This window comes from Pongo pygmaeus, chromosome 9 (assembly GCF_028885625.2).
Source record: "Pongo pygmaeus isolate AG05252 chromosome 9, NHGRI_mPonPyg2-v2.0_pri, whole genome shotgun sequence".
Lineage (NCBI taxonomy): Eukaryota > Metazoa > Chordata > Mammalia > Primates > Hominidae > Pongo > Pongo pygmaeus.
In genome coordinates, this window is record NC_072382.2 from 76183032 (window position 1) to 76289426 (window position 106395).

At 50.9% G+C, this 106395-nt stretch overlaps 1 protein-coding gene across 3 annotated transcripts; it reads right to left on the bottom strand.

The window, feature by feature from the left end:
• Positions 1 to 10274: 10274 nt before the first annotated feature.
• On the bottom strand, positions 10275 to 101814 carry ARRB1 (arrestin beta 1). 3 transcript variants are annotated; one of them, XM_054438162.2, is made up of 16 exons: positions 101670 to 101814; positions 40566 to 40596; positions 37866 to 37926; positions 34324 to 34368; positions 33378 to 33574; positions 32063 to 32122; positions 31176 to 31243; positions 28695 to 28830; positions 27449 to 27533; positions 26924 to 26996; positions 24185 to 24322; positions 23015 to 23098; positions 21819 to 21842; positions 19007 to 19077; positions 17783 to 17834; positions 15852 to 16402 (listed from the first exon to the last, which is right to left on the bottom strand). In XM_054438162.2, the coding sequence occupies exons 1-16, from the start codon at positions 101687 to 101689 to the stop codon at positions 16291 to 16293; spliced, it is 1257 nt and encodes a 418-aa protein (XP_054294137.1). In that variant the 5' UTR covers positions 101690 to 101814; the 3' UTR covers positions 15852 to 16290. The 3 variants fall into 3 exon arrangements, with proteins under 3 accessions (XP_054294138.1, XP_054294137.1, XP_054294139.1); XM_054438164.2 differs by lacking the exon at positions 15852 to 16402 and adding an exon at positions 16415 to 17635; XM_054438163.2 differs by lacking the exon at positions 21819 to 21842 and having other exon boundaries at positions 10275 to 16402.
• Positions 101815 to 106395: the final 4581 nt, after the last annotated feature.

Sequence of the window (106395 nt, forward strand, 5' to 3'; positions counted from 1 at the left end):
GCCACTGTACTCCTACACCTCCCCACACTGTCCTTAGACTCATTCCCCACCTGGTCGCAGCTTGGACTTCGCTCATCTGCATCCCTGCCCCAGCTTCCTCCCTGTTCCCCCAGCCTGCAGCCTCCCTCTCTGGTCCCACACTGCAGACCACACTGCAGTGAAAATGCGTGAATCTGATCCCTCTCCTTACTCTGCCTAAAACCTGTCCCACTGTCTTCTGGATAAAAACAAAGCTCTTTAAGGCCAGGTTCAGTGAGTGGCTCACACTTGTAATCCCAACACTTTGGGAGGCTGAAGCAGAAGGATCAGAGGACAGGCATTGGAGACCAGGCTAGGTGACATAGCAAGAACTCATCTCTACAAAAAACAAACAAACAAACAAGCAAAAAAAGCTATTTTTTTTTTTTTTACTGATTATCTGTTACTCCCACCCACTAATCCAATCTCCTGCCAGCTTTTCCAGCTCCCTTCACTCTTGTCACTCCGATGTGGTTATAGTTGCCTGAAGGCCCAGCTTGTCTCACCCTGAGACTCCCTATGTGCTGTTTCTTATACCTGGAAGGTCCATAGCCCCTCCTTGCCTACCTAATTCCCTTTTTACCCTTAAACACTCAGTTCAAGACCAGGTGGGGTGGCTCACACCTGTAATCCCAGCACTTTGGGAGGCCGAGGTGAGCGGATCATCTAAGGTCAGGAGTTCGAGACCAGCCTGGCCCATGGTGAAACCCCGACTCTACTAAAAATACAAAAATTGTCTGGGCGTGGTGAGTGTGTGCCTGTAGTCCCAGCTACTCAGCAGGAGAATCACTTGAACCCAGGAGGTGGAGGTTGCAGTGAGCAGAGATTGTGCCACTGCACTCCATCCTGGGCTACAGAGTGAGACTCTGTCTCAAAAAACAAAAACTCAGTTCAAGCATTTCGTCCTCTTGGAAGCTGCCTATTTCTCATCTTGGCCACTCTAGCTAAACGTGAGACCTCTCCTTAGGTGCTCTCATGGCATGCTGTGACTACACAACAGGCCCTCTCTGCAATACCCCTCATCAGCAATTCCAAACCTTTAGCATCATGCCTTATTCCCCAATTAATCTGTAAGCAATTTGACAGAAGGGATTGTCTTTTTTTTTTTTTTTCTGAGACTGAGTCTCGCTCTATCACCCAGGCTGGAATGCAGTGGCACAATCTTGGCTCACTGGAACCCCCACCTTCCCAATTCAAGAGATTCTCGTGACTCAGCTTCCCGAGTAGCTGGGATTACAGGCGCCCGCCACCATGCCCAGCTAATTTTTGTATTTTTAGTAGAGACAGGGTTTCACCTTGTTGGCAAGGCTGGTCTCGAACTCCTGGCCTCAAGTGATCTACCCACCTCCGCTTCCCAAAGTGCTGGGATTACAGGAATGAGCCACTGCGCCCAGCCAGGATTGTCTCATTTAATCTTAGTGTCTTCAGGGCCAGCACAAGCCCCAACAAATGGTACATGCCCAGTAAATATCGTCTGCAGTTGTGAGCTGTAAATTGCTCCATTTCTTTTTATTGAAATTTATACAAAGTCCACTCTTTTTGGCATACAGTTCTATGAGTTTTGACAATTAAGATATAGAGTGTTCCATTACCTCCCAAAATCCCTCTTTGTAGCAGCCTGTCCCCCAAGTCCAGCCATTGGCAACTACTGCTTTGTTTTCTGTCTCCATCGTTTTGACTTTGACACAATGTCATATAAGTAGAATCATACATGTTTGTCCTTTTAAATCTGACTTCTTTCACTTAGCATAATGCAGTAGAAACTCATCCATGTTGTAGGTATCATTATAGTTTGTTCATTTTTATTGCTGCGTAGTATTCCATCATATGGTTGTACAATCATTTATCCATTCAATAGCTGAAGAGCATTTGGATGGATTCCAGTTTTTGACAACTATGAATATAGCCTCTGTAAACATTCATGTACAGGTTTTTGAAGGAATGTCACTTTTTATTTCTTTCTTTATTTTATTTTATTTTTTGAGAAAAGATTTCTCTCTGTTGCCCAGGCTGGAGTACGGTGGTACAAACACAGCTCACTGCAGCTTCAAACTCCTGGGCTCAAGCGATCCTCTTTCTTCAGTCTCCTGAGTATCTGGGATCACAGGCATATACCACCAGCCCTGGACAATTTTTTCCTTTTTTGTAGAGACAGGGACTCACCATATTGCTTAGGCTGGTCTTGAACTCCTAGGCTCAAGCAATCCTCCCACTTTGGCCTACCAAAGTGCTTGGATTATAGGCATGAGCCACTGCACCCAGCCACTTTTTCTTTCAAGAGTGGAACTGCTGAATATTATAGTGAGTATGTTTAAATTTATTATAAGAACTTTCCACATTGTTTTCCAAAGTGTCTGTATCATTTTACATTTCCACTAGCAGTGTATGAGAGTTCTAGTTCCTCTCCATCTTTGCCAAAACCATTTGTTGAAAACAACAACTGAATTGCCTTTGTGCCTTTGTTGAAAATCAATTGACCATCTATGTGCAGGTCTATTTCTGAATTACCGGTTCTGTTCCATTGATACAGGTGTCTATTCTTTCACCACTGCCACACTGTCTGGATTACTGTAGCTTTCTAGTAAGCCTTCAGACCAGATAGTAGAGTCTTTCAACTTTGTTCTTCTTTATAAAAATTGCTTGGCTATTCTAGATTTTTTTACCTTTCTATATAAATTTGGAATCAGTTCCTCTATGTCTTTAAAAGAAAATCCTACAGAGGTCTTGATTTGTATTGTATTGAATCTACTGTCAGTTTGAGGAAGATTGACATAACAATATTGAATCTTCTTAGCTGTGAACATGGTATAGCTCTCAGTTTATTTGGGCCTATTTGATTTCTTTCATCAGTACTTTTTACTTTTCAGCATAGAGATTGTGCACATATTTTGTTAGGTTTATATCTGAGTATTTCAGTTTTGGGTGCTGTTATAAATGGCATCATCTTTTAAATTTCTATTTCAATTGTTCTGTGTTACTCTATAGAAGTACAGTGGATTTTCGTGTGTTAATCATGTTTCCTGCAATCTATCTAAACTCAGTTATTATTTCTAGTAGCTTTTTTTTTTTGCAGATTTCTTAGGATTTTTAATGTAGATAATCAAGATGTCTGTGAATAGAAACCATTTTCATTTTCTTTTTTTTTTAGAGACGGGGGTCTCTCTTTGTTGCCAGGCTGAAATGCAGTGGTGCAATCATAGCTCACTGCCACCTCTAACTCCTGGGCTTGAGGGATCCTCCCACCTCAGCCTCCCAAGTAGCTAGAATTACAGGCATGCACCACGGTGCCTGACTAATTTTTAAAAGTTTTTGTAGAGATGGGGTCTTGCCATCTTGCCCAGGTTGGTCTCAAACTCCTGGGCTGAACTGATCCTCCTGCCTCGGCCTCCCAAAGTGTTGGGATTACAGTTATTGAGCCTCTGTGCCTGGCCTTATTTTATTTCTTCTTTATAATCAGTAGGCCTTTTCTCCCTTTTTCTTGCCTTATTGCACTGGCTAGACCTCTAGTACAATGTCAAATAGGAGTGGTAAGAGTAGTCATCCTTGCCTTGTTCCCAATTTTAGAGGAAAAGTATTAAGTCTCTCACCATAAACTATGTTAGTAGATGTAGGTTTTTTCGTAGATGCTCTTTATCAGGTTAAGAAAGTTTTCTAAGAGCTGTTTGCTTTTTTAAATCATGAACAGATGTTGAATTTTGTCAAGTGCCTTTCTGCATCTGTTGAGATAAGCACTGCTTTAGCTCAAACCCCAACATTTAGATATTTGTTTTTATTTTCATTTCATTTCATAAATTTCCTTGTGATTTCCTCTTTGGCCCATTTAGAAATTGCTTAAGTTTCAAATATTTGCAAATTTTCCAGATAATTTTCTGTTATTCTAGTTTAATTCTGCTGTGACCAGAGAATGTGCTTATTAAATTCTTTTAAATTTGGTCAGGTGTGGTGGCTCACACCTGTAATCCCAGCACTTTACAAGGCTGAGGCAGGAGGATTGCTTGAGCCCAGGAGTTCAAGACCAGGCTGGGCAACATGGCAAGACCCTGTCTCAATAAAGAAAAATAAAAAAATTTAAAATAAAAAATATATAAATTATTTAAAATTTGTTAAGGTTTTTTTTTTTCCCAGAAAATAGTTACTGGGGAATGTTCCATGTACACTTGAAAAAAAATGCATATTCAATTGTTTCAAGATGAAATATTCTGCAGTGTCTGTTAGGTCAGACTGATATTGTTGTTCAGGTCTTCTATATCCTTACTAATATTCTGTCTTCTTGTTCCATCAGTTACCGAGGGAGGAATGTTGTGGATTTGTATGTTTCTCCCTTTGATTCTATTACATTTTGCTTTGTGTATCTGGAAACACCATGATCAGAGGCACACACATTTAGGGTTGTTATGTTTTCTTGGTAAATTGACACTTTCATTATTATATGTGTCCCCTTTTTTATCCCTGGTAACATTTGTTGTTCTGAAGTCTATCTTGTTTGATATTAATATAACCATTTCAGCTTTATTTTTATTATTGCTTGCATGATATATCTTCATTCTTTTCATAAAGACATGCTTATCTATGTCTTTATATTTAAAGTAGGTTTCTTTATATTTAAAGTATGTTTGTGGACAGCATATAATTGGATCTTGTTTTTTAATCCAATCTAGCAACCTCTATCTTTTAATTGTTATGTAGAGATCATTTATGTTTAGTGTAGTTATTGATATGGTTGTATTTAGGTCTACCACTTTTATTTTTCTGTTTGTCCCCCTATTTTTTATTCCTTTGTTCCAACTTTCCTGTCTTCTTTTGGAATACTTGGATATTTTTAATATATCATTAAAATTTTTTTTACTATTATGATTTATCTATATGTTCAGCTCTATTTTAATTGTTGCTCTAGGGACCACAATATACATATATAACCCTTCACAATCTACTTAGGGTTAACACTGTACCATTTCACCATTTCAAATGTAATATAGAAGCCTTAAAAACAAATAGGTTTACCGGGCGTGGTGGCTCACGCCTGTAATCCCAGCACTTTGGGAGGCCAAGGTAGGAGGATCATTTGAGGTCAGTAGCCCAAGACCAGCCTGGCCAACATGGTAAAACCCCATCTCTACTAAAAATACAAAAATTAGCCGGGCATGGTGGCAGGCGCCTGTAATCCGAACTACTGGGGAGGCTGAGGCAGGAGAATCTCTTCAACGCAGGAGGCGGAGGTTGCAGGGAGCTGAGATCATGCCATTGCACTCCAGCCTGGGGAACAAGAGCTAGACTTTGTCTCAAAAGAAACAAAAACAAAAACAAAAAACAAATGGGTTTATCTCCCTCCACTGACCTTTCCATTATAGTTGTTATATGTATTTCATCTATTTATCAACATTGGTAAACCTATCAGACAATGTTATAAATTTTTTTTTCAACAGTAATAAGCCAGGTGCGGTAGCTCATGCCTGTATTCGCAGCACTTTGGGAGGCTGAGACAAAAGAATTGCTTGAGCTCAGGAGTTCGAGACCAGCTGGGCAACATAGCAAGGCCCTGTCTCTACAACAAAAATAAAGAAAATTGGTTGAGTGTGGTGGTGCATGCCAGTAGTTCCAGCTACACAAGAGGCTGAGGTGGGAGGATCACTTGAACCCAGGAGTTCGAGGTGGCAGTGAGCTATGATCACACCACTACACTCCAGCCTGTCCAGCCTGGGTGACCAAGCAAGACCGTGTCAAAAAACAAACAAAAAAAAGAACAAATAAACAAACAAACAAACAAAAAACACCAATAATAAGTACTTTATAGAACTTCAGAAGATTAGGGGATAAATGATAAATATAGCCTTTTAAATTTATCCAGATAATTACCATTTCTGTTGCTCTTAATTTCTAAACATCTGGGTTTATCTCTGGCATTGTTTTAAACTAAATAACTTCGTTTAGCTTTTTTTTTTTTTTTTTTTTTTTAGAGTAAGTCTGCTGGTGACAGATTCTCTTGGGTTTCCTTCATCTGATAATCTATTTTGCACCCTTCTTGAAGGATGTTTTCATTGGATATAGATTTCTGGGTTGACAACTCTTTTAGTGCTGTAAAAATGTTGTACTCCTTTCTTCTGGCCTCCATGTCTTCTATGAGAAATCCGCGTTCAGATAGTCATCCTTTGTATGGAAGAAAATACAAGAATGTGTCCTTGCCTCTAGCTGCTTTCAAGATTTTTAAATTTGTCTTTGGTTTTCAGCAGTTTGGTTATTTTGTATGTTTATGTGTGATTTTCTTTGAGTTTAACCTGTTTGAGATTTGCACAGCTTCTTGAATCTATAAATTTATGTCTTTTACCAAATTTGGGGTGTTAGTGGCCATTATTTTCTCAACTATTTTTTCTCCACCAGTCTCTTTTGCCTCTCTTCTGAGAGTCCAGTGACATGGAATCCTAGGCCTTATGATATTGTTCCACAGGTCCCTGAGACTGTTAATTTCTTTCAACCTATTTTCTCTGTTTTTTCAGATAGAATAATTTCTATTGACCTATATTCAAGTTCACTGGCTCTTTCTTCTGTCACCCCCCATTCTGCTATGAACTTATCCAATCAATTTTTAATTTCAGATATTGTATTTTTCAGTTCTAAAATTTCCATTTGGTTCTTTTTTAATCATTTCTATATCTCTGCTGAGAACTATTTCAATCCATTTCAAGTTATAACGGCCACTTTAAAATCTTTTATAATTCCAACATCTAAGTCATCTTAGAGTTGGCATCTGTTGATTGTATTTTTCCTTGAGGATTGGTCACATTTTTATGGGTTGTCACCCCACTCCCCCATCTTTAGTTTTACTTTCCCTGGTTTCAGTTATTTGCACTCAATGACAGTTGAAAATATTAAATGGAAAATTCCAGAAATAAAAAATATTAAATGGAAAATTCCAGAAATAAACAATTCATAAGTTTTAAATTGCACACCATTCTGAATAGTGTGATTAAATCTCACAGTGACCCATTCTCTCCTGCCTGGGACGTAAATCATCGCTTTGTCTGGTGTACCTCGGCTGTGTATGCTGTCTACCCATTAGTCGCTTAGTAGCCATCTTGGTTATCAGATCAACTGTTGCAATATCACAGTGTTTGTGTTTAAGTAACTCTTATTTTACTTAACATTGGCCCCAGAGTGCAAAGTAGTGATGCTGGCATTTGTTGTAATTGTTCTATTTTATTATTAGCTATTGTCGTTAATCTCTTACTGTACCTAATGTATAAATTAAGCTTTATAATAGGTATGTATGTATAGAACAAAACATAGTATACAAAAGATTTGGTACTATCTGCAGTTTCAGGTGTCCAGTGGGGATCTTGGAGCTTATCCCCCGTAGATAAGGGGGGACTACCATATTTGTATGTTGAGTAATTTCAGATTGTGTCCTGAACATTGTGAATGTTATATTGTATAGACTCTGGGTCCTGCTATAATCCTCTATAGAATGTTGATCGTGTTGTTATTGTTGTTTCAGGAGGCAATGAACCAACTTAAGTTCAAATTCTAAGCTCTGTCTCACTTTCTGTGGGTGGTGGTTCTAATCTTAGTGAAAAGCCACGAGAAAAGAGAAAAATGGGAAAATCATCCTATGGAGATGACATCTCTAAATTTTAACTCACCTGTATCATTTGCCTTCTTTTGTCTAACTTTCACAGAGTTGTTGTTTAATTGTGTTTTGTATTTTTGTCCAGCGTTTTTCGGTGTAATCAGTAGGAGAGACAGGCTATAATGGATTTACTCCATGTTGGCCAGAATTTGAACCTCCTGCTCAGTTTCTTTTGATGTGCTGGAGAAATGAAGCTCCAAAGCACAGTGAAGACAGTGATAGTGGCATTAGGTTGAAAGATATGAGAAAACAGCAAATATCTCTCCCTTGTTTGGAATCCTGTTCAGATGTCAAGGCATTGCTTCGAAACTGTGGTAACCAGGCCAACATAACTACTTCTACTTTTTGGATGAGAACACTAAGGAAGAGCTTGCCATTTGCCTGTTTGATCTCAGATCAGATCCCTTGACCTTCTCCTGCTCTGTATTGTCAGGCCCTGACCATTGCAAACTACATTTTCATATTTCTTGAAAATCAGCTTTTAATTAGATTCTGCCAATAGGAGGCTCTGGCTTAAATTTGGAGGGCAGGAGGAGAGAAGAAGCCAGAGCATGTCTCCAGTCTCTCTGCTTTGGGCAGCATTCCCAGCAAGGGCGATGTTTCCTCTGTGCTTCTGGCTTTCATAGACACCCTCTTCCTCAATGTTCCTGCTAGGCTGCCCTGGTTCCTCAGCTCCTCTCCTTGTCCCTCCACCCTAGGGGTAGTAATGGTCTCCTATTGTGCCACATCTTTGGGTGGTCTCAAACCCCATTTGCACTTTCATCTCATCCAACATTTTAATAAACATTTCCCCAATTAAATTGCTTTCTTTTTTTTTAATTTTAAAAAATTTGAGATGAAGTCTCGCTATGTTGTCCAGGCTGGTCTTAAACTCCTGGGCTCAAGCAAGCCTCCCAAAGAGTGAGTCACTGCACCTGGCTTTTTTTTTTTTTTTAGGTGACAATTTCTCGCTCTGCCACCCAGGTTGGAGTGCAGTGGTAGGATCATAGTTCACTGCAGCCTTGAACTCCTGGGTTCAAGGGATCCTCCTGCCTCAGCCTCCCAAGTAGTTGGGACTACAGGCATGCACTACTACTCTTGGCTTTTTTTTTCGTTTTTTTTTTTCTTTTTTTTTTTTTTTTTGGAGAGATGGGGGTCTCCTTATGTTGTCCTAGCTGGTTTTGAACTCCTGGCCTCAAGAGAGTCTCCTGCCTTAGCCTCCCAAAGTGCTGGGATTACAGGCATGAGCCACGGCATCTGGCCCAATTAAATTCCTGCTGCAGGGATAAACTGCTTATCTGGACTCAGACTGACACAGTCCATATGGGAGGGCAGCTGAACAAAAGCTGTAGCTCAAGTCTCCTGATTCAAATGTCAGTGTCTTCCCACTGCCCTACTCTGGCTGGAAGGGAACATCAGAGGAAACAGACTCCCTTCTGGCCAACCAGGAGGGCAATGCTCTGATCTACATTGCACAGTATTTTACAGAAATGTTAAAAAATATATTGTTCACCTGGAGTTCAAGACCAGCCTGGCCAACATGGCAAAACCCCATCTCTACAAAAAATACAAAAATTAGATGAACGTGTTGGCACATGCTTGTAATCCCAGCTACTAGGGAGGCTGAGACATGAGAATCGCTTAAACCCAGGAGGCAGAGGTTGCAGTGAGCCGAGATCGCGCCACTGCTCTCCAGCCTGGGTGACAGAGCAAGATTCTATCTCAAAAATATATATATATAGACCGGGCGCGGTGGCTCACGCCTGTAATCCCAGCACTTTGGGAGGCCGAGGCGGGCGGATCACGAGGTCAGGAGATCGAAACCATCCTGGCTAACACAGTGAAACCCCGTCTCTACTAAAAATACAAAAAATTAGCCGGGCGTGGTGGCAGGCGCCTGTAGTCCCAGCTACTCAGGAGGCTGAGGCAGGAGAATGGCGTGAACCCAGGAGGTGGAGCTTGCAGTGAGCTGAGATTGCGCCACTGCACTCCAACCTGGGCAACAGAGCGAGACTCCATCTCAAAAAAATATATATATATATATAGAGAGAGAGAGAGAGAGAGTTCATATATAATTAATTTTCTAGGAAAGTCATCTTATATGCATGGGCGTCTTCCTTTTGTGTTGATACAGTACATTATCTATTAGAACATCAACTCTTCCTCACTGATATCCTTACTCCTCCCATATGTTCTGTTAGACCAGGTGGCAAGTAAGTCTTAGAAAACTGAAATGACTTCAGGAAGACCCAGCAGAGCAGGAGATAAGAAGTGAACAAGAAGCAGGGCTGGGGCTGGGGCAAGGACTCCCGCTGATGTGGTCAGTGGTGCCAAAGATAGAAGATAGGATGGCTTCACTGCAGGAGCAAACCATGGGTCACAAAATCCTGTGGTATCTGAGAGGGATGAGAGGTATGCCAGCTTCCCAAGGCCATAAGGCTGAAAAGTGGCAGAAGAGGGACAGGAGAAAAGTTTTTGGGAGTCTCCAGAAGTTGGTACAAGGACCAGGCTGAAGCTGGGGCCACAGACAAGGGAAGAGAGCACCTCACCCAGTCGTAAGCCCCATCTGCCAGTCCAGGGCAGCAGGGAAGCATTTCTTGGTCTTTGACCTGCCATGGGCTTATGAGACAGAAATGAAAGCACAGCCACCATCCTCTGCCACAAAAGACCTTTAATGGCCTCCTATTTATTATTCTTTTGTTCATTTGTTAGAGTTGAATAAACTATAATAACTTGTCTGACATAATAAGAATGCCACAGGTATAACAGATAAACCTGGCAGGTGGTCCAGGAATGAGAGTGTCACAAAATAATCACTCAACACAAGGGCCACAGACCTGGAGATTCTTCCCAGCCATCCCTCACTCCTGCCCCAGGACACAACCCATGCAGGCCCCCATTCCATAGGAAGAGGCAGGTCCCACAGCGTCTGTGGCTAGACCTTAACACTGAGCAGAGATGCCCAGGAAGATGGCACTTCCTATGCTCGTTCCCAAGTGCTCTGCTCATCTGCCATGCAGGTCAGGACCATACCCCAAGTTTGTGAGGCACCCACTTCTCATACTCACCACCTCATATGACCACCTATCATACCCACCTCTCCTATGATGCTTGCAATTGTCCCAGTGAGGTGGGAAGAGCCTGGACCAGCTCCATTTTACACACAGGGAAACTAAGGATACACTTGGACTGAATGTAATACACCCATGTCATGAGCTTGCTGTGCCCTGAGCTTCACATTTTCACCTAGAATTCCCTGGGGGGTAGGGGTGAGGGACAGGACAGGCAGGGTTTTGTGCCAAGGGCTGGTCCAGGTCTCACTAAAGTGTTCAGGATTCCTGGGGAATCCTGCCCTCAAAGGAGGGACTTTTGTCTTAAAATCCTCCCTGAGTCTGTCTTTTATGTGAGCCAAGATTTCCATCCATCCGGCTCTGTGTAAAGATGAATTTAACCCTAGCCTCTCTCTCCATCACACTGCTTCTCCTGCTGTGTCCCTTGGGCCTAGGCCAGGAAAGTGGGGTGCCAGACAGGGGTGCAGACACAAGTCCTCGGTGGGGATTGAGCCTGTTTCCTTGCTCCAGAGCTCCCCATGCTTCATGGGCCAATATCAGGGTCAAGACCCATCCCCACTGAGCACCAGGCCCCTGTCCAAATCAAATCTTGGCCAGAGCTTCAGGGTGGGTTGGCTAGAAAAACCATCAACTATGTACATGTACGTGTGTGTGTGTGTGTGTGTGTAAATGCTTGTGCCTGAGTCTGTGACCCAAGTTCCAACACAAAGACACTTTGTACTGGAATGCTGGAGCCATTCCAACATGAACAGCAAGAATAGAACCTGTGCTGGCTGGTCTAAGATCAAACCTCGAGATGGTGGTTTGAAGTGTTTCTTCAAAGAAAGCTTGAAAATGAAATCTCAGTAGGCAAGACAAATAAAAGCAGAGTTGTCCTGGTGGAGATGGAAATGGGAGGAGGGCTGGAAACCTATCCTTTGCCTCCACTCCCATCTTCCCACTTTAGCATCCCCTGACAAAGCTCTGTGGAATACCAGGGGTTCCGCAGCACCTGGTTTGAAAACCACTGTGTCAGTGTCTACAAACCATAGGCCCCACGGACCTGTGCTTTGACTTCCCTTTTGGGGTGACGAGTTGGAGTGTGATGGGTGGAGGATGTTTCCCCTTCAACAGGGCCTGTTTTTGAAGCCACTGTGCAGTGACCCTGTGGGGAAGTGGTAGAGGTGGGGTCCTGCCACTTTAGTCCAGGAGGAATGACAGAAGTGATGGAGCTGCCTGGGCCAGGAGGAAACACCAGGCCCAATGCAGGCCATATAGATGAGGGTTCAGGAGTCTGTTTTGGTCCTTTTGAGTTTAAAAAATATATATATCAGAACAGGCATAGGCCTATGTCCATGAGACCCTATAAGAGTGTAAGACTGAGACCTAACCCCTTCCTCCTGGATGGGTGGAGAGCAACCAGTCCCCAGTGACCGGCAGGAGAGAAGCTGCCGCTCTAGGATGCTAACGCCACTGCATCCGCTGTGGCTCAGCTCTCAGGGCAAAAGGCTTGGGTTTTCCCTGGGCCGGAAGCCCTCCCAATGTCACTGAGAAGCTGTGGTGGCTCCAGTCGCTCCTGGAAGAGGCCTTACACTTTGAAGGGAAGGAACAGACAATTTCTATTTCTCCTTGCCCTTAGATTTCTGCGGATGGGTGGTTTCAGCTCCCTGAGCCTGGCGGCTGGTGGCTCTCTTTAACCTGGGTCAGAGCCAAGGCCCCTTGGCCTCTGTGGGGTCTGAGAGATGGGAGATGTGAGTGACACCAGGCCTAGGAGGATCCAAGATGTCCCCCTCCACCAATCACTGACAATATCTATGTCTTCCCTGTGTCCTGGTTGCTGGGGCCACTATTTTGGGGCATGATATTCCTGAATCGTGTCTAAATTTCCCTCTCAGCTGGGTCATCAAAGCCAAATTGGCTGTATCTCATTCTGGTTGACATCTGCCTAAGTGAGAAGCAGGGCAAGCGATGAAGACTGGTGGGAAGGGCTCCTCCTGCAGCAAACTCCCTGTGTGACCTTGGGCCATCTCTGCAGTGGCAGGGCCACACACGTCCAGCCATTTTCAACTTACAGAGCCCTAACAGCTGACTTTCATCTCATCTGGGCCTCATAACAATTCCTGCATCAGGCAGGGAAGGGATTACAATCCCATTTTACAGTTAGGGAAACTGAGCCCCAGAGGTTGAGTAGCTTGCCCAAGCCCCCCAGGTGGTTGGTGACAGCCAGGACTGAGAGGCGGCATTGGGGACTTCCAGGACAGAGTTCCTTTTACTGCACCACATAGGAACCAGCTTGTCAGGAACTCTCCCACAGAACCAACAGCCAGGTGAACCCACTCTAGCAGGTCTGAGCTTTGAGGCTGAGGAGAGATGCAGCCAAATAACTCAGTCCTTATCTTCATGGGGACTGAACTCTTCCCCTGGGTGGAATGCTGAGGAGGTCCAGCTGGCTCTCTGCTTGGTGGGTTTTCACCGGGGCATGCTTTTCCTTCCTGCCCAGACCAGTGTCCACACGCCACCCACAGGGCGTACTGCAAAGTCCCAATGACGGATGGCTTGGCCAGTACAGGCCCCAAACGCTTGGCACAGAAACCGCCAGTACTGTGGGATGGTGCCTGGGGCCTAGTGAGGCTCCCCCACCCCTAGTTTCACTTCAAGGTATCACCTGGACAGGCTGACTCCAGAAAGGAAAGGGGCCCTGCAGAGAAGCACTGGCTCGGCCATGTTTGGGGGCTGGGAGGTGGTGCCTGGAGTTGACCAGAAGCTTGGAAACATGACCTGGGGCTTCCTCTCCAGGAAGAGGCTGAAGGAAACACTTTGGCCTGTGTGTCCCTCGAGGCTGCAGCATATGGCCGTGCAACAGGGCACCTGGCCAAGGGGCAAGGGGTGCCAAAATCCAACCTGTGTGTCACTCCCAAAGCTATGCATTCTAGTGTAGGTCTGAATCCACCTGGAAAGGGCACCATCTTCTAATTCATATCAAGGCACCATAGGGACCAGCAGCCACCAGGAGCCCTGAAGGCAACTGCCCTCTATTACTTCTCCCTACAACGTTTCCCTGACCATGGGCTTCCTGAGGAGAGGGGCTGGGACTGGCCCATCTCTGTGTCTCCCGTACTTGGCATAGAGCTGAGTCATCAGCAAAGGATGGTAGGCTGAATTCAACCAAATTTGGCCATTGCCTTGTGCAGTCCTGGCTCCAGGAGAAAAAAAAAAAAAAAGATAGTGCTCTGATCCTTCCCTGCAGCTGGAGAAATTTGCTAAATAACACTGGGCTAAACCCAAAATGGTGAGCGTGATGTTGAGGTGGAGGAGGCTCGGGAAACCTGCCTGACAAACCTTTTCCATGCATGAGTTAGGGATAGGGGAAGAAGTTTGCAGGAAAGAGGTCATCCTAAACACTAAAAGATCTTGTGTCAGCCCCAAAGGTTTCAGAAGACACTGGAGGGCATATGTTTGCCATGCATTGCTCCAGCATTTCATCAGCTCTGTGCCTGCCCAGATGAGGTGCAGCCTGCCCAGCAAGCTCTAGGAGGGGCTGGATGCCTGGGGGACCTGCAACTAGGCCCTCAAGACTGGACAGGGTAGTACGACTGCCCCCAGCTGACTTGGTTCTGGTCTGGGGAGAGGTCCCTTGGGTTGAGTGGTCATGAGACTCAGAAGTCGCACTGCCAGGCTTGTGAAACAGGTGATTTCACCATGGGAAATAAGTCACACTGCCTGCCCCAGGAGGTGCTGGACTGGAAAGGATTGAGATGCCACTTGTATAAGATTTTTTGTCTCCCTTTTCAGACAAGTATGGGAGAGAGATGGAAGGGAGCAGAAACTGAGGAGAGAGCCCTTGTCCTGCTAATCAATATGTTTGCTTGGGTAAACCTCAGGGTGTCTGTGCCCACAGGGGGCTGTGAGGTACTGCAAGCCCTATCACAAGACCCTCAGCCAAGCCTCAGCAAAGACATACTCTGTCCCTTCTTGGGCAACTCATGCTAGCTATGGCCACAGCCTGACATCAATCCCTTCCCAGTCCTGGGCAGGGGGTGGGGTTGAGGGGAGTTGGTGCTCCATAGGGCCCTGCCACCTCTGAGGTCCAATAAATCCCCTCTGGAGGCAGAGAGACCAGTCAGCAGCTCTGGCTCCACCCACCAGACCAGGAGCTCTAATGTTCACAAATTCTTGGTGGCCAGAGCTAGGAAGGCCCATTGTGATCATCTGATCAAACTCCTTGCTTTCCCAAGTGAGAAACTGAGGCCCAGAATGGGGAAGGAATTTGCCCAAAGTCACACAGTAAGTTATTCTCAAATTCCAGGCAAAGAGGATGACTCCTAACACTTTCTATCCATCTCCTATCTGGCTTCTTGCCCCAGGAATTGGCCCAGGTCTCAATCACCCCAACACCAGCCAATGCGTACTGGGTACCCATGACACTGGGAGCTACTGGAGGTCATCAACTCACCAAGAAAAGAAGGGGCTTATTTACTACCCAGCAGCCTCCTTCCCTTCGGGTGAGGATATCTCAGTGGATGCTGCCACCTTCTGAGATAGGACCCCCTTTGACTGTGGCATGGTGGCCTCAGGCACTCTCTCCCAGTCCGTAGGGTCAGTCCAGCCCTGGAGGATGGCAGGGGGAAGCAGGAGGATACTAGTGGCCTTGGCCCCCGCTGGACCCCCATCCTCACTTCCTGCATGACCATGTGAAGTCCACAAGGAAGGGACATAAGGCAGACTCTCCTCTCCCCGCCCCCTGCCCCCATCTCTGAGCGCCCCCCTTCAGGAACCCTCCTCAGGAGCTTCAGCTCACTCTGCTGGGGGCTGGTGCTTGCTGAAGACCCCCTCCCTCCCTCTGCTTTTCTCTCTGTGCATATCTCTAGACAGGCCCATGCACTTGAAATACAAGGTAGCTAAGATGTCACAGCCTGACAGTACTGAAATATACTTGGGTGAGTCCACATGGCTTGCCTCAGTCTAGGTAACTGCTGGTAAGAAAGTCAGTCCAGTTGCTTTTCTCTACTCCTGGGGTCTACAAACTTTCACCAACATCACTATCAGACACAGAGGGATATCAGGTGGGGAGGATTGTGAAGGCAGAAGGTCTTTGGTGGGTCAGAACTTCAAAAAGGCATTGAGAATCTGTCCACAGGTCTGCCCCTCCCAGCCAGAAGGAGGTGGCCTTCAATGCGGTCATCTTTTAGCTGCCAGAACTTTGTTAACCACCTGGGACCGTGGACATCTTCTCTCATGTCTTGAGCCCTCATCCCCACCCCTCCAAGCCCTCATGCCCACCACACCGTGTCCCACATTCCCCATCCTCCCCTGTCTGCTCCCCATCTCAAGTCCAATTCCAAGGCCAGAGCCCTGGCAGCTTTTCTGGGAGACAGCATGAAAAGGAGGGGAGTGGAGATGGCAGAGATGGGGTGGAGCCAGTGCACTGTGGTCCTGTTGGCATGGTGATGTGGGGCCAATCCTGAGGCCAGAGGTTCATCACCGTGATCTGGAAGCCCACGGGGCCCCCTGGTAGAAACTGGAAGAACAAAGGGGAAAAGAAACCAGAACGGGAAGAAGACGAATAAGCATCCGAGTGCACGAGAGTGGAGCCAGAGCCACGTGGAGGCAGGGCCGGCCCGTCTATCTGTTGTTGAGCTGTGGAGAGCCGGTACCATCCTCCTCTTCCTCCTTGTCATCCTTCATGCCTTTCAGTCTCTGGCGAGCAAAGTCCTCAAATACAATGTCGTCATCACTGGTGGGAGAGACAAGGAAAATGTGGTGTGTTTGCAGGGGCAGGGAGAGTAGCCTTATCCAGAGGCCCAGCCAGATGTGACTCAGAGTATGGCTCTGGGGCCGGGGAGAGAACCACCCTCTCTGAGGTCTCTGGCCTCTGGGGCTGACCATGAGCAGAAAGGCCTGTCTGGCTGGCATATGTGGATGCCACCTGTGGCAGTGGGGACAGTCACATCAGGACTCGGGCCAGTCATGAAAGGGGCAGAGAGGGGCATGAATTTGACTCTTGTGCCTGAGGGCTAGAAAAGTAACCCGGTTCTTTAGGAGGTAGGGGGAGCAGTGTGGCTCTGTAGCCAGAGGAAGGACTTATTCCCACTGTGAGAGGCCAGGCCACCAGTAGTTTCACAGCATGTTCTGAATCCCCCAAGAATAGGCCCAGCAAACCCCACCCCACCACCCAGAAAACTACCCTTAGGAAGCATTCCCGTTTCTGGACAGCAAGGAGTAGTTTGGCTTAACGGAAGAGAAGACCATGAAGAACCTTTCTCCCAGAAGTGGCAGCTCAGATTCTACCATGGGGGATCCCGGACAGAAGAAGGCTGGGGTAGGAGGATGTGAATCTAAATAGGGGGGCAGAGGATCTGTTCATGAGGAAAGGGGAGGCTTGAGTGGGGTTTCAGGACTAGACTGGCTTTAAGAACAGTGAGCTCTCTTCTACCATGAAACATGTCCACTTAGGACCATGCAGGGGTCCACCCGGGTCCCCTGCCCAACAGGGTTCAGCCAGTGCATGGGGCATCCTCATGGGGTGACTTGAGACCCCCACACCCCAGATTTCTCCTGGGGGACAAGGGAAGATTGGCTTTGGAGCTGGAGCAAGAAAGCCACTTGGCCCTGGAGGTGGTCCGCGCAGTCGGCCCAGGTCCTCCCCCTCTGGCCACTGTCCGGTGACTCGATGGCCTTTGACCGCAGGGAAATCCACATCGGTTGGTCCTCAGGAGTCAGAAGCAACAAGATCCCCAGTCCCCTGCCCACCCCACAGCCTGATTCCACTGGTTGGCGTGGGCAGGACAGGAGAGCCGAGCCCAGGGCCATGGACCAGCCCTGTGTGAGCCGAGCAGGCGCTGTGGATGGACGAACGGACTGACGGACGGACGTGCAAGGACGAGGGAGGAAGACAGACCCCACCAAGGCAGGAGGAAGAGGAACAGGCACGGAGGGTCCTTCAAGTCACATGCAGGCAAGCGGGTTGCTGAAGAGGCGAGCAGAGGTGGCTCTCAGCAGACGGGGTTAGACCAGCGGCTCCTCAGGGGTTAATAAGCATATATGCAAATGACCCCCTCCACCCCGCCCACCCGCGACCCACCCCCCAGATGTCTGCAGGCAGGGTTCGGCTTACTTTGTGTCAAGTTCTATGAGATTGGTATCTACTGGCGTCTCGTTCTCTGGAACTAAACACAGGGCAGGTGGGCAGGGTGTCCAGGGGTTAGTGAGTGGATGAGCATGGCACGAGTAAGCACAGGCCCCCACCCTGGGACAACCAGACTAACATGAGGAGGGCAAAGGGTAAAGGGGAATGGAGAGGGGAGAGGACTCATTCCTGGTACTGAAACACCCCAAATCATCTGAAAGGCAGGGAGGATGGCACCAGGAGGGCCCCGGATCCCCACTGCAGCCCCAGAAGAACAGAAAATCCTCTAAACTTCTGTTTCTTTTGACAGGTCTCCAACATGAATTACATTAATTCCTTGCATGCATGCCATTCACCAATTCTAAGACAATCTTTTTTATATTTTCCTTCACATTTTAACATCTCCAAACTTGGAGTGTGTCTTACCGTCAATGGCACTGCACAGTTTAACCATGGAAGTTTTTTCCTAATCGTACCTACTATTACGTCGTCTCTCTCCACTGAAAGTCTCAGATTCAATGAAATATGACCAATCTGCTATCACTTGAAAAACAGGACAGGCCAGGCATGGTAGCTCACGCCTGTAATCCCAGCACCTTGGGAGGCTGAGGTGGGGAGATCACCTGAGGTCAGGAGTTTGAGACCAGCCTGGCCAACATGGTGAAACGCCATCTCTACTAAAAATACAAAAATCAGCCAGGTGTGGTGGCAGCCGCCTGTAATCTCAGCTACTCGGGAGGCTGAGGCAGGAGAATCTCTTGAGCCTGGGAGGCGGAGGTTGTAGTGAGCTAAGATCACGTCACTGCACTCCAGCCTGGGCAACAGAGTGAGACTCTGTCTCAAAACCAAAAAAAAAAAAAAAAGAAGAAAAACATGACAATAGTGTGTCCAGTGGTCATCTTATCCAAGCAGCCCCTTCCCCTACTTCCAAACAGGATCCACCCCATGCCTGGGTGCAAGATAGAGGCTCAAAGCATGGCCAATGAGTTCCCTCCTCCACTCCTGGCCTCCCTCTCCCATGGGGAACAGGAGCCACGCCTCATTGTCTCCTGGTGGGGTCAGAAGCAAATCAAGTTCTGGACCCCACAAAAGATCTGGGGACCTGAGAAAAGGGTGACTGGGCTGAGGGCAAACCCGGGGCGGGGTGGGTTACAGGGTCACATGGCAGCTGCTGGAGAACCCGTACCCCAGAGACCCACAGATTCTGCTCACCTTCCCGATGCGGGGGTTCCTCTTTGGGCTTGGGGTGCATTAGGGTGAAGGGCAGTTCCACGGCCACATCACTGAAACAGAGACCCAGACCCAGTGAGCCTCGAGCGGACTCGCAGGCTGTGAGACTCGATGTCGATGCCCTGTCAGTCCGAGGACTGCAGAGGGTTTTGCCATCAGAGGAGGTAGATCCAAAAGATGCCCTCCAGCCCCAGTTCTGCCACTCGGAGCCTCGGTCTGCCTGGGAGCTGGACGAGGAGACTTCCTCTGGTTCCAAAAAGAAATGGAAGCCTCGCCTTTCCTGAGAAGGCTCCCTGGGTTCCCACAGGACGGGAGGAGGCCCGGGGTGGGAAAGGATTGCCCAGGGCAGCATGCACCATGGTCACTGCGGGGCTCCAGAGGTGCCCTGGGACCCTGCCCACCTCAGATCGCCACAGCCACCCTCGCCTCCCCCGACACTGCCCTTCCCAACTTCCAGGTCGGAACTCCTCCCACCCTCACACCATCCCATCTCCCAACACCTCCAGGGCGCTCTTGTAAAAGTGCTCAGGTGACCCTAGCACCCATGCAATCGGATGAAGCACTGTTGAGGTCAGTTTAGTCAGGTTTAGGATAGCCCCAGGGCCCAAGGCTGACTACACTGTGGGGATGCAGGGGAAAGCGGCCGGGAAGACCCAGCCACCAGCCAGTGCTTCTGATGGGCTTTCTCTGTACTTGGCCCTGATGGACAGAATAAGAGAAGGTATTCACATGGTACTGACCCTGTGCCAAGGATTACTGTAAGCCCCTTCCATAGAGTAACTCATTTAATCCTCGCAACAACCCTATTATTATCCCCAATGTACAGACTGGGACATTGAGGCATGAGGAGATTAAAATATCTTGCCCAAGGCCACACAGCTATTAATGGTTATTATTAGATTCTGGCTCCATAACCACACCCTTGATCACTGTAGCAGACAGTGTGACAGTAGCAGAATTGAGACTAACAAAAGCAACCCTGAAGGCTCCTCTCAGCTTGGGGTGGCATCACCCTAGGAGACCGCCCAACTGCAAGTGCCTACAGGCACAAGCCACATCCCACTGATCTTGTTGTCCAGAGCCCAGTTGGGAAAGAGGAAGGGACAGGGAATGGAGTGGTCAGAGGCACAAGCCCTGCAATTAGAAAGGTCTGTTCCACCAGCCTCGCCACCCGCTGGTGCAGCACTTTCTAGCTTTTGAGTCTCACTGAGCTCAACTTGGAAACGGGAATAACAACGCCTGTCTTCTAGAACCACTGGAACTTCTGGGAGATGAGGCAGCTAAAGGGCTGAGTTAAACTGTGAAGTCTGACTAGGCGCAGTGGCTCACGCCTGTAATCCCAGTACTTTGGGAGGCCAAGGCGGGAGGATCCCTTGAGCTCAGGAGTTCGAGACCAGCCTAGGCAACATGGTGAGACACTGCCCCCACCACCCATCTCTACTAAAAATAAAAAATTAGGCTGGGCGTGGTGGCTCATGAGGTCAGGAGTTCAAGACCAGCCTGGCCAAGATGGTGAAATCCCATCTCTGCTAAAAATACAAAAATTAGCCGGCCGTGGTGGTGGGCGCCTGTAATCCCAGCTACTTGGGAGGCTGAGGCAGAGAACTGCTTGAACCTGCGAGGTGGAGGTTGCAGTGAGCCAAGATCACTCTACTGCACTCCAGCCTGGCCGACAGAGCGAGACTCCGTCTCAAAAAAAAAAAAAAAAAAAAAAAATTAGCTGGGCATAGTAGAGCACACCTGTAGTCCCAGCTACTCAGGAGGCTGAGTTGGGAGGATGGCTTCCGCCCGTGAGGCAGAGGAGGTTACAGTGAACCAAGTTTGTGCCACTGCACTCCAGCCTGGGCAATAGAGTCAGACCTTGTCTCAAAAAGAATAAAAAATAAAAATAAAAATGTGAAGCTTGTGCCTGCCAGAATCATTACTTAAGTCCCCTCAGTGGGAACCCGGGGGTTTTATAAGGCTGTCAGAGCTATTTGGCCTTTTTTTCTTCTCTCGCTCGCTTTTTCTTTTTTTTTCTTTTTCCTTTTGCTTTGGGGATTGCTTCAGAATGGAGCTGGTGGAAGACTGCGTTTGCCAACATTTTAGTGGAAGGATCTGGATCTTAACCTTCTACCGGGCCAGGAATGATAAGGTCAGGGGCCACATCTGATTCCTCTCTGGGACTCTGGCACTCAGCACCAGCCTGGACACAAGCCTGGGTTGAGGAAATCTTTGCTGAATGATATGGAACTGAATTGAATTGAATGAATTTCACCTGTCAAATTAGTCTAAGATTTCTTAGGATGAGCCACACCGCCATCTTGTGACAGGAGGAAGCCAAACTGCTGTGTTTGGGGTACATGCATTTTTGGAATATAAGTGCATCCAGCTGGCTGCAAGGAGACCTTGTTTACAAAATAGGATCTCCTGAGGACCTCTCCTTAGCAACACTTGGCCAGCAGTTCATCCTCACTAGTGTAGAAGTTTGAAAGCCATGAAATCTGCATTTCTCCAAAAGCTCCTATAATTCAGGTGATCAGTAATTCAGACAGCTCTCTTGGGGGCCACTCCCTGTATCAGTGTAATCAGGCTTTGCTCTCTGTAAAGATCCCTGTCACTCAAGTGGGATGGAAGAGCAAGGTGAGGTTCGTTAAGGAGAAATTGTGTCTCCCAGCTCACACCTGAACCTGGCTATCTGAAATGACCACTAAGATTCCTTCCAACCCAGTGCCCTGTGATTCTGGTCAGTCAAGCCAATGGGCTCCAGGCCCTCCAGGAAGGTAGGTGAACCAGGTGGAAGGGAGGAATTTACCTGGATGCAAGATCTCCCAACAGGCTGGGTGGGTCAGAGGAGGCAGGAGAAGTGGTCAGGAGTTCAGAGAGGAAGAAAACAAAAAGCACATTCATTCACCACTTCTGCTGTCCCCCGGATAGAGAAGACCCACGGGACACACTCCCACCCACCCCCCTGCACAGCCCTGACTGCTCCTTCAGGGATACACTGAAATGGCATTAGCCCTGCCCCGAGGGACTGAGATCCAGACCCAGCTCAGCAAACCCCTGAGCCCCAGGATCCTCATCTGTAAAGGGAGTGTAAAAATTAACCCCAGTGCTGCCTGCCCCAAGGGAGGTCGGACTATCTAAAGGCAGAGGGAAGGACTCCAGGGTTGCCAAGAATGAGGGACTGTGGATCCTGAAAGGTCGCCAGACACAGGATTTGGGATTTGTAATTTTGAGATGTCCTATTATATAAGGTCAGGATTACACACTGCCACCTGCCAAGAGGCATTCTTCTAATAATCGAGGAGACCCAATGTCTAATGGGATTTAGCTTTTCAATCTTTTCATAGAAATTTATGAATTAAGTTACAAAAAAGAAACATGGTAGTTTTTTGTTTTTGTTTTTGTTTTTTCTCCCTAAGCTTCCACCAAACTATGCTCCAGGGCAGGGCAGTCTGGTCCACCGCTATGACCTGAGTTGGGGAGGAGATTTCAGGCAATGTTTGGGGCACTGTTTGGGCCTCTGTTTCACCATCTGTAAAATGGGAAAGCTGACTAGCTAGCAAATCCCCAATCCAGCTCTGGGTTCTGAACCCTCTTAGCTGTTTCCTCAGAAAATCAGCTTGCGCATGCATGGGGTGGGTGCTATGCCCAAGGCGTGATGAAGAGATGGCACCCCTGGGGACCCCACAGCAAAGACTCTGAGGACGCGGTCCCCTGGGCATGGCCAATCCTCGGTGCGAGCCCAGACCCAGGATGGAGGAGGAGGAGAGAGAAAGAGATGGGCAGGGGTAAGAGAGGGGCTAGGGCCGAGGAAGGAAGAGAGGGAAAGTGAGCAGGGGAGGAGAAAGAGGAACAGAAGGGAGGAAGACAAGGGACAGGAGGTTCCTCCTCCAAGGTGGATGCAGCTAAAAGGGCTGCAAACAGGCAGAATGGGGGAGGGGCCTGTGGGCATCTGGGACGCTCCCCTCTGCACTCCAGGGTCTTGGGCTTGGCTAGAGCACTCACCCGCCCCGAGACACCACCAGCTTCACTTTCACTTTGTAGGAAACAATGATCCCCAGGATCTCACGGTTGGCACCTTCCCTCAACCTGCAAAGTGACACAGGGGAGCCGGTTCAGGGGGCCTTGCCCGGTGGGTGAGACACCTCAGGGGTGGGTGTGCTGGGGGGCAGTGGCCGTCCATCCCCCATCTAGCTAGCCACTCAGCTACCATGTCCAATAGAGCCCAGTGGAGGTGAGGAAGGCGAGCAGGGCCCTTAGGTAGCAGGGACCCAGAGCCCCGGTTCCAAGTCTCGCTGTGAGACTTGCTTGCTGTGTGGCCCTGTTGAGCCCTTCTCCCTGCCCAGGCCAGCGTCCCCGCCGTGAGGGCCAGGCTCCTCCTCCCCTCAGATGGATTCTGCTTCTCTCAGCAACCCATGGGCAGAAAGGGCCACACGGGGAGTTCACAGAGGGCGAGGCAGCTGGGGTGGGGTGGGCGCCGTCAGAGAAGGACTTCTCCGCAAAGATGGTGCCTCAGCTGGGTCTTGAAGATGGGTAGGGTGTGAGCCAGGGTGGGGACAGGGCAAAAAGCTTCAGGTAAGTGGGAAGCTGTGCGGGGGCTGCTGAAGAGAGCCAAGTCTGTGCTGGGAGTGGTGGTTGCTCTAGATGTAGGCCAAAGCCCCCCTGAAGGACCACACTCACAAGAGGGTGAGATGGCATCCCCATAGCCAGGGCTCTGCTGGAGCAGAGTAGCCTAGAGGCATCCATGATGACCATGCAGCAGGAGTGACCAGATGCCCTGGGACCCCTGACTTGGAGGGCACCCCATGTTGGGTCTAACCCAGCTCACCACCCTGGTCTCTCCTCAGGGACACCCCATCTGACTGAAGGCATTCAGAAGCTGCCACCTCTTGCAGGAAGCCTTCCCAGGTTGCCCTCCCCCAGGCATGGTAGCAGAGCCCAGCACTGCCTGAGCAAGCTGGCCTAGTGGTCCATCTTATTCTTTCAGTCACCCCTGGGTAGGGATGGGAGTAAGGAGGCAGCTTCCCTGACAAGTCAAGCACCTGAGGACAGGCCCTGACAAGGCTGTGGAGAGGGTAGCCTGAACCTTGTCTTTGAACTGGGGGGACCAAGGAGGGTGTGGCCCCATCAGGCAAGGTGCACTAGGAGCCCAGGGCTAGGAGGGCAGGTCCTCACAGGGTGCTAGAGGCCAAGTTCGTGTCTTCGTGCTTGAGCTTCCCGTCCAAGGCGAGGCCCCGCTTCTCTCGGTTATTGGCTAGGAAGGGGGTCAGTGTGTAGACCTTGCAGAACGTCGAGCTGGGTGCCACAGTGTCACTGGGAAGAAGGGAAGCAGCTGTGGAGATGGCCTTCCCCAGAGCCAACCCCAGCCCTGATCTCCAGCCCAGCAGAATATCTAGTCTGGGCCTGCTCCAAGTCTCCCTCTCCCAACCTCTGTCCCCCAGATGCACGGACCACCTGGGCCAGCCCAGCTCAGGCAAGGAGACCACTGCCACTCAAAAGAGGCACATCTACATTCCACGCACAAAGAGGACTGAGTCTGGGATATTCTAAAAGATTATCCTAGTCAAGCAGCACAGTGCTAAAAGGCACATTTATTTAAAAAATTACAGCTGGCCGGGTGCAGTGGCTCATGCCTGTAATCCCAGCACTTCGGGAGGCCAAGGCGGGCAGTTCACGAGGTCAGGAGATCGAGACCATCCTGGCTAACACGGTGAAACCCTATCTCTACTAAAAATACAAAAAAATTAGCCGGGCATGGTGGCAGGCGCCTGTAGTCCCAGCTACTCAGGAGGCCGAGCCAGGAGAATGGCATGAACCCGGGAGGCGGACCTTGCAGTGAGCCGAGATCTCTCCACTGCACTCCAACCCCAGGCGACAGAGCGAGACTCTGTCTCAAAAAAAAAAAAAAAAAAAAAGTACAGCCTCAGCGGGCACAGTTGCTCATGCCTGTAATCCCAGCAACTTGAGAGGCTGACAGGAGGATTGCTTGAGGCCAGGAGTTTGAGACCAGCCTGGGCAACATAGCAAGACCCCATCTCTACAAAAAATTTTAAACATTAGCCTGATATGGTGGCGCATACCTGTAGTCCTAGCTGCTTGGGAGGCTGAAGCAGGAGGATCACTTGAGCCCAGGAGTTCGAGGCTGGCTGTAGTGAGCCATGATCATACCACTGCACTCCAGCCTGGGCAACAGAGTGAAACTCTGTCTCTAAACCAATTTTATTTTATTTTATTTTTTGAGACAGAGTCTCGCTCTGTCACAGGCTAGAGTACAGTAGTGTGATCCTGGCTCACTGGAACCTCCACCTCCCAGGTTCAAGCAATTCTCCTAACTCAGCCTCCCAAGTAGCTGGGATAACAGGCATGCGCCACCATGCCCAACTAATTTTTGTATTTTTAGTAGAGATGAGGTTTTGCCGTGTTGGCCAGGACGGTCTCAAACTCCTGACCTCAAGTGATCTGCCTGCCTCAGCCTCCCCAAGTGCTGGGATTATAGGCGTGAGCACCAGCCCTGTCTCTAAACAAATTTTAAAAAGAAAAAATTATAGCTACACACAAACCGTAAATGAAGCTATTTGGGCACCCATATACCCACCATCTAGGCTCGACAATTAAAAGTTTACTTGCTTGATCACATCCATCATATATAGGGTGTTTTGACTGTCCAATTTTTACTTGCTTTTGCTCTATCCCCCATCCTTTCCAATGAGAGAGCTGTCATGCAGCAGATAGTGAACAAGCCTTGGAGTCGGATGACCTGTGTTCCAGCCCCAGCTTTGCTGCTTGCTAGCTTGCAAGTCACATCTCTCTCAGCCACTTCCTCCTCTACATACTGGGGCAGCAGCAACCCCAGCCCCACAGCGCTTCCTGAGAAGTAAACAAGTCTGTGAGTGCAAATGCCTCCCCAGCCATCCCTGCTGGTATTCGTTGTGCAGACGCTGGCACCATCTGCAGTGGTTGGGATTTTCTACTCTTTAGGGATTATATGTTACTCTGGTTCTAGATCACTTCACTTTACCATCAGGAATCTATGCCTCATAGCTCTGATTTTTTTTTTTTTAAATCAACAGTGGATATGAAAAATATCCAGTAACCAGAGAAAGCTTGATCTAATCATAGCATGTTCACCTATAGGACACTAAAAACTATTTCAAAGGCCATGTAGTAACATTTTAAAAATGTTTTCAGTTGCAAGAAATACTGATTGGAATTGTATATAAACAAATACACATATACATGTAAAATTACATCAGGTATAATTGCCCCAAGAAATTACTGGCAGGGCCAGGAAAAAAAAAATGTGTATGTCTTTGAATGGAAGCATTTACTTTCTTTAGGTAAGTAAAGATGTTTCACCTGAGATCTCTCCTCTTGCCTTAGCTGCCAACAAGCTTGGGACACAGTTCAGTCCATGCTCAACTATAGTAGTTCTCCTCAAACCTAGATGATTTTTTGTGTGTAATTATTCTCTACCCTCCCACACACAACCCCTTTTACCCAATGAGCTGGATTACCCCTTTATGAGACAAGAGCTGTATACCTAGTGCCTTACCCACTTTGCCTTGGCTACCAGGAAGCCGAAGAACAAAGTATTTCCCTTCAACCTAGGTTTCTTGTACAATGTAATTATTTTTTCTCACAACCCCAATCCCCTTACATTCATTAGCTCTTGTTTTGTCGTTCTAGTTTTAGTGGGTGTCTTCCTTGACTGTAGCATGCATTTTCTTATAGCTAAATCAGGTGGATGGTTTCTAAAGGGCTCTTCGGGATCATCTACTCTGAGTGGCAAGGAAGTCTGAGGCCCAGCCCTCTGCCAGGTGGAGAAGAGCCACCTGGAACTGTAACAGGACACCTAGAGCTTCTCTTTTTCCCACCCAATCCCACACGCCCAAGGCCAGACTTGTGCCCACTTACTCAGCCTCTTCCATGGCAACAGGGCACTTGTACTGAGCTGTGTTGAAAAGGCAGATGTCTGCATACTGGCGCACTAAGGAGGGAGAGGAATCAAGGTGGAGTGAGTCGGGAATGCAGCTCCCATGGAGTCTCACAGGCATCCCTGGGTTGGGGATATTCAGCCTCAGGCAATGGCCAGAGGCCACCAGTGGGGACTTCTGCATGAGACCACCCCTGTCTTACATCCAAAGGGTAGCCCCAAACACACCCATTTCCTTCCATAACCAAAGCCTTCCCCTCAAGGACAGCTTTGTCCAGAACCCAAGAAACTGAAGAGGTGGCTTAAAGAGCAAACTCATTACCTAGCCAATAAGCAGCCTGCCTTACCCAACTCAAAAGCTTTGCCCTGTGGCTCAGAGCAGGCCCTGGGCTTCAGTGGCTATTTTTTATACAAGGCTGTTAACAAGGGGAGATCCTTCAGCCACCCCCAGCCCTTGGGAAGATTGCCTCTTGCTGTCCCCTAAGCTGACCCTCTGTCTGGGATACCTGAGATCTTGATCTTCTTCACCGTCTTGTTGGTGTTGTTGGTGACGTGGACGTTGACACTGATGGGTTCTCCATGGTAATAGATCTGGGGGGCATAAGAAGGGATGGGGTTGGCTGGGAGGACAGCAAGGTTCTAGGGAAAGGGGAGGGAGAAAAGCCCCCACGTGATCTTCTGGTGTTCCCCAGACCTTGGGCAGACCTTCAGAAGGGTCTGCTGCTCGCGTCTGAAGTCCATCACATCCCTCAGGTTCATGCCCCCTCTGCCACTCCTTTAGGCCCAAGAGGCTTCTCCGAATCCCCCAAGGCATTGTGACATTTGCCCCAAGTTCATCAGCCACTTCCCACTGCTGCTAAGGTGGCACGAAAGCCACCAGGCACATTAGCCTTCAGTTCCCTGGTGGGACCCTTGAAAGATAACGGAATTGGAAGGTGATAGTCCTGGGCTCCAGCCCTGGCTTGGCCAGCAGTAATTGCGACAACAATAACAACAATAACATTGATGATGATGAAAGCAGTGTGACTGTGGGTAGGTTATCTAAGCCTCAAGGTCTCCCTCTGTGCAATGAAGGGGTTGGACTAGGTGATGTCTGAAGTCCCTGCCAGCTCTAAATTCTGTCCACGGAAGGATCTGGAAGAAGCAGGGAAAGGTGAGGAGGGGCTCACCAGCTCACTGAGGCAGCCAGCTCTGAATCCCTACAAAAAGACCTCAACTTGCATCTTGCCCCAAGGCACTTCCCTTCAGCCATGCCCCAAGAGAGAGGGGGTGCCCACACCTCGAGGAGGGGCCAGCCCAAGCTCACAGCAGCCATCAGTCAGCTGGGTTTGATTCAGAGTTTGAGGGGAGGCCCTTCCTTCTGCAGGGCTTGTCGCCCTGATGCTCAGTGTTTGGCAGGGAGGTCACGGCCCCCCGCCGTGCCCCCTCTGCAATGCTGGTTGACCTTCAGCACTCGGCCTGAGGCAGGCAGCTGGTGGAGGTGTGGGGGAGATGTCCAGGACCTTCGGGAGGGTCCTCGCTTCTGAAGTCCATCACATCTCTCAAGTTCATGCCCCCTCTGCCACTCCTTTAGGCCCAAGAGGCTTCTCCAAATCCCCCATGAGAGGTCTCAGATTCCCTGAGGCCTGTGGTCCTTGGGCTGGGGTAGAAGCTCCTACCTGAGGCATCCTTGCAGGCCAGGAGAGAGCTGGAATCTGAGGCCCAGGCCCTGGTGGAGCAGCCCCCACCCCCTGCCAAGTCCGAGCCTCCTACCTCCTTATCCAGGGAGGCCTCTAGGTGCAAGGGCTTGTCCGACATGAGGAACTGCCTGGTGGTCTCGGCTGTGGGCTGGGGGCCAGGCCTCTCCGGGGCATACTGAACCTTCCGGATGACCAGACGCACAGAATTCCTAATGGAGATGGGCAGAGTGAAAGAGGACCAGGGTCACCTGCCTTCATCCCCTCTCCTTGCGAGCCTCACATCATTCTCCTGCTCAAGAGACTGGCATGGCTCTCCATCACCTTAGAATCCAGCCAAACTGCAAAGATCAGCATAGGGGTCTGTCACCTTCTGGCTCCATTCTATCCTCCCCTGTTCTGCCCAGAAGTGCCCTGTGGCCGCACTTCATCTGGGTCCTGGTACCCAGCAGGATGCTGAAACAGGGACTACATTTTTCACCTCCTGCTTCCCTATGTCACCAAATAGGTAACATTGTCACTTCCTGCCTCCCTATGTCACCATACACAAATAGTGTCCCTCTGTCATCTATTTTGGTAACATAGGACACTATTTGTGTAAGCTCTTTAAGGACAGAAATTTGTGTCTAAGGTGTTCACAGCTGTACTCTCAGCACCTATGACTGTGCCTGCCATATAATAAACACCTGCCAGATATCTATTATGTAAAACTATGCAGAGGGGACAGGGGTCCCAAGAAGAAATGGGGCTCAGGGAGGCGTTGGGGTTCAGGGAGGAGGTGTGGATTCAGTCAGGGGGATGCAAGCCAGTGAAGGGGACAAGCCCAGGGAGGGGAGAAGGCCCATGGATGAGACTGGCTCCACGAAGGTTACAGGGGATCAGGGAGCAAATGAGTATCTGGTGAGGGAGGCGGACTTGGTGAGGCTGTCTCTGTGGCGTGCTGGGAATGCCAGCATCTCCGTTGCTCAGATAAGCTGCCTCCATTGCCTGGAACCAGGAAGCCAGGGTCAAACTCCCAGCTCTCCTCTTACTAAGTATGTGGCCCTGGGTACATTAACCTCTCGCTGCCTCTGTTCCCTCATCTGTAAAGGGTGATGACAGAAGGACCTACCTCTTTTCTTCCTTTTTTAATTTTTATTTATTTATTTATTTTGAGATGGAGTCTCACTCTGTTGCCCAGGCTGGAGTGCAGTGGCACGATCTCAGCTCACTACAACCTCTGCCTCCCAGGTTCAAGCAATTCTCCTGCCTCGGCCTTCTGAGTAACTGGGATTACTCAGAAGGTGGCATATGCCACCATGCCTGCCTAATTTTTGTATTTTGTATTTTCAGTAGAGATGGGGTTTCACCATGTTGGCCAGGCTGGTCTGGAACTCCCGGCCTCAAGCGATACACCCGCCTTTGGCCTTCCAGAGCTCTGGGATTACAGGCGTGAGCCACCGCGCCCAGCCAGGACCTACTTCTTAGAGCTGCTGTGAGGATTAAATTAGTTCATACAGCCCAGCACTGTGAATGGTGTCTGGCACCTAATCAGCCGTTGATAAATGATAGCTTCTATATCATTATTATTAGTAACTCCTTGGTGTGGATTTTAAATGTCCCATTGGTGGTAGGGTGAGAGGGGTGGCTCTCGATGTCACCTCCTCTTTCTTGTGCTTACCAAGCCTCCTCCCACATCCCACAGCACGCTTCCTTTTCCCTGGTCTCAGGTCTTAAGAGGAAAAGGGAGACAGAGAAGCGAGGGAGAAAAGTCCCAGCTCCCCACACACAGCTGCCAGAGCTGCAGATGCAAATGCTTGCAATACACCCTAGAGCCACCAGGTGGCAAACTCAGCCTACGCCCTAAAAAGGCTGCTGTGCCCTCAGCCAACCTCCTCTGGGAACAGTGCCTCTGGATGCAGGAACATCAGCGTCGAGGGCCCACCAGCTATTCCAGGAGGCAGACAGAGAACAGCCCGACCCAGGAGGGGCAGGCATGAGACATCCCAGCCAGCTGTTTCTGGCTGCCAGCCTGGGCTCTCTGTCTGCCCGGGCTGTGCTTCTCCAGAGAACGTTTCCCCTCTCTTAGATGTGGGCCAACCTCCCTGTCACTCTCCCCTGGATGGGTTCACTATCTCCACTTCCTCCTCACTTAGAAGCTGCCATTGGCACACACTCCACCCCTGCTGAATGCCTCCCAGGAGGAAAACTGGAAAATGCGGATGGTCAGGAAACAGCCTGCTCACTGTTTAACACAATCTGAATTTAGGGTTTTTCCAAAACAAATTAAAAAGACATGCAGTCTGGAGGGGATGAAATGAGAGGCAGGGAGATGAGGGAGGAAGCTGCCACAATGGTGCAAAGGAGAAGATGCTGCAGCCTGAACCTGGGCAGTCGAAGCCACCTCCCCAAGGAAGCCCTCCGTGACCTCCCAGCTTCCAGAGTGCCCTTCCAAGGCTGGAATGTGCGCCCCTCCTCGCACACTTCCAGGTATTGTTACTTATCTCCTCTTGGACTTTGCCCATCCTGTCTCCCTCCCTCACCCAGCAGGCGGCCCACACCCTGGCATCCTACTCACCGCTTATGGATCTTCTCCTCCAAATTCTCCGCGCAGAAGGCTTTGACTTCATAGTCCACACCGCAAGCCTGTGGGGAAGGGGTCACTGACCACAGGGCCTTGGAGAAGCAGGGTCCCCAGTACACAGCCAGCCCACCTCTCATTTTACAAACGAGGACACTGGACAGGAACACCAAGCTCCCATAGCCCAGCCTTCCTTGGTCTGGAAGAAGCAGGGGAACGCCCTTGTGCTCAGCCCCAGTGCTGTGCTGCCTCCTCCATCTGACATGGGACATCCCAAACCATCCAAACGGGGCTCTGCTCTTTGGACTCCTGCCTCAGTCTGGGTGGCCATCCTCATCCAGGCAGCTGCCCAGAAATAGCAACAGGCACCTGAGCAGACTGGGGGCACCTACTACTGTGTGCAGACCCGGCCCCGGGTGGCTTCTCCGGTATCCCTCTAACAAGACAAAGAGGCACGTGCTGTTATCTCCATCTTGCAGATGAGAAAGCTGGACTCAAAGGTCTGGAGCAAGTGGTGTCACTTCTCTCCAACCCTCAGTTTCCCCATCTGTGAAATGGGGATGATCGCACCTTGATTCAAGGTTGCCAAGGTTTACGTGAGGCCAGGTGTAGGTCCTCAGACCACTTTGGTCCTGTTGCAGCCAACGCCACTCAGGAGGGCCTCTGGACCCATCACTGAACAGGAGAGTGAGGCTGACCCCATATCTGCTGCCCTGTCTGAAGAGAGACTGGTTGTCCAAGGTGGGACCAGCTTAGCCTAGACACAAAGACTGTTCAACAGGGAGAGTGGTCCTGTGTGTCCAGCAACTCCCAGGGAGAAAGCCAGACACCTGGGGACATGAGAGTCCTGGAGCCAGAGAGATGGTCCCCTTGGGGTGACCTACCTTCCCCGTGTCTTCGGGCCCCGGCTGCAGCGTCACAGAGCATGGAAGGTTTGGAGGGATCTGTCAAGAAGAGGACAGAACGAGCCACCTATCACATCTGCCACTGTCCTGCCTCATGTATCACAGCCCAGACACTCCCATACACCCATCAGACCAAGGGCCCCAGGGGACAAGCCATGTCTACCCCATCAGACCATGCCAAGCCATGCCCCACAAGTGTCTGAGTTTTCTTTATCTAAAGGGTTTGGCCCAGTCCAGTCCTCGCAGCAATGGTTTAAATAGATCTTTCTATGATGCCTACTGTGGTTGGCAGAATAATGGTCCCCCAAAGATGTCCACACCCTAATCCCCCAAACCTGGGACCTTAATGACAAAAGTGACTTTGCAGATCCAATTAAGGCCTTGAGATGGGGACAATATCCTGGATAATTTTGGTGGGCCTGGTATAATCACAAGAGTCCTTAGAAGTGGAAGCAGGGGGCAGAAATGTCCGAGCCACAGTGATGGGATGTACAGAAGACTCAGTGGCCACTGCTCGCTTTGACGATGGAGGAAGGCACCGTGAGCCAAGGAAAGCGACGCTGGAAAAGGTGGATGCTCCCTGAGGGCCTCCAGAGGAGCCAGCCCTGCCACGCCTCCATGTTAGCCCACTGAGACATGTTTTGGGACTTCTGACCTCCAGAGCTGTAAGCTCATACATCTGTGTTGTTTTCATTGCTGCCGAGTTTGTGGCAATCTGTTTCAGCAGCCATAGGGAGCTAACATGTCTACGTGGAAAAGGTGACTCCATGACCCTCTCCACTCTCTCAGCCTCCCTGAAAGGGAGAGACCACACTGAATCTCAGAATCAGAGAGCCTAAGAAACTTGAGATTTTGAAATCCAGCATCTTAAAGTCTCTGATTTGAAAGGTGGTGGGGCAGACAGATCACCTACTTGCCATCCCTCTCTTGCGAGCTGGGTTGTTGCCAGGCAAGTGGGGAGCTGATCTGAGCGGAAAACACCTTGCAGTGATTCAGGGGCCAGAAAGGGCTCTTTCTTTCTCTGAGGCCCCTTAGCACCCCCTTTCTCCCACCAATGACCTGGCCTCAGAAGGGTCTGAGGAGTAGCCCAAAGGTACAGGTGACAAACCCCAGCAGGGGCTGGAGAAGAGACACTTACCAGGTAACACAGGTGACAGTGCCCCAGGTCCCAGCATACACTGGGAAACTGGGTGGCAGGGAGCAGCTGACCCTCACCTCCCTCTTATGCCCACCCCAGAGGGCTTCCTAGAGGCGGCGTTTCTGGAATGGGGCCCCAGGGATGGCAGTTCCTGACCTCAAAGGTGAAAGGGTAAGCGTGCTCGCCCAGCTTCTTGATGAGGCGCTCCTGCAGCCGCGTCAGGGGCTTCTTGTCCTCGGGGGCCGGTGGGAAGGACTGTACGTTGGCCACAAACAGGTCCTTGCGAAAGGTCAGGCCCAGGACATCCAGGTCCTCCCGGCCATAGCGGAAGGCGCAGGTCAGCGTCACGTAGACTGTGGGGAGCGAGGAGCACTGAGGAGGGGTCTGGGAGAGCAGCAAGCGAGCCCCCCAGAGTGCCGGCAGCAGCCCTGGGACGGGCCCCACTGGAGGCCCCAGGCCTGTACCAAGCTCTGTGGGGACGGTTGCACTGTCTCCACCAGGAGGGCTGGTAGTGAGTACCGGAAGGATGCCAATGGCTTGGCCCCTGGGAGGAGGAGGGGGCTGCCTGCTGAGCCAGCTCTGTCCTTCCCCCTCCCACCTCTCCCCAGGGCATATGTGGAGGGGTATGGAAACGGTCTGACAGGCTTGGCGGGGGCTGGAGTAGTCTGGCAGACCTGGGGTGGGGGTAGGGGACCTGCGGAAGGAGCAGGGAGTTGTGGGGGCAGGGCAAGTGCTGGGTGGTATCTGGACGGCAAGGGTCTTGCCACAGCTCAGTCCGCACTCTTGTCTTCCTGCGCATTGATACTGCCCCGGTATCAATGCTCTGTTCTGTTAAAGAAGAACCTACTCCTGCCCTGCTGGCATCCCCAGCCTCGCCACAGTCATGACATATTGATGTGAAAGTGCTCAGGGCATGGGGAAACCTTCTCCCAAAGTAGGCTTGGGGCAGGGCTGTCCCAGGCTGGAGGAGGCAAGGGCATCTGTAGGGGTATTTGTTGGGGCTTTCAGGGGAACCAGTGGGGATGGGCAGGGAGTTCCTATGCTAGAGGTCCGGGAGGAAGAGGAGGCCCTTGACAGGCTGGGGATGGGGGCCACAGCCTACCTCTCCGCTCTTTGAGATACTCAGGATCCACCAGGACCACACCATCTGAGGAAAGGACAGAGAGTAAGCAGCCTCTCCCAACCTGGTATCCCAAACCTCTGTGCCCCAAACACCAGCCCAAGCCCAGATCCAACCATCTGTTCATCTAAAATCATCCTGAGAAAAATGGAAAGGCCGGCACCTAGAGGGTGGCACTGCCCACCTCCGCCATGCTCCACCCTTCCCCCATCCCAGGCCAGTATAACGGACCCAGCTGGTGACTTTAGGCAGGTTAGAGACCATTTCTGTTTCTTCATCTGTTAGTAAGAATAATAACATAGGTCCGAAACTCCTAGAACCAGGTATTCTTTGGAATTTAGAAATTGCGAAGTATAGAGAGGCAAAATGGGCCGGACATGGTGGGTCATGCCCATAATCCCAACACTTTGGGAGGCTGAGGTGGGCGGATCACTTGAGGCCAAGAGTTCAACACCAGCCTGGCCAACATGGTGAAACCTCATCTCTACTATAAATACAAAAATAGTTGGGCACGGTGGCAGGCGCCTGTAGTTCCAGCTACTCGGGAGACTGAAGCAAGAGAATCACTTGAACCTGGGAGGCAGAGGCTGCAGTGAGCTGAGATCATCCCACTGCACTCCAGCCTGGGCAACAGAGAGAGACTCTGTCTCAAAATAAAATAAAATAAAATAGGCAAAATGGTACATGTTCCATATATTCTGTAATGACCTCTGCAAGATCTGTACCCTATTATTAAAGCCATTAATACCTCTGTAGGAAAACACAAATATTCTCACCAAGAGGCTAAATAAGGCATAAATAGCCTCGCATCAGTTTGGGTCAGGTTTGCCAATAAATGAATTCTGCATTAAACTTGGAAGCAATGTTAGGTTTTCAGAGCTTGGGCTTGGCACATGTGGATTGGGGGTTGTGATCTGCGGTGCCTCCCTCATGGGGCTGAACGGGTACATGTGTGAATGTGCACACGTGTACAGCGTTTAGACAGTGCCGAGCACTCAAAAGCACTCTGCAATTGTGGAAGGTGCCTCAGTGTCCTGAGGCCTGCCCTCGGGGGCAGAGTCCAGCTGGACACAAAGGACATCTCTGCTCAGCACCCCAGGAGGCCAGAAACACTGGCTCAGGGTCACCCCCTTGGCTGACATTCCCTGTCTATCTTTGGCCAAACCTTTCTTTCCTCTCTCTCTCCCCCTACCCTCTAACCCATTGTCACTCCATTGCCAGTGGAAGAGGAGGGCCAAGATGGATCATCAGTGTCCTGTCGGGCAGGCCAGTGGGCTTGGACTTGTGTGCAGGTTTGGTGGGGAACTGGTAAGCATAGGGAGGGTGTGATCAGATCAAGCCAAATGGCAGGGTCACTATGGGAGACGAATCTCTCACAGTGAGTCCCTGATCAGCTCTGCGCAGTGCCCCAGAGTTCTCGGGGATACCAGGGCTCACAAGGGGCCTGGCACAAAGGGGGTGCTCTGTGAACACCTGCTGAACAGCTCTCAGGGTGCCTGCGTTTGTTGGGGACTGGTTTCCTGCCCCTGTCCTCTCCCAGTCTCTGGGCCGCCTCTGCTGCTGTCCTTAGTAGGCCAATGGGCATGGACAACACTGGCCTCAGAGGGCCCACCGGAAATGACAACATGAAGCAGCCACAGGTGAACACCAGGATGCCTGCTCCCGGCCTCTGAGGGGCTACCTCAGGGAGAAGATGCCAATGGCAAAGGGACACTGAGCTTCAGAAGACACCAAACAGCGTCCCAGGCAGGGTTGGAGGGGAGAATTGGGGGTGTTCTGCTCTAGGCCATGAAGGGCTCTGCTGACAGCCCCCTGGCCCTGGGAGCCCAGGGTCCCCAGGTCTTCCTCCTGGTGAGCTGAAGCCTACAGCCGGGCTTGCTTCCTTGGCTCAGGAACCACACAAATCACTCCTGCCCTGGCCCCAGGACAGCCCGCAGGGACATGATGGGAAAGGCCATACTAGGCCTCACTTTGATTTGCTCATCCTTTTTTTTTTGAGACAGAGTCTTGCTCTGTCACCCAGGCTGGAGTGCGGTGGCATGATCTCACTCACTGCAACTCTGCCTCGTGGGTTCAAGTGATTCTCGTGCCTCAGCCACCCCAGTAGCAGGGAATACAGGTGCATGCCACCATGCCCGGCTATTTTTTTTCCTGTATTTTTTAGTAGAGATGATATTTCACCATGTGGGCCAGGCTGGTCTCAAACTCCTGACCTTGGGTGATCTGCCTCCCAAAGTGCTGGGATTACAGGCGTGAGCCACCATGCCCAGCTGGTTTGCTCATCTTTAAAAAATCATTGAACCTCTTTGGACCTCACTGTGCCCGTTTATAAAATAGGAGTAATTTTAGGCTTCCCTCTCACAAACAGACATGAGAAGAGGCCATGAGACCAAGGCCCTTCCAATGAGAGTAGTCATTCTTAATTAAGGTGATTCTGCCCCCAAAGGAGACACTTTGGCAATGAATAAATATTTTTATTTATTTATTTTTTTGAGATGGAGTCTCACTCTATTGCCCAGGCTGGAGTGCAGTAGCACAATCTCAGCTCACTGCAACCTCCATCTCCCAGGTTCAAACGATTCTCCCACCCCAGCCTCCCAAGTAGCTGGGATTACAGGTGCCCACAGTCATGCCCAGCTAATTTTTGTATTTTTAATAGAGACAGGGTTTCACCATGTTAGCCAGGCTGGTCTCGAACTCCTGACCTCAAGTGATCCGCCCGCCTCAGCCTCCCAAAATGCTGGGATTACAGGCGTGAGCCACCGCACTTGGCCTAAAGACATTTTTAGTTGGCCTAACTGGAGTGTGAGGTACTCTGGGAATCGAATGAGTAGAGACCAGGGATGTGGCTATCCAGCCTATAACACACAGGACAGGCCACACCAACAAAGAACTATCCAATCCAAAATGTCAAGCATGCAGAAATTGCAAAACCCTGAACTTGAACAAGAACTTGGAAGGTGCCTTCAGCCACAGCCCAGCTTCTAGCAGGACCCCCATGTACATGAGGACAGCTCCCATTTCACAAGTCCTAAGAAGGATTCTCCCTCTGTCTCCCACTCTTTGCCATCACAAGGAAGCAGAACAAAGAGTTTTGCAGACTCTGCCAGGTTTGAACCAGGCTCTTCTATCTACTCACTCTGTGACCTGGAGTAAGTCACTGAGCCACTCTGTGCCTCATTCTCCTTGTCTGTGAAGCAGGGATAGTCATCATAGTCACCCCCACTGTCTGCTACATGACACGCCTTATAGTAAGTGGCGGTGTCTGTCGTCATCACCCTCACCCTTCTTACCATCATCAGGACGCCTTCCCTGATTCTCACCTCAGTCCTTCCCACAGTCTCTTCTTGCAGTCCTCACTTGAGTGGGAAAGTAGCTGCTCAGTAAATGCTTGCTGCCTGAAGCAGGAAGCCATTCACCCCCGTTCTTGGCACCAGGCCCCTCTGGAGAGCTGAGAGCTATTTCTGGGAGGCTTTGCCAGCCCCATCTTCCCCTAGCCCTCCTCTCACCCTCCAGGGACTCACCCACAGGGTCCACGAGGTCGATGTGGTCCACAAAGTCCCGCTTTCCCAGGTAGACGGTGAGCTGAGGAGGAGAGGCATAGGGGGCGTTAGCAGCTGCAGGCCCAGAGGACACAGGACCCTGTCTTGGAGGAAACCCTGCAGGCAGCTTCTGAAACTCCAGACCCATCCCTAACCCTTATCAAAATCCTAACTGGACTTGGGCCTTCACCCCAGCCCTAATACCAAGATTCGCAAACCCCTGTAAAATCTTAAAAGCATCACTTCCACCCAAAGCCTTCCAATAATGTGAAGGAGTCATTATTGTTCCTATTTTACAGATGAGGACACTGAGGCCCAGAGAGATCTTCATGCCAAGCACCACTGCCGGTGGAGCAGCAGCGGCAGAGAAGCTGGGTGAGTGGGAGTGTGGCATCTCAGAGGGTGAGAGCCCCCAGGCAGGCGGGAGCGCTGAGCCCTCAGAGGCTCTGAACACGGGCCGCGCTGTGTTCTTCAGTTGCTCCTCCCTCCATGCAGCCAGGCGGGGATTCACTGATACGAGGACTCGTTTTCTTTTTCTTAAATATTTTTTTTTTCGAGACGGAATTTTGCTCTTGTTGCCCAGCCTGGAGTGCAATGGCACGATCTCAGATCCCTACAACCTCTGCCTCCCGGGTTCAGGCGATTCTCCTGCCTCAGCCTCCTGAGTAGCTGGGATTACAGGCATGCACCACCACGCGCAGCTAATTTTTGCACTTTTAGTAGAGATGAGGTTTCACCATGTTGGTCAGGCTGGTCTCAAACTCCTGACCTCAGGTGATCAGCCTGCCTCAGCCTCCCAAATTGCTGGGATTACAGGCGTGAGCCACTGCGCCTGGCCTAATTAATTTTTTAAATTGATTTAAAAGTATATGTTATTTATCATGCACAACACAATGTTTTAAAATAGATATACATTGTGGAAAGGTGACATCCAGCTAATGAACAAATGCACCGCCTCACACAGTTAGCAGTTCCATGTGTGAGGACTTGCCTTCTGAGGCACTGAGTGTTTGGGGGCTCAGGCCCCACTCAGTAGCCAGCCGGGAGGGAAAAACCCCGAGACAGAATTCCAGCGGCTAAACCAGATCCAGAGCGTCACCCTGATGTGTGCTGTTCCTCAACAACCCTTCAATCCTCGTGACTCGACCGCCATCATTATTTCTCAAGTCCATCCCTCTCCATCCCCACAGCCACTCCTGCCTAGACCACCACACCAGCCCCTTGCTGCTCACTCGCTGAGAGCCTGCTCTCCTCCTTAGCTAGACTAGTCACCCTAAAATGCAAAGCTTTCTTTTTTTTTTTTTTTTGAGATGGAGTCTCCCTCTGTCACCCAGGCTGGAGTGCAGTGGTGCAATTTCAGCTCACTGCAACCTCTACCTCCTGGGTTCAAGTGATCCTCACACCTCAGCCTCCCAAATAGCTGGAACTACAGGCATGCACCACCACGCCTGGCTAATTTTTGTATTTTTAGTAGAGACCAGGTTTCAAACTCCTAACCTCAAGTGATCTACCCACCTTGGCCTCCCAAAGTGCTGGGATTATAGGCGTGAGCCACTGTGCCCAGCCCTAAAATTCAAATCTAACCATGCTACTGCCGCCTGAAACCCATTAATGGTTCCTCAGTGTCCAAAAATAAGGATGACAAATGGGTTTCATTCCAAGTGCCAACTCTGATCTACCGGCGGAGAGAGGGGACGGGGAGCTGTCTCGGACTCTGGGCTGAGAAGGAATCTAAGATGAAACCCTGGTGCAGCAGGGAAGGGCGATGGTGACTGATGTTATCTACTGTGGGCACAGAAGAGAGATGTGGAAGCACACGTGGTGCTATTTGCCAACCCAGGCCAGCTCATAAGCCAAGCCACAGTGTCCCCGTGACCAGCCCTGCAGCCTCTCAGCCTCAGCCTCCCTCTTGGCACTCTGAACTCAGCTGCTTAAGATTCCCACAGTCCCTATGCTTTTATGTCCTGCCTACAATGCTGTTTTCACCTTGCCTTGCTGGAAATGCATCCCTCCTAGAAGCTGCCACTGCACACCAGGCTGGGTCCTGCAGCCCCGATGGCCCCGTATCTCCCGCCTGCCACTTCATGCTGAAATGATGGATTTCTGTGTCTGCCTCTGCCATCTGGCTGTGAGAGGCACAGACTGTGCTTCATTCATCTCAGTACACCCTGCCCCTGTCCCCACCGGCTCAGCCCATACCTGGTGTGGAATGGTGTCAGTAATGTCTACCTGCTGAACTGACGGGGAAGCAGGACGGCGTCTGGGCCTGCAAGGAGAAAGCAAGGAAGCCAGGCCCTGGGAGCTGCCCTGGCTAAGGAGTTGATGCTAGGGTCCTCTCACAGCAGGGGACTCACTCCCCCACGGCCCTCGGCGCTTACTGATTGGCTTGTCCTCCACTGTCACACACTTACTGAAGTCTCTCTATGACAGGCCATCTCTCCCTACACCAGAGCTCAGGGTAGCTGTGCTTCCCCACTGTGAAAGTTTCCTGAGTGTGTCCCTCCCCCTTCAACTGACAGCTCCAAGAGACAGAGCTGTGTCACCCCTAAGACGGGGAGCAGCACCTGCCCCCTCCCACAGAGGTGTGCACTTCAGGGGACATGCCGTTTCCTCTGCTTCCCAAGAGAAAATGACCAGAGTGTGAGGTCAGGGAGGCGCTGGGCGCAGCTATTACAGACTCACCTTTCCATTCGGACTGGCCTTCTTGAACACTCTGTGGAGAGAAAGAGAGGTCAGGCCAGGGTTCGCGTATCCTGCCCAGGGGCAAGCTCCTGCGGGCCACCTTGAGGCAGGACTGGGGACCAGGGCTGGAGTGACTGACAGGCACCATGCAAGCTTGAGATCCGAACAGTGCCCATGTAATCCGCTCTTACCATCTCCACTGGTAAGCCTCCACGATAGCCACTAGAGCTCTCCTGGGCTACACAACAGCCCCCTTTCAGTCAGGTCTTTGCAGGGCAGGCTGCAGGAGTCTCCAAGTGCAAGTTTTCTGAGCTCAAGTGAGGAAAAGCCTGGCATGCTGTAAGGTCTGTGTGATCTACCCTCACCTCCCGGTTTTACCTCCTACTACTCTCCCTCACCCATCTCCAGCCACATCTACCCCCGGCTGGTCCTCAAGCACACCAGGGCGATTCCCACCTCAGGGACAGTTCTTCTCTGGGAGGCTCTCCCCGAGACATCTGCATGCTCAACCCCACTGTGCCCCCGGGGCCTGAAGTCCCTCTCTTGCTCTACTTCTTCTTTTTCTATAGCACTCATCACTTTCTTTTTTGAGACAAGGTTTCACTCTGTCACCCAGAATGGAGTGCAGTGGCGTGATCTCAGCTCACTGCTTCAATCTCTGCCTCCTGGGCTCAAACAATCCTCCTGCTCAGCCTCTCAAGTCGCTGGGACCACAGGCACATGCCACCACCCCGGGCTAATTTTTATTTTTTGTTTTCTTCTTTTGTTTTGTTTTTTGGTAGAAATGGGGTTTCACCAAATTGCTCAGCTGGTCTCAAACTCCTGGACTCAGGCAATCTGCCCACTTCGACTTCCCAAAGTGCTGAGATTACAGGCGTGAGCCACCACGCCAAGCCAACACTTATCACTTTCGAACGTACACATATTTTGCTTGTTTATTATGTGTCTACTCTGCTAACATGTCACTCCACGAGGGCAGGGATCTTTGTCTCTCTTATCCACAGATGCATCTATCCCAAGCACCCAACACAGCACTGCAATCATTGTTTAATAAATGATGGGGCCAGGAACGGTGGCTCATGCCTGTAATCCCAGCATTTTGGGAGGCCGAGGAGGTCAGGAGTTCAAGACCAGCCTGACTAATGTGGTGAAACCCCGTCTCTACTAAAAATGCAAAAATTAGTTGGGCATGGTGGTGGGCGCCTGTAAACCCAGCTACTCGAGAGGCTGAGGTAGAATTGCCTGAACCCAGAAGACGGAGGTTGCAGTGAGCCAAGATCGCGCCACTGCACTCCAGCCTGGACGACAGAGCGAGACTCAGTCTCAAAAACAAACAAACAAAAAATGATGAATGGCAGGTAGCAAACACTCAATAAATATTAGTTGAACAGGTGAATGAATGAATGAGTGAAGGAATCAACTGCCTTACTTAACAGAAACTGAAGCCCAGCAAAGGCAGAGAATAAGCCATGGTCACCCAGCTGGATAAGGAATCAGGTTGAGATGTAGTCCATGACTCCCAAAAAGTGCCTTCTGTATCTCCTCCTGCCCTCTCCCCTGAGCTGGGTCTTGGAGCCTGAGACCTCCTTCCCCAGCTGCCAACAGCTAGCTTCCAGGATCTCTCAAAGTAATTGTTGGGAGGGAGAGAAGAAAATTGAAAGACAGAGACAGAGACCCCGAGATAAGAGAGGGGGTTGGGGAAGAGAGGGGAGGACAGGGACACAGGCCCCGGACGGGTGAAAATAAAAGATGGAATAAGAGAGGCTAAAACAGCCATGGACAGAGGCTAAAACAGCCTCAGGGACACATGAGGCTGAGAGGGCTTCCTGCCATGCAGTCCTCCCCCAGGAACACAGGGTCCAGCAGGCACCAGGGTGGGCAGGACGGTGAGGCCCGCCATGGCACATGGACAGCCACTCCTGCCTCCTTCCAGAAGAGAAGGCAAGTAGGTGGTGGCTCTGCACTGCCTTGATAGCCCTGGCCCTGCCCACCCCCACCTCTCACTTCTGGGCTGGCAGGAACCACTGATGAGTGTGAGCATGGCTTGCTAAGAAGCCTGGCACATCCCGCCCCACCTCCCCTGGGAGCCCTGGGCTTTTCTCCTGCTCATAAATATTTATTTTTTATTTTTTATTTTTTTTTTTTTTGAGACGGAGTCTCGCTCTGTTGCCCAGGCTAGAGTGCGTGGCGTGATCTCAGCTCACTGCAACCTCCATCCCCCAGGTTCAAGCGATTCTCGTGCCTCAGCCTCCCCTGTAGCTAGGATTACAGCCGTGCACCACCAGGCCAGGCTAATTTTTGTATTTTTAGTAGAGATGGGGTTTCTCCATGTTGGCCAGGCTGGTCTCAAACTCCTGACCTCAAGTGATCCTCCCACCTCCAGCCTCCCAAAGTGCTGGGATTACAGGCGTGAGCCACCGCGTCTAGCTTCCTTCTTATAAATATTTATTAGTGTTCAGAGTGTGAAGATGCCACAGTCAGCTGGGGTGTGATAATTGCTAAAGTGAGGAAAAATACAGATCACAAGGTTTGAAGCAGCAGCTCCCAAGCTGGGGCTGGACGTGCAGAGAAGACCAGAGAAGTGGCACTGGCCACAAGGGACTCCACCTGCTTCCAGAAGCCTCGGGAGCCCATGGTCTGAGGGAAAGGAGAGGCCACAAGTGCCTGAGGCCACAAACAACTGAGTCAGGGAAAACCATTCCAGGGACTGCTGGAAGGAGCGAGATACCCTGGTCAGGCTGGAAGGGGCAACTTAAGAAGGGAGGAAGGGAAGACAGAACTTTGTTGAGTGGCTAATTATTTCTCATAATAGGTCTGTGAAATGGGGATTATCATCCTCATTTTATAGGTAATTAGCTCAAGGCTCAGAGAGACGCAGTAATTTCCCCAAGAACACACAGCAAGCCAGGGGCTCGGTCAGGATTCAGACCCAATTCTATCTGCCTGCCTCCAGAAGCTGGGTGCTTCATATCCAACCCAGCTGTTTTCCTAAACCGGGTGTTTTCATCAACATCGGGAGTAATAATAAAGAGGAGAAATGAGGAGAGGAGAGGGGCAAGGGGCAGAGTGAGGGTGGCCGGGTAGGAAGTGTGGCCAGCAGTGGGGAATGACCTGCTGCTAACCTCGTCAGCACCAGGACCACCTCCTTCAGGAAGCAGGACTCTGATGGCTTCCTCAAACAACAGCAGCAGCCACCACATTCCCCGAGAGCATGCCATGCTCTAGACATGACTTTAGGTATTTTTCCTAGAACACTGCTGATCCTTACAATCCCATTTCAGAGATGAGGAAATTGAGGCTCACCGAGGTGAAGCATGGTCTGCCTGTCTCCCGAGCCCATGTCCTTTCCACTCCGTGACACTGCCAAGCCCTCTGGGATAAAACTCCTCTGACTTCCTGACCCTAACACTATCAGAAAAGAGGCCCCTGTGAGGATGTTTCGTTTCCTGGGACCTCCACCTATGCAGCATCACACAGATGGCTCTGCCTGTCAACTTTGAAGAGCAAGCCCACACGTCCAAGACTGGTCAAAGCCAAATTTCCAGGATGTCAGAGGCAGGGTCTGCCTCATCCCCAGCCCCATCTATGCCCCACAGCCTGATTCACAGAGCTGGGTGCCTATAAGAGAAATACCAGCAGTGTTCCAACTGATTAAGGCTCAGTGGAGACAAGGAACAGAACCAGCCCCCACCACATCCAACCCCACCGCCCAGGGTAGCTCAAGAAAAAGGGGAAGGCATGTTATAAGAAGGCAAAACTCTCACGGGATGCAGGCAGGATGCATGGGGGCTGGCGCAGGATCTGGGAAGCCATCTGAATCTCAGGCAGTCTCACTCTCTCTGCACCTCTCCTCCTGGGGCTTCATGTTCCCCGGTTGCACTGCTTTCTGGGCAGCTGCCCCATTGCCTCTGTGGATCAGCTCTCTCTACTTACTCAAGGCTTTTCTCCTCCTCCATCCTTTTGGCTTGGATGTGACTCCCACTCTGACACTGTTTCCACTCTGATTCTCACTCAGCTTCCCACTGCTAACTGGTTGAATGGCCCACTTCCAAATTCCCAGTAGAGGAATTTGATTGGTCAGCATTGGTCATGTGTTCCACACCTGGGCCAATCAGCTATGCCTAGGTGTGTCACACATCTAGGTGTGTCATATGGTCGAGGAGGCCTGGGCAGAAGAGGGTCTGTAGAGTAATGTTTTCCAAACAGGGGGTCACAACATACTAGTTGATAATAAAACCAACTTACGGCTGGGCATGGTGGCTCATGCCTGTAATCCCAGCACTTTGGGAGGCCGAGGTGGGAGGATTACTTGAGGTCAGGAGTTCAAGGTCAACATGGTGAAACCCCGTCTCTACTAAAAATACAAAAATTAGCCGGGCATGGTGGCATGCACCTGTAATCCCAGCTACTCGGGAGGCTGAGGCAGGAGAATCGCTTCAACCAGGGAGGCAGAAGTTGCAGTGAGCTGAGATCGTGCCCCTGCACTCCAGCCTGGGCAACAAGCAAGACTCCATCTCAAAAATAAATAAATAAATAAATAAATAACCAACTTAAAAGATTTTTTTTTTTAATGAAATGGAATGGAATAGACTAGAAAATATAAGCATGCACTGCAGGTAGCAAGGTATAATAGACATTACTATGTTCACCAAAATTCAGTTTCCTTCTAAGCCTGGGGGTATGGGAGTATCAGATTTCTCTGGTCCTATGAAGTTAGGCATGTCCATGTGGCTTGCTCTGGCCAACGAAATATGAGTAGAAATGCCAGATGTCAGTGCCAGGCAGATTTAAGTGCTGGTGCTTGATTCCCCATGCCCTCTGTATTCGTTTTCTATGGCTGCTGTAACAAATTACCACACACTTAGTGACCTAAACCAACACAAACAGGCCAGGTGTGGTGGCTCACACCTGTAATCCCAGCACTTTGGGAGGCTGACATGGGAGGATCACTTGAGTTCAGGAGTTCAAGACCAATGTGGGCAACATGGTGAAACCCCATCTCTACAAAAATACAAAAATTAGCCAGGCACAGTTGCGTGTGCCTGTAGTACCAGCTACTCGAACGCTGAGATGGGAGGATCACTTGAACCTAGAAGGTGGAGGTTGCAGTGAGTCAAGGTTGTGCCACTGCACTTGAACCTGGGTGACAGAATGAAACCCTGTCTCAAAAAAAAAAAAAAAAAAAAAACCCCACACACCCAACATATTATCTTACAGTTTGGTAGTTCAGAAACACTAAATGGGCCTCACGGGACTAAAATCAAGGTACCCACAGGGCTGCATTCATTTCTGGAGGCTCAAGGGATGAATCTGTTTCCCAGCCCTTCCCAGCTTCTAGTGGCTGCCCACATTCCTTGGCTCATGACCCCTGCTTCTATCTTCAAAGGCAGCAAGAGCAGGTTGAGTTCTTATCACATTGCCTCACTCTGACCTCCTCTTCTGCCTCTCTCTTCCATTTATAAAGACCCCTGGGATTACGTTGAACCCGTCTGGATAATCCAGAACAATCTCCCTATTTTAAGGTCAGTTAATTAGCAACCTTAATTCCATCTGCAACCGTCATTACCCTCTGCCATGTGACATATCATATTCACAGGTTCCCAGGATTATGATGTAGACATCTTCGGGAAGAGCATTCTTTTGCCTGCCATGCTCTCTTTCCTTTGCCACTGAAACCAGCAATGATCTGGATGAGAAAGCCTCCATCAACCTAAATCCCAGGGCTGCCCTGCTACATGACAGATGTGTAGCATAAGGGAGAATGAAAGCTCTTGAGCCACTAAGATTTGGGGGTTCTCACCGGCCACAGGCTGGCTTCTCCTGGCTGATACAAAAAGTGAGTATTGGCTGGGCACAGTGGCTCACACCTGTAATCCCAACACTTTGGGAGGCCAAGGCGGGTGGATCACTTGAGGCCAGGAGTTTGAGACCAGCCCGGTGAACATAGTGAAACCTTGTCTCTACTAAAAATACATAAAATTAGCCAGGTGTGGTGGCACATGCCTGTAATCCCAGCTACTCAGGAGGCTGAGGCATGAGAATCACTTGAACCCAGGAGGCAGAGGTTACAGTAAGCTGAGATCGCACCACTGCACTCCAGCCTGGGCGACAGAGTAAGACTTTGTCTCAAAAAAAAAAAAAAAAGTATTATTTAGCAAAATGTTTGTTTCAGGTGAATGTGTGTGTACTGAATTACAATGTAAAATGAATTTCATGCTGCAAATTTAAAAATGTTTCAGATCCACTGTTCTAGAAAAACATGCCTAAACCAAACATGCCCTATCCGTGTCTGTGCAGACTGCTGGATGCTGTCTTCTGAGTCCATCAAGGTGGTGCCGCCAAGAAGACAGGTAGGTCAACTCTCCAGGAACCAGAATGTCAGTTTCTTCAGTGAGCTTCATTCCCCACCTGCAGCATAGCATACCTGTGGACCAACTTTGACACTAATATTTCACTGCTCTTCTGTGAGCCATCAGTCCTCCCGGTGTCCCTTTGTGCCTGTCACGGAGAGGGCTACACAACAAGGAACCCAAATGAAGCACCTTCCAAGACTGATTACACCAAAACAAGAGTTTATAATTCTATGTGATACAGCTAAACAAGGAATTTTTTTTCCTTTTTTTTTTTTTTTTTTGAGATAGAGTCTCACTCTGTCACCCAGGCTGGAGTACAGTGGCACCATCGAGGCTCACTGCAACCTCCATCTCCCAGGCTCAAGTGATTCTCCTGCCTCGGCCTCCCAAGTAGCTGGGATTACTGGTGCGTGCCACCACGCCCGGCTAATTTTTTGTATTTTAGTAGAGACGGGGTTTCACCATGTTGTCCAGGGTGGTCTCGAACTTCTAAGCTCAGACAATCCGCCTGCCTCTGCCTCCCAGAGTGCTGGGATTACAGGCGTGAGCCACTGTGCCCAGCCAACAATGGAATATTATACAGCACTGAAATTAGGTTTCCATCTTTGATAACACAAGGAAATGCCTATCATAGAATATTAAGCAGAGTAAGTCAGGAATCAGAATAGTATGTTTGGCATGAGCTGAACTTTACACTCAATAAATACCCAAAAGAAACAAATGAGAAGACTTAATGTTAAGATGCCTACGCTCCCCTAACTGATTCAATGTAATCTTTATCAAATCCCAGCTAGCTTTTTTGCAGAAACTGAGAAGCTCATCCTAAAATTCATAAGGAAATGCCAGGGATCCAGAATAGCCAAACTATCTTGAAAAAAAAAAATAGAACCAAGTTAGAAGACTCACACTTCCCACTTTCAAAGCTTACCACAAAGCTACAGTAATCAAGACTATATTATGCTGGCATAAAAACAGACATATAGATCAATGGGATATAATTGAGAGTCTAGAAATGAACTCATATATTTATGGTCAATTGATCTTTTTACAAAGGAGCCAAGGCAAGTCAATGGGGAAAGAACATTGTTTTCAACAAATGATGCTAGAACAACTGGATAGTCTCATACAAAAAAACAAAGTTAGATCCCGACCTCATATCATGTACAAAAATTAACTCAAATGGGGCCGGGTGCTGTGTCTCACATCTGTAATCCCAGCACTTTGGGAGGCTGAGGCGGGCAGATCACCCAAGGTCAGGAGTTCGAGACCAGCCTGGCCAATATGGTGAAACCCTGTCTCTACTAAAAATACAAAAATTAGCCGGGTGTGGTGACAGGCACCTGTAATCCCAGCTACTTGGGAGGCTGAGGCAGGAGAATCGCTTGAACCCAGGAGTCGGAGGTTGCAGTGAGCCGAGATCGTGCCACTGCACTCCAGCCTGGGAGAGAGAGCAAGACTTTGTCTCAAAAAAAAAAAAAAAAAATTAATTGGACCAAAGACCTAAATGTAAAAGCTGCAGCTATAAAATTCTTAGCAGAAAACATAAGTGTAAGTCTTCATGACCTTGGGTTAGGCAATGGTTTCTTAGATATGACACGAAAAGCACAAGCAACTGAAGCAAAAATTTTAAAACTTTTGTGCTTCAAAAGTCACTGTCAAGAAAGAGAATATTGGGGGGTGGAGGGCTGGGGGAGGGATAGCATTAGGAGAAATACCTAATGTAAATGACGAGTTGATGGGTGGGGTGCAGCAAACCAACATGGCACATGTATACCTATGTAACAAACCTGCACGTTGTGCACATGTACCCTAGAACTTAAAGTATAATTTATAAAAAAAACAAAAAAAAAGGAGAGTAGACAACCCACAGAATGGAGCAAATATTTTCAAATCATTTATCTGATCAGATCCTAATAGCCAGGACATATAAAGAACTATTACAACTCAACAACAAACAGGTGAATCACCCATTTTTAAATGGGCAATGGATTTGTTTGAATAGGCATTTGTCCAAAGAAGATATTCAAGTGGCCACTAAACACATGAAAAGATGTTCAGCATCATCAGTCATCAGTCAAAACTACAATGATACACTTCACACCCATTAAGATGGCTATACTCAAAAGGAAGGATAATAAGTGTGGACAGGAGTGTGGAGAAACTGGAACCTTCATACATCGCTGGTGGGAATGGAAAGTGGGGCCGTCACTTTGAAAAAAGTTTGGCAGTTCCTTTAAAAGTTAAACCAAGAGTTAACATATGACCCAGTAAGTCCCCTCCTGTGTATACACCCAAAGTAACTGAAAATGTCCACACAAAAACTTACGCATAAATGTTTGTAGTAGCATTATTCAAAATAGCCAAAAAGAGTGAAAAAAAATCTATCAACGAATACACGTATTTTTTTAAAATTCAGTCTATACATACAATGGAATATTATATAGCCACAAAATGGGATGAAGCACTGATTCAAGCTGCAACATAATGAACCTTGAAAACATTATGTTAAGTAAATTAAGCCAGACAGAGAAGGCTGCATGTTATATGATTCCACTTGCATGAAATGTTCAGACTAAGGCAAATGGATAGAGACAGAAGGTAAATTAGTGGTTGCCAAGGGTTGATGGAGTGGGAAATGGGGAGTGACTGCTAATTGGTACAGAGTTTCTTTGGGAGGTGATGAAAATGTTCTGGAATTGGATAGTGGTGATGGTTATACAAACTTGTGAATATATACAAAAACCACTGAATTTTACCCTAAAAGTGTGAATATTATGGTATATTACATCTCAATTTAAAAAAAACAACTAAAAAAAGACAGAGAGAATGAAAGAAAAGGAAATGTGCCTAAATACTCAGGAGTTGAAGAAGACTCTGCCCACCCACACGCTTCTTTATGTCTATAATTTTTCTGTTATACAATGAGCATAAAGTACTTTATAAAGATGCTTGGATTTCCCTAACAAGATATGTCTCAAGTCTTGGAGAAAGGAGAATCTAGGAGAAAAAAAAAAAAAGGAAGTGAAGTAGGGAAAATCTGGACCCTAAACTCTGAATGCTTTGATGTAAGAGTCTCTGGTTCTGTGATTTTACAATCCAGGATCCATGTTTCTGTGAATCCTGAGATCCCTCCCCAGGCCTAATGTATCGTATGCTCAGCTATCCTTTTTCCAGGAAGCCTTCCCTGACTACCCGCTAAGTATGGGTTAGGGGCCCCTCAGCTCCACATCCAGTGTGTCCCCATTCATAGCACTTCCCACACTTTTAATGGTCTGATAACACCCTCTGCTTCACTTTTATAGCAACAATGAAAGTAGAGATATTATTTGTGTTATAGTCACTGTATTTCTGGGGCATAGCATGGTACCTAGGATATAGTAGGTGTTCAATAAATAAATATAGGATGAATATGGTTAAATGAATGCCCTAAGAGAATTATTCAAGTATGAGGATGGATGAAGTGTAAAAAGATGGTGGTAGGACAGGCACAGTGGCTCACGCCTGTAATCCCAGCACTTTGGGAGGCCGACGGGGGCAGATCACGAGGTCAGGAGTTTGAGACCAGCCTGGCCAATGTGGTGAAACCCTGTCTCTACTAAAAATACAAAAATTAGCCGGGTGTGGTGGCATGTGCCTGTAATCCCAGCTACTCAGGAGGCCGAGGCAGAAGAAACACTTGAACCCAGGAGGCGAGGTTGCAGTGAGCTGAGATCGCACCACGGCACTCCAGCCTGGGCAAGACAGTGAGACTCTGTCTCAAAAAAAAAAAAAAAGAAAGAAAGAAAGAAAAGAAAGCTTATCCAGGTTATCCAGGAGAGAAACCAGGTCCAGTTACTGCTGTAAGTGAGTTACAAATATTAACTCACTTATCTCTCCAACAACTCTATAATAAATATTACTATCATCCCATTTCACAGATAAGAAAACTGAGGCACAGAGAGGTTAAGTAATTTGCCTAGGGTCACACAGCAAGTAAGCAACAGAGCTAGATATCAGAGCCCAGATACTCCAGCTCCAGAGACTACACTTTTAATCACTCACAATACTGCCTGAGAGGTGGGATTATGTGGTTCTGTCTGGGGAATCAAGAAAGCCTTCAGGGCTGGCCGCTGTGGCTCACACCTTTAATCCCAGCACTTTGGGAGGCCAAGGTGGGCGGATCGTGTGGTCAAGAGATTGAGACCATCCTGGCCAATGTGGTGAAACCCCATCTCGACCAAAAATACAAAAATTAGCTGGGCATGGTGGTGGGTGCCTGTAGTCCCAGCTACTCTGGAGGCTGAGGCAGGAGAATCGCTTGAACCCAGGAGGAGGAAGTGGCAGGGAGCTGAGATCATGCCACTGCACTCCAGCCTGGCAACAGAGCAAGACTCCATCTCAAAAAAAAAAAAAAAAAAAAAAAAACCTTCAAAGGAGGAGGTAGCAATGAGGAAGGTCTTGAAGGACACAGGAGGTGCAGAAGGTGACCACACTGCAGGCAGAGGCCTGGAGAGGGCAACTGAATCCACCAGGTGCTCAGGAGACAGCAAGCCTCTGGTGTGGCTGGAGTGTGCCCCAAGTGCCTGGGAGGAGCCCCAGGGGAAGAGGCTGGGCTGGAGAATGGTCCATTCGCTCCACAGAGAATCACGGAGCACCTCTATGTCAGGGCCCTCAGCTAGGAGGGTAGGGCTGTGAAGGGCCTTGAGTGCTGGGCTAAGGAACTTGGACCTTATCCAGAAGGCAATGGGGAGCCATGGGCATTTGAGGGGAGGGAGAATGACTGGCCAGGGCCATATTTTGGACCCAGAGATGCCCTCAATCCCATAACGTTCCCCCATCCCTGTCCAATAGCAGCCATGGCTCAGCTGGGTAGGGTGGGGAGATGCAAGGGGGCATTCACTCAGACGCAGCCGCCCTACATTCTGACCCACTTCCCTCGGTGTGAGAGCAGCCATCAGGGAGCAGGGAGATGCACGGAGCAGGTGGCAGCGGCTGCAGAGAGGTTCCTAGGCCCTTATCACATTCTCCCTGGTAGCAGAGTTATTTGTGTACCGGCTCGTCTGCTCTGCCAGAATTTCCCAGCCCTCCCTGTGTCAGAGTGTGGCCCGCCTGTTTACCCGCCATCAGTGCACCTGCTTCTCAGGACAGCCCAGGAGGGGGAAGGAGGCAGGAAGGCAAGAAATGTCACCCCATTTCAGAGATTTCCGGAGCCTGAGGGAGCACAGTCCCACCTGCTTCATTTCCCAGAGGGAGAAATCAAAGCCCGAGTGAGAGAAGAGTCTCACACCAGAGCCAGGAAGCTCGGGCTCAGGGAGACTCGCTAGTGTGCCCAGAGTCAGACTGGGATGGGGACCGCTGGCTTCTGTGGTTCCTGTCTGCTGTCACATCCCTGCTCAAATCTGCCATGGCTCCCAGGGCATAGGGCAGTGCCTGGCAGGCCAGAGGGGTCAGGGATGGTGGCTGGGGGGCGAGGTGTTCTGGCCAAGTCAGTCTCCTGGGCTGCAGACTTCCCATAGACTTCTAGGCAGACAGCAATTCCCCAAGCCTCTGCCGCATTCACGGGTTCGCTTCTTTGGCCATGAAGCACATTTGTGAAAATTCTCAGGTGGTGCAGAGTGAGGAAAGAGGGGGCCATGGACAGAGGGGAGAGTTTCTTAAAAGAGCTTGGCTTATTTTCTGTTAACCCATGAAGCTGGAGGTCTGAAAATCAAGGGCTAATCAAAATTTCCCCAGGCGGGCTGGCAGCTGGATACCAAAGAGCCCACAGACTGCGCCTGAGCGCTGCCCAGCCTTCCTGGGGCTGAGATGCTGGCAGCCGAAAGGGCCCAGAGGCTGAAGCAGACATTCCCTGCCTGAGTCTCTGCTTGAGCCCAGTGTGACCTCAGGCCCATTTTCTATCCTCTCAAAGGCTCAGCTTCCTTCGCCTAGAAAATGGGGATAATATCCACCCCATAGGCTGGGGATATGTGTAAAAACTTGGTCCCCAGTAGTGACTCAACACAGGGAAGCTGACATTGTGCTATGATACTATGAAATTATCATCAGCATTATCTTGGCCAGTGTCCTGTCCCCACCCCCTGCTCAGGGAGAGTTCTCCCCCAAATGTCCCTCAGGTGAGAAAGCTTTGCGGATGGGAGGAGATGGTCATGTTACTCCTGCTGGGACAGGGAAATGTTTAAACTGTCTGTCTCCCTACAGTCTTGGGTAGAAAACACAATTTATGATGTTTTTTCCCCCAGATTATTATTATCATTATTATTATTATTATTTGGAGATGGAGTCTCGCTCTGTCACCCAGGCTGGAGTGGAGTGGCGTGATCTTGTCTCACTGCAACCTCCGCCTCCTGGGCTCAAGCAATTCTCCTGCCTCAGCCTTCAGAGTAGCTGGGATTACGGGTGCCCGCCACCACGCCCGGCTAATTATCGTATTTTTAGTAGAGACGGGGTTTCTCCATGTTGGCCAGGCTGGTCTCAAACTTCTGACCTCACGTGATCCGCCCATCTCAGCCTCCCAAAGTGTTGGGATTACAGGTGTGAGCCACTGTGCCCCACTTTTTCCCAGTGTAGACATCCACATTCCAGAAATTTCCAGCACGTGCCCTGCTCTTCCCTCTTCCTGTACTATCCTTTGCATCAGTTCTACCAACTGCAGCCCCTTCCCATCCTTCACACAGTCCCAGCGTCACCTCACCCAGAAGCCCTCCTTGACTGCATTGGTTTAAAGTGCTCTTGCCCTGACTCCTCTGCCCTTGCTCCCTCCTTTGCTTCCTTCCATTCGTCTTTCTTATTTCCCTCCTTTCTTTTCTTCCCTTTATTTTTCAAATCTCTGGGCCTGGGGCTGTTTTTACCTGCAGAAGGTACAGGACCCGATGTCGGTGTTGTTTCCCCAGAGCACCTACAGGGCAGCGGAAGGCAGACACTCCACGAACAAGCAAGCCGTCCCTCAAAAGCACAGTGGGAGGGTGGGAGGAGGTGCATGTGTGATGTGCCCAGCTCCGTTCCAGGCACCACCAGGCACCCAGCACACATGTGCATCTTTCCCTCCCTCTCCTGCTGGCCCCTGAGCATCCAAACAGGGCCTGCACACGGCTGCTCCTGAGTGGATGCCACGGAACTGAAATGATGGCAAACCCCAGGAAACACAAACTGTGACTTCAGTCATTTATGTTCCTTGGTACATAGTAGGTGCTTAATAAAGATTTTGAATGAACAAACAAGAGCCAAGCCCTGAGCTTGAGGCTAGGAAAAAATAGGACCTGGGCCAAGAAGCAGCAGCCTTGCCACCTGGATGAGCACCACGGATGCGCAGTCTTGGCGGGAACCCATTAGCTATAGGGCACTCCTGACACAAGACAGGCCATTATTTTCCCAGCGGAAAGATTTTATTTAAAGGGAGTTTTTGTTTGGTTTGTTTGTTTTGCCAATTTCAACATGCAAACTTTTAAGGATATAGAATAACATGTTAAAATAAGATATTAATTCAAAAACATCATTAATTTCTTCCTATTCTCACATTTCATAAAATGTCACAACAGATCCACTATGGCAGCATATCTCTGACTCTGTGTCCACTGCTCTGTGGATCAGTCGGTAAGCCGAGAGGGTTCTCTGTGGTCAGGGACTCCGTACAGACCAAAATCTAAGGCCTAAGGTGGCAGCTTTTTCCAGGGAAATAATTTTGGGAGAAAAAACTGCCTTATATTTATCTGGATGCGGTGCCCATGGTGTGCTGAGCTGGCTTGTACAGGCTCATAAGAGCCAAGTGTCACATTTTTAAGAATTTTGTGAGCTAGTTGTTAAACACAGCCAGTATCATTGGTTCTCAGCCGGGGGTGAATTTGCACCCCCGGGGACACCTGGCAATGTCTGGAGACATTGTGGGCTGTCATGATTTGGGGAAGAGGTGCTACTAACATCTAGTAGGTAGAGGCCAGGGATGCTGCCTGCATAATGCACATGTCAGTCCCCCCAAACCCCCCGCAAAGGATCTCCAGCCCAAAATGTTATGGTGCTGATGCTGAGAAACCCTGCTTGGAGCAGTGGCTCATGCCTGCAATCTCAGCACTCTGGGAGGCTGAAGTGGGAGGATCGCTTGAACCCAGGAGTTTGAGACCAGGCTGGGCAACATAGTGAGACCTGTCTTTAAAAAGAGAGAGAAAAAAAAAAAGAAAAATAGAAATCCTAATGTGAACTTACAATTAAATAAACTCTATTAAAAGCAAAGGGAATGCATTTTCTTTTCTTTTCTTTTCTTTTTTTTTTTTTTTTTTTTTTTTTGAGACAAGAGTCTTGCTCTGTTGCCCAGGCTAGAATGTGGAATGCAGTGACATGATCTCAGCTCACTGCAACCTCCACCTCCTGGGTTCATGCAATTCTCGTGCCTCAGCCTCCCAAGTAGCTGGGATTACAGGTGTGTGCCACCACACCCACCCAGCTAATTTTTGTATTTTTTTTTTTGGTAGAGATGGAGTTTCACCACGTTGGCCAGGCTGGTCTTGAACTCCTGACCTCAAGTGATCCTCCAGCTTCCGCCTCCCAGAGTGCTGGAATTACAGGCATAAGAAACCATGCCTGGCCCAGGAATGCATTTTCAAAACTGATTACTTACTAATTATTTTACTGTTGTCAATATCATACCCTCAAGGGTATTTATGCCTACTATACCTGTATGGTGGAAATGCTATACAATGGTGTCTACTGTTCATCTCTTCCCAACTGCACATTCAGTGACTTCACGCTGGTAGAGTGAAATCTGAAGTCAGAGAATTTACATCACAGAAATTGGCAGATGCTAAAATCTCCCACCCTCCTTTTTTTCTGGAGGGCCAGTTGTTACCAGCACACTGTTGGGTGTAACCCTAAGTAGAGAAGATAAATTCACAAGCTTGATGAATCCTTCCCAGTTTCCAGCCTAGGCAGATGACTCAGCACCAGCCTGCTGTATGGATCAAGGATCTGAATGTGGTTGGGTGCACACACTCTACATGCTATGCACAGAAAGACACACACAAATACTAAACAATAACACACATGCATCACACTCCCCACACACGTCTTGTCTACAAACCCCCACATATACAACATACACACAGCATATAACCGACTACACATGCACCCCACAGTAGCCCTTCAGTCAGCAGGGGAGTAATTTGAATAATGAGAAACACAAGCAAAAGAATGACAACCTGACTGACCAAATTCCTTGATGTCTGAGCACCTTCACCTTTACTCCCTCCTCATCCTCTGTGATCCACCCTTCCCCACACACCCCGACATCACACTGCAAAGGCAAAGGTCTCAACCCTCACAAGGAGCACCAAACCCACTGACCCCATTTCAATCCTGCTGGAGGCCCTAGCCACATGGCTCCCCATCCCTGCTCTGTGCCCAGCTCTCAGGAGACTCCAGAGCTGAGTCTGACTTTGGCCCCTTCCCAGAGCCCATGACAAGGAGTTCCCTGGGCAACTCCACCCACCTGACCACTTCAGCTGCCACCAGATGCTAGTAAGTCCAAACCTCGTCTCCAGCCAGACCCTCTCTGACCCCCACCCATCAGCCTTCAGACATTTCTACTCAATGTCTCCCAACTCCTTAGACAAGTCCCAAACAGCCTTCCTCCATCTCCGCCCCACACTGTTCCTCCCTGTGTTCTCCATCCCCACCTCTGCCAGAGGCTGGTGCGCAGGAAGCACTCATTGCACATCTCATGGAGAGAGGAAGAAATCATGTAAATCCCAGAAAGAGAGGAAAAGCAAACTTCCTGATGAGGCAGATAGAAAGTCTTACCCCATTTTACAGATGAGAGCCCAGAGATTCAGTGGAGTGAAGAGGCCAGTCCAGGAGCGGCGCCAAAGCCGTGGACTGTGAGGTGGAGGGAGCCTGAGCTGGGGGCCGCAGGCAGCAACAGCCAGGCCAGGGCCAGCCCCGCAGGCTCAGCTCTCCCCAGCCCCAAGTGAGGGGTTAGTTACAAAGAAAAGGAAAAGGCGTTCCTGATACGCGTCCTGTTTCCTCTCCTCCTCCGGGCTTCTCGGGCCATGGAGGGCGGATGTCCCTGGGCTGGCAGCACTCTGCCTGTACACAGACGGGCAGGGGGTGAGGGTCTCCCCAAGGATGGTGACGGTCTCCCTAGACCACTTTCCACTCCAGCAGTCCAGCCTGCATGGAGACAGGGGCTCACCAGAGTGACCCCTCAAGTTTCCCTTCCAGCCTGGGGGAGCTCTTACCCCTTATCCCCAGTGGGTACTTGTCACAGCCAGGCACCTCCTGTCCATCAGAGGATCCCATACAGACACCTTCACCAGGAAGGCTTCTATGTTACCCTCACTTGCTGCAGGGGACCTTCTTGCAGTCTCTTGTAAGGAGTCTCCTGTCTTCTCTTCCTCCCTGCCCCACAGCAGCCAAGTTCATAACTGCCCAGCTCCGTCCGTAGCTGCTGCCTGTGGGACCTGAGCTCCCCATGAATCAGGTAGGGGAAGGGGTCAAAGTGAAGGGGTCAAAGGTGAAGGCCATAAATGGGGTTTCTTGAGTGAGAGGACAAGATGAGCCTCCATCAGACAGGGGTCCTTCCTGAGGAGAGAGGTCAGGGCTCCTCTCTCAAATAGGGAATCTCTCTGAGGGAAGTGGCCACGGCTCCCCCATCAGATTGGAGTCTCCTGCAGGATGGAGGCCATGCCTCATTCCTCAGGCACACAGCTCCTAGAGGACAAGAGGACTGTGTCCCCGCTGTTACATAGGGAGTCCCAGGAAACAGGAGCCACATTGCCCCATCAGACAGGAGTGTCCTGGAGGACAGGGCCATGCCTCCTCCATCACACCAGGAGCTCCCAGAGGGCATGATCCCCATCTGCTCCCTCTCCCTAGAAGTTCCCAGGACAGACTTTAGCTCAGTCTAACACACGGGGAAGGTCTTCACTCTGGAGCAGAACTGACAGGGAGTCTTGCTCACACCCTCCCCTGCCCAGGGTCCCACTCCAACTCCCCATTTATGCTCTCCATTGAACTGAAGCCACCACGCCATATTTATGACAGCTGTGTGTCTGGGTAGAGGCCAGCAACCTCTGGAGAGATGGCAGGGGGCAACAGGGTGATCCCTGACAAGAGGATCCCAGGACAGGCCATGGCTCCAGCTCTGGCTGGATGTGACCCAGATGGGTATCCACACCTGGCTCTGCCACTAACTGAGCAAGCCTCTTCCCCCATGGCCACGGATAGCACCATCCCCATCATCAAACTTTATCAGCACCCACTCCGGGCTAAAGTGGAATAAAGCATCAGGGACAGGGGATAGCAGGCCCTTCCTTAGTCCCACTGTGAGGACAACACTGGCCCTCCCTGGGTGCCGGCCCTGAGCCTGGTCCAAGCAACTTCCATAGTCATCTTTCCTACTCATGGCAGCTCCAGGGAACTGCTATTAGTTAGCATCGATCCACAAAGTACTTTGCCGACACTTTATGAGCTCAGTCTCACCAGAGGCCCCAGAGGCCATAAGCAAGAGGCAGAAACCAAGGCCCAGGAGCTCAGTCCACTGAGTAGAGCCAGGGAGTCGCTGAGCCAGCATTTGAAACCAGGCCCCATGACCAAGGCCCAAGCGAACCCAGAGACAGCACTAAGTAAATGTTTACTGAATGCCCGTTCACCGAAAAGCAATCTGACTGGGCATATTTTCTTATTAAGAAAATTAAGAAATTTGGCCTGGCACAGTAGCTCACGCCTATAATCCCAGCACTTTGGGAAGCCAAGGCAGGTGGATCACGAGGTCAGGAATTCAAGACCAGCCTGGCCAACGTGGTGAAACCCCGTCTCTACTAAAAATAAAAGAAATTAGCTGGGTGTGATGGCACACACCTATAATGCCAGCTATTCAGGAGGCTGAGGCAAGAGAATTGCTTGAACCTGGGAGACAGAGGTTGCACTGAGCCAAGATCGCACCACTGCACTCCAGCCTTGGCGACAGAGTGAGACTCCATCTCAAAAAAAAAAAAAAAAAATAGCCCTACAATAACATTTTTTTTTGGAGAAAGGGTCTCACTATATTGCCCTAGCTGGTCTTGATCTCCTGGGCGCAAGTGAGCCTCCCACCTCAGCGTCCTGAGTAGCTGCAACTAGAGGTACATGCCATCATGCCCAGTTATTATTTTAAGACATACCATTTATTAATTTGTCATGTGCTAGGTACTTTAAATATTTATGTTTAATCTCAAGGATAACTCAAGGAGAAAAAGCCAGTATCCTCATTTTACAGAATTGGAAACTGGAGGCTAGGGAGGGGAAGAGAAAAGTTACCCAGTTCAGGGGAGGCAATGCCTGCCTGGTGGCCCCAAAGCCCCTGCTCCTTTTCCTGCCCACACAGCTCCCTGTGCTGTCAGAAGGTGGCCTGGGGAGGCCAGAGGCCCACAAGTGGGCACAGCCAGCATCAAAGTGCTCAGGCAGCCTGCCTGGTGGGCCTGGCCCCACATTGCAGGGACCCCTGGAGGAGAGGGCTCAAGCCCTGCTCCCTCAGGGAGCTTTGCCAGGCCTCTCTGAGGGCACCTATCTCACACCCCTGCCTTGGTGGGCATCATTTATTTGAGAACTTCCCCCCCAGGATGCGAGCTCCTCCAGGGCAAGGCCTGTGCTTGGCACAGAGAAGGTGCATCAAAAAGGAGTTAAGGGCACAGGCTTAGGGTCAGGCAGGCCTGTAGCCTCATCACCCTGCACCACAGCCGTCTTGAGTGAAATGAGGCCCTGGCACAGAGTTGGAGCTCTGCGAATGATGAGAATACTAACCCCCACCACAGCAAGCAGACCCACTGGTGGCCTTGGGCAGGTCCTTGTCCATCTTGGCTTCAGCTGGCTTACAGGCTCTCACTGGGGGTCATGTTACCTCACAGGAGCCTAGGTAGCTGGGAGGAAATAATGGGTATATGAGGAGTCCTGGGGAGACCAGAGTGCTGAGCAGAGACAAAGGCCTGATATTAGGACAAGGCTGAATTATCGAGCATTTTAAATAAATGCATTTCCATTACTTCCAAGAACACACAGGCTTGCAGATAAGGTGGGCACAGCAAAGCCAACCAAGAGCAGCTGTGCCTCAGTGAGGCAGGGAGCAGGGGAGGAGCATTCTAGAGCATCTCCAGACCTTTCCCCAGACATACACTGGGACTTGGTAATATGCAACCCCCAAACCTTCCACCTGCTCCTCAAAACAGTTCCCTTTTATGGCTTCAGGAGGGGTAGTAAGAAGCCTGCAGGAGGAACGGTGCTGGCCCTCTTCTTAGCCACCAACCTATCTGTGACCTCCCCAGAACCAGCTCTGCCTACCACAACCTAGAAGCTCAGGCCATCTGATCCCAAACTTCGGGGAGAACTGCGCAAATGGAAATGGATGTGGGGAGCAATGGGGAATGGGGTCTCGCTCTCTCCCCTGGTACGTGTTTGGACATGGCCGTGTTTGGACATGGCATCTTACCTTCCCTGTCCTCACCTGGATAATAGGGCAACACAGCCTGCTCCAGGGTGTTGAGGGGGATGAAAGGCCGAAGTCTGTATGCACCTGGCATGTAACCTGGGTTCAACATAGGTAGGTGAGTGCACTGAGAGGCACTGGGAACACCAAAGGGAACAAAGCCATCCAGGGCCCTGCTTCTGTGGGGCTTAAAGTCTAGCAGGGGGGAAGAGGTATAAGGAATCGCATGTAAGAACACCTGCAGGAAGTGGAGGAGCCTTTGGTCACCATGCTACATTGTTTCCAATATTTATTTGATACTCTCTGTGTATCCAACCGGCACCAGGCAGTGGGACACAGGCTTCCCAGGGGGTTTGGAGTGTGGTGGATGCGCTTACGGAATGTGCTTCCTTAAGACCTAGATGGCCTTTCCTTCAGCACCGTCCCTTGGCTCACATTTCACCCTCATGAGGAAACCTCATGAGCAACTCAGCCCCTGTGTTGTCCGATCATCAGCAGGAGGCAGTGGGTATAGGCATTCATGCCACAGAGAGAGAAGGACCTGAATGATTTGGTCACCTGCTTTTAGCTCAGGCTCATGTGAATCTGATTGAGTCAGTCATGCGGTCTGCTCAGTTCTAAGGGCTGGACTGACATGTGGCAATTTTGTACAGGCCAGACCCCAGGAGGCCGGCTCCCCATTTGCCTTTGCCACACTGCCTCTGTCCCACCACAACCACAGTGACCTTAAGGAGCAGAGGGGTTTGTTACAAATGTACTGCCCACATAGGGTAGGGGAGACAGATGTCCAAACCAATACCCAGCCCACCAAACGCACCCTAGAGAGGGTTATAAAGAGGCCACAGGGCCAGGCGCGGTGGCTCATCCCTGTAATCCCAGCACTTTGAAAGGTCAAGGCAGGCAGATCATCTGAGGTCAGGAATTCGAGACCAGCCTGACCAACATGGTGAAACCCTGTCTCTACTAAAAATACAAAATTAGCCTGGCGTGGTGGCACATGCCTGTAATCCCAGCTACTTGGGAGGCTGAGGCAGGAGAATCACTTGAATCCGGGAGGCACAGGTTGCAGTGAGCTGAGATGGTGCCGTTGCACTCCAGCCTGGGCAACAAGAGCGAAACTCTGTCTCAAGAAAAAATAAAAATTAAAAAAATTAAGAGGCCACAGCAATTCTGAGGAGGGAGCAGCTCCATTCTTTCTGGGATGGGCAGGGGGCTGTTGAGAAAGTTACAGAGAGCAGGTGACATCTGAGCTGGACTTGAAGCACAATGAAGAGTTTGTCAGATTGTCAAATTGCAGAAGAGAACGTTAAAGGAACAGGCTATGCATGGAATGCACATCCTCACATAGCAGACCGCACATTTCAAAAATCAGTTCAAAATCACAATCTCATTTCACCCTCTCAAATCCCATAATGGTGTTATTAACTGCTTCTCCCAGGGCCCTCCACCTGCCACACACAGGTGAACAAAAAAAGTAAGGTCCAGTGAAGGCAGATGGTGAGCCCCAGGGCAAACGGTGACGGATTTCTGAGTAGAGGGAAGTGAGGGGTGGACTCTGGCTGAAATGGTCCTCTTCTCACTGAAGTGGGGGATTCCTGGATTCCTGTCCGGCGGCAGCACCCCACTTCGGCCCCTGCTGGCCTGTGACACCCTCCTCTCATCCCCAACATACACGCACACTCCTCCGGCCACCAGGGCCTGTCGGAAGGGGCTGGCTGAGAGGATACGGCCGGCAGAGGAACCAAGCAGCAGGGCCTGGGCCGAGGGGCTGAGGAAAAGCTGACCATTCTCGAAGGCCCAGATCGGAGGCCCTGCCCAGCCTCTTCCCCTCCTCTGAGGGCTGATCACCTCAGCCTCTCCCGCTGCAAGTCTCCTTCCATGGCCTGTCCTCTCCCATCTCTTGCAGTGGCTGCTGCCAGCCTCTCCCTTCTCCTTCCTCCACCCTCGCCCTCCCCGGGGAGTGGTGAGCTCAGCCTTTCCCAGCAGCCGTCCCTGGGAATGATGGGAAATGCACCACCGGGAACTGAGAACAGGCCTGCCCCTGGGAGGGAGTGGGAGAAGAGGCGTCAGGGACAGGGCTCAAGTCTGCCACTTCCTAGGACCCCTGGCCACCGAAGGGACAGTCTGCCTGTGTGTACTGCACGCTGGAAGGACGTGGGCTCAGACTGTGTGGACTGCCAGGGGCCTCGTCTTACAGATGGGGAGACAAAGGCCCCAGGAGAGGAGAAAGGGGACTGACTGCCTGTCCCAGGCACTGGGAGCCTTTCACTTGTCTTGTCTCATGTCTCATGTCATCCTCACAACTGCTCTGCAAGGTGTGTGCGGTAGGCTGAGTAACAGCCCCCCAAGATGCCACATCCTAATAACCAGAGCTGTGGCTGTGTTAGGTCATGTGGTAGAAGAGATTCTGCAGATGTGATTTTGTTCAGGGCCTTGAGATGGAGAGATTATCCTGCATGACCTGGGTGGGCCCAATGTCATCACAGGGGTCCTGACAAGAGGGATGCAGGAGGGTCAGAGAGAGTAAAGGCGATGGGATGATGGAAGCATTGAAAGACAGACGAAAATCTACACTGCTGGCTTCAAAGCTGGAGGATGGGGCTGGGAGCCAAGGCATGCAGACAGCTTCTGGAAGCCAGCAGAGGCAAGGGAATGGATCCCCGCTAGAGTTTCCAGAGTGTACAGAGCCCTGACAACCCATTTCAGGACTTTGGGCCTCCAGAACTGTAAAGAATATATTTGTGTTGTTTTAAGCCACTAAATATATGGTAATTTCAACAGGAGTAATAGGAGACTAATACCACAGGCATTCTTATTCCCATTCTGCGGACCAGGAAACTGAGGCTCACAGAAGGCTCATAACTCCCTCAGGCCAGGTGAGGTGGCTCACACCTGTAATCCCAGCACTTTGGGAGGCCAAGGGCGGGCAGACCACTTGAGGTCAGGAGTTCGAGACCAACCTGGCCAACATGGTGAAACCCTGTTTCTACTAAAAATACAAAAATTATGGGCGTGGTGGCTCATACCTGTAATCCCAGGTACTTGGGAGGCTGAGGCAGGAGAATTGCTTAAAGCTGTCAGGTGGAGGTTGCAGTGAGCTGAGATTGAGCCACTTCACTCCAGCCTGCGTGACAGAGTGAGACTCCATCTCAAAAAATAATAACAATTACAATAATAACTCCCTCAGGTCCTGTGGGAATCTCTATGGGCTCTTAAGGTTGGGGGCCCCTCAGCCAGGGCTTCAGGCTAGGGGGAGAGTCTGAGGAGGAGGCAGGGGTCTGCCACTGTAGGCTAAGGCTGAGGACAAGAGAGAGAACTGGAGAAGGTTAAGCTTTGTGCCTTATTACAGCTGGGCCCTTCCAGATCCCGTGACTAAGAACTGCCATGTCCTGACTGAGAAGCAGGGAGGCGTGTGACACACAGGAAGGGCCCTGGCTGTGCAGCTGGGATTGGCTGGCTGAGTGTTTGCCGGATTAACTGAGATGAGATGAAACCCCCTACTTAGCTCTTGGATCCTGATAAAACCCCTGTGAGGAAACTCCTTATCCTTCTGCATTACTGGTAAGGAAAATCGGTCCCCCGGGTTAGTGACTGGCCCAAGTTCTCCCAGCTAGTAAGCAGTGGAGTCTGGGTATTCATAATGAGCAACAGAAAAAGCATCACAGCCAGGCCTGATGGCTATTGAGTGCTTCCTATGTGCCTAACACTGCCTTAACAGTTGCAGGCATTTTCTCAGTCATTCTAGATGCAAACCTGATCACGTGCCTCCTCTGCCTAAAAACTCTTAACCGCTCCCAAGAGCTCTTCACAATCCAGCCTCTGTCCAGCCTCCAGCCTCCCTCCCACCATGCTCCCTGCCCCCACACACCCTCCAGCCACACTGACCTTTGGTCAGTTCCCTGGAGCCACCAATTTCCTTCTCACTTCAGGGTCTCCCACAGGACTCCAGCCCCACCAGCCTGGGGCCCCACTAACACAGGGTGGAGAAACCATGGGTCCTGGCCACCTCTGCTCCCCATTGTGGGTACGGAAGACATAGGGCCAGGGGTCAGCCCTCAATGGCAAGGGGCCCGGGAGGCTGGAGTCAAGAGGGCCCAAGTCACTGGGTCATCTTCTTAGTAAAGGTAACAGCAGACTGGATGCAGCAGGGCATGGTGGCACAGCTCCCAGGGATGCCCCCCCACCCCAGAAATGCAGACCCCAGGACACTGGAGCAGAGGGGGTTTGTGGAACACAAGGTGTCCCCTTAAGAGCATGCATGGCAACACGAGGCCCACAGAAGGGCAGGACTTGCTGCAGGCCCCACAGTGTCACTCTGGGAGTCAGGTCAGAGCAATGGTTAAGGCTTTGGGGTCTGCCACTCACTAGCTGGGTAACTGAACCTCTGACTCTCGTCTCTAACAACAGCACCTTTTTTTTTTTTGAAAAAAAACTTTGTTGCCCAGGCTGGAGTGCAGTGGCACCATCACAGCTCACTGCAGCCTTGACCTCCCCAGACTCGGGTGATCCTCCCACCTCAGCCTCCCAAGTATCTGGGACTACAGGCATGCGCCACACCACCACACCCAGCTCATTTTTGTATTTTTTGTAGCGATGGGGTTTCGCCATGTTGCCCAGGCTGGTCTCAAACTCCTGACCTCAGGTGATCCACCCGCCTCGGCCTCCCAAAGTGCTGGGATTACAGGCATGAGCCACCATGCCTGGCCAACAGTGCCTTTCTTCACTGATGCATGTGGAGCACCTGGTTCAGTGCCCGGTGAACAGAGAGGCCCATGGTAGATGACAGCTGCTCTTTCCATTGAGAGAGCAGGGCCTGCACTCGGGACGCCTGGGTCCCAGTTAGTGCTGCTTCCACCACCACCACCACCCCACACTGCTGGATGGGGGAGATCACCTGCTGTAGTGAATTTTAACAATTTCATGTTGCTTGGGCACCCATTCTGAATACGTCAGACTTTCTCGTACCAGAAGTGGGGCTCAGTCACAGCTTCCAGTGCTCGGCCTCCTCCCAGTTCCTCAATGTGACCCATCCAGGTATCTGCCTTATGCAACCTCCTCCTGGTGACCACCTCGCCATGGGACAGCTAGACAGAAGCCACCTAACTTGCCCATTGACCCCCACACCCACATGGGCTGCATGGATTTGCCGCAGTGACCCCCCTCAGTCACCATGCCTTTTACCTGCTTGCTCTAATCCCACCAATTATATTTACCCACAGAAACTGCGTGGGTAACATCTTGCACCCCAACAAAGCCTCCAGCCCACAGGTCCTCCCATCTCTCTCTTGCTCCAGCTCACTGGCTAAGCACGGGGTCCCAGGCAGCTCCCCGCTGCCCTCCCCTCTGTGAGTAATACTCTGCTTCTGTTATTTCCCGGGTTTTGCTGGCTGCTTCCTCCGTGTCTCACCTGACCACGTACTCTCCTAGAGAGTGGTTTTCTTGGTAGGAATAAACGGACACAGGTCAGGAAAGAGCCACAAGGCGCCTTCCACTATAAGCCAGTTTCCTGTGAGAGAGACACCTGGTCACAGCTGGATACTTAGGCATCAGACCATCCACCAGGATAAAGAAGCATCTCATGAAAGGCACACTGTGGACGCCCACAACCACCTGCCCCGGAACTCCGTCGGCAGGGCTAGAATTTATAGCCATTCTCAGAGAGAAACCTCAAGACCAAATTAGAGGAAAATACACTCACCCCACCCCTACTCTATGATACAGCTAGGTGGGTTTAATTAACCCCCCAGGCGGGACCCAAACGGGGAGGACACCTGGAGAAGTGGCACTCAGCTGTCTCTGGAGCCTCTGCTTCTGGGCCTCAAAGCTGGTTACAGGTGGGGCGCAGTGGCTGATGCCTGTAATCCCAGCACTTTGGGAGGCCGAGGCAGACAGATCACCTGAGATCAGGAGTTCAAGACCAGCCTGGCCAACATGGTGAAACCCCGTCTCTACAAAAATACAAAAATTAGCCAGGCATGATGGCGTGTGCCTGTAATCCCAGCTACTTGGGAGGCTGAGGCAGGAGAATTGCTTGACCCCCGGAGGCAGAGGTTGCAGTGAGCCAAGATTGCGCCATTGCACTCCAGCCTGGGTGACAGAGTGAGACTCCATCTCAACAAAAAAAAAAAGTGCTGGTTATGTCCTTATCTCCTCTGGTCATCTATAGAAAAGGGGTGATCGGCCTCATTTTCCTTACAATTAAAGGAAGAGACCAGCACTTCCCCAGCGGAGTGAGCCTGGGCTAGAGGAACTCCTAATTCAAAACTAAGCTCCCTACTTGCAAACCGACAGAGGGGAAAGAGGAATGGACTATTCACTGAGCACTTCCAGCGGGTGGGTGTCATGGGAACCTGCCATGAAACATCTCGCTTAAACCCCACAATAGCACAACGAGAGGGGCTAGGCAGTAGTCTAGTCCCATTTTGCCGGGCACGATGGCTCACCCCTGTAATCCCAGCGGCTCAGAAGACACAGGCAGGAGAATCATTTAAGGACAGGAGGTCAAGACCAGCCTAGGCAAGACAGTGAGACTTATCTCTTTAAAAAAATTTTTTTTAATTAAAAAAAAAATAGTCCAGGTGCGGTGGCTCACACCTGTAATCCCAGCACTTTGGGAGGCTGAGGTGGGCAGATCATGAGGTCAGGAGTTCGAGACCAGCCTGGCCAATATGGTGAAACCCCATCTCTACTAATAATAAAAAAATTAGCCATGTGTAGTGGCGTGTACCTGTAGTCCCAGCTACTCGGGAGACTGAGGCAGAAGAATCGTTTGAACCCGGTAGGTGGAGGTTGCAGTGTGCCAAGATCGCACTACTGCCCTCCAGCCTGGGCAACAGAGTGAGACTCCGTCTCAAAATAATAATAATAATAATCCCATTTTGCTTACATGAAGCTAAGGTTCCCAGAGGTAAAACAACTTAACTTGTGGCACTGGCTGGCAAAGTCATTCTCCTCCACTGTGTCAGGTGGCCTCTGGGTGAGGGCCCCATTTCCATTCTAAATGGCTACACTCTAGGGTCTTTTGAAGGAAAGGAACCCAGACCAGGAAGATGAGGCCCCCAAAGCAGCATCTCACCCACCCTTAGCCCCTATGGCCCATCTCCTCCCTCCAGCTGCTCTCCCCTCCCATCAGCCTACCCCAGAGGCTGGTTATTAATTTCTGTGAAAATAACACATAGCAGTGCTGTTGCCTCCCCCAACCCCCAACGGCATCCCCACCCCCATGTCCGGTTCACAGCCACTCTTTCTCTGAGTTTTGCTCCTTTGGCACTTCCAAAGCCTTTAGTGAGCTGCAACTAGGTCAGATCCCCCCATCAGACAATCTCCTGTGCCTGCACTTTTCCCTCGGAGCACATCTCACAGTGTGCATCTCTTGCCGTCTGTCTACCTGCTCCAGACCATAAGCCCCATTAAGCCAAGGACATGTCTGTTTTGCTGCCATGGTATCCCCAGGGGTGTGCACCGCACTGGCACCCAGCCTCAGAGTCACTCCACACTCGCCTGTACCAGGCCCTGTGCTAAGAGCTGTGCTTAGGCATCACACTTAACCCCCATCAGTGCTCCAGCAGAGTGAGAATGATCATCTGGCTGCACAGATGAGGACAGCGAGACTCTGAAAGGCGAAGTGACTTCCTGGAGGTTACCCCCTAGCCTGGGTCACGGCAAGGACCAGCACCGAGGACTAGCTACATAATTTGTGGGCCCCGGTGCAAACTGAAAATGTGCTCAGATGTCAAGACAAAGTCCTGACTCGAAGTCAAAGCCAGGCTCCACCCACCGAGATGCTTAGGTCCCCTAAGGCAGTGGGTCTCACACTTGAGCTGGGGTCACAATCACCAGAAGGGCTTGTTAAAAAACAGGTTGCTGGGGCCCAGTCCTAGAGTTCTGATTCAGTGGATGTGATGTAGGCCTGGAAATATGCATTTCTAATTTTTTTTTTTTTTTTTTTTTTTTTTTTTTTGAGAGAGAGAGAGAGATTGGGTCTCACTCTGTTGCCTCGGCTGGAGTACAGCACAATCATAGCTCACTGCAGCCTTGAACTCCTGGACTCAGTCCTCCAGCCTCAGCCTCCTGAGTAGCTGAGACTACAGGCACATGCCTGGCTAATTTTTTTATTATTATTTGTGGGGACAAGGTCTCACTATGTTGCCCAGGCTAGTCCTGAACTCCTGGGCTCAAAAGATCTCCCTGTGGCTGGGCACGGTGGCTCATGCCTATAATCCCAGAACTTTGGGAGGCTGAGGTGGGCGGGTCACCTGAGGTCAGGAGTTCGAGACCAGCCCGGCCAACATGGTGAAACCCCATCTCTACTAAAAATACAAAAATTAGCCGGGCGTGGTGGCATGCACCTTTAATCCCAGCTACTCAGGAGGCTGAGGCAGGAGAATTGCTTGAACCTGGTAAGCGGAGGTGGCAGTGAGCTGAGATCATGCCACTGCACTCTAGCCTGGGCAACAGAGTGAGACTCTGTCTCAAAAAAAAAAAAAAAAAAAAGAGAGATCCTCCCGCCTCAGCCTCCCAAAGCACTGGCACTGGGATTACAGGAGTGAGCCACTGCACCCAGCATAACTGTTGCATTTCTAAAGGGGATGCTGATGCTGTGGCCCACAGATGCTGAGAACTGGGCTGTCAGGGCTGAGGATGTCCAGGATCCTTCAAACAATAGTCAGGTCCTCAGTCCAAATGGCCAGCCCTACTAAGAAGGAGAGGAGCACGTGGGAGCAGGGGCAGAAGGAAAGGAGGAAAAAGGAAAACTTTACACAAGTTTCCTTGTTTGATTTTCATAACAATCTTGCCAGGTAGGTTCTATTATCTTTATTATAGAAACAACTGTAGCACACAGAAGTCAATCATTTACCCTGGGTCCCAGCCAGGAAATTATGGAGACCAGAACTGAGCCTGGTTCTATCTATGTTATGTAGCTAGAACCTGCTTGAACCACAGCTGGCTCCAACAGGTTCAAACCCTATAACCTGCTCGCCCGGGGGAGCAGAGCCCAAGCCTCAGGAGGGAAGGATTCGCACAGCGTCAAGACCTGGGGAGCCCTGGCAAGCCCCCAGGATCCTCCCCTTCCACTGCCTGCCTGCTCTCCAAGCCCAGGCCCACAGCACACAGACCTGGGACCAGGTGAGGGGGCCAATCGCTGGTGCCACTCCAGCAGGCCAGGGTGCCCATGCCCATGCCCAGATGAGAGGTTCCTCACACATGTCCTAAGTGCCAGATTTGACCACACTGTTTCAGACTTTGCACAGGCTGCTCCTGCCTGGAATGCCGTTCCCACCTTGCCTCTCTGTCCAACTCTTACTCATCTTTCAAAATGCGGTTGGGCTCTGGGAAGTGTTCCCTCAGCACCTTGTCCGCCCTCACTGCTCCATCAGGTCATCTTGCGATTCCCTGGCTGCTCCTCCAGCCATTCGTTGCACAAAAATTTAATAAGCATCTGCCCTGCCCCAGGCACAGTGCAAGGTGCTAAGGCTACAAGGCCAAGGTTGGGCTCTGTCAGGCCAGGATATATGTTGGTTTCATCCCTGTGAAGCTCTGTAAGCCAGGAGGAGCAGACAGGGAAAGGGACCGTGAGGGTCCTGAGGGGGACCCCTGGGGGTTTGAAAAATTAGAAGTACTCAAATTCTACATTCCAGGCCACTGCCTAGGTGGTGGGGTGGAGGGTAGCCCCTCCTAGTGCTTCCAGGCCTGGAGTAAAGATGCTTGGCAAAGCAGCACAAAACTACTACCAAACAAATACAAGGCATGCTATGTACCTCTGTGTCAAGAGGCCCAGTTGGCTGTGAACTCCCCAGGAAACCGAGGCCCCATGGGGGACAGGGATGAGCCCAAAGTCCCCCCGCCAGAGCAGGAGGCAGCCCTGGAGTGGGCCTGCAGCCTCCTCTCCCAGGAGATTTGGGCTTCAACAGAGGAGGAAGAGAAGAGGTGAGGTGCCCCCATCCTGAAGGATTTGCCTGCAGACCCTCCACTGGAGAAGAGGGCATTAAGGGTGCCCCCTGGGAAGCCACAGCCCACAGAAGCCCCAGGCCGGAGAGGATGGCTGCTGCCTGCCCAAGGTGGGGAGGGGGCTGGAGTGGAGCCAGGCTGGCGGAGGAAACATCTTGATCAGCAAGCAGGAGGAAAGGAGGAGGAATGAGAAAGGAGGAAAGAGCCAGACATGCAAACTCCTCCGCCTCCTCCTTCCAACCAAAACAGAATCCCCAGCAGACTGAGACCTGTGGAGAAGGAGGCGGGAAAGAAGCTGAGGCCTCCAAGGGCGGGTGGCTGGATGGTGGCCCTGAGGCTGGAGCCTCTGAAACCTTCGGGGGCTGGGTAGCCCCACCAGAGATGGGGAGGGATCAGTCATCAGGGCCTGCCCAGCTCTGTACCCGCAGGGGCTGAAGGCTCCAGGAAGAAAGAGGACATGGGCACCACATGGTAACTCCGATTCCTCCTTCAAGACCCCACTCAAGTACCCAACTCTTCCCAAAGCCCTCAGACCTGACCTCAGCTGGGCTGGCTCCAGCACCGCACAAACTCAAAAACATTGTAGAGTAAAACTCATCCTAGTCTCTGGAAAGCCTGGAATCTGCTAGGAAATCCAAGGAACCCAGAAGAGGAAGTGCCGGCACAGAGATGGCCCTGGACTCCCAGACCACTGGGCGCTGGGACACATTTCAGTTCCATTCGCAAAGCCTTCATGGGGGCCTTTTCCTCTGGTGGGACAGGAGGCTGGGATGAGGAGACGGGAGGGGCCATGGGAGCTGAGGAATAGGGAGACATCATCTTTGCCCCTCCACCCCCAACACACACACACACACACACACACATACACTCACTAGTGGGGGCTGAGAGGCTCCCAGGGACCTGGCTATGCGTCTTGGACAAATCCTTTGACTTCTCTGGTTCTCTGTTTTCCCTCACCTGCACACCTGCTTTCCTTCCCTCCTTCCTTTCAGGAGAGGCACAAGGTAAAGTTTAGGCCTCCAGGTAGGTAAGAAAAAAGGCCTCTGGTATGACCTCAGCACGTGGAAGAGAATCCCACCCCACTCCTGCTCACCACTCCCACCACCCCCCCACCTCTTTCCTCAGGCCTCTATTACGGCAGAGTGAGCCTGGGAGGCAGAAGCTGCAGTCAGGAAAGTAGGCAGCCAGGCTTGGAGCCCAAGGGGAGAGTGACCACAAAAGTAACCCATCTCCTGTCCAGGGGCCTTTTCTCTCCTTCTTCTCTCCCTGCTGGAGGAAACCACCTTCCTTACACACATCCTCAACATCATTTGAGAGAGGCTTTATTGGGATGACTTTAGTCTGTGTTTTCCTTACAGCCCTCATCTGAGTTACTCGAAGCTGCTGGAATTTAGGGGTCCTACTTTCATTCACTTTTTTGTCCTAGTGAACCAGTCTGCCTTGGTTGGAACCGGCTACAGGGCATCAGTCAAGTGACCTCCCCTCACTCAACTTGTTTCTTCATCTGTAAAATGGGATAACAGCAGTGCCCACCCCATCAGGTTGTTCTGAGGATTAAGTGAGTGTAGTGTCTGGCACCTAGTAACACAAGTTAGATCTTCTTATGAATATTCAACAGAATTTATTGAGCACCTATTGTGTGTCAGACACTGTTGGCCATCAGACATATGGTAAATAGGGCAGATTCAGGCAAAGGACCCTGTCTACATAAAGCTTCCCTTCTGGCCAGGGAAACTGCAGGGCTCTGCACTACACAACTCCTTTGGTTACCATGACACAGATCACAGTGCAAACAGAACACAGAGCGTTCCTACAAGCAGGTAACACAGCAGCCCTGCAAGACAGGCATCATACAAACAAGTATACGGTGACTCTCACAATAAATGCTGTAAAGTGGAGGGCTCCAAGAGCCCAGGTTGGGCACAGACCAGCCTGAGGAGTCAGGGAAGGCTTCCCCAAGAAAGTGACATCTGGGCTAGGAGTTGAAGAAGCAGCAGTACTAACTCCAAAAGGGACAAGGGCTGGGGTGCTGAATTGAGGCAAAACAAAACCAAACCTACCAGCCGAATGCCTGTAACCCCAGCACTTTGGGAGGCTGAGGCGGATGGATCACCTGAGGTCAGGAGTTCAAGACCAGTCTGGCCAACATGGCAAAACCCTGTCTCTACTAAAAATACAAAAATTAGCCAGGCATGGTGGCACACGCCTGTAATCCCAGCCACTTGGGATTCTGAGGCAGGAGAATCGCTTGTACCCAGGAGGCAGAGGTTGCAGTGAGCCGAGATCATGCCATTGCACTCCAGCCTGGGCAACAGAGCAAGACTCCATCTCAAAAAACAAAACAAAACAAAAAAAACACACCAAACCTACTATGGGAAGGTTCTAGGGGAAGAGAGGGGAATCACTGCAGGTACAAGGCCAGCAGGGACATGGGGGCAGGGCCTGGTCACCAGAAGTCCGGATCAGAGGTGTGAATCTTACTCTGTCACCATGATAAGATGTCGGTGGGGTTTCAGCAGATAATTGACACAATGCAGTCATGCTTTAGTACATTCACTTTGGCTGCTGGGAGGCAAATGGAAGGGCAGAGAGACTGGAGTGGAAGCAGAGAGACCAGTTAGGAGGCAGATTCAACTAGACTACTCTGGGTTCAAATCCTAGATCTGCCGTTTATTAGATGGGAAACCTCTCAGAGTCTCAGTTTTCCCTTCTGTAAAATGGAGATTACAACAGTATCTACTTCCCTGGTTGTTGTGAGGATTAAATGAGCAACTTTACGCATGTAAAGAACTTGGAACAATACCTGGACCACCGGAAGTGCTGTATGTTTCGCTGATATTATTCATCTGGGTCAGAAATGAGGGTGGCCCAGATTAGGGAGGTAGCAATGAGAGAGAAAGAGAAAACTGGACAGATTCAGAGATAAAATCAATGGGTCTTGCTCCAAGCAACCAGCTGCTCCAGCCCACCTTGTGCCACCTGCAGCCATCCGAGAGACCCTAAGCCAGAACAGCCCAGCGGAGCTCTTCCCAAACTCCTGACCTACAGAAACCACAGTCCATAACAAAATGAATGTTGTTGTTTTGAGCCACTAAGTTTTTGGGTGATTTGTTATGTAGCAAAAGATAAAGGGAACAACCCACATTGAAATGTGCCTAGAGGGGCCGGGCATGGTAGCTCACGCCTATAATCCCAGCACTTTGGGAGGCCGAGGCAGGCGGATCACCTGAGGTCAGGAGCTGGAGACCAACCTGGCCAACATGGTAAAATCCTCATCTCTACTAAAAATACAAAAATTAGCCAGGCGTGGTGGTGCACGCCTGTAGTCCCAGCTACTCGGGAGGCTGAGGCAGGAGAATTGCTTGAACCCAGGAGACGAAGATTGCAGTGAGCCCAGATCACGCCACTGCACTGCAGCCTGGGCAACAAGAGCAAGAATCTGTCTCAAAAAAAAAAAGAAAAAAATAAGTGTACCTGGAGAGGAAACCTTCTCTCCCCCTATGAGCAAGAAGGGAAGCAGCTGAGCAGGAAGGAAGCGGAAAGGTGTGCAGGGAAGATGGGATGGGCTGAGAGCCAAGCCTGGGACCTCTGAGCCACCCAGGGTCCAGGCTCTGCCTTCAGGAAGTGACGGGATAGCTCCAAAGCTAATCATTTCAGCACTATTTACAAAACCAAACACCTAGAAATAATGTAAATATCAAAGAAGGGGCTGGTTAAACTGTAGGGCACCCACGTGAGGAACAATCATTAACAAATTGAGATACTATGAGTTAATAGCATAGGAGATACTGAAGAAAAAAAAAGCAGTATTCAAAATTTTACATGCAGTTTAATCACAGTTGTGCTCGAATACACAAACACATGCACGCACACACACACAGCAAGAAGCACAAACACCAAAAAGTGTTAGAAATGTCGTTTCTAAATGATGAAATTCTGGATGATTGCTCTCTTCTTCTTGTCTAATGTGGAGGGTTTTGTTGTTGTTTAAATAATTACTGAAAGATAACTGTTAGTTCTTTTAAGCCCTCAGAACTCAGGCTGTATGCCCGCACCCTCCCCCCAGGTCTAGGGGAACACAGCACCAGCATCAGTTGCTCCATGAGGGCAGGGATTCTTGCCTGTTTCCTTTACTGCTGGGACAGCGCCTAGCACACAGCAGGCTGGATGAGCACTTCCTGGTGAATGAATGAATGGTCTTTATCTGCCCGTGCGGAGCTCCTCTGAGTCCACAGCAGCCGCCCTCATCAGCCTCAGGCAGGGATGAGGTCTGGCCCCACTCCATGTCCTCACGGTTCAGAACAGGGCCTGGCACCAAGGAGGCACTAGCAAGGGCCGTGAATGAATGAAGGGCTGAATAAATGAACATCCTACCCAAAGAAGCCCTCCCTGATCACCGTTGCCGAGCCCTGGAGGCCTGGGGAGTGTGCGTGTGGGTGTGGGTGTGGAATAGGGGGCAGCAAGAATGGAAACATACCTGGGTCTTCTGAGAACCCAGAGAGCCTGTGCACCTGACTCCAACTCCACCTGCCTCCTCGGGCCGCTTCCCCTTCTGCTGTGACTTTGCCTGTTTGGTCCCCTCCTGAGACCACAGAAAAGTTCTGGAAGGTTCTAACTGCTATGTCTACACTCAAAGTGCAGCTGTTTTTAAAAGGAGAAGAGAGCAAGGCCCTTCCTAGACTTTTCTGCCTCTCTCACCACCCCCACCCCCGTCCCTGGGAGAAACCTCTGGGAGGGAAGCCAGCACATGGGGACCCAGGGCTGGTGGCTGGCGTGTGAGGTGAGGCAGGGAGGGATGCAGGTGTCAGAGACTCAGGCAGGGCTGGGCGGGAGGGCCTTGGAGTAGAGACCTGAAGAAAACCCTGTGGAAGGAAATGGCAGGGAACATATGCTGGTTGTCAGGGGTGGAGAAGGGACTACCTGGTGCAGGGGTGACAACTGAGGCTGGCAGTGGGGGAGGTGCCAACATGGAGAGATTGACCGTAAGGAGGACCAGCAGTGGAATCAGATTGTTTTTGTCCAGGAGAAGTGAGGTCAGACTGAGCCTGAATGGCTACCAGAGGGGTGGGGGAGGAATCCCCTGACCCTCACCCCAGCCCCTACTCTGGCTGCCCAGAATGCCAGCCCAAAAAAGGCAGTTTACTTTGTTTTTGTTTTTGTTTTTCAACAGGGTCTCTCACTCTGTCACCCAGGCTGGAGTGCAGTGGCGCAATCTCAGCTCACTGCAACCTCCGCCTCCTGGGTTCAAGCGATTCTCGTGCCTCAGCCTCCTGAGTAGCTGGGATTACAGGCATGTACCACCACATCCAGCTAACTTTTGTATTTTTAGTAGAGACAGGAGTTTCACCATGTTGGCCAGGCTGGTCTCAAACTCCTGACCTCAAGTGATCCACCTGCCTCGGCCTCCCAAACTGTTGGGATTACAGGCATGAGCCACCACGCCTGGCCCAGTTTACTTTGTATAAAATAAATCTCAACAGGCATGACACTTCAAGCCCATCCAAAATATAGACTAGTGAACTCTGCGGCTCATGCTAAGAACAGGTAGGGGCTGAGGCCACCAAAGCCCCTCCCCAAACCAGGCTTGGCCATTACCTTCCAGGCACCCCCAGGCATGCCCCAGCCTCTCTCTGGACCTCACTAACCTTGTGCGTAAAGGGACCTCTGAGATCCCTTCTGGACCTCACGCCCAGGGCTCCCTGGTCTGACCCTGCCAATGCTCAAAGCAAAAGCCCCAGGCCCAACTCGGGCCGGCTGACTCAGAGGCCTGGAGGTTAGAAAACAGAAGAATCTCAGAGCTCAGCCAGCCTGACCTCTCCCATGACAGGTAGGGAAACTAAGGCCTAGGATCTTTCCTAAGGTCCCCTCAAGCCTAGGGCACCAGCTCCCAAGCCTAGGGAGTTTTCTAACGCCCTGAAGGAGCTCTGCAGGGTCCCTGGGGAGGTGGTGCCTGCTCAGGCAGCTCTGGAGAAGCAGGAGGTGATGAAGAATTTTCATTAACAGCCAAGGCTCCAGGCTGGGAGGAGGAGGGTGCTGCCGGAGGATGTGCGAGAGCTCCTGAGAGGCACTGAGTCATGCTTGCAGCTGCGTCCCCAGAAAGCAGCCCAGGGCCTGGCGCAGCGTGGGTGTGCAGTAAATGAACAAATAAATAAAAATGTGAATGAGTGATAATAACAGCAGCTAACACGTAGTACTTACTTTGTGCCAAGCACTTTACAAATATTAACTCATTTAATCCTAATGGAAACATTAAGATTCCCATAACAAAAGATTAAGATTCTCATAATAAAAATTTTGTTATTCCTCTTTTATAGACAGGGAAACTGAAACAGAGAGAGGTTAAATAACCTGCCCAAGGCCACACAGCTTTGAAGTCTGGCAGTCAACCTTGGTCTTAACCACTCTGCCTCCCACTCAGCACCCTTACCTGCCACAGCCTCTTTCCCACACACCATCTCCAGCAGTCTCACCCTAACGCCCATGTCTCATCGCAACCCCATCCCCTCTGAACACATACTGCCTTTTTAAAATTACTGTCTTTTTTTTTTTTTTTTTTTTTGAGACAGGGTGTCATTCCAGCCCAGGCTAGAGTGCAGGGCTGCAATCATGGCTCACTACAGCTTCAACCTCCTACCTCAGCCTCTCGAGTAGCTGGGACTACAGGCATGCCCCCACCACACCCATGCCTAATTTTTGTATTTTTAGTAGAGACAGGGTTTTGCCATGTTGCCCAGGCTCGTCTCAAACACCTGGGCTCAAGTGATCTGCCCACCTCGGCCTCCCAAAATGCTGGGATTACAGGCATGAGCCACCATGCCCAGACTCTTGTTATTTTTAAGAATAATTTTGGGCTGGGCGCGGTGGCTCATGCCTATAATCCCAGCACTTTGGGAGGCCGAGGCAGGAGGATCACGAGGTCAGGAGATCGAAACCACGGTGAAACCCTGTCTCTACTAAAAATACAAAAAATTAGCTGGGCGCAGTGGCGGGCGCCTGTAGCCCCAGCTACTCGGGAGGCTGAGGCAGGAGAATGGCGTGAACCCGAAAGGTGGAGCTTGCAGTGAGCTGAGATGGCGCCACTGCACTCCAGCCTGGGCAACAGAGCGAAACTCTGTCTCAAAAAAAAAAAAAAAAAGAATAATTGTATAAAATGTATTTTTTTGAAACAGAGTCTCACTAGGTTGCCGAGGATGATCTCTAACTCCTGGACTCAAGCAATCCTCCTGTCTCAGCCTTCCAAAGTGCTGGGATTACAGGTGTGAACCACATCAACCAGCAGAAAAAATAATTTATTGAGGTGGGTGCAGTGGTTCATGCCTGTAATCCCAGCATTTTAGGAGGCCAAGACAGGAGGATCACTTGAGCTCAGGAGTTTGTTTGTTTTTTTTTGTTTTTTGTTTTTTGTTTTTTGAGACAGAGTCTTGCTCTTGTCACCCAGGCTAGAGTGCAGTGGCGAGATCTTGGCTTACTGCAACCTCTGCCTCCTGGGTTCAAACGATTCTCCTGCCTCAGCCTCCTAAGTAGCTGGGATTACAGGCAGTCACTACCACACCACGCTAATTGTTGTAATTTTAGTAGAGACGGGGTTTCGCCATTTTGGCCAGGCTGGTCTCGAACTCCTGACCTCAGGTGATCTGACCGCCTTGGCCTCCCAGTGCTGGGATTCAGGCACGAGCCACTGCGCCTGGGTGAGCTCAGGAGTTTGACAGCAGCCTGGGCAATGCAGCAAGACCCTGTCTCTACAAATAAATAAATAAAAATTAAATAAATAAATACATAAAGTGAACAATTCAGTGGCATTTAGTCCATTCACAATGTTGTGCAAAACCGCCACTTCTATCTAGATCCAACGCATTTCCATCACTCCAAAGTAAAACCCCTTACTCACTATGTAGTCCCTCCCCATTCTTTCCTCTCTCTAACCCCTGGCAACCACCAGTGTCTGCTTTCTGTCTCTATGGATTTCTCTATTCTGGATATTTCATACAAGTTGACTCATACTATAGGTGACCTCTTGTGTCTGGCTTTTTTCATTTCACGTAAGGTTTGCAAGGTTCGTCCACTTTATAGCATGGATCAGTATTTCATTCCTTCTCATGGGTGAATAATGTTGTACAGCATGGATATACCACCATTTGTTTATCCATTCATCTGCAGATGGGCATTTAGGCTGTCTGTTCCCACTTTTTGGCTATTGTAAATAGTCAGATGCTGCCTGTTCCTCCTCCCTAAAACCCTGTGAGTGAGGACAGTTGTTCATCCCCATTCCCCAGAAGACAACATTGAGGTTCATTTGTGATACAGATGTTGACTTGAACTGAAGCCCCTGCTGCCCAAATGAAAGTGCCCTTCTTACATCCTTGTCTCTCACCAGCCATTCATCATCCCAAGTGTCACGCCTTCCCTGGGCATCTGTTACCACATGCTGGGCTCTGTGCCAACTGCTGGCCACCTGGTGTGGACAGCTCAGGCCAAGTCCCAGACTCTACTATAGCCTGAAGCTGCAGAGGCCTGGAGGCTGCAGTCTCACCCTCTGGGATGGGCTCCTGTCCAGCCAAGGAGTCCCAGGATCCAGGGCCAGGGGCCAGGCATACCACATCCAAGATGCGTACAGACAGGAGTGCCCTGCTCCTGTCCTCCCTGGATCCCAGTATTCCTCAATGCACAGAGGAAGATGGCCCCCAGCAGATGGCTCCAGAGATCTGCACAGCAAAACCATGGAGTGGAATGGGAATGGCTGGGCTGAGAGGGCCGTCAGAAAACACTGAACTCAGAGAGCCCTGAAGAGAGTGGGGCAGCCAGTAAGGGTTTCCCATGCAAATTGGTCACTGCACCTCTCAAATATAAACACACTAGAAAAAGCACTTCGCTGGGACCATCCCTTCGTGCTGTGTAACCTTTTTTTTTTTTGAGACAAGTTCTTGCCCTGTCACCCAGGCTGATATGCAGTGACAAGTATGGCTCACGGGCTCACTGCAGCCTCGACCTCCTGTGTTCAACTGATCCTCCCACCTCAGCCACCTGAGTAGCTGGAAATATAGGCATGCACCACCATGTCCAGCTAACTTTTTTTGTATTTTTTATAGAGATGGGGGTCTCACCATGTTGCCCAGGCTGGCCTGGAACTCCTAGGCTCAAGTGATCCTCCTGCCTCGGCCTCCCAAAGTGCTGAAATTACAGGTGTGAGCCACTGCACCCTGCTGCTGTGTAACCTGGAGCCAAACCTTCTCTGAGCCGTCTCTGCCTAAAAGCAGGGTTCAGGGATCTAGAATTCCAGATTCTAGGGTGGGAGGAGTGGGTTGTCCTTGCAGATCCCCTCCTGTTAAAGACTACATCCACTCAAGCTGTCTCTTTGTATAAGATGGTGTGGCTATGACCACTACGCAGACCACTGCCTTCCTGGCCTTTCATGAAACCACCTTCTGCCACACATTAGCCTGCTAATGGGACCATCCTCAGAGGGTTTCTGACATTCCATGTAGGGACAAACAGTCACAATAATCACTACTGGCTGGGCACTGTGGTGCATGCCTGTAATCCCAGTGCTTTGGGAGATCAAGGTGGGAGGATTGCTTGAGCCCAAGAGTTTAAGACCAGCCTGGGCAACATAGCAAGACTCCATCTCTACAAAAAATTTTAAAAACCCAGGCATGGTAGCACATACCTGTGCTACAAGTCTCAGCTACTTGAAAAGCTGATGCAGGAGGATCACTTGACCCCAGGAGTTCGAGGCTGCAGTGAGACATGATTGCACCACTGCACTCTAGCCTGAATGACAAGACTGAGACCCTGTCTCTAAGAAAAAAAAAAAAAAGTCACTACTGCCTCTCAGACTCCCTTTCACACATGACAGAGGCCTGACAAATTTGCACTGAATGAATAAATGAATGAACAAACAATCTGCCACTCATTTCCCAACTTCTAGCCTCTCTCTTCTAGTCTATTTACCTACACAGCTGCCATGTGAACCTTCAGATCCTGCTGCTCCTGCAGACAAATTGCTGAACTTAGCTGAGCCTTCAATTCCTCAACTACAAACAGGGACTCTACTTGGGTAATTAGGAAGATTGAAAGAAAGCATAAGCACAGCATCTCAAGGGCTAAGGAGGAGTCCGGGAAAAGCTGTTGAAGGAAAGCTGTTTCTCCCCACCCCACCCCATAACACCCCACACCACCCTAATCCTCTAATCTCTCTGTTCCAAAGGCTGCAGGAAAGAGCCCAGCCCCTGGGCTGGCCCCTGGCTATATGTAAATGTTTATGCCAAGCCCAGCCTCCTAAGGACAAGTTATTTGCTTTGCTTGTAATTAATTGCAGAAGGCCTGCCTGGGTAATAAACTCTGCTGAAGAAATATAAACAGTTTGCACAGAGCTTCAAATCCATTGTGAGGCCAAGAGAAAGGGTCTGCTAGGAATGGAATGTTCTCCCCAGTCTTCCTCCAAGCTGACCCAGTCCCAGGAGCAGGAGGCAGAGAGATCACTGAAGGTCAGAACTGAAAGGACCCTTGGAAATCATTTGAAAAATAGCACCTGGCATCATTACCTTGTTCCAGGCCCGGCTGAGCACTTGCTTTATATGGTACAGCTATTTTCCCATTCTAAAGATGAAGAAACTGAAGCTGAATGAAAGTGGCAGGGAACTTTCCCCAACTAGAAGGCAGCTGGGCTAAAAGTTGAACACGGCTGGACTTCAGAGAAAAAGAAAGACAGCCATTCATTCAACAAAAATATCCCGTGTCCCCCGTGCCAGGCACTGCCACCTGGTGACACAGCTCCTGCAGCACTTGCATTCCAGCAGGGAGAGGCATATTTCAGACGTTGAAGACTAAAATCTGATTTTTGTTTTTTGAGGCGGAGTCTCGCTCTGTCGCCCAGTGGAGCGATCTCGGCTTACTGCAACCTCCGCCTCCCAGGTTCAAGCAATTCTGCCTCAGCCTCCCAAGTAGCTGGGATTACAAGCACCCGCCACCACACCTGGCTAATTTTGTATTTTTAGTAGAGACAGGGTTTCACCATGTTGGCCAGGCTGGTTTTGAACTCTTGACCTCAAGTGATCCATCCATCTAGGCCTCCCAAAGTGCTGGGATTACAGGGGTGACCCACCATGCCTGGCCATGTCTGATTTTTTTTTTGATCTTGCCCAAATTCCTGTCTAAGGGGTCTGGGGAGTCATCTTCTACAAACCGTGAATTCTCATTGTCAGTCCTCTGAGCCCAAGCGAAGCCATCACAGCCCCTGTGACCTGCACGTATACATCCAGATGGCCTGAAGTAATTGAAGAATGACAAAAGAAGTGAAAATGGCCTCTTCCTGCCTTAGCTGATGACATTATCTTGTGAAATTCCTTCTCCTGGCTCACCCTGGCTCAAAAGCTCCCCCGCTGAACACCTTGTGACCCCCACCCCTGCCCGCCAGAGAACAACCCCCTTTTGACTGTAATTTTCCTTTACCTACCCAAATCTTATAAAATGGCCCCACCCCATCTCCCTTCGCTGACTCTCTTTTCGGACTCAGCCCGCCTGCACCCAGGTGAAATAAACAGCCTTGTTGCTCACACAAAGCCTGTTTGGTGGTCTCTTCACACGGACTCGAGTGAAACTCATCAGGTGGGTTTTATGTAACCCTACATGTCATGACTTACTTTCCAGTCTGACTCTGGCATAACATTACTGTCAGGCTTCTGAGCTCAAGCCCGCAGGTATACATCCAGATGGCCTGAGGCAACTGAAGAACCACAAAAGAAGTGAAAATGGCCGGTTCCTGCCTTAACTGATGACATTACCTTGTGACATTCCTTCTCCTGGACAATAAGTCTCCGGAGCTCCCCACCCCACCGAGCACCTTTTGACCCCCGCCCCTACCCGCAAGAGAACAACCCCCTTTAACTGTAATTTTCCACTACCTACCCAAATCCTGTAAAACTGCCCCACCCCATCTCTCTCTCTTTGCTGATTCCTTTTTCAGACTCAGTCCACCTGCACCCAGGTGATTAAAAAGCTTTATTGCTCACACAAAGCCTGTTTGGTGGTCTCTTCACAGGGATGCGTGTGACAATTATGAGATAAGGAAGAAAATCAGAATATTTTACCCCAAAACATGTTTCTCTGCCATATCTTGAAATGGCCTTGCAAAGCCATCCTTAGTGGGGGAAAATCTGCATCTGTAAACATAGCTAGATCTTTTTCTTTGAGGCCCTCCCAATCCTGATGAGATTGACTAAAAGTCTAGCATCTTTTAAAGGTCTGAATAGGAAACATTTGTCATCTATTGTCTCTAAGGGCAGCCACCATAAGACTTCAAAAGAACTTTCGTCTCCACAATCTTTTATCTTAACCTGAACATTTCCTTTCTAAGGATCCCAAGTCTTTAGACAAACTCAACCACCTGTCAGCCAGAAAATGTTTAAGTTTACCTATAGCTGGCCAGGCGCCGTGGCTCACGCCTGTAATCCCAGCACTTTGGGAGGCCGAGGCAGGCTGATCATGAGGTCAGGAGTTCGAGACCACCCTGGCCAATATGGTGAAATCCCATCTCAACTAAAAATACAAAAATCAGCCAGGTGTGGCCGTGCGCGCCTGTAGTCCCAGCTACTCAGGAGGCTGAGGCAGGAGAATCACTTGAATCCAGGAGGCGGAGGTTGCAGTAAGCCAAGCCGAGATCGCGCCACTGCACTCTGGCCTGGGCGACAGAGTGAGACTCCATCTCAAAAAAAAAATGTACCTATAGCCTGGAAGCTCCCCCCAACCCCTGCCCCCCGCTTCGAGTTGAACCACCTTTCTGAACCAAACCAATGTATTCCTTAAATGTATTTGATTGATGTCTCATGCCTCCTAAAATACATAAAACCAAGTTGTACCCCGACCACCTTGGGCACATGTTCTCAGGACCCCCTTTGGCTCAGAATAAATCTCTTCAAATATTTTACAGAGTTTGACTCAACAATGCTCACCAAATTGATTACAGCAGGTGCTAAGTGCTCTGAAGAAAAAAACAAAGCCACTTGTCTAGGAGGGCAGAGCCACAGCTGTGGGTGGCCATTCAAGCTCTGCAGGGCAGAAACCATACAGTAAGTGCTCTGGCAGGAGCACATAGTAGGTGTGTTGTAAGCACGTTTCCAGCTAAAACTTAACACTGTTTTCTTTGGGCCCAGTGCAGCTTCTTGCCAACCAATTCAGGGTGTATTGAGGGCATTGTGCCAGGGCTGGGGAATAGAATGATTGGTGAACAAAACTCAGTCCTTGCCACCAGGGAGCCCACACCCAATTGGTGGCACAGACAAACGGGGAAGTGTAAAAGAGAAGTTGATGAGGGTCATGGGGCAGGAGAGGGACAATCAGCATGTATTGAGCACCTACTGTGTACCAGGCACTGTGTTAAGCCCTGCATTATCTCATTTAAGCCTTACCACAACCCTATGGGAGTGAGGAGAGGATTTTATTACCCCCATTTTAAAAATGACAAAACCGAGGTTCAGAAAGATTATGTAACCATCTCCAGGTCACAGGCGTAACAAGCAGTAGGGGTGGGATCTGAAACCCAGCCGGACACCATGTTTGTTCCTCGAAGCCCTCCCCACAGCCACCTATCTTAGGGAAGCACAGAAGGCAAGACATTGCTGCCAACAAACTCCCCTTCCCTGACTCTGCAGAGGGATGCACCGCACCCTGCCAGCCTGGCTTCCTTTCTGAGCAGGAAAGGTCAGCTCAGCCTGCCCTGGCAGCTCCCCTCAGGCACCAGACCAGCCAGACTCCTGACCCAGTCCCAGGAGCAGGAAAGGCCTGTCCAGACTTCTACTCTGCCCCACTCCCACAGAAGGCCCCATCCCGGGCCAGGCGCGGTGGCTCACGCTTGTAATCCCAGCACTTTGGGAGGCCGAGGTGGGCAGATCACAAGGTCAGAAGTTCAAGACCAGCCTGACCAACATGGTGAAACCTCGTCTATACTAAAAATACAAAAATTAGCTGGGCGTGGTGGCATGTGCCTGTAATCCCAGCTACTCAAGGCAGGAGAATTGCTTGAACCCAGGAGGCAGAGGTTGCAGTGAGCTGAGATAGTACCACTGCACTCCAGACTGGGTGACAGGGCAAGACTCCGTCTCAAAAAAAAAAAAAAAGAAAGGCCCCATCCCAGTTACAACAGCCCCTTCCCAGGCAAGCCGTGCTCCACAGTTTATAACCACTTTCACCCTCTTGATTCATCTGACCACCTCACCCCAGCAGCTTGTATCCCAGAGCCTAATACCAGGCCTGGCACACAGCAGGTGAATTTGACGGACAGCAGGACAGATTCTATCCCAATGAAAGGCATGGGCTCCCCAGAGCCATCTCCATTCAGCTTTCATCAGCATTTCCTGAGCTCCCAGGACAAACCTGGGGCTAGACCAGGCAGCTTCACCTATGGTTCATTATTTTAACCTTTCCAGGAAGGTCTTATCTCCACTTTGCAGAAGAGGAAGATTGAAGTCAGAGAAGCCTTTCCAGTCTCTAATTTACATGGCAAGTGAAGCTGCAGGCTCAGCCTGCCCCAGAACTGGATCCCCTGGATGCCTTTCAGGTGTTGCTTCTGTAGGGAGGGCTCTAACCTATGACAGATCTCTGCTGTGGGATGAGAGCCCCCTGAGGACATGCAGCAGATGTGGCACCAACATCCCAGCCCAAACGAAAACTTGCCACAGCAGGGCAGAGCTGGGCTTGGGCGCCTAAAGCTTACATAGCTTTACATACTTTTTTTTTTTTTAAAGAGTACAAAAATAACTTCCTTTTGCAAATTTCACAAAACCCCTGAACACATGGACACATTGCTAGGCCTTGGAAAGGGCCCTGGAGCGTGAAGGGCTGGAAGCTGAAGCTGCATCAGCCTCATGGTGAATCCGCCTCGGGGCTGGAGGAAGGGCCCAGAGGCGATCTGAGCACCACCCGCCTTCACAAAGGCCCTGCCTCCAGCCCAACAGACAGATGAGGCTCCGGAAGACATTCCTTCTTCTTGTTGGGAGTCCCGCTGCTACTTAACCCTCCCTGCAGTAGGTCCAAGTCTGTCTGTCTTTCTCTTGCCATGGTTTCAGAAGAAGCAGATCTTGGCAGGACATGGTAGCTCACACCTGTAATCCCAGCACTTTGGGAGGCTGAGACGGGAGGATTGCTTGAGCCCAGGAGTTCAAGACCAGCCTGGGCAATGTAGCAAAACCACATCTGTACAAAAAATTTAAAAATTAGCCTGGGATGGTGGCGCACACCTGTGGTCCCAGCTACTCGGGAGGCTGAGGAGGAAGGATTGTTTGAGCCCAGGAAGTCAAGGCTGTAGTGAGCTATGATTGCACTACTGCACTCCAGGCTGGGCAACAGAGCCAGGCCCTGTCCCTGCCACAAAAAAAAAAAAAAAAAAAAAGCTCAGCTGAGTCTCGGACCTGCCTGCAGGGGTCTGCTGCTCACAAGGGCAGTATCGCCAGATTTCTTTGTGATCCTGGGGCACATCCCCAAGAGGAGCCTTCCATGCCTGGGCTGGAATCCTGGGCCTGGAATACTGGGCTGTCAAGGGCTGCCCTATTAAGAACCCCATCCTCAAACATTTGTAGGGTATGATACAGTTTACCAAATGTTCCCACATCCCACATCCACATCCCGTCTGGCCCACACAACAGTCCTGGAGGTGAACAGGGCAAGCTTTATTGTCCCCCTTTTATAGACGGGGACAAAACATGAGAGTTGCTGTGCACCCATTGCATACTAAAGACGCCAAGGGGCTTTCCACATGTGACAACTCACAGATACCCTGTGAGAAACCAAGGCTCACTCAATGTCTGGGGCTGGGCCTGAGAACGAGCCTGCAGCCCTGCTCTCCCATCTCGCAGCCCGTGCCTCTGCCCTGTCTCATCTCAGTCCGGCATGGACAGCTCAGAAGGCAGTGGGCAGGCACGCCAAGACTCAGTGGGTTGAGGAAGAAGAGGCCTCCAGCTACCAAGGCGGAAGAGCAGCTGAGGGCTCAATATATTTAATAGAAATCAAAAAAGTGAGAATCAACCGTGCCCTCTCTGGATGTGTCTGAGGAAGAGCACATGGCCCTTAGGAGCCTGAAACCTGTTTGAAAGCAGTCACCTTACAGACTCAGGGCCTGATGTCCTCCCCACACCCTGCCAAGCTGCAGATGGCCCCATCCCTACCTCCCACTGTCCACATGCTAGGCCTTCCAGACCCTTCTGCTGACTCCTCTCAGCACCCAAGGCAGCCACCCAGTGCTTGCCCTGGCCTGTTCAAGTCCTACCCCTGTCCTTCACTAATGCTTGCTTAATTCTTGGATATACCTATTCTATGAATCTTTATAAGAAGATACTATAGGGTGACCCACAGTCCTTATTTGCCCAGGAGTGAGCTGAGGGGTTTCCTGAGATGCAAGACTGAGACTGTCCCAGGAAAATTGGGATCGCTGATGACCCTCATGTACTGCATACCTGGTCCCTGGGCTGGGCGCTAAGGACACATTTATCTACCGAACATGGTCACTGCCTTCAAGAAACTTCCAGTCGGAGAGTGGCTGCCACTCAATGAGAAACCACTGTCAAAGGCACCTGTTCAGTCCCTCACACACATGATCCATCACCACCCTATGAGGGGAATATTATCACCTCCGTGGTATGCATAAGAAAACTAGGGCTCAGAAAGGTGGCACAATATGCTCAGAGTCAGAGTTACAAGTGACCTGCTAAGATTTGAACTTGATCCAATGAAACAGAAAAAGGAAAGGGCAGTTTCCAGCATGAACATTATGGAGATAGAAAAAGATAGACATGTTTTATTTAATTCATTTTGTAGCTCCAGTGTCTGGAGTGTTCTAGGTGTTCAGGAAATGTGTGAACAGAGAGAGGGAGATCTAAGCCTCATTTAATTATCTCCAGGCTAGGCGATTCCATCCCTCAATTTAAAAGCCATACATTTCCCTTTTCAAAGTCAGTTTCAGACCAGGCACAGTGGCTCACGCCTATAATCCCAACACTATGGGAGGCTGAGGCAGAAGGATCTCTTGAGCCCAGGAGTTTGAGACCAGCCTGGGCAACACAGTGAGACCCCATCTCCACAAAAAAATCTTCGAGGCTGCAGTGAGCTATGATCATGCCACTGCACTCTAGTCTGGGTGACACAGCAAGATCCTATCTCAAAGGAAAAACAGAAAAGGAAAAAAAAAGTTTTGACTGTTTTCCTTCAGCACCAGGACCAGGAAGGAAGTAAGAAGAGGGAAAGGATGCTTTTTCTTTAAGTCAGCAGCTCGGGGCTCACTTCCTCCAGGGAATCTTCCCTGACTCACTCCCTAACCCAAGTCTGGCCGCACACTGGGCCAGGCCCCAGTCAGGAACTGGGAGTCCAAGAGACAAGAGATACACATTTGCCCTCGAGCAGAGAGGGAACTGACTTGTTAGCAGTCAACTACAATATAAAGTGCCATCCAGGAAGCCTGCACAGTGCTAAGGGAGCCTGGAAGAGGCCATTCACTCTACCTGGGCAGGGAGCAGTCAAGGGAGGGCTTCATGTCTAGAGCAGGTGCCCTGTGCAGTTGTTCAATGAACTTCATTGAAATGTCTTTTTTGTTTTGTTTTGTTTTGTTTGGGACGGAGATTCACTCCTATTGCCCAGGCTGGAGTGCAATGGTGCTCAAGTGATCCGCCTGCCTCGGCCTCCCAAAGTGCTGGGATTACAGGTGTGAGCCACCGCACCCAGCCTGAAATGTCTTTAAGTTCAACCTGAAAATATAAGGAATATTTCACCAGAGGAAGAAGGGCATTCCAGCTAAAGAGATCGGCTTGAACAAAGGCACAGAGGTGTGAAAAGTACAAAGACTGTTGAGGAAGATCCAAAAAAGTCAATGCAGCCAGGTTGTTAGCAGTGTGGTGGGGACAGCTGGGAAAGGAGTGTGGAAGGGACATTAGGGACAGATCCTGAAGGGCCTCCAGTGCCACCTAGAGAATGGGGACTTTCCCATAGGCGATGGGGAGCAGTGGATCAGGCTTTAGGCTGGGAAGAATATGACCAGACGTGAATTTCAGAATAACAGGATGGCTTGGAGGGTTGGGACTGAGCAGAAAGAGAGCAACTAGAAGACAATTGTAATGATCCAGGCTAGGAGTGGGGCTTGACCTGAGCCAGTGGCGGTAGAATGAGGAGAACAGTACTTTGGGAGACATGTCTCTATCACCATTCAGTTTGGATCCCCTGAACTGGGGCTGCCCACAGGAAGGAATGGGTTTCTCTTCTCCAGGGAGCTCGGCACACCCCCATCCAGCTCTACACTCAAATGGAAGTTGAGGCCAGAGCAACCCAGGTCTTTCTGTACGCTGGGTCAGGGCTCAGTGTGGGGCCAGGTCATGGTTCTTTGAAAGTTCTTCCTACTACAAAGTTTACTCTGCAAATGGTGAACATCAGAGGTGGCTGGATTGTTTCAAGTATGCATCGTGAATCACTGCTGTACTGAATCGCTGCTGTGGAACAGTCAGCGCAGGGAGAAACGACAATGCATATTAATCACTTGATTATGATGTGTAATCATTTTTGTCATTTTTAGAATGTGAAAAAAATCTGTTGCAAAAAAAAAAAAAATCTCCTTATTGAGTTTTAAAATGTCTCTAGGTTTCTCCCAGTACCCTGGGGCAATAGAGACCCATCATAACATCAACCAGTGATGAGCCCTGCTAATGTGCTGGGTGCTTTAATTAGCACAGCTGTAACCGAGAAAGGATGAACACATTATCTCCAGAGGCTGGAAAACTTGCCTACAGACATGCAATTACTGGTAAAGGGGAGGTGAGAACCCCAGCCTGCTGCCTCCTCTCCACCACTCCACGTGGCCTCAGTGTCCCCAAAGATAGCCCTCCAATCTGTAGAGACCAGCGCGCATGGCCCTGGCTGCCAGCCCCAAAGCCTTGAGCTGTTTCTCCTAAGACATAGTTTCCCAACTGTCTCGCGTCCATGGGCTCCTCTGGGAAGAGCCATCAGATCTCTGCAGTGTCTCCTGGGCTGGAGGGAAGCTTTCCTCTCCATACCCTCAGGACAGTAGGCCCTGGTTTCCAACGGCAGGTTTGCTGAGTCCAGTGTCTCCTGATATACCCATCCCATTTTCTTTCTCCAGGCCGAAACACTCACTGTGATGCCATGTGGCAAAACTTTCACTTCTCACCCTAGTTTTTTTTGTCCTCAAGCAGTCTGCATTCCCACGACACTCCTTACTGACAGCAGATGAAACCAGTGCCTGACACTATGCCAGCACATAGTAGGTTTCTCAAGTCTGCTGAAGGAAGTCAGTCCTGGATGAAAACACATGTCACAGAGATACTGCCAGGAAGAGTATTACCTCTGGCTCACACAAACGCACTTTCCAACCTGCTCGTGGGTCCCTACTTCTGGGGAGCTGCCTCTGATCCTTAACCTCTGGCCCTGTTTTGTCCCTGCTATAAACAGATGCCCACTACCCCTCTTCTGGCAGCTGTTGTGATCATCTATTTCCTCTCTCACAATACATCTGAGCAGCATGAGGGCAGAGACTTGTCTGGGTCCTCTTCATATTTCAGGTGCCCAGCACAGGGCCTGGGGTGTGGCACAGAGAGAAAGCTTTGTTCCTTGGAGCCTCCTCAGGAGGGCAGCGATGGCCTAACAGAAACGATATAAGCTAACCCTGAAAACTCCTAGCCCGAGGCCCAGGGAGATAGTGTTCCACGTCATGAGGTTCCTTGCCACCCAGAACCTGGGAAGACCAGGCCCTCAACTTCGGAGAAAGGGCAGCCTCAGGCGGGAGGCAGAGCAGAGCTGCTCCATAAATCCCTTTCCCACTCAGAGAGAGATAACACCACTGGGACAGGCCCGGCCACTTCGGGACATGCCTTGAGTGGAGGGAGAAACGTTTGTGGAATTGAATGGAACAAACTGTAAAATTCTAGCTATTTGTTCCTCTGGCTGCAGAGGCCAGTTGCCCTCTGGGGGCAGTTTGCAGGCAAATTATCTCAGGACATGGCCTGTTTCCTCTAATGAGGCTTCCCCCCTTTGCAGCTCTGCTCCCAAGAGAGTTGGGGGGGACAATGCTAAGAGCCAACCCCAGAGGCCTGCACTGAGGAAGCATACACGGCTCACCATCCTACACGGTGTGGGCGGCACTACCACTATCCAAGGCAGGGGGATGCTCCCCACGACCTTCTGGGTGCAGGAATTCTGAGCAATACAGCACCTCCTCCAAGGTCCCTCTGGGGAGACAGGGAGGAAAGGAGCAAGGAGGCATGCTCAGTTACGTAACCAGCTGCCTTGGAGTCAGAGTCCCTGGCATGTCTCAGCCCAGCACTGCGAGGAGAGGCCGTGGGGGCTGGAGGTCTTTCTTCTATTTTGCTGCCTCCTCCAGACCTGGCAGACCCTGTAGCAGGAGCTGCTTTCCAAGTGCCTGAGCTCCAAGCAGGCACCTCCTACTCGGGTTGGGAACCAGGAAGGCTGTTGTTTTCTGAGTGTGTGAAACAGTGGCCTGCTGGCTCCCTTGGCAGAAAGCCAGGCTCGGGGCTCTGCACAGGGGTGAGGGTTAAGAAAGAGGAGCCTGGGGCCAGGATGCCAAGGGACTTCCCTCCACAACCGCCCCCAGCTTCCTGCTCCCCAATCTCTCCCCACTTCCTCCTAGAGAATCTGCCTGGGTGAGGGGCCAGAGGGGAGGGGCCCCAGCTGCCCCAGTACCACACTGCTGCTGCTGGCCCTGGGCAATCTCACTTCCCTTCCTGCCTTCCTTGGAGCTTCTCCACTGGCCGGCACAGCCCCCACCCCCTGTGCCCCCACCCCCGCGCACTCAGCTGTGTACACAGCCCTGGACCACGGAAAAGAGGGATGAAAGAGGAGGAAGGGGACATGGGAGAGGGAAGGAGCTGAGATCCACTCTCAGTCTTGAATGACGATGGCTTTTTTTTTTTTTTTGAGACGGAGTCTCACTCTGTCACCCAGGCTGGAGTACAATAGTAAGATCTCAGCTCACTGCAACCTCCACCTCCCGGGTCCAAGCAATCCTCCCACCTCAGCCTCCCTGGTAGCTGGGATTACGGGTGTGTGCCACCACACCTGGCTAATTTTTGTATTTTTAGTAGAGACGAGGTTTCACCACGTTGGCCAGGCTGGTTTAGAACTCCTGACCTCAGGTCATCTGCCCACCTTAGCCTCCCAAAGGGCTGGGATTACAGGCGCCAGCCACCATGCCTGGCTGACAATGGCTTTTTATGAAGCCCTTACCCTCTCTGCCCACAGCAACCCCATTAATATTATTATACCTATTTCCCAAAGGAGAAAACTGAGGCCAGAGAGTTTAAGACCCAAGCTGAAGGTCATGGAGCTAGCAAGTGAGCAGTAGAGCAGAGTCTGCCTAACTCTGAATTCCAAACTCCAAACCTCCTGCCTCTAGCTCTGGGAGCCCCTCCTCCACACTCTCTGAGGGTGCTAGTTGGGCAATTCCTACACAGATGGAAATGACACTGCCCAGCCCTGGGGAGGGAGCCATTGGCCTTAAAGAGTCCCTCGCTGAGGACTAGTTTGGGAACCACAGGACAGTCCTGAAGACAGGACCAAGGGCGGGATGTGCTTGGGGAGCTAGGTGGGCAGACTGCTGCTCCCAACTGTCTTCCCTTCCCACCCAGTCTAGGCTGGCTCAGACTCCTACACTGTCTGCCACTTCCAGAAGGCAGGGCTACCAGAGGCCAAGCTGTCCTGCCAGAATCACACTGCTGCTCACGCCCTCTCCCCTCCTAACGAGAGAAGGAAAGGGTCCTAGGGAGCCTCTAGGCCAAAGCCTCTCCTACTTCCTGCTTGACACATAGAGAAACTGAGGCCCAATGAGGAAAAGCAGCTTGCCTATGGCAGCACAGGGACAGTGAAGAAGTGAGATCCCTGTCTCCCAGGCCAGAGCCCCTGTCCTCCATTCACCCCACTTGGGTGCTCTCCTCAGATGGCACCTTTGGGTATCTGCCTGCCTCTCTCTCTGCTTCTCACCTTCCCTCTGCACTTCCTGCTTCCCTCTCCCAGCCCTGCTCTGCAGACCCATCTCTGAGCCTCCCCTGTTACATCTCCTCCCAGCCTCACCACCCCAACCCCCTTCCCTCTACTCTGGGCCAAGGAGCAATGCTTGGGTGGTTTAATTAGCTGATTATGACCGCAGCCTGCTGGATGCAGTGCCCAGAATTCTGTCCCCAGTAATTAGGTGGGTTCTGAGTACTTGCCCAGTGGGGAGCCGATGGGGAGCTCTGTGCTCTGCCAGCCAAGGGAGGCTGTCCAGCTGAATAAAGAGCTCCTTGATCACCGGTGGGTCATCAGAAACCATGGTTCCCTCCTCAGGCCAGGTCAAACCACACTGGAGGGACTGCAGCCAGACCCAGATGTCCATCCTAAGGAGGGACTCCCTACTCTCCCATGCCACTGCCCACACCCAGGAAAGGCTCAGTACATGACTGAGGATGAGGATGAAGAATGGAGCGTGCCCTCGGAGGCTGAGAGACAATGGCTCCATGGCCGGGGCACCTACTTAGGAAGTAGGATTGGAACAAGTAGACAGGCGCAGCAGGAACAAAGGCCCAGAGGTAGGAATGAGCCGCCAATCCCCTTCCCAGAGAGCTCTGGTTGTCAGAAAATACAGTCTTCAAGCAAGGTAAAGCTGGACATCCAGTGACCTCTGCCCTTTAGGTCGCAAAGAATAATCTAATTCCTATGGCTCTGGGCTACTTTGAGATATTTTGAAATCAGCAATGATGTCCTATGGTCCTCACCAACCACACTGCCCACCCCCTAGAGTATCTCCTCCCAGTGAAATGCCTTGGCTGAACAAATATTTATGGAGCTCAGCGGCATGCCAGGTCTGCGCAGGTGCTGGGGACAAGCAGATCCAGGCCAGGTGCTCTTGAAAAGTTCTTGACCTCACAAGATGACATCACGAGTGTGCAAATAATCAGGACCTATGCAGGGAGGGAGGGATGAGTGCCGAGAGAGAGAGATTACAAGAAGGTCACAAAGCGCTGGGAATCCAATGAGGGCTTCCCAGAGGAAGAGGTGCATGTATGTGATCCAGGCCCTGAAGGATGGGAAAGCTGTTGTACGTGGTCAAGTCAGCAATCAGGTACTGAAAGCCAGCAATAATACAGGCTTGTAATGAGGCCTTGGGAGCCTCAAAAAAATGAATCAAACAGGGTCCTTCCCTGGGGGAGCTCACAGCTGGGTGAGGGAGGCAGGGCCGGTGAGAGGTCATATAAGCGATAACAGCCGCATAACACTGACCTTGCACAGGGACTTTCTTTACTTTATCTTACTTAATTTTAACTCAGTCCTCATGACAACCTACTACTCTATTTTACGATAAGGGAGCCACAGCAGAGAAAGGGTTAAGTAATCAGGGAAGCCACCCAGCTGGTAAGTGTCAGAGCTGGGACTGGAAACCAGGAAATCTGGTTCTTCCAAGAGCCTAACCGCTATGCTAATCTGCTAATAATCCATGCTAATCAGATCACAGGGGCCTGCAGGTGCCCAGAGGAGGCCCCAGAGCAGCAGAGAAGGCTTCCTGAAGGAAGTGTTCCTGACCTGAGTCTTTTTTTTTTTTAAGATGAGTCTCGCTCTGTTGCTCTGTCGCTCTGTCGCTCTGTCGCCCAGGCTGGAGTGCAGTGGCGTGATCTCGGCTCACTGCAAGCTCCACCTCCCGGGTTCATGCTATTCTTCTGCCTCAGCCTCCAGAGTAGCTGGGACTACAGGCGCCCACCACCACGCCCAGCTAATTTTTCATATTTTTAGTAGAGACAGGGTTTCACCGTGTTAGCCAGGATGGTCTGGAACTCCTGACCTCAAGTGATCCACCCGCCTCGGCCTCCCAAAGTGCTGGGATTACAGGCATGAGCCACCGCCCTGGACCTGCTACAGATGCTTTATGTCCCTGGAGGTGAACACGACTGCTGTTCAAGGACCTGATACCATGGGAGACAGCACCACCCTTTCGAGCAGTAGCCAATTCCTTCCTGGCCGTCAGCATCCAACACCCATCCCCACCCAGGACACACTCCCTGGTGGTCTCAGTCCCACTGGCCTATAGCAGAGGCCTGAGCTGCTCAATCTTCCACTTTGGCCTCCCAGAAGAAAGGTCACTCCTGGACCTGCTAGCAGAAGGGCCTCTCACGTGATTTGACTTCATAGGGAAACTAGGACCCAGAGTGGGTGCATGTCATGCCCAAGGTCACACAGCAATAAGTAAGCAGTAGAGCATACCTCTGGGACCCTTCTGAGATGGTGAGCCCCAGCAGTCTACTCCCCACCCCTCCCCTGGCCCTATGCCAAAACCTTTCCATGCCCTTTGCACAAGGCAGGGGCAAGGGTGAAGAGGGAACAAACCTGGCAGAGGTTTGCTCGCCCTCTGTCCAACCCTCTGTTCTCCAACCCCCTACTAGGACTCAAACCACCCCTAGGATGGACCCATCCTGCACACGGGAAGGCAGAAGAGAAGGTGCCCAGGAACTATCTGAGATGATACCTGTTCTAATCCCAGGGCTCATGTGGGAGACAAGGCCCCAACTTCAGGAGCCCCCAGTGTGATGGGGGAAGAAGGGAAGAAATAGTTCAGTCCAGTTCAATAAGCCTCCCTGCAAGGCTGAGGGAAGGGTGCAGCCGCACAAGGACCAAGTGAGTTGGTTGTGGGCTACAGGCCCGGGGCCAGCATGAAAGGGACCTCCTGCCTCATCCAGGCCCATACACGGGCTGCTGAACCACTTGAATGGTTCAGACATTGCATCCTGCCTCCCGCTGACTCAACATCAGTCACAGTGCTCCCAGTGCTGAAGGCCCTTTAGACCAGCAGATCCCTCTCCAGGTGCAGGGAGGCAGAAGCTCAACTGTGGCCTCAGCCAGGTGCCGCCCAGTCCCAGGCAGAGGAAAAGCTGTTCAGTTCCTGCGGTGACCTTAGTCACACACAATTCTGGGGACCTGTCTTGTCCAACTCCCAGGGGACTCATCTGGCACCAGGTCTCCTGGGAAGGAACAAGCAGTTCTTCTGAAGTGGGACTAAAGATGGGGCCAGTCCCAGGAAGGAGGAGGCGCGTCTCCCGAGAGATGACCCTGCCAGGGCCCCTTAGGAAAGGCGGGAGGGGGCTGGGACAACAGAGTCCTTTGTTATCCTCTCAAAAGCAGCCACCCTGCCCTGCCAATCCCCTATGTTCTCCAACCCCCTACTAGGACTCAAGCCACCCCGGGACAGGACCCATCCTGTCCACATGGGAGGGAAGAACGCGGGGCGCCCAGGGACCATCTGAGACAATACGTGTTCTAATCCCAGGACTCACATGGGAGACAAGGCCCCAACCTCAGGAGCCCCCAGTGTGATGGAGGAGATATCCTTCCTTCAGAAGCCTCCAGTCTGAGGAGGGAGACATGGCTCCCACCTGCAAAAGCCAATCAGATGAGGGAGCCCCAGGCCTCCCGCTCAGGCGCCCCATGCTAATAGGGGTGGTATAACCCTGTCCCTCAGGACTTCCCAGTCTGATGGAGAAGTCAGGACCCCACCCCTCTCTTTTGAGAACTTGCCTAATGTGGGAAATATCGCTTTCAGTCTTAGGATTCACTAATGGGAAAGGCCTAATTTCAGCACTTAGGGAGTCCCTGGACCGATAGCAGAGGCAAGAAGGGAAAAAAATGTTCAGTCCAGTTCAGCAAACCTCTGCCAGGCATCTCCTGGGGAAGCAGACCCAGCGTGGGTAAGGAAGCATCAACTGAGAAACAGAAATAGCCCTGAACCGCAAGCTGCTCACCAAATGGGGAGCTCACTCAGCCTGAGGTATGAATGAATAAGAAAGTACCTTGAAACCACCCACTCCAGCATCCAAGGCCTGCTGGCCAAGGCTGCCCCTTCCTCCACAGCCTCACCCCTCACACTCCCACACCTGCATCCAGTACCTGCACCTTGGCCTAGGCTCTTCCTTCTGTCTAGAACACCTTACTCCTGCCTAAGTCTTTCTCATACTCCAGCACCCAGCTCCCGGGTCACCTCCTCGAAGAAGCCTTCCTCAAAGTCCCCCACCTGAGTCAGAAGCCCCTCCTTTCTGGAGCTAGCACATTACATGTCTTCCCCAGGACCAGCTCACACTTCACAACCCCTCAGCCTGAGTCTGAAAGGACAGCACAGGGGAGTGGTCTTCTGCCTCTGGACATTAGGCAGAGGGAGGGGGTGGATGAGATAAAACCCCTAGGTTCCCATACCCAGTCTTCACTGCCTGCCGCCATACTGCTTGCTCCCAGCCCAGGGCCTCATGCCCTTCCTCCAAGAGGTTCAAGCCTTGCTCCAGGCATGTGGAAAAGCAGGGTCCTCTCCCACTCCTCTCTGCCCGCTGTAGCCTAGTTTTGCCCTCACCACTCCACCAAAACCCATGCCACCAGCTACTGCCTTCTGGCTGAATCTGAGGGGTCTCGCTCCAGCTCATCCTCTGTGGGTCTGTCCCTGCTTCTTTGGCTCCAAGAATATGGCCTTCCGTCAGTTTCCTCCCTCTTCTCTCCATGCCCAGGCACTGGTGCTCTCCAAGGCCCTGGCTGTCCCTAATCATCCTCTCTTCATACTCTATACCTCCTCCCTATGCGATGTCATTCATCCACATTTCCAAAGCCCTGCCTCTCACCTTGATCCTTACCCCAGGATCCAGACCCCTCTACGCAGAAGCCCCACTACGTCCAGCCTATAACAGACTGCCCTGGCTCCCTCACCAAGCTGCTCCCAGCCATGCAGGCCTCAGCCAGATGGTAGGCGCGGGCACTCTGGCAGTAGCGGAGGATGGCTGGGTAGAGGCCAGGACCTCACTTGGGGTGTGCTGACTCCCAGGCTGCTGTTCTACTGCCACCACCCCAAAGTGTCAGAAGCCCTGGAAGTGGCAAGCCCACAACTCAGGACCTCTGGACCCATGCCAACGGGAGGCGTCAGCCTCAGGCAAGGAGGCCCAAACTTGGAAGGAAGAGAGCAGTGAAGTCTGAAGCCCAGAGGCTGGCCTGGAATCAGGGATCAGAGACAGTGGGCCAGGCTTGATGCTACCACTCCCAGCAGCCCCATGAGCAGCCCTGGCCAAAGCCACAGGACTTCCCCGTGTTCCAGCCAAGATGGGTCACACAGGGCTTAACCACCAAGAGAAATGACAGCCAAAGTTCACAGACAGCTGGTGATTACATGTCCTCATCACCCTCCTTTCTCTGAAAAAAGAGGAGTTCATCTGCAGGAAAGGAAATTCCATTCCCTACCACTGCCTCTCAGGAAGTCCCTCCTGTTGTCTAAATCTGATCCTTCATGTTGTCTGTTGAGTTAGTGGAAACAGCAAGGCCCAGAAAGGACGTACAACTTGAGGCTGGGAGCTGCTGGGGAGGCCAACTGTGAGCCAGACAAGGCCCCCTCTCTTGGGCAAAAGCGTCGAGTAGCAGAGAGGGCTTTGTGGGTCAACAGGCCTGGGTTCTTATGCTTGCTGGCTGAATGGCAGTGAACAAATACTTAATCTCTTCTAGTCTGTTTCCTCATCTGCAAAATGGAGACAACAATCACTACACTACTACACTACAGTTTAATTCATTGAGATTATGCGTGTAATTCTAACACACACCAGATACCTGGCAAAGGTCCAATCGACCAGCAAGGTTGATGGACTCCACCTCCTATTCACATTCATATTTCTCAGCTCTATCCTCTCTGCAGCCTAAGTTCAGAGCTCGCAGCCTTAGTTCTCAGGTTTCTCCCCAGCCTCCTCACTGGTCTCCCTGCTTCTAGGCCTGCTCTTCCCATCCACCCTCCTTGGCGCTGCCAAAGACATCTCTCTGAAATGAAAACATCTGCTTCCAGCCCTCTGCTGCCTCACACTCTTCTCTGAATCACCATCCACTTCAGGAGAAAATGCTCTCTCCTTAGCCTGACATTCCCAGACTGCTGGTGACCGGTCTGTGTTTACCTCTTAAGGCTCACTGTCATCCCCAGCCCAGGCCCCAGGCTGCACGCCTTGCATTCTGCCTCCAAGCCATTGCACATTCTGCACCCTTGGCCAGGAATATCATTCTCAATCCCACCCCCTTGGCCTACTCATCCTTCCAGATGAAGCTCAGTAGTTCCAACGCCACCTCCTTTCCAGGAGAGCTTCCTGTGCCATGCTCCCTGCCTGGGCCTGGGTTGGGGACTTCTCCTTAAGCCTCCCACAACACATGTCATCCTGCGTTATGACCACCTGCTCTACTCTAAATCCCTGGAGGACAGAGTAGACTCCTTCCTCGCTGAATCCCCAGGCCCTGGGCACTCAGAAGGCACTCATCAACATTTGTTGAATGAATATATGATTGTTCCCAGAGCACCTTACAGCAACCATCATACTCCTGCCCTGTGATTAGTCCTGTCCAGGTATTTTGTTTTTATTTTTTCAGACAGGGTCTCACTCTCTCATCCAGGCTGGAGTGCAGTGGCATGATCATGGCTCACTGCAGCTTTGACCTCCCGGGCTCAAGTGATCCTCCCACTTCAGCCTCCTGAGTAGTTAGGACTATAGGCATGTGCCACCACACTCAGCGAATTTTTGTATTTTTTGTAGAGATGGTATGTTGCCCAGGCTGGTCTTGAACTCCTGAGCTCAAGCAATCTGCCCATTTCAGCCTTCCAAAGTTCTAGGATTACAGGCGTGAACCACCACGCACAGCCCTGTCCAGGTATTTAACATCTCTTTCCCCCTTGACCCTGGGAGTTCCTAGAGGGCAGTGACAGTTTGTGATAAATTTTCATTGTCACTTTCATATGGGGGTGCAATTCCAGATGGAGGGATGGTTGCGATGATTCCTGATGTTCAGTTTTTGATACCTGCAGATTCCTCTTCTAAGTCATGGGTAAAGTAGAATCTCATGGCTTACGGAAAAAGACAAGGTACAGCCATTACTGATTTTGCCCTTCTTTTCCAAATTACTTAGCAAACTGTCTGGAAAGGGACAGAAAGGCCTCATGGGGCTGCAGGAGAGTCTGAAGGGGAGGTCAGGGCCACCATCAGGTGGATTTAGCTGGGCCTTGGCTCCAGGCTTCAGGCAGTGCTTCTTCCCCTGCCCAGTGAAGTCAGTAAGTACAAGGGAAGCCCTAAAATGTAAGTATTGATAGCTCCAGTTTACAGATGGGAAACTAAGGTCCAGAAAAGTAAAGGCAATTGCCCAATGTCCCAAAGGTCCACCAGTGAGTTTGAGGCAGGGCAGGGGGAGCCATGGAAAAATACCTTGGCCTCAGAGACAGGGTCTCAACAGGTGCCTGGAAGCCCATGGTGTCCAAATCTTCCTGACAATCATATCAGCAGGACAGCAATGACACTTATCCCCCAAGTCACAGACAGGTACAGAAAGACCCAAGAGAGGCTGAGTCACCCCCATCACAAGGCAGCCTAGGAAGGACAAAGGAGTGGGGAATGGCTCCGACTCCCTGCTATGCCCTGCAGGAAGAAAAGCCTGACCTCATGGGTTAAGAGGGTCTTAATTTCAGGGCAGATGGATGTGGCTGGGGAGGGAGTCACATACCTTCCTACTGAGGACAGAGGCCTGGGTCACAATGCTGGCCAGCCAGCTGCAATGGGGACTAGCCATCAAGGTGCATGCAGACACAGCATGGTCTTCTGCCGTCCCCCCCAAAGCCTGGGCCTCCAGCACAGAGCAGGGCTCCCCTCCCTGGCCCATGAGGGGCCTGGCAGTGCCCTAGGGCCATCTACAGAGACATGACCAAGTGGACTGCAGCCTCCGCCCTGCCTCTGGCCCCTTTTGACCTTAGGCAAATCACATGACCTCTAGCCCTCTGGTTCCTCAGCTAGAAAACAGGAAGCGGAAAATTAACCTCCTGGAAGAGCTGTCAGGAGGATGGCTGGAAAGTAGTTTCTGAACATTAAGAGTCTGAGTTGCCTCTGAGCCTCAGTTTCCTCCTCTAGAAAATGGAAATAATCTCTGCAAGCCCTTTCTCACACTGTTGAGAGAGAGTCTTAGATGGCAGTGGGTGAGAAATGGCTTTGTCAGTGGCCCTGAAAGGTGGTGCCCACTGGGGTGGTGTCTCTCTAGTCTGTTAGCTCCTTCAGGGGAGAAGTGGGCCTTGTGCATCTTTGATCCCCCACACTATGCCTAGTACACAGCAAGAGCTTAATAATAAATGGAAACAAGGAGGGGGAGGGGAGGAAAGGAAGGAGGCAGAAGTGGGACACAAGAATAGGAGAGGAGAAAGACAGAAAACAATGAGAAAGAGGGAGAGCGCAGGGAGAGGCTGCTGTGCCCACTTAGGGGGTGGGGAGCGCAACGGGGAAAATAGGGTGGCAATGCTGAGCCCCTGACCAGGGCTGGTCCTGTCTCAAGGGCTGCCCCCAGGGGCTGTCCTGCTCCAGCCCCCTCCTCCTTTTGTCCCAGTTTCCCCTTTCAGAGGCATAGACTGTTTCTTTCTGAGTATTTCAGGCCAGGTTCTAGGAGAACGGGAGGGGTTCTCCCAGCCCTAGGTTCAAAACAGCCCCTGGCCAGCCACTCCTCAGGAGTTCAGAGGGAAAGGGAACAGAGTAGATGGATGGGATCTATTTGGATGGGATGCGATCTGTTTTCCCTAGGCTGGGGGTGGGGAGGGGGGCGCTCTACCCTGTGTGATGTGTGTGTTTCCACTTCTGGCCATGTGGGGCCTGAAGCCTGTGTGTCAGCGGGCCTTGGGCTAGCAGCTCGTGCCTGTGGGGTGCCAGTCTTTGAGGGCATCAGTCTGATTGTGTCTGTGGGGGTCAGTGTTGGTGTGGCCTTGCGCTCCGCTGTGTTGGTGAGACATGCCAGCACAAGTGTGTGTGCCAGTGAGGGTGATGTGTGTGCCAGCAAGAGTGTTTGCTACAGCGAGTGCAGGTGACAGTGTGCGTATCAGTGTATGCCCACACATGTGTGCCAGTACGAGGGTGTGTTAGAATTGGTGTGTGTTGGAGTGTGAGCTGTGCATGCCAACAAGGCTGTCAGCAAGAATGTGTTGACCGAGGCGTGTATGACGGCGTGCCACTGCGTGTGATGAACGTGTGCCAGTGGCCGCCAGTGTGTGCGCCAGCATGCCTGTGCCACGGGTTAGTGTGCCCGTGCGTGTATTGTATGTCAACCTGCCCCCGTGCGTCTCTGCGGCTGCCGGCCAATGCTGGGTGTCAGCGAGCTGTGTGTCCGGGCCAGGAGCCGCGGCCCACATGGGGCGGCCCGGCCCTCGCCCTTTGGGTCCCCCCTGCCCACGGCCCTGACCGGGAGACCACACAGGAGACCTCGGGTGGAGGAGAGCTGGTACTAGATCCCGGGGTGGCCGCGAACGCAGAACCAGGACGCAATCGGAGCCCCCGCCCGTGTCCTCGCCGAGATCGCCCCCACGCGCCCCGCGCTGGGTGGCCGCCCTGCACTCACCGGGTCCCTTTGTCGCCCATGGTCCGCGACGGCCGCAGGGAGGTCCGCGGCGTCAGCGCCCAGGCTGGAAAATCCCGGCCAGCAGGAGGAGCGCGGGCCAGCCCGCTCCCGGCTCCCTGCTCCGCCTCCTCCGCTCTCCCGGCCGCCGCCGCCGCCGCCGCCCCCGCCCCCGGTCCCCGCCCGCCGCCCGCCGCCCGCCGCGTCGAGCAGCGCAGCGCCCGGGCCGCGGCCAGGGGCGTGGAACCGCGCAGGGTGTGTGTGTGTGTGTGTGTGTGTGTGTGTGTGTGTGTGTGTGCGTCTGCGTGTGCGCGCGCCGCCCAGCGAGCCAGGGCAAAGCGGCGGGACGAGTCAGGGCCCCAAGGTCGGCGTTTGTGCTGGGGGAGGGGGTCCACCCGCGTGCGAGTCCGTGTGAGAGAGAGAGAGAGAGAGTGTGTGTGTGTGTGTGTGTGTGGTGGTGGTGGTGGTGTGGTGTACGTGAGGGCGCACGGGTGTGTGCGGGCCCTATTAGGGAGTGTATTGGTGTGGATGGAGGAGTGTGCACGTCTTTGTGCAGTTGTGCGTGTGTGCGCACGGCCGTGGGTGCGAGCGCGCTCTCCCGCGCATGCCGGGGCAGCCTTTGTGTGTGCGGGTGGTTGGAAGCCGAGGGTCTGGCGACCCCGAGGCCGCGCTCCCTGCGGCCCCTCGCTTAGCTGGAGACCCCGGGATGCCTGGCAAGGCCTTCGCCCTGTGCTCCACCCTTCCCCATTCCACCCTACCCCACCCCCTTCTACTGGAGAGATAACACCCAGCCACCCAACAGGGACAGGAAGAAGGGGCGGAGGGGGCAGTAGATGGCCTTGACACTGGGGAACTGAGCGGAGACCCGCGGCCAGCAGGGGCTACAGGAGGCTGCCCAGGAAGAGGAAGCTGTGAGAAGTGAGAAGAGGCGATAAAGGAAGAAGGCAGAGCTGGGCCGCTGCTGTGACCGGGTAGTACCGTGGAAAGCGCCCATGCCCAGCTCCATGGCCTGCTGCGGGTGACCCTATACACCAAGCTTCTGAGAACCCATGTCCGGACCTGTAAAGTGAGGATACACTAATATCAGCCTGCAGAATTGTTAATAGGTTGAAAGAACTCGCTTGTGTTTGCTGGCCTCCCCTGAGCGCTTGCATACAGTAGGTGCCCAGTAGATGTTAGCCCACTTCTCTGCAGGCTTCTTGATGTCCTGTGTAATCTTGGCTGGGACCCTGCTTTGTCTGAGGTGCCTTCCTGCTTTGCAGGTAGTGGGAAATGGTAACGTCTTTACCACACCCTCACTACTGAGATTTGGCTAATTATCCCTGATAGGTCCCTGATATCTAAGTATTAAGGGGAAGGGAAGCTATCATTTACTCTGATGCTGTTGTGAGTATGTAAACATCTCCTGTAATTATGCTCAGAAGCAGTTACCTATACTGTTTATATGCAGTATAATTACTATAATTATGTCCAGATTTGGCAGAGAGGCAGGGGGAGGCTGATGGGTAGGCAGGGTGGCCCACCTCTGGGCAATGTTAGGAGCTAGAGAATGTGGATGAAGGCCCAGAACCCTCCTCCCAGTCTTGGCTTCCAGGCTTCACCCTCCACAGGGGAAGAAGAGGAAGCCACCTGTTGTTTCTGCAGGACTCAGAGATCTGGAAAGAAGCAGACTAGAATCTTCTTTGATGACAAGAGATCCCTAACCAGGATGGTGAGGCCAGGTCCTGCCACTCTCCACATCAGTTTCCCCACCTATAAAACAGGTTTGACCAAACCATGTGATCTCCAATGGATCTCTCCATGCTGATGCCCAAAACATCTAAATGTATTTATTTATTTTATTTATTTTTGAGATGAAGTCTTGCTCTGCCACCCAGGCTGGAGTACAATGGAATGATCTTGGCTCACTGCAACTTCTGCCTCCTGGGTTCAAGCATTTCTGCCATCTCAGCCTCCCCAGTAGCTGGGATTACAGCCACTGCCATCATGCCCAGCTAATTTTTGTATTTTTGTAGAGATGGGGATTCACCATGTTGGCCAGGCTGGTCTCGAACTCCTGATCTTAGGTGATCCACCCACCTCGGCCTCCCAAAGTGCTGGGATTACAGGCGTGAGCCACCGCACCTGGCCCTAAATTTATCATGTTTTGTGTTACTGTATTTGTTTTTGTATTTGTTTTGCTGTAAAAATAATGTTTTTAATTACTTCCGAGTAAAAGAAACAGTCCAGAAAGATGCTTCAGGTGGTTTCAGGTAACCTCTCCCCACAGCTTGGAAAGCAGAGCTCTGACATTTAGGGACACTGAACAGACTGGTAGACTGTGGAGCCAACATGCAGGAGTCCAAATACTGTATATCCCCACTGGCCTATAAATTCCATGAGGCTGGGCTGTGGTATGCCTGGTGCTACTTGATACAATTCTATGAGATAAGTGCTCTCTTCCCTTTTTCTTTTTCTGATGAGGTCTCACTGTTGTTCAGGCTGGAATGCAGACTGCAGTGGCATCATCATAGCTCACTGCAGTCTCCAACTCCTCAGCTTAAGCTATCCTCCAGCCTCAGCCTTCTGAGTAGCTGGGATTACAGAAGTACACCACCACACCAGGCTAATTTTTAAATTAGTTTTTGTAGACACAGGATCTCACTGTGTTGCCCAGCCTGGTCTCAAACTCCTGGCCTCAGGTGATCCTCCCACCTCAGCCTCCCAAAGTGCTGGATTTACAGGCATGAGACACTATGCCTGGCCTTCTTTTCCCTTTTTTATAAATGAGCAAACTGATATCCAGAGAAATTAAGTCATTTGCCCAAATCCATAGCCTCCTCTGGGACTTGCCTCTGACCTCCCTTCCTCTAGCCTTCCCCCAAAGGGAAACTGATACATAGTAGAAACTATGATTTAATTTACTTTATTTATTTATTTATTTATTATTTATTTATTTATTTATTTATTTTTTTTGAGGCAGAGTCTTGCTCTGTCACCCAGGCTGGAGTGCAGTGATGTGATCTCAGCTCACTGCAAGCTCCGCCTCCTGGGTTCACGCCATTCTCCTGCCTCAACCTCCTGAGTAGCTGGGACTACAGGCGCCCGCCACCACACCCAGCTAATTTTTGAAAAACATATTTATGTATTAATAAAATGGCCGGGCATAGTGGCTCACGCCTGTAATCCTAGCACTTTGGGAGGCCAAGGCGGGCAGATCACTTGAGGTCAGGAGTTCAAGACCAGCCTGGCCAACATGGTGAAACCCTGTCTCTCCTAAAAATACAAAAAAGAAAAAAAAATTAGCCAGGCATGGTGGCGGGTGCCTGTAGTCCTGGCAACTTGGGAGACTGAGGCAGGAGAATCACTTGAACCTGGGAAGCGGAGATTGCAGTGAGCCGAGATTACGCCACTGCACTCCAGCCTGGGTGACAAGGCAGACTCCATTTCCAAAAAAAAAAAAATTTAATAAAATGTAAAAGTGATAATGTTGAGGAGAACTCTTTGTATATCCACAATATAATCTCAGCCAGTAATAAGTGTTATGAAGAAAATAAAACAATAAGGAAACAGGGTGATAGGGACAAGTAGACTTAGAAAAAGGCCCTCCAAGGAGGTGGGCTTTGGGCTGAGACCTGCAGAAAAGAATCAGCAATGTGAGGGGACAGTCAGGGAAGGAGCTGCCCAGGCAGAAGGAGCAGCAACTGCAGAGGCACAGGAGCAAGGACAGTGCTTCTGGTATTGGTGAACAGGCAAGGGGTGGTACAGGTGAGGGAGCAGGGTTAGGGTCACACACAACTTGTAGTTGAGGATGAGGAGTTTGGGGAGCCAGTGGGAGGTTTAAGCAGCTGAGTACCAGGATCTGCTTTACATTTTTAAAGGTCACTCTAACTGTTGGATAGAGGTGACTTGGTACCGGACAAGAGCAGAGGCAAGGCACCCCATTATTGCAGTCGTCAGGGTGGGGTTTTGGGCAAGACAGGTGGCCACAGAAATGAAGGAAGTAAAGGGGTTCAGGATATATTTGGGAAGCAGATTTTTTTTTTTTTTTTGAGACAGAGTCTCACTCTGTTGCCCAGGCTGGAGTGCGGTGGCACGATCTCGGCTCACTGCAAACTCCGCCTTCCAGGTTCAGGCGATTCTAGTGCCTCAGCTTCCTAAGGTAGCTGTGACTACAGGCGCATGCCACCTCGCCTGGCTAATTTTGTATTTTTAGTAGAGACACGGGGTTTCACCTCAAGTGATCCACCCGCCTCGGCCTCCCAGAGTGCTGGGATTACAGGCATGAGGCACGGCGCCTGGCCGGGTTCAGGATATATTTGAAAGGGGAGCTGCCAGCACCTACTGAGGGACTGGCTGTGAATAATGGAGGATCCAGGATGACTCAGAGGTTTGGGTCAGGGTCTGTCTGTTCCAACTATCCATGTAATTCTCCAAGGGAAGTCACGGTCGAGAGGACTGGTGGCCTCCATTCTTCCCGTCAACCCATTTGTCTCACATCCTCCACCTGAGCAACAGAGTGATTTTTTGCTCAAAGGCAAATGGCTTCTACAGCTGAGGCTCATAGGAGATGGTCATCTCCAACTGTGTTCCAACTAGGGCGAGTCACATGCCTGAAATTTACCACTCACAATCATTTCTTATTAAAAAATGAGAAAGGGAGGTTCTGGGTGTGGTGGCTCATGCCTGTAATCCCAGCACTTTGGGAGGCTGAGGCAGGAGGATTGCTAGAGCCCAGGAGTTTGAGACC

What these genes read in the sequence shown, in the direction of transcription:
- ARRB1 (XM_054438162.2), bottom strand. Translation starts at nt 101,689, where the DNA reads ATGGGCGACAAAGGGACCCG. An exon ending in AGGCCAGTCCGAATGGAAAG is followed by an intron (nt 37,927 to 40,565) that starts GTGAGTCTGTAA and finishes TCTCCTCCTCAG; the next exon opens with CTCACCGTCTACCTGGGAAA. An exon ending in CTTACCCTTTCACCTTTGAG is followed by an intron (nt 32,123 to 33,377) that starts GTCAGGAACTGC and finishes TCTTCTTGACAG; the next exon opens with ATCCCTCCAAACCTTCCATG.